This window comes from Eumetopias jubatus, unplaced genomic scaffold (assembly GCF_037043125.1).
Source record: "Eumetopias jubatus isolate StellerSeaLion01/CBP00866 unplaced genomic scaffold, mEumJub1_p1.0 scaffold_8, whole genome shotgun sequence".
NCBI classification, from domain to species: Eukaryota; Metazoa; Chordata; class Mammalia; order Carnivora; family Otariidae; genus Eumetopias; species Eumetopias jubatus.
The window spans coordinates 36,847,148-36,991,326 of record NW_028274814.1 but is presented as its reverse complement, the minus strand read 5'-3'; the positions used below and the strand labels follow the sequence as shown (position 1 = coordinate 36,991,326).

At 40.3% G+C, this 144,179-nt stretch overlaps 2 protein-coding genes, 1 long non-coding RNA gene and 1 pseudogene across 9 annotated transcripts in view; 3 read left to right on the top strand and 1 right to left on the bottom strand.

Annotated features, from left to right (window-relative positions):
- TUBA8 (tubulin alpha 8) overlaps positions 1-19,863 on the top strand; it is a 21,354-nt gene extending 1,491 nt beyond the window's left edge. The window contains exons 2-5 of the mRNA XM_028121163.2: positions 10,663-10,885; positions 12,401-12,549; positions 14,010-14,690; positions 17,921-19,863. Of these exons, the coding sequence (XP_027976964.1) occupies positions 10,858-10,885; positions 12,401-12,549; positions 14,010-14,690; positions 17,921-18,214 (1,152 nt within the window). The 5' untranslated portion in view covers positions 10,663-10,857 and the 3' untranslated portion in view covers positions 18,215-19,863. The remainder of the gene's footprint in view (positions 1-10,662; positions 10,886-12,400; positions 12,550-14,009; positions 14,691-17,920) is intronic.
- An 11,972-nt stretch (positions 19,864-31,835) lies between these two features.
- On the top strand, positions 31,836-93,263 carry USP18 (ubiquitin specific peptidase 18). 3 transcript variants are annotated; one of them, XM_028121137.2, is made up of 11 exons: positions 31,837-31,992; positions 42,764-43,021; positions 44,462-44,558; positions 51,368-51,513; positions 65,102-65,181; positions 65,462-65,608; positions 65,977-66,072; positions 66,819-66,986; positions 83,304-83,435; positions 84,444-84,493; positions 92,651-93,263. In XM_028121137.2, exons 2-11 carry the CDS (start codon positions 42,865-42,867, stop codon positions 92,694-92,696), a joined length of 1,119 nt encoding a protein of 372 aa, XP_027976938.1. In that variant the 5' UTR covers positions 31,837-31,992; positions 42,764-42,864; the 3' UTR covers positions 92,697-93,263. The 3 variants fall into 3 exon arrangements, with proteins under 3 accessions (XP_027976939.1, XP_027976938.1, XP_027976940.1); XM_028121138.2 differs by lacking the exon at positions 83,304-83,435 and having other exon boundaries at positions 31,836-31,992; XM_028121139.2 differs by lacking the exons at positions 31,837-31,992; positions 42,764-43,021; positions 44,462-44,558 and adding an exon at positions 46,325-46,435.
- LOC114222567 (ubiquitin-ribosomal protein eL40 fusion protein pseudogene) lies at positions 46,312-46,806 on the bottom strand (annotated as a pseudogene).
- A 10,501-nt stretch (positions 93,264-103,764) lies between the features above and the next one.
- Positions 103,765-139,061, top strand: LOC114204117 (uncharacterized). 5 transcript variants are annotated; one of them, XR_015768809.1, is made up of 8 exons: positions 103,765-104,464; positions 106,597-106,895; positions 109,136-109,294; positions 113,673-113,867; positions 115,524-115,750; positions 119,870-119,964; positions 135,070-135,153; positions 138,436-139,061. It is a non-coding gene; the product is annotated as an uncharacterized LOC114204117 (long non-coding RNA). The 5 variants fall into 5 exon arrangements; XR_015768811.1 differs by having other exon boundaries at positions 113,252-113,867; positions 115,529-115,750; XR_015768807.1 differs by having other exon boundaries at positions 113,252-113,867.
- The last annotated feature ends 5,118 nt before the right edge of the window (positions 139,062-144,179 follow it).

The following is a 144,179-nucleotide window of genomic DNA, read 5'->3' as shown; positions in this document are numbered from 1 at the left end:
ACCTGAGGCGAATCGCCCCCCAAAGGGACCTAAGGGAGATTTGCGCACGCAGGTGATGAGAGGGAGGACTTGGGAAGCCGGCGCCGAAGAGGTGAGATTCTGAGGGATCCCCGGACAGGCAGCTCAGGGTCTAGAGTGGGGTAAGTAGGAGACAGTCCAGGGATTCCAGATGGGTGAGCTGGCCCCGGCGGCTGGGGGAGTGGGTGCAGTTAGGTCCCCAAATCCAATCAAATGTGAGAGAGCCCCAGAATGTGACAGAGGACTTAGGGCGTCACAGTCTCCCCACGCTTGAGGTCGTTTTCCTTTCTGGTCTCTGAACATTAGCTTGGGTTTGGGGGGCATTTAAAACTCGAGCACTCTCAGCTTCCCAGACACCTGGCACCCACGCCAACTCCCCAGTTTTTCCAGCTGTCGAAATGGGAAGGTCTTTGGCACACAGAAGTCTCCCTCCCGAAGGCAAGGGGACCTCAGACTTCTCTTTTTGTTTACTATCATGGTTAAGGCTCAGCGGCGACTCCTTTCTCCCTCCCCGAAATCTATCTCCTTTTGCAGTCGCAGATCTTAACTTGCTGGAGGGGGCCTCTAGAGGCCCTCTAGAATCCCCCCCCGCCCCCGCTCTCCCCCGGGAGCGGGTAAAATTGTTCCCGATCCACTTCCCTGAACGCCTGAAAACCCAGAATCTCCTTGTTCAGAGCCCTGGTATTTTGGTAGCAGGGAGGTGGATTGGGAGGGTTGGGTGGAGGAGGCGGACAGAATAAGCAAGTCTCCTAAGCCAAGGTCAGGTTCTCTGGGCACTCTTGCTCTAGGTGTCAGGTGACCGAGCAGGGTAGGCGAGAAAACTCTGCTCCTCCCCCAGCCTCTGCTCTGTTTGGAAAGTGCCCAGGGCCTCTAGCTCTGGCTCCAGCCCTGTTTCTAGCTAGAGGTCTGTCCAGCAGCCTCTGTCTCTGGAGCATGCTCACAGACCCACCTGGGAGCTTGAAGAACTTGGGGGATATTGGTGATAGTGGCCAAAGGAATACACTCCTGTCCGGATGTGAGGCCATAGAAGAAGCCCAGAGAAGAATTTTGACTCCTGGCTCGGCATCTAGCTTCAAGAATGTCGATTAACCTCTCTGGACTGGTTTTCTCATCTACAGAATGAAGAGGGTTATGGTTACAATTTCTAAGGCTCCACCTAGCTTTACTATTTTAAACTTCTTATTGTAGAGAATTTCAAACATATACAAAAGGGGAGAGAATGATATAATGAACCCCAGTATATGCCTCATCCAATTTCAACAATTATCTACTTAGGACAAGTCTTGCTTCATTTATTCCCCTTTCCCTTACTTCCTATTATTCTGAAGCAAATCCTAGGCAGCATACTCAGAATTTGGTATTTAATATTTATAATATCTAGAATGTAGTGCTCTATAATTTTCAAAGTGTTTTCTCTTGCATGTTTTAATTTTGACCTGAATGCCATAGTGACTCTCAGAGTAGAGCCTAAAGGAGGCTTACAAGGGAGTCAATGATGGTAGTCTAGCCCTCTGAGCAAACTTTGATATATATTCAATAGGCAAGTTTCTGAAAATATCTGGTAAATAAAAATTTTAAACAGTAAAACCTTATTTTAAATGTGGCTGTTTAACTGAAAACCTGTGGTTGAATATTTTGAAAAGAGAATATCTTTTATTTATTTTGAAACTGAATTTTGTATAGCAGGTTGTGTTTAAAATATTTAGTTACATGGGCAGCACTCTCTTAATGGGAAAATATTTTTATTGGCCATTTCCTACTCATAGAACCTCTTTTTTTTATTTATAAGATTTTATTAATTTTTAATTTTTAATTTTTTTTAATTTTTTAATTTTTTTAATTTTTTTTCTTTGTGGGATTTTTTAAAAAAATTTTTATTGTTATGTTAATCACCATATATTACATAATTTGTTTTGGTGTAGTGTTCCATGATTCATTGTTTGTTCATAACACCCAGTGCTCCATGCAGAATGTGCCCTCTTTAACACCCATCACCAGGCTAACCCATCCCCCTACCCTCCTCCCCTCTAGAAACCTCAGTTTGTTTTTCAGAGTCCATCATCTCTCCTGGTTCGTCTCCCCCTCTGACTTACTCCCCTTCATTCTTCCTCTCCTGCTATCTTCTTCTTTTTCTTTTTTTTTCTTAAAATATGTTGCGTTATTTGTTTCAGAAGTACAGATCTGTGATTCAACAGTCTTACACAATTCACAGCGCTCACCGTAGCACATATCTTCCCCAATGTCTATCACCCAGCCACCCCATCCCTCCCACCCCCGACCACTCCAGCAACCCTCAGTTTGTTCCTGAGATTAAGAATTCCTCATATCAGTGAGGTCATATGATACATGTCTTTCTCTGATTGACTTATTTCACTCAGCATAACACCCTCCAGTTCCATCCACGTCGTTGCAAATGGCAAGATCTCATTCCTTTTGATGGCTGCATAATATTCCATTGTGTATATATACCACATCTTCTTTATCCATTCATCTGTCAATGGACATCTTGGCTCTTTCCACAGTTTGGCTATTGTGGACATTGCTGCTATAAACATTGGGGTGCACGTACCCCTTCGGGTCCCTACATTTGTATCTTTGGGGTAAATACCCAGTAGTGCAATTGCTGGATCGAATGGTAGCTCTAATTTCAACTGTTTGAGGAACCTCCATACTGTTTTCCAGAGGGGTTGCACCAGCTTGCATTCCCACCAACAGTGTAGGAGGGTTCCCCTTTCTCCACATCCCCGCCAACATCTGTCATTCCCTGACTTGTTAATTTTTGCTATTCTGACTGGTGTGAGGTGGTATCTCATTGAGGTTTTGATTTGGATTTCCCTGATGCCGAGTGATGTTGAGCACTTTTTCATGTGCCTGTTGGCCATTTGGATGTCTTCTTTGGAAAAATGTCTGTTCATGTCTTCATGGAACCTCTTTTTAAAAATCTCTTGACCCATTCCTGAAAGGCTAGGATGACACATCTAATAAATGAAGACCCAAAGAATCCTACCCTTGCAGAAAGAACTTTACTTTAACAGGTTGTTTCAGGCAGCCATCCTCCAGGTTTCCCTTCCCTTGTTGGAGTTGGAGGGAAGGCTGCTTCTGTGTGAAGAAGAATTAGATTTAGCATTTCTATAGGTTCTGAGTAAGAAATGTATAACTAATCCTATAACTGAGCATTCCCATCTGCTCCCAGTGTCCTTCCAGTAAGCAGTTCTTCTGGGAACTGAGACTAGGACACCTTTGGAGAAAGTGGGATGGAGACTTCTGGCCAGGTGTCCCAAGCCAAGCCCATGTCAATGATACCAGGGCACAGAGAAAGTGTCTGGGTTTATGGGGAGGTGAGAACACCTGCAGCATAGCTTCCTTAACTGCATTCCTTCTGAGCCAGGGAGCACTGGTTCAGATGGGGATAGGCATGAAGTGGCAACAAAGAGCCTGTTTCCTCAAAAAAATAGAGGGGAGGGGAGAGTATTTGGGGGGGGCAAGAGGGACACTGCTTCTGTGTCTGCAGTCCTCTGCAAACTGCCCCCATGTAGGCAGGCGTGGCTGAGCTCTGCAGGGTCCATACTTATTTTCTGACCTCAGACCACTTCTGGAGTCACTGCTGCATCTGCCCTTACCATTACTAAGGACAGATTCCCCAGACGTTGTGGGGGTACATGCCTCCAAATAGCAGAGGAGCCCTGATGACCAGAACTTCCCTCGGCAGTGGCTAGAACACGGGTGCTGGCTAAATGAGGAGGAGTTTTCATAGGAAGCTTCCAGGCTCAGGTCAGGCCATGCGGAGCTAGAGGGCCACTGCTGTTGCTGAGTTTCCTTTCTGAGGGGGCTTCTGAGTGACCTTGAGAGGAAGATGAAAAGTTAAAAATAACTTCTGAGGGGGAAATAACTGGTGAATTCAGGACCCATGATGGGGGTGGGTGGACCCAACTGCTCCTTCCTTGGGGGCAGAAGTGGACCAACTGCTCCTTTTCCCTTTGGCCACCAAGGGACCAGTAACACTATCTGTGGCCGTTGTTGACATTTCCCCTGTCTGTGTCTTCCTGTTAGAATTTCTCCCACATAATGACCTGTGGAAGAATGGGGAAATAGACTAGGTGGTTATGCACCAGATTAAAACTCCTTAACTGTCTCTCACACTTGCCCCTGAGGTCAGCTAAAGCCTAAGGGCCTTCGGACACCAATGGGTCTCTTAGGCTGGGAGTCTATTTACCACACACCCCTGCCATTCCTAAAGGTGGTCTTATGTCATCCCTATTGCTGCCCTAAATGCAGTGCCTATAATCTGAGCCCCCTCTCTTGAGCTACTTTCACTCACTTAATTTCACTCACTTTCACTCACTTAATTTAGGTCAAGTTTTTGTTCTTGCTGTTTCTGGCTTGCTATCTTTTCTTTGTTCTGAGTGATTACAAATATGCTGTAATTGAAGGGTTTTGAGCAGAGATAATTCAAGCAATCTTTTATGTATCACATTTCTTCTTACTTTAGTTATTCCTCCATAACACTGTGGATCTACTTTTTATTTGCCATCTTTGACCTAGATCCTAAAATATAGGTGATTTATTAGCCCAACCTGACAACTAGACATAATTTGGTAATAATATGCTTCCTGAGAGCAACTGTGTGGCATTTGACCACAGGGAATGTGGACTGGTCTCAGGTTTTCACATGGCATATACTACTGTCTGTGTCAGTTCCTTTCCTAGATAATATGCCAGTTTTACGATACTTCAGACTGATTTTTGAAGCTACAAAACCTCCTTCTACAGAGGGTCCTAATTAGCTGATCTTAGTCCTCTGAGAGCAAAACAAAAGGGAATGACTAATATGAAGTAGAAATAATATAAGATTGATATAAGAAAAGGTTTCTTAAAGTGGAATTATAAAAGGACTGTAAGGTTCTAGAATTTCTTTTTTGATATTCTGCAAAACATAGGGTCCCCTCCCCATGGAAGATGAAGGTAGGTGGCACAGATGTCTCATCTGCTCTGCTTTTCATAAGCCTACACATCAGGAAAACTGTGCTGTTTGTGGGACTTGCCCTAAATTTTCCTGCCTCTTGTTCACATTGCTCCTAAGCTCAACTAAAATGATCATTTTGGCATGTTTAAATTCGTCAAGGTCGCTTCAAATATTCCTGTTCCAGGAAGCCAAGCCAGAGTTGTTTTTTTTCTCCTTTGAACTCCCATTGTGTCTTTGGCACTGGCTATTCTCTTGTTAAATAGATTATAAGACCCCTCAGTGCAGACTTTTCATTCTAATCATCCCTACATTTATTGAGCACCCACTACATTCAAGCATTGTACTTGATGCTGGCGATGCACTGAGTAAGCAAGAGTTCCTTGCCCTCATAGAACCTATTCTCTCTGCTCGGTAAGTCAGAAAATTGAACGAGCAACCATAATATGGTATGATAAATACAATGATAGGGAAGAAGAGGATTGTGGGAGCACATAGTAGGGCCCTGTGCTGGTTTGTGGTTTTCCAGACTTCCTGTAAGAAGTGACATTTAATGAATAGGATGAGTAGGAGTTAGCCTAGTACCTTTTGATACCTGCTTACACATAATAATACAATAAATATTTGTTGTAGGAATGAACGGAGTGGGTAACTCTTGTAGTTATACCAGCACTAGGTCTGTAAAGATATGTCATACTTTTCTTGAGGAAAGGAAACTCCTTTATTAGGTCTCTCCATCTCTCTCATTTTCACCTTCTGGATTGCTGGGCAGAGAGGTTCAGCAGCACACAGAGGACCCCCTTTACCTCACAGCATCCCTGGAGCACAGAAGTGGTCTGAGCTCTACTAGCCCAGATTCAAAGTGGAACTGAGAGAGAAAAAAATAGTGTGAGAGAGAAAACATGAACTCTGATTGGCTAGAGAGGGGAATCTGAAATCTGAGTTTGGAACAAATTTAGGACTTAAATATCCTCTGCTGGGTCAGCTGCTTCTATACTTCGGCCCCCTCCCTCTTCTTGTACACACCAGCCCTGAGAAACAGATTCCTGGTTCTATCAGAGAAGGATGACCCATTTTCAAAGAGGCTACCACCATAAGCCATTCTCAGTTTCTCTCTGCACTGGAGCTTTTTTCCATTTGGAGTTTTGCTATACAAGCTTGGCCTTGCTATATACACTCTCAGGCTTGCATTGATGTAGATGTGGGCATATCCCAGGACCCTGGAAATTCAGAGTGCAAGTGAGGCTGGAGGTTGTGTTGTATAAAGGGAAGAACTCAGGCTGAGGTCAGAAGACCTGGATTCCAGTCTGGGCTCTTGCTGCAGAGCTGTGAAATCTTGAATCTGTCCCTTTACCTTTCTGAGCCTCAGATTTTTCATCTGTAAAATGGGGAGGGAATCATACTTGGTGATCCATGAGGCCAGTCTGGTTCTAGTGTCCTAAACATTTACAGTTGACATAACATCCCTGGTTATGCCAGATGGATGACCCCTCTTCGGCATGAGGGGTGACCTCACAAGGCTATCAGCACTGGGTCTGCTCTGTGTTTATCTATGTAGAACTTCTAGGGAGGAAGATGGGGATGGTGATCCGGCAGTGACTGGAGAAGGCTAGCTCAGTGCCCTGACAAATTAGTTCTTAATATTGTTAGTTGAATAAATGACTAAGTGAAATGGGACAGGAAGAGCCTGGGCCCTGCAGGATAAGGTAATTATGGTGAGTGGAATCTTTACTCCCATTCTTCCTCTAGTTCCTTTCTTTAATTTTTTTCTTTTTAGTATGAAAAAATTTAAATATCTGGAATAGTACTATAATGCCACCCATACATATATAATCTAGATTTAATAATAATAATTATTTTTCTGCCATTTTTACTTTACCTGCTGTGTTTGTTGAAGTATTTTAAAGTAAAATACAGACATCATGGCATTTTGCCCCAAATGCTTTAGAAGTGACCCTCAAAAACTAATGATGTACTATATGTTGGCTAACTGAACATAATAAAAAAAAAGTGACTCTAAAAAATAAGGATATTGTCATACCTAACTATACTTTCATTATCATGCTTAACAAAATTAATCAATTTCTCTTTTTGTCCCCCAAATAATTTTGATTTTTTCAAACCAGAATTCAGGCAAAATGCACATACTACATGTGGATTTCTGTTTCTGGAGTTTCTTTTGATATGGAACAATCTCTCCTATTATCTTTATTTTTTATGACCTAAAAAGATTGTATCAGTTGCCCTGTAGAATGTTTCACCTTCTGGATTTATTTTTTTGTTTTCTCAATATGTCACTTATCACTCTGATCCTGGTGTTTTCTGTAATGTGGAAACTAAATTTAAAGTGTTTAATAGATTAAGGATGAGTTTTTTTGTTGTTTGTTTTGTTTTTGTTTTTTTTAGAGAGAGAGAGTGAGTGCATGCGCAAGACTGAGTGGGGCGGGGAGGGGCAGAAGGAGAGGGAGAGAGAGAATCCTAGGCAGGCTTCAGGCCCAGTGCAGAGCCCGATGCAGGGCTCAGTCTCACAACCCTGAGATCATGACTTGAGCCAAAATCAAGAGTTGGACACTTGACCAACTGAGCCACCTGGGCATCCCAAGGCTAAGTACAAGAATTCTTCATGGGTGGTGTTCTGTATGTCATGTTGTATCACATAAGGAGGTTCTTAATGTCTGGTTTTCTCACTATCAGTACTGTTAAGATTGTTCCCAGTGTTTGGCTAGTAACTGTTGTGGTTACTTTTCCCCTCGTAACCTGTAAGTAACAGTGATTTTTTGGCGCTATTTGAATATCCATTTCTTTTCCCATCAACCTTTCACTTAATGGTGTTGGCATCTTTGACCAAATCAATTATGTAATTAAGAACTGTAATATGGCAACATTTCTTAATATATCATTTCTTGTACATTTATTAGCTGACATTCTTCAGTTTAAAAAGAGAGCTTTCCCTCATCAACAGTGCTGTTTGTGGACAAATGAGTTTTGTTTTCTTTTCTTAATAACACTAAGGAGTTGTGGATTTTTATATACATCCTGTTGCAATCAAGTACCATTCTTCTTCTTTTTGATGCTCAGACTGTCTCATCTTTGGCAGTGGGAGCTTCTTCAAGTTGGTTTCTGAGATCTTTTGACATCATCCCAGTCTGTGTTAGCTTCTGTGCTTTCAGGCACCATAAGATGTTCCAGGCTCATCTTGTATATTCCTTGCCCCACACCTAGAACTCTTCATTTCTCCCAGGAGCCCTGGTTCCTGTTAGTGGGGAATGGTATTGAGGGAATCTTCCTTTTCTCTTGATTGGTGTAGCTGCTTTTGGGTTTTGGAAGCATCTATGAACGTATCAGTTATTTCTGAGCCCCTTTTATACTTCCAATTACTCTAAATTAGTTTAACAGGGAAAATAGCTCTTCCTAAGGGGTGTGTATGTGTGTGTGTGAGAGAGAGAGAGAGAGAGAGAGAGTTTGTGAAGACTGGCATATTTATCAGTGTGTGTGAGATTAAAGGGGATATCAAAAGAGGCTGATATCATTAATATCACCATATTGGTAGTTTTCTGGTGCAAAAGAGCCTTTACTCTTCCTCCTATGACCTTCAATCTTTCTGAAATATCCCTGCATTCTTGCTGAAAAAGAGTGTTCCAGAAGGAAGGGCTGACGAGTGCAAATAGCACCACAGATAGGCCTGGAGGATAGTTGGGGTGTGGTGGTTGTTGGTGCAGAGGTGCAAGGTTCCAAGGACTGAGGGTCAGGGCCACAGAAGATGCTGTCACCTAGAAGGTGATACATAGGATCAGACTTTTTTTTTTTTTTTTAGGTCTCTCCAAAGTCCCATCAGCTTTAGATACCTCTTTAGGAAGCCATGGCTACCTGGATGTGAAAGATGTGGACTGATTGATAACACGCTGGTTGTGGGGTGGTTCCTGGGTGTAGGACACTTTTTTAAAGTCTGAATTAAGACCTAAGGTGAAGGCAGAAAATAGACTTCACAGTAAAGGTGAGTAGAATGGGGACCTGGAGTCTCTAACTTTCCACCTGTGTTTCTGGGTGGAGAACCTACAAGGTAGTATCATAATGAAAATGATAACGGTAAGGGCAAAAACAACTATAATCATGGCTAACTCATTATTTTCATATGAGGCGAAGTTAGTTAACTCAGCCAAGGTCACACAGCACAGCAAGTAAATGGAGAAGGCGAGATTTAAACCCTGGGGTGTGGACAACTTTGTGAGTGAAGCCTTTCTTTGGCCACCAGAGTCATGGAAATATAGCTGGGTTGTATTCCCAGATAGGGCTACTTTTGTTACTGGCTGCTGTGAACACCTGTGCCCTATGATCCCCAAGGCAAGGGCATAGAGACAGGTGTAGGGTAGGTGCTCAGTTCTAAAACTAAATTAGGGAGTAATGGGTCCTGGCACCTCTGGCTCTTTGAGGTGTTATTTGGGGCAGCTGCCCTGTTCCCATGCCCAGAGAACCTCCGAGTTCCCTCTGACTCCGTGTGTTTCAATGCCCAGCCAAATTCTCTGGAGGCTCTTCTTCTGGCTTGGGTTACCTAGCTGGAAAATGCCAGGTCAGGTCATGGATAAGAATAGAACCCATGGATGAAGCACATGCTTCCCGGCTGGGCTCTAGCAGGCATCACAGGCACAGAGCCATGTGTGCTGGCCACTGCTTCCTCACAGGTGGGATATATGGAGGTGATGCGGCCATGCTTTCTGGTAAAACCCCAGCTTTTGTTATTACACACACACACTCTCTCTCTCTTTCTCTCTCATACACACACACACACACACACACACACACACACTCATTCTCATCCTCAACTATTAGTATTATGACCAATCAGGTAATTGTGGCTTCATACCAGAGTAACAAAGAGGTAAGGACCCTCAAAGGTCAGCTTTAATATGTGGCCTGACAGAGGCAAAGGAGCAGATTATGGTGGCTACAAAGAAATTTTCCAACTTCAGGAAGAGCCTAATTTATACATTCCCACTTCTCCTTTGCTGATGTAACAATCCTTTCTTCTTCCTACATTTGTAACCAGAATACTAAAGACATCCATGACACCTACTTACAAAGTATTTTCCTTCCATGAGTGTTTATCTGCTCTATGATATTCTGAGCGTGTGAGCATGTGTGTGTGCGTGTGTGTGCGTGTGCATGCATGAGAGAGAGAGGGGGAAAGGGAGGGAGGGAAAGAGAGAAAGAGAGGGAGAAAGAGAGAGATTGAGAGGGGCTGTTGTCTAGGAAGGTCAGAGTTTAGGCATGAATATGAATGCTGCCTAATGCTGAATATGTATGGTAGTGAATTTATGGACAGTTTCTGCTGTTATCCTTTGTTCACCCTTTGACCTCCTTCATCAGTACAGGAATTTCATGGTTTGGACTTAGCCCCTTGTTTTATCAGTATAGCTGTCCTCTTTTTCCTTTTCTTGACACAAAGGATTAACCTTGGGAAACAACTTTTAGAGCAAGCCTCAGAGCCAAGTCTCAGTCCAGATGCAGTGGCCCCCAGACACCCGACACCTCAGACACCATTTGGTTTTATATGGCGTGGTTGTAGGGACGGATATCCTGCGAGTTGAATGACAGGGAGAGACAAGTCCTCAGATGTGCAGGATATAGCATAAGGGCATGACGAAGGCCTAGGACTCTCTGACCTTGATTCTGCACTCTCCTCACAGCGGGAGTGCATATCAGTCCACGTGGGTCAAGCAGGAGTTCAGATTGGCAATGCCTGCTGGGAGCTCTTCTGTCTGGAACACGGCATCCAGGCGGATGGCACCTTTAGTGTCCAGGCCAGCAAGGTCAACGACGATGACTCATTCACCACCTTTTTCAGTGAGACTGGCAATGGGAAACATGTGCCTCGGGCTGTCATGGTAGATCTGGAGCCTACTGTAGTAGGTGAGTATGGGCTAGGATCCTTTCCACAGAAAACAACACGAAGCTGCAGAGCCTTTGGTCCATAATAGCTAAGGAAGCAGAATCTCTAATTGGAAGGGGGGGGTGGCTCAGCTAGAACCTCCCCACCCACACTTATTTCTGTTAGTTTCTTGAAATCTCCACAGTCTGGGGGTGTCTTACAATAGGAATCACAGATCTCTGTTCCCCCATTGTAGCTGTAACCTATGCCGAACAAAATACTCTGTACTTAAACCCCTTAAACCTGCTGAGAAAGATCCAAATTGTCAAGATTCTTAACTGTATGCTAAGAGTAAAAAATAAAAATAATTTTAGGAATTATGAGAGGTCTCCAAATAGTCAATTTTCCAAAGTATAGGTTTCTGATTCTCTAATAATTACAGTCTTTTCTCATGGGTCTGGCATAACCTTGCATATCTTACAAAAAATGGAATAATAGCAGACACATTCTCTTACAGCCACAGGTTGCTGTAGTTCTAGAATGAACCTCTTCGGGATCCTAGAAAACAAGACTTCTGATTTGTGTTGAGACAGGGTTCTTGGTGCTTCACCTTTCCCTTGAGTCCCCCTCCCTGCCACCCTAACATCACTTCCCTTGGGTCTGACTCCTGGGTCAATCCGCAGCTCAACATCAGGATTTCCTTAGCTTCAAGGCTGGTTCACCAAGCAAGGGATGGGTAAGTTTCACAGAGATATCTGGGCTAATGTCTGTAATGCCTAAACACTAATTTCTAGGGGCAACAGGTACACAACCCTTGGATACTTTGTACAAATACAAATTGTGCAAATTACCCTCCCAGGCACTATGCAAATAGATGATTTCCCTGGGTGGGGGCGTAGAGGAACTCTGAAGAAAAGAACATGTAGTTGGGCCTTGATACATCTTGATCTGCCATATATCTACTTTGTGTGGACCCTTGGAGTTGAGCTGAATAGCCACCCTCTCTAGGGTTCCTGCTCTTCTAGAATCTGGAGCATAGCTCTGCTTCAAAGTCATTCTAAAATATCTCTAGTGCCTGACAGGTTAGGGGTGGGACAATTCCTGGGAAAGCAGATCACCTGGAATCTTTCTCTGTATCTCTAGAACATTTTAGTGCAAGTAAAATTGGGTTAAAATTTTGGGTAGACTTGCAGCATGAAAGAAAAAAAATAAAAAGGAAGACTGGAGGGGCCAAAGTGGAAGGAAAGAGGGGCAATCAACTTTGGTGTTTGGTGAACTTTGTGAACCTGATGCTTTTAAAAGTTCCTGCCAGCAGAGCAGGAAAGCTTCTCTTTGCCTACTTGAGTCACAGGCTTCTGGTTCTATTAGTGCCTATGTTACCCTGGAATTCTCTTAACCTTTTGCAGATTTATTATAGGGTTGTCTGGTTTTACCTCAGTGGAGTTTTACAGGCAGAGGAAATGGAGACCCAGAAAAGTATTATATGATATTTAATGAGGGACGCATCTCCTCTAGAAACAAGGTAGTAAGACCAGATGGTTTCTGTCTCTTGGTAGATGAAGTTCGGGCAGGAACCTACCGTCAGCTCTTCCATCCAGAGCAGTTGATCACAGGGAAGGAGGATGCAGCTAACAACTATGCCCGGGGCCACTACACAGTGGGCAAGGAGAGCATCGACCTGGTGCTGGACCGCATACGGAAGCTGGTAATTATTAACAAGGGTAGGGAATTGATGAGTCAGGCTAAAATGGACAGGCCTAAGCCTGAACAGAATCAGTGGAGGCACATGACCCCTGGCTACAGAATAGAGCTCCTAAGATTTGGGAATTTTTGCTTATGTTCTGTAAGAAGCATTCACAGTGATGATGCCCCTTCCTCTACCTGGACATCATGAACTACCCTACAGGCCAATGCCCTCCTAATTCTTACTGATACTCTATGGTAGTATCTGGGGGAAATTCCAGGTATAAGGAAGGCTAGCTCTTTGCTTGTTGGAAGAATAGGTTAACACAGAATTTAACTTGGAAGAGAAGAGGAAGAGATTATTGATACATTTGAGCACTTACAAATGCCATTACAAATGTCAATTAGATACGTTCCTTCACTTAATTCCCTTAATAATGATACAGAGAAAGAGAAAGTCATTTCCCTGTACTTTACAGATGAAGAAATTGAGGGCCAGGGTGGCTTAATAATTTAGCCTGGGTCACACAACTAGAAAGTGGCAGAGTTAGAATTTGAATCAGGTTGTTTTGTCTAGAAAGCTCTGAGTTGTAGGGTAGGCCACTTTATCTCTTTGAGCTTTCATTTCCTTATCTTTACAATGGAAATGGTTGGACTTGATCAGGGATTTTTGGGAGCTAAGGATGCCACATTTTTGTACATGTTCACTTTTTCTGTTTAGTGGAGGGCTTATAGGGGTTATCTGTCTCAAAGCTGTGTGTGGGCCCCTAAAGTTCAGAACCAGTATCATAGATCATACCCAGTGGGAAAATTTGTGACTGTATGAATTCCTTTAGTTCTGATAAGAGGTAACATTGAGTACTTACTATGTATCAAGTCCTTGCTCAGCATATCATGCTATCTCATTTGATAATCACAATAACTTGAGAGATGAGTATATTTTTTATTGCCTTACTGTAGTCAGGAAGAAACAGAAATCTGGAGAGTTTCAATAACTTGCTCAAGTTTTTACAACTGGGAAATGACAAAATTGATACTAAAACTCAGGTTCTCTGACTCCATTTATATTTCTGAAATTGGTACCCTGAGCCACTTTTCAAGACTCCTTTCAGCAGCTCCCACAAAACCAATGAGAAGGCAGGGAAAATGGGCAAGGAGTTGGGGTTCTCAAAGGGCAAAGTTATTAATCATTGTGGTTCTGAAACTCTTATTCCTGGTTCAACCAAGCCACTGGGCTGGAAACTTGCATGTACCTAGTGGCACGTACCTGTGCTGTTTGCCACCCTATATATTTTAGCTAGTCCTCTCAAGATCAACCCAACTCCTTTTATCTTACTTCTTCAAGGCTGTTTTGATTTTACCTACATAAAAATGTTGAGGAATAGAGTGGGGAAGATAGAGAGGATTGCCTGCCTTTGTTGACATGAGGGTATTCTTGTAAACTTGTCTTCATCATTTCTTCTCATGCTCTGCTCTCCCCAGACAGATGCCTGCTCTGGCTTGCAGGGCTTTCTGATCTTCCACAGTTTTGGTGGGGGCACTGGCTCTGGCTTTACTTCTCTGCTGATGGAACGGCTCTCCCTGGATTATGGCAAGAAGTCCAAGCTAGAGTTTGCTATCTACCCAGCCCCTCAGGTCTCCACTGCAGTGGTGGAGCCCTACAACTCCATTCTGACCACTCACACCACACTGGAACATTCAGATTGTGCTTTTATGGTGGATAATGAAGCTATCTATGACATCTGCCGCAGGAACCTAGATATCGAGCGCCCCACCTATACCAATCTCAACCGCCTCATCAGCCAGATTGTGTCTTCCATCACTGCCTCTCTCCGCTTTGATGGGGCCCTTAATGTGGACCTCACTGAGTTCCAGACCAACCTGGTGCCCTACCCCCGCATCCACTTCCCACTGGTCACTTATGCACCCATTATATCTGCTGAGAAAGCCTATCATGAACAACTCTCCGTGGCTGAGATAACCAGCTCCTGCTTTGAGCCCAACAGTCAGATGGTGAAATGTGACCCAAGACATGGGAAGTACATGGCCTGCTGCATGCTCTACCGGGGGGACGTGGTGCCTAAGGATGTGAATGTTGCTATTGCTGCCATCAAAACCAAGAGGACTATTCAGTTTGTAGATTGGTGTCCCACAGGCTTTAAGGTGAGAGCTGATGACTTAGGGAGAAGAGAGACAAATAGAGAAGCAGAGGGAGATTACCAGGGATGGGGGAGGAAGATGTGTAAATTCCAGGGTCTTAGACATACAATTCCACGGGAGCTTCAGGCTTCATGGAATGATATGAGAGGAGGGCTTAAGACAAATATAACCGTAATTTCATTAGTTCATTCATTTTAGGTAAGGAGAGACTTTATTTGAAAGGATTATTGAAAGAAGCGGGAGGAGGACAATTGCAATACTCAGAGGGGCAATACTGCGGTAGGGAGAAGGCTCTTACTGCTCCTGAACCCTAACATCTGCAAGCATCTCAAAGGTCAGGAAGAAAAGGGCTTTTCTCTAGTAAGGAGGACTGAACAGGCTGGAAAGAACCCATGCAGGCAAGTGGGATGAATAGGATGAATGAGTGGAGGTAGATGTAATCTGACAATAGATCAGAGAATGGAGTTAACCATATTAATTCAAGTTACCAGAGAGATATAATTCCCTCCTTTAACAAAAGATGTGTTCCTCTCCCAATTTATTTTGAAAAGTTAAATATTCATCCTGTAAGTCTTAACTAACTTAGAGTGAGGATAAGAAATTTTATGGTTACTATAGGATTATGAGTCACTTGTTCTGTGATGCCCTGACATTTTCCATTAACCAGGAGTAAGAAGAAGCTGAGGAAGCCTGTTGTAGATCAGGTGTCCGCAATCTGGAAAATGCCAGACTCTGAGGGTTAGTGGGTAGGTACAATAGCCAGGGAAAACCCATGGATCTCAGGACTAGTGAATGTTGAATGTTAGAAGTCACTCCTTTGAGTTGCACTGGCAAGACATACAGCTGGCTCTGTGCATGTGAACTGTTTGACCACTTTGTCCTGTGTTCCCATGGTCTTTAATCAGATTCCATTATCAAAATAATTACCATCATTTACATTAATTAGTAACCCCCAGCCATGCCTTTAATAGTTCAGAGGTTCACTCAGCACCAGGGGTGGTTATACCAGTTGCTAGATATACAGAGATGAGCATGTCTGTTTTTCCCTGATGGTGCTTACAAAAACAAGGCATCATGTGCCAGTCTCTTGACTGACCTATTTGCATATGAGGCTTTGACCTAGCTGATCTCCTTTTGTAGCATTTTCCCTCACTGCTATACTCCTAGCTATATACACAATCTTTCCCCCCTAGACTACACCTATTTTTATGGATCAGTTTTGGTCATTCATGTGAAAATTATCAAGATCTTCCAAAATATGGAGTCTTTTTAAATTTTTAAAATGGAGTGCTCACTTCAGCAGCACATATACTAAATTTTTAAAATGGAAACAACAAAACAAGCTAGTAGCAAAATGAATAGGAAAAAAGAAAAAAATGAGATGTGAGGGTGGTGGGGAAGTTAACAAAAAGGAGATGCCCCGCATTCTCTCTCTTCTATTTTAAGCTGAAGTTTGGGGATTATGTCCAGAAAGATGGGTAGGGCCAGCATCTTTAGCTGCTTTTTGGAAAAGCTTATGTTTGTTGAACTTCATCCTCTCACATCCTCCCCAAGGGAGTTTGTCCCTATTTGACTCAGTTGAAGGGATAAAGTTTTTTGCTGGTCAGGGTCAGATCTAGCAAAATATGTGATACAGCAAAGTTTATATTCATTGCCCATCCCATTCTCATTTTTGGTCCTTTGCCCCTGTCACAGCCTCACCTCTACCACTAAGATACTACTTTTGTCTAAGAGGAATGATAGATGATTGTGAATTCATTTAATGGGCTACAGACTTGGCTACATAGCCTGCTGTAACTCCTACCTACATCTCAAGAGAACACGCATTTTAAAGCTATGAAATTAAGAGGCTGACAAATAAGGCATGATGACCTGGGTAGGAGAGTATTTTTTGGATAGTACTGTGGTTCTCAGTGTCCCATAAATATTATCACAGTTTGTTACCTTCAACTTCTTCCAGTTTTCTGGGATTGGCTTTGGTTTGGGATATGTGTATGGGGAGAAGGGAGATTTCTCAGTGCCCCTAACATCAGATTGGGCTAGGGTTAGCTTAGAGGACCCTGCCATGCTACCATATCTTGGGAAGTTGACTTGTCCAGGCAAGAGTTTTAATTAACTTTCTTTGATTGAAGTCCTTGCTTTTCTTCTGACAAGCCTCACTCCCCTGAGACATGGGGCCAGGTTAACACTAACACCATTGCCAGGACCTTTTGGATTTTTAAATTTATTGCTCTGGATTATCTCCATGATTTTTTTTTTTAAATTTAAATTCAATTAGCCAAGGTATAGTACATCATTAGTTTTTGATATAATGTTCAATGATTCATTAGCTGAATATAACACCCATGCTTATCATATCACGTGCCCTCTTTAATTCTCATCACCCAGTTACCCCATCCCCCCACCCCCCTCCCTGATCTTTAAACAGCCCTCTGTCCTTGGCAGAGAAATTTCCCTAAATTTGTTGACAGTATAACTAAGAAACTTTAGATGACCATGTGGAAAAGAGTAAACTTCAAGTCTAGAAATTAATTTGCCTATAAAGGAGATCTATTTCCCTTTTCAAGATAAACATGTTGTGTACACCCCTCTTAATAATAATCTCATTCATTACCCTCATTTGTCTACTTGAATCTCCCCCACTAACATTTCTACCTATTACCAGCTCTGTTCTCCTTCTTTTCTTTTCTTAAAAGATTTTATTTATTTATTTATTTGTTGGGGTGGTGGGGGGGAGAGAGAGAAAGAGCTCACAAGCAGGGGAGTGGCAGGCAGAGGGAGAAGTAGGCTTCCCACTGAGCAAGGAGCCTGACTTGGGACTCGATCCCAGGACCCTGGGGTCATGACCTGAGCCAAAGACAGACACTTAACTGACTGAGCCACCCAGGCATCCCTGTTCTCCTCCTTTTCTTTTGCAGTTTTTATTTTTTCTTCCAAGTTTTTATTTAAATTCCAGCTAGTCTTTTGCAGTCTTTAGATTTTATAACCCTTCCCTTGAATTTGCCTGCACCCAGTTCTACTCACTTTTAATTTCTCTTCAACACTCACTTCTCTCTACCTGTCTGTTTCTCAAACCTTTTGGTTCCTTCTTTTCACATCTAGGCTTGCTCCCATTCCCACCCCATGACTGTGTCTTGCTACCACACCATGTTACCAAGATAACCCCATCTTGAGTTATCCTTTGGCTGCTCTGCATTTTCTTTTCTTGCTCCTCTTCTTTCTCTGTTCCTCAGGTGGGCATCAACTATCAGCCACCCACCGTGGTGCCAGGAGGGGACCTGGCCAAAGTTCAGCGGGCTGTTTGCATGCTGAGCAACACTACTGCAATTGCGGAGGCCTGGGCCCGCCTGGACCACAAGTTTGACCTCATGTACGCCAAGCGGGCCTTTGTGCATTGGTATGTTGGAGAGGGAATGGAAGAAGGAGAATTTTCTGAGGCCAGGGAGGACCTGGCTGCTCTGGAGAAGGATTATGAAGAAGTGGGGACTGATTCATTTGAAGAAGAAAATGAAGGGGAGGAGTTTTAAATATAACACTTTCCCCTTGGCTGTGTCTCTTTATTTATGCTTCTCCACTCAAAGCACGTTTAACTATTCCAAGAGTAACAGACTATACTCCTAAGCCCAGCCTAATTTCTGTTTTCCATTGGAAGAGGTATCTAACACCAGTGCCTGTGGGTGACTGGGCCAAAAATGGATGCTGAACTGTTCAGACCCTCCCTTGGGTAAAAGCAGCTTTGTGTCACTAAAAAAAAAAAAAAAAAAAAAAAAAATGAGAGTCACTGTCTCTAGTTAGGGTGAAGCCAGGTTACATGTTGTGAAGAGACCTAATCAGGATTTTAAATTCTGGATTAGTCTGGGCCCACCCCAAAATGTAGCCTGTTGGCTATGGAAAGATCTGGGAAGATTGAAGGAAGGAAGGAAATGGACACTGTTAGAGAGTGAGAAACAAGACAGACACATTTCCTGCCCTTGTAAAAACACAAATAAATGAACGAGATAATTCAGGTAGGATTAACTAATATGAAGTAAAAAAAAAAAAACCATGATGAGGGAAAGTGTTTGGGGGAATGCTCCTTTAGACTGGGTGGTCAGAAAAAGCCTCATGGAAACCTGAATGACAGGAGAGAGCCATCATGTGAAGTTCTGGAGTTAGAGAATGCTGGACATAGAACAAAACACAGATGTGGGAACAAGCTTATGTCCGAAGAACATAAAGGAGGTCAATGTGCCTAGAGGATGGTGTGAGATGGAGGTGAGATCCCAGAGCCAAGCTGGGGCCAGAGCATACAGACCATGGCAAGGAGTTTAGATTTTTCTCTAAGTGAAAAACATTTGGAAGGTTTTAAGCAGGATATACCATACTTTATATGTGTACATACCTTATCTCTAATCCTCCCAACAATCTCAAATGGATATTCTGCTCATTTTATAGATGAAGAAACTCGGGTTTACAGAGTTGATATGTTGCATATAGTAAGAAAGCTCAGATAACAGGGACTACCAATTCTATTCTTTTTTTTTTCTAATTTTTAAAAGATTTTATTTATTTATTTGAGAGAGAGAATGAGAGAGAAAGAGCACATGAGAGGGGGAGGGTCAGAGGGAGAAGCGGACTCCCCGCTGAGCAGGGAGCCTGATGCGGGACTCGATCCCGGGACTCCAGGATCATGACCTGAGCCAAAGGCGGTTGCTTAACCAACTGAGCCACCCAGGCGCCCCTACTGATTCTATTCGTCTACCTGCACTGTTTGTATGCCTTGGTATCTGTGCTCAGGTTTCAACTGTTGCTTCATAGAATGATGGATGGAGGAGAAACAAAAGTCTATAACATTTACAAAAGAGAGGATGAGTTAATGCATCTCTTCCCTGAAGCTGGCAGCTCTGGTAGGATTTTAGGAAAATCAAAAAGCTGTTCTTATGCAACTACTATTGGTAAGTTACCCAGGGTTGGGACCACAGTAGGTCCCTGTGTATTAAATGTACATCTTGTTAATTGTTGATTTTCCCTAATTTATATTGTATATTCCTTAGTAGCCCTGAGAAAAATAGAATAAAATGTTCCAAGAAAAGGAAGGTTAGGTAAGAAGTAATGCTAATCACTTCTAGAGGATTGTCTTCAGAGAGACCATACTTTCTTGCTCTTCTATGAAGGAGATCATGGTAAAAAAAAAAAAAAAAAAGGAGGTCCAGATCTGCTGTCCATTGTGACCTCCCTTATCTGAGGATCATTCCTGCACCAAGTCCCATAGGTATCTGCATACACAAATTTATTAGAGAATTGTATTAGAGAATTAGGGTCAGGAACTCAGGAAGGGGCATATTCTCTCTTGATGCAAGTTGAGAGACCTACCCATGGGATTTCAGGTAAGCCTCAAAACTTCCTGGATGTATAACTATGACCTAATTAGGGAGAAAATAACACATCCCCAAGGCCAGGGTTTAGGTCTGTGGTAAATCACTCACGGTGTGTTCCTTTCCTTTAGAGTTATGTGAATTGTACTGAAAGCTAATGCATTCAGGTAAGGGAAAATAGAAGAATAATAGTTGGAAATGAAGAAGTAAAACTATTTCTATTTGTAGATGATATGATGGTACATTTAGAAAACCTTATAAGACTAACTTAAACAAAATATGTCAGTATGGTAGCAGGGTATTAGTAGCCTTGATTTCACAAATACAATAATTGGTTAGTGGAGGAAGAAACTTCTGTTAAGAACAGAAACAAAAAGAGAAATACTTAGAAATAACAATTTAACTAGAAAGGTTTAGAAGCCTTTATGAGAAAACTTTAAACTCAAAGACACAAAAATAGCCTTGAACAAATTTAAAGACATTCCTTATTATTGGATAGTAACTGTCAACAAAATATATTATTCTCCCTAAGGTAATTTATAAATTTAATGTAATCCAATAAAAATGCCCATTTTATTTTTTTCCCATTACTTTTTCTTAAAAAACCTTTATTGTGAGATAATTAGGGATTCACAGGAAGTTGCAAAAATGATACAGAGAGGTTTACCCAGTTTCCTCCAACAATTATATTTTACATAATATCAAACTCAGGAAATTGACATTGATATCATTTGTGGGCATATCTTTATGCCATTTTATCACTTGTGTATATTTGTGTAACTACCACTCCAGTAGCCAAGACAAGAAACCCCTCTATCACTACAAAGATCTCTCTTCTGCTACCCCCTTCATTCCTACTCATCGTCTTCCCCCAACCCTTAAACACTGGCCATCACTAATTTGTTTCCCATCTCCATAGTTTTGTTACCTTGAAAATGTTGTACAGATGGAGTCACATAGTATATAAGTTTACCTCTATTTCTATCTAGTTCTTTAAGAGTTTTAAATCATAAATAAGAGTTGAATTTTGTTAGATGCCTTTTCTGCATCAGTTGATTTTGATCATGTGATTTTTTTTCTTTAGCCTGCTAATATGGTGGATTACATTGATTTTTGAATGTTGAACTGTCTTTGTATCCTTGGAATAAAACCTTACATGATCAAGGTGTATAATTCTTTTTATATATTGCTGAGTTCTATTTGCTAACATTTTGTGAAGAATTTTCACATCAGTATCCATAAAGAATATTGGTTTGCAGTTTTCTTTTCCTTTTTGCACTTTGATTTTGGTATCAGGGTACTATTACAGGGAAACCAACTGGGCCTGGAGATTTCTTTTTTGAATTGTAAAAATTAAAAGTTCAATTTCTTTGAAACTTATGGAGTTATTCAAACTATCTCATATTGGTGAGGTGTGGTAGTTTGTGCTTTTCAAAGAATTCTTCAGTTCAAATAAGTTGTCAAATTTATGTGTGTATTGTTGTTTATAGTATTCTCTTATGCTTTTATATCTGCAGGGTCTGTAATAGCATCTCCTTTTAAATTCCTGATATTGGTAATTTGTATCGTCTCTCTTTTTTCTTTTTTTAAATTTAATTTTATTTAAATTCAATTAAATAACATACAGTGTATTATTAGTTTCAGAGGTAGAAGTCAATGATTCTCTTTTTCTTTGTCAGTCTTGCTACAGGTTTGTCAATTTTATTCATCTTTCAAAGATTACATTTTCTATTTCTCTGATTTTTCTACATTGTATATTTGTTTTCAATTTCATTGATTTATCCTATATTTCTTCCTTCTTTTTGCTTTCGGTTTCATTGCTCTTTTTTTCTAGTTTCTTACAGTGAGAACTTACCTTACAATTAGAGATTTTTCTTCTCTAACAAAAACATTTAGTGCTATAAATTTCTTTCTTCTTTTTTTTAAAGATTTTATTCATTTCTTTGACAGAGAGTGGGAGAGAGAGCAAGAGAAAGCACAAGCTGGGGGAGCACTAGAAGGAGAAGGGGAAGCAGGCTCCCCACCGAGCAGGAAGTCCAATGCCGGGCCTGATGCCAGGACCCTGGGATCATGAACCGAGCAGAAAGCAGACGTTTAACTGTCTAAGCCACCCAAGAGCCCATATAATTCTTTCTTAGTACTGTTTTAGTTATGACCCACAATTAAAAAAAAATTATTTAAATTAATTTATTTTTTTAATGGATTAAGAATTAATTTGTTTATTTATTATGTTCAGTTAGCCAACATATAGTACATCATTAGTTTTTGATGTAGTATTCAATGATTCATTGATTGCATATAACACCCAGTGCTCACAACACGTGCCCTCCTTAATACCATCACTCGGTTACCCCCTCCCCTTCCCCCCTCCCCTCTGTAACCCTCAGTTTGGTTCCTGGAGTCCAGAGTCTGTCATGGTTCCTCTCCCTCTCTGATTTCTTCCCCTTCAGTTTTCCCTCCCTTCCTCTGTGGTCCTCTGTGCTATTCCTTATGTTTCACATATTAGTGAAAGCATATAATTGACTTTCTCTACTCGACTTATTTCACTTAGCATAATCCCCTCCAGTCCCATCCATGTCGATGCAAACGGTAGGTATTCATCTTGATGGCTGAATAATATTCCATTGTATATATGAACCACATCTCCTTTATCCATTCATTTGTTGAAGGACATCATGGCTCCTTCTACAGTTTGGCATGAACATTGGTGTGCATGTGCCCCTTCTTTTCACTACATCTGTATCTCTGGGGTAAATATCTAGTAGTGCAATTGCTGGGTTGTAGGGTAGCTCTATTTTGAACATCTTGAGGAAACCCCATACTGTTTTCCAGAGTGGCTGTACCAGCTTGCATTCCCACCAACAGTGTAAGAGGGTTCCCCCTTCTCCACATCCTCACCAACATTTGTTGTTTCCTGTCTTGTTAATTTTGGCCATTCTAAATGGTGTAAGGTGGTATCTCATTATGGTTTTGATTTGTATTTCCCTGATGGCTAGTGATGCTGAACATTTTTTCATTTGTCTGTTAGCCATTTGTAGGTCTTCTTTGGAGAAGGGTTTGTTCAGGTCTTCTGCCCATTTCTTGACTGAATTATTTGTTTTTTGGGTGTTGAGTTTGAGAATTTCTTTATAGATCTTGGATACCAGCCCTTTACCTGATAAGACATGTGCAAATATCTTCTACCGTTCCATGGGTTGCCTCTTAGCTTTGTTGACTGTTTCCTTTGCTGTGCAGAAGCCTTTTATCTTGATGAAGTCCCAAAAGTAATTTTTGCCTTTGTTTCCCTTGCCTTTGAAGATGTGTCTAGAAAGAAGTTGCTGTGGTTGAGGTCAAAGAGGTTACTGTCTATGTTCTCCTCTAGGATTTTGATGAATTCCTGCCTCACATTTAGGTCTTTCAACCATTTTGAATCTATTTTTGTGTATGGTGTAAGAAAGTGGTCCAGTTTTATTCTTCTGCATGTGGCTGTCCAATTTTCCCACCACCATTTGTTGAAGAGACTGTCTTCTTGCCATTGGATATTCTTTCCTGCTTTGTCATTCTGGTTCCATACAAAATTTGGGATTATTTGTTCCAGCTCTATGAAAAATGTCGATGGTATTTTGATAGGGATTGCATTGAATGTGTAGATTGCTCTGGGCAGCATGGACATTTTCACAATGTTTATTCTTCCAATCCATGAGCATGGAATGTTTTTCCATCTCTTTGTGCCTTCCTCAATCTCTTTCATAAGCGTTCTGTAGTTTCTAGAGTACAGATCCTTTACCTCTTTGGTTAGGTTTATTCCTAGGTACCTTATGGTTTTTGGGGCTATTGTAAATGGAATCAATTCCTTAATCTCTTCTGTCAGTCACACTGTTAGTGTATAGAAATGAAACTGATTTTTGTGCATTGATTTTATATCCTGCCACTTTACTGAATTCCTGTGTGAGTTCTAGCAACTTTGGTGTGGAGTTTTTTGGGTTTTCTACATAGAGTATCATATCATCAGCCAAGAGTGAAAATTTGACTTCTTCTTGGCCAATTTGGATGCCTTTTATTTCTTTTCGTTGCCTGATTGCTGGGCCTAGGACTACCAGTACTATGTTTAACAACAGTGGTGACAGTGGGCATCCCTGTCATGATCCTGACCTTAGAAAAGCTCTCAATTTTTCCCTGTTGAGGATGATATTCACTGTGGGTTTTTCCTATATGGCTTTTATGATATTGTGGTATGTTCCCTCTATCCCTGCACTGCAGAGAGTTTTTATCAAGAACAGACGCTGTAGTTTGTCAAATGCTTGTTCTGCATCTATTCAGAGGATCATATGGTTCTTGTCCTTTCCTTTATTAATATAGTGTATCACAATAATTGATTTGTGGATGTTGAACCATCCTTGCATCCCAGGAATAAATCAAAACCATAAATCCTGGTGAATAATCCTTTGAATGTACTGTTGGATCCTATTAGCTAGTATCTTGGTGAGAATTTTTACATCCATGTTCATCAGGGATACTGGTCTGTAATTCTCCTTTTTGATGGGGTCTTTGTCTGGTTTGGGGATAAGGGTAATGCTGGCCTCATAGAATGAGTTTGGAAGTTATCCTTCCATTTCTATTTTTTGAACCAGCCTCAGAAAAATACGTTTTAATTCTTCTTTAAGTGTTTGGTAGAATTCCCCTGGGAAGCCATCCAGCTCTGGATTCTTGTTTTTTGGGAGATTTTTGATTACTGCATCAATTTCCTTGCTGGTTATGGATCTGTTCAGGTTTTCTATTTCTTCCTTGTTCAGTTTTGGTAGTTTATATGTTTCTAGGAATACATCCATTTCATCCAAATTGCCTAATTTGTTGGCATACCGTTGCTCATAATATGTTCTTATAATTGTATTTCTTTGGGGTGGTTGTGATCTCTCCTCTTTCATTCATGATTTTGTTATTTTGGGGCCTTTCTCTTTTCTTTTTGATAACTCTGGCTAGGGGTTTATCAATCTTAATTCTTTCTAAGAACAGCTCCTAGTTTCATTGATCTGTTCTACTGTTTTTTGTTTTTTGTTTTTAATTTCTATGTCATTGATTTCTGCTCTCATCTTTATTAAATCTCTTCTCCTGCTGGATTTAGGCTTTATTTGTTGTTCTTTCTCCAGCTCCTTTAGGTGTAAGGTTAGGTTGTGTATTTGAGGCTTTTCTTGTTTCTTGAGGAAGGCCTGTATTGCTGCTATATACTTCCCTGCTAGGACCATCTTTGCTGCATCCCAAAAGTTCTGAACTGTCATGTTTTCATTTTCATTTACTTCCATGTATTTTTTTTTTTAATTCTTCTTCAGTTTCCTGGCTGACCTATTCATTCTTTACTAGGATGCTCTTTAACTTCCATGTATTTGTGGTCTTTCCTTGTAGTTGACTTCAAGTTTTAAAGCATTGTGGTCTAAAAATATGCATGGAATAATCTCGATCTTTTGGTACTGGTTGACACCTGACTTGTGACCCAGTATGTAATCTATTCTGGAGAATATGCACTTGGAGTGTACTTGAGAAGAAAGTATATTCTGCTGTTTTAAGATGAAATGCTCTGAATATATCTGTGAAATCCATCTGGTCCAGTGTGTCATTCAAAGCCCTTGTTTTCTTGCTGATCTTTTTTGTAGATGATCTGTGTATTGCTGTGAGTGAGGTGTTAAAGTCGCCTACTATTATTGTATTATTATCAATGTATTTCTTTAATTTTGTTATTAATTGGTTTATATAATTGGCTGCTCCCAAGTTAGGGGCATAAATATTTACAACTGCTAGATCTTCTTGTTGGGTAGGCCCTTTTATTATGATAGAGTGTCCTTCATCTCTTATTACAGTCTTTGGTTTAAAATCTAGTTTGATATAAGGATGGCTACTTTAGCTGTCTTTGGATGTCCATTGGCATGATAAATTGTTCCCCACCCCCTCACTTTCTTTTTTTTTTAAAGATTTTATTTATTTATTTGACAGAGAGAGACACAGTGAGAGAGACACAAGCAGGGGGAGTGGGAGAAGGAGAGGCAGGCTCCCAACTGAGCAGGCAGCCTGATGCGGGGCTCAATCCCAGGACCCTGAGATCATGACCTGAGCCAAAGGCAGACACTTCATGACAGAGCCACGCAGGGACCACATCCACCCCCTCACTTTCAATCTGGAGGTGTCTTTGGGTCTAAAATAAGTCTCTTATAGACAGCATATCAATGGGTCTTGTGTTTTTATCCTTTCTGATACCCTATGTCTTTTGATTGGAGCATTTAGTCTATTTACATTCAGAGTAATTATTGAAAGATATGAAGTGAGTGCCATTGTATTACCTGTAAAGTCACTGTTTCTCTAGATTATCTCTGTTCCTTTCTGTTCTTTGTTACTTTGGGGTTCTCTCTTTGCTCAAAGGATCCCCTTTAATAATTCTCACAGTGCTGGTTTAGTGTTCACAAATTCCTTTAGTTTTGTTTGTTGTGTAAACTCTTTATCTCTCCTTCTATTCTGAATGACAGCCTTGCTGGATAAAGTATTCTTGGCCGCATATTTTCCCCCTTTAGCATGTTGAATATATAATGCCAGTCCTTTCTGGCCTGCCAGGTCTCTATGGGCAGGTCTGCTGCCAGCCTTATGTTTCTACCCTTGTAGGTTAGGACCTACTGTCCTGAGCTGCTTTCAGGGTTTTTTCTTTATCTTTGAAATTTGCAAGCTTCAGTATTATATGTTGAGGTGTCGACCTATTTTTGTTGTTTTTGAGGGGAGTTCTCTGGGCCTCCTGCCTGTTTGCTTCCACAGATTTGGGAAGTTCTCAGCTATAATTTGTTCAAATAAACCTTCTGCCTCTCTCTCTCTCTCCTCCTCCTCTTCTGGAACCCCTATTATTAGAATATTATTTTGCTTTATCAAATCGCTGAGTTCTCAAATTCTTCCCTCATGATCCAGTAGTTGTTTTTCTTGCTTTTCCACAGCTTCCTTATTCTCCATTATTTTGTCTTCTATATCACTGATTCTGCCTCATTTATCCTAGCAGTTAGAGCCTCCATTTGGGACTGTATCTCAGTAATAGCATTTTTAATTTTGGCCTGATTAGATTCTTTTATTTCTAATTTTATTTTTTTTTAAGATTTTACTTATTTGTTTAACACAGAAAGAGATAGCAACAGCAGGAATACGAGCAGGGGGAGTGGGAGTGGGGGAAGCAGGCTTCCTGCTGAGCAGGAAGCCCGATGCGGGGCTTGATCCCAGGACTCTGGGATCATGACTTGAGCCAAAGGCAGATGCTTAACAACTGAGCCACCCAAGCACCCCTAGATTCTTTTATTTCTACAGTGAAGGATTCTTTACTCTTTTCTATGTTTTCTCAAGCCCAGCTAGTATCTTTATAATCATTGTTTTGAATTCTAGTTCTGACATCTTAGTTATATCCATATTGATTAAATCCCTGGCAGTGAGTACTATTTCTTGTTCTTTCTTTTGGGGTGAGTTTCTCCATCTCATCATTTTGTCCAGAAAAGAATAGAAGAAAGAAAGAGAAAAGACAACAATAAGAACCACAACAACAGAAAAAGAACAAAACAAACCAGAAAAAAACCCCACAAAAATAGACTCAAAATAGATGGAAGACCTAAATGTGAGATAGGAATCCATCAAAATCCTACAAGAGAACATAGGCAGCAACCTCTTTGACCTTGGTCCCAGCAACTTCTTGCTAGACACGTCTTCAAAGGCAAGGCAAACAAAGGCAAAAATGAACTTTTGGGACTTCATCAAGATAAAAAGCTTCTGCACAGCAAAGGAAACAGTCGACTAAATTGAAAGACAACATACAGAGTGGGAAAAGATATTTGCACATGTCTTATCAGATAAAGGGCTGGTATCCAAGATCTATAAAGAAATTCTTAAATTCAACACCCAAAAAACAAATAATTCAGTCAAGAAATGGGCAGGAGACCTGAACAAACCCTTCTCCAAAGAAGACATACAAATGGCCAACAGACACATGAAAAAATGCTCCACATCACTTGGCATCAGGGAAATACAGATCAAAACCACAATGAGATACCACCTCACAGTGGTCAGAATGGCTAAAATGAACAACTCAAGAAACAACAGATGTTGGTGAGGATGCAGAGAAAGGGAACTCTCTTACACTGTTGGTGGGAACGCAAACTGGTACAGCCACTCTGGAAAACAGTGTGGAGGTTCCTTAAAAAGTTAAAAATAGAGCTACCCTATGACCCAGCAATTGCAGTACTAAGTATTTATCCAAAGGATACAAACATAGCAATTTGAAGGGGTACCTGTACCCCAATGTTTATAGCAGGAATGTCCACAATGGCCAAACGATGGAAAGAGCTGAGATGTCCTCGACAGGGATAAAGAAGTGGTGTACGTACACACACACACACACACACACACACACACACACACACACACACACACACACTGGAATATTACTCAGCCGTCAAAAAGAATGAAATCTTGCCATTTGCAAGGACATGGATGGAACTAGAGGGTGTTATGCTAAGCGAAATAAGTCATTTAGGGAAAGACAAAGACAAATGATTGCATTCATATGTGGAATTTAAGAAACAGAACAGATGAACATAGGGGAAGGGAAGGAAAAATGAAATAAGATAAAAACAGAGAGGAAGGCAAACTGTAAGAGACTCTTAACTCTAGGGAACAAACTGAGGGTTGCTGGAGGGGAGGTAGATGGGGGAATGGGATAACTAGGTAATGGGCATCTAGGAGCACTCTTGAAGTAATGAGCACTGGGTGTTGTATACAACTGATGAGTCACTGAATTCTCCCTCTGAATCCTATAAAAAAACTGGAAATAATTCAGATATTCTTCAACAAATGAATTGTTAAACTGTGGTGCAATGTAATATTACTGAGCAATAAAAAGGAGCAAACTACTGATATACTCAACAATCTGGATAAATCTCAAGAGAATTATAACATGTGGAAAAAAAAGAAAATCTTTTCCAAAGGTTTATACACTGTGTGATTCCAAATACATAACATTTTTGAAATGACAAATTAGGGAAAAGAAGAACAGATGAGTAATATCAGATGAGGAGGGGGCAGGGCTGGAAGTAAGTAAGTGTGGGTATAATAGTGCAACATGAAGGATTCTTGTGATGGGAATGTCCTGCATTGACAGTGACTGCATCGGTGTCAATATCCTGGCTGTGACATGTGCTATCGTTTTACAAGTTAGAAAAACTGGAATTTCTCTGTTGTATTTGTTACAACTGCATGTGACCCTACAATTACCTCAAAATAAAATATTTAATAATAAAAAACCCCAAATGAATAATATTACGGCTTGGATTCTGTGTTGGTAAAAAAGAGTTAATATAAAGGACAAGTTGGGTAATTGTCAACATTTAAATATTTACTGTATGTGTTAGATAATTGTATTTTATCAATATTAAATTTCCTGATTTTGACAATTGCCCTCACTTTATGTAAGAAAATTTCTTTGGTTTTAGGAGATGCATTGGATTATTATGGGTGGTGAATCTTGATATGCAATTTCCTCTCAAATAGTTCAGCAAACAAAAGAACACTGAATTAAAATATATACATATAGGGTTTGTGTGTGTGTGTGTGTACACAAGAGAGAAAAGTAATAAAGCAACTGTGCCACAATGTTAACAGTGAGTATAGTATATGGGGTCATTGTAATATTTTTGTAACTTCTCTGTAAGTTTAAATTTATTTTCCAAAAATAAAATATTTAATTTAAAAAAGTTCTCCATTAAGGCAACAAATTGCCAGAGGATAGAGAATAATTTAGGAAAGGTAACAGATGCCAATTCATAATCTGTTTTAGTTCTACCCTGAAATCCATGCCAGAAACTTAAGAGTTCTGTTTGCTTCAGACTGTTGAATCACAGATCTGTACTTCTGAAACAAATAATGCAAGATATGTTAGGAAAAAAGAAAAAGAAGAAGATAGCAGGAGGGGAAGAATGAAGGGGAGTAAGTCGGAGGGGGAGACGAACCATGAGAGACGATGGACTCTGAAAAACAAACTGAGGGTTCTAGAAGGGAGGGGGATGGGGGGATGGGTTAGCCTGGTGATGGGTATTAAGGAGGGCACGTTCTGCGTGGAGCACTGGGTGTTATGCACAAACAATGAATCATGGAACACTACATCAAGAACTAATGATGTAATGTATGGTGATTAACATAACAATAAAAAATAAAAAAAAGAGTTCTGTTTGCTTCAATTTATCTCCACTCACTCCTTAAAAGATTGGGTTTACTCAAAGGAGTTCTATGGGAGAGATTCAATCTACACACCTTAAAAGAGAACTTGTAATTTATTTTTGGAACCATGCAAAATAAAGTTTAAAAATAAAAAAGCATATCTTGATAAAATGCAGAGGAAAATCGTGTGTAGAGAAATGAGCTATGGGAAGAAGTACTAATATGTATTTTATTAGTCATTGATCTTTTCCCCCCTTTTTCTTAAAACACCACTTGCCTTTATCTCAGGCAACAAAGCCTGTCCTTTTCCTACAACAAAAATCAGCATCAGGTTCTATAAATTGTTCCTCAACTTGTACAAAGAGCTTTTCTCTAAAAGTAGCTTTCCACAGTAAAGGAGAACTAGATAATCCCATAAAGTCAGCCAAACGTCTTCCTCTGTGACTAAATTTTTAGGCAGAATTTTCAAGTGAGGCAGTTAGGTATGGCTTCTTGTCTGGCACTTCAAATTAAAAAGGAAAAAGAGAAGAAAATCCATCTGCAATTTTCAGCGAAACAATGCAAGCTACAGAAAATGCTTCTTAGGGCACAAACTTTTTCTTTTTCTTCCTTCCTTCCTTCTTCCTTCCTTCCTTCTTTTTTAAGATTTCATTTATTTATTTGAGAGAGAGAGAGCCACAAGCTGGGGAGGGGCAGAGTGAGAGGGAGAACCAGGCTCCTCGCTAAGCAGGGAGCCTGTTGCAGGACTTGATCCCAGGACCGCAGGATCATGACTCCAGCCAAAGGCAGACGCTTAAGGGACTGAGCCACACAGGTGCCCCCCAAACTTTCTTTTGAAGCAACTATTACACAGTTTCAATTTAAACTCTTTCTTGCCTCGTTTTGAGAAATGTCAACCAATGCTTTCAGAGAGCATCATCTTGTTAGATCTTCCCATTTTAAGTTCTGAGAAATAAAGTTTACTTTCTTTCCCCTTTGTGCGCCTCTATTCACCATGTCTGTTTGCTTCTGCTGGCTCCGTAGAACAGCAGCAGAACAAAGGAATAAGGACTTTATACCTGTGTGCCACATTTCATTGAATCTACAAGTCATTGATTTTAAGATACACAATTTCAGAAATTACGAAAGACAAAATGTTATGTATACTATGAAACACCAAACGACTGTAAGACATATCCTTTTTTTAATATTTAAATTCACTTAGCCCACTTATAGTACATCATTAGTTTCATGTGTAGTGTTCAATAATTTATCAGTTTCTATGACACCCAGTTCTCATCACATTACCTGCCCTCCTCAATGACGCATGATCATAAAGAGCCAGATAAAAAGACCTATGTATTCTCGGAATCGTAGGGAAAGCGCAAGTACCAGAAGCATAGCATACATCTTTAAAAGCCAAAACCCCCCCGCGGCTCGCTGGGTCTCCCAAACTCCCGGGTGGGGGTGTGCATCGCTCCTCCTTCCCGCGCGGAGGTAGCGGCGCAGCCCGCCTCTCGCTGAGTTTCACTTTCCTTTCAGTGGGAAACGAAAGCTGGGCGGCCGCGGTGGGTGGGCGGGGCCTGAGCCACCCGGGGAGGAGCGTCAGGCGATCTAGCGCTAGGCCAGATGACTGGAGGATCCGGCTGCCCCTTCGCGGCCTCTGTGCATTCTCTGCCGAGCTCGGTGCCAGCAAGGCTAGAGAAGCTTTCTCTGAGTTTCCCTAACATCGAGCTTCGCAGTGGAGGTTTGACGCTTCCGTGGAAATTGAGGCAAGTTTGGTGTTAATTCTGGAAGCTTTCTTTCCAGGGAAGACATCCAAGGGGGCTTTGCTCAGATGCCACCTGGGCACTCAAGGAATTTATTGGATTTTGCAAATTATAATAATGGTCTATATTCATTACATATATTGGACCCATGATTTTTTGCAACCTGATGTATTTACTTGGATTTCTTGCGTTTTGTTTTTAATTTAAAAAGAAATTCCAAAAGTGTTGTAACCTTGTAAAAAATTTTGAAAAAATGCAGATAAGTAGAAACTGAAATGTCTTTTGCTCCTCAATTCAGTATCATTTTTCTGTATACTTCACCAGAAATTTTCATTCATACAAGTCATTAAAATTATTTTGTGATTTGCCTTTTCCCACTTAACAGTATGTGACGGACCTCTTTTTATTGCAAAACATATAGATATGTCAACCTCATTTTTAAAAAATTGGTGCATAATATGGCAAGTACATCATTTATTTAAACAATTCGTAGGCATTTATGTTGTTTCTAGTTTTTACTGGTATAGATGCAGCACTACACATTTATGTACACATTCGTGTGAATATATTGTGAAAAATTCCTGGAAGTGTAATTGCTAGGTCAGTGAGCATATATATTAAGAAATTTGAAAGATTTTTGTCAAATTGTGCAAATCAGAGTGTTTTAGTCTTAATCCCCCTCCAACCTCCTCTCCTTTTTTTTCCTGGAAGAAAGCTAAATTTAGATGTTTAAATATAAAACTTCATTCTATGACTCTTGAAAATCTGGGTTCGAAGTGTTTGAAAATTAAAACAGTGGCTGTAACTGCATGTTTTACAGCATTGAGGTAGTTATATTTCCAAATTGGTCCAGAAAACAAGGCAAATTATTTATATTTTATTTTTATTACAATTATTATTATTATTAGGTTTTTTTTTTTTTTTGAGGGGGGAGAAGGCCATCGGAAGAGAGAGCGAGAGAGAATCTTAAGCAGGCTCCATGCTCAGCGCAGAGCCTGACCTGGGGCTCAGTCTCAGGACCCTGCAATCATGACCTGAGCCAAAATCAAGAGTTGGACACTTAACCAACCGAGCCACCCAGGCGCCCCTTAAACAAGGCAAATGTTTTAAAACATTTAAAAACATTTCTTTATAGTGTTGTGTAGTGGCAGAGTGAGGCGGGAGGAGGGTGTTTAAATCTAGATATCTAGGCTATCTAACGTGTTCATAGGAACAAAATGGGTAGAATAACATAAGTATATAGTTCCATCTTTATTTATGGAGCACTATCAAAGAACTAAAAAAACCGCTTTTTGTTTTGTTTTTCCTTTTTCACTATTAAAAATGTGTTGTGCTTTTGGCACTTCTATTTTTTTAAATTTTTAATTTTTTATTATTATGTTCAATTAGCCAACATGTAGTATATCATTAGTTTTTGATGTAGTGCTCAAGGATTCATTAGTTGCGTATAATACCCAGTGCTCATCACAACACGTGCTTCTGGCACTTTTACACAATGAGGGGCTTGCAAAGGGGGAAATACTTAACATGTACACAGCCTCAGAAGGTAAGTCCTAATGCCTTCCACATGGGCTGCTTCTTTTAGAGAGAGTAGTCCCAAGATTCATTCCTTCTTATTTGGGGTTTCATCTGGTATGTTCTAATCCATGTACAGAGCACATTACTCAAGAAACATACAACAAATGATTAAAGATGAGGTCTAAATGTGTTGTTGCCATGATGGGTTGGATTTGAAAGACTGTGAGGTGGTTTGTATCATGTTCTAGGCATGTTAATTTTGTTCCTCTTAGGGCATTTAAAGACAGTCAGTTTTCTTTATGGAGAGTCCAGTTGTGAGTAAAGAGCTCAGTTAGCGACCCAGGCCACCCAGGTTTCCTGCATCACATTTTTTGCTGTTTCTTGAAAGACCCTGATTGATTCTGTCGCTACAGTGATGGTGGACTTAGACCTGCTTCTATCATTCACATCTACTTATTTTAAGGGTAAAAATTTGGGGAAGGTTGGGAGCTAGGTTAGTTTAGTTCTTTGGAACCAAAAAGCATTTAAAAAATAATAGACTATTTTTTAGAGCAATTTTAGGTTTACAGCATATTTGAGGGGGAAGTACAGAGTTCCCATATACCCTATCTCTCCGCCCACCCTCATCTCAACCATTATCAATATCTGGCACCAGAGTGGTATATTTGCTGCAGTTGATGAGCCTACACTGAGAAATCATTATCATCAAAAGTTCATACTTTACAATGGGGTTCACTCTTGGGGTTCACTCTTGGTGTTGTACATTATATGAGTTTTGACAAATGTATAATGACATGTATCCACCATTATAGTATCATACAGAAGAATTTCACTGCCCTAAAAATTCTCTTTTGGAGCCAGTTTTTTGAGTCAGGGCTTGAGTTTGGAAATTCAGCTTCCCTGGAATAAAACCATCCTTTTTTCTTTGGTGTGTGCTTATCACCACTTGCTTAGCTCAACTGCATGTTCTCTGCCAACTCCGCCTTTCTCCATCCTTCTCAGATCTCTAGGTTTCATTTTCTTTCCTTTTGTAGCCACACCTACCTGTTTCCCCTTTGTGATCAGCTGTGAAGATTTTCCTTTTGGAATCTGGCCTGCCAGCCTACCCAAATGATAGTAAATGATAGTAAAACCACTGGGTTTTACTGCTGCTATATTTGGCTGACATAAGTAGTTTTGAGATCTTTTTTTTTTTAAGATTTTATTTATTTGCCAGAGAGGGCATGAGAGAGCATGAGAGCACAAGCAGGCAGAGCTGCAGGCAGAGGGAGAGGCAGAAGCAGGCTCCCCGCTGAGCAGGGAGCCGGATGCGGGGCTTGATCCCAGGACCCTGGGATCATGACCCAAGCTGAAGGCAGACGCTTAACCAACTGAGCCACCCAGGCATCCCAGTTTTGAGTCTTGATAGAGTATAGAACAATGTATCTGGAAAACACAAGGCTGGCCCTTTTCTATTCTGTTTCATCAGATTTCCCTCAGTGTCATCTTAAAATCCTATTTCTTGCTCATGGAATTGCCGACTGCCATCATTTCTCTCTTAGTTTAACCTTTCAGGCTGAGCCTCATAAGACTATGAGATTGTTTTTATTTATTTATTTAATTTATTAAGACTGTTTATGACTATTGAAAATAAATACTAAGAGGGCACCTAGGTGGCTCAGATGGTTAAGCGTCTGCCTTCGGCTCAGGTCATGATCCCAGAGTCTTGGGATCGAGTCCTGCATCGGGCTCCCTGCTCAGTGGGGAGCCTGCTTCTCCCTCTGCTTCTCTCTCTCTCTCTCCCTGTCTCTCATGAATAAATAAATAAAATCTTTAAAAAAAAAAAGAAAATAAATACTAAGTAAAAGAGGTTATTATCTGAGTCATTTAACATAATTTATTAATATATGCCACTTATATATTTAGGTGTTTCCCAACTTCCAATTTTCACCTTGCTTCATATCTTGTAAAAGAATTAAAAAGAAATTCGAACAGTTCTTCTCATCCCTAATTTGTTAATTTTTTGGATCTTGAAATAGGAACACTATTGCCAACAAAGGTTCCCTTAAGAGATATTAAATCTATCCCCTAAATGAATTACTGCTTATTTAAAAATTGCATATTAATTACAAGAAGTTTGGAAATTAAGAGAAATAATAAAACAATGAAAAGAGTGATTTGTAATCCCACCAATGAGAGTTACTTTTTAATGACATTTTTGGTATATTTCATCCCAGTCTTCTCTCTCTCTCTCTCTGTAGTTATATTTATGTTTTAAAAAATTAGGTTCATACCATATGATTTTTTTTATAATTTCTTTTTTTATTCAATGAAATGTTATAGTCATTTCCCCATCTTTCTTACTCTAAAATGATTGTAATGTCACCATAGTATTTCATTTTATGAGTGTGTCATAATTTACTTATCTTTTATTGTTGCATTTCCATTTTTTTTTTTTGCCATTGTAAATAGTGCTTCAGCTCTTGAATTTGAAATCATCCTTTTATTTTTTGGCAGTTGACAACAACAAAAAAATCCCCCTTTGAAAAATCATCTAGTGTTAATTAAGGAGGAACAAAAAGATATTTAAAAGAATAGACAAAATGGTAATGGAATGATTTCACCCCATTTTCCTAAATGCTGCACTTTTCCTCATCAGTATTTCATTTTATTTGTAAAACACTTAAGGAAAAGAGGCCATAAAAGTGAATCTCTTACATAGAGCTTTATATGTATCTCTGATTATTTTTTATTTATTAAGTTTTAATTTTAATTCCAGTATAGTTAACATACAGTGTTTTATATTAATTTCAGGTGTCCAGTATAGTGATTCAATCATTCCATACATCATCCAGTGCTCATCATGACGAGTGCACTCCTTAATCCCCATCACCTATTTCACCCATTGATTATTTTCTTAATTTAGTATTAATTGGTACTCTTTCAGCTACAAGTGACGGAAAGCCTTTTCAACTAATTTTAAAAACAGCAGAGGAGGGGCATCTGGGTGGCTCAGTTGGTTAAGCGTCTGCCTTTAGCTCAGGTCATGGTCTCACAGTCCTGGGATAGTATCAGAGTATGAAAGTGGAGATAGTTTTTTTTTATTATTATATTCAGTTAGCCAACATATGGTACATTGTTAGTTTTTGATGGAGTGTTCAACAATTCCTTAGTTTTTAAAAGGAAAATGTGATTCTGCTACCAAAAGGAGGGGCAGTGGGCTGGCATAAATGACAGATGTTCACTATGATCATTGTTGAGGTTGTGATAAATGTTGCCAAATTTGTGTCAGGGCTGGCTATAGCAGCTTTTACTCCCAGTGGCAGCATGTGGAATGCTTGTGCAGTGGAAGTATGGAAAGCTGGTTGGTGGTGCTAGATCTGGACCAAGAGTGTTCTATCTTCCATATCTCCATAAATAAGCAACATAAGGTTTTCACTAATGACTTCCTTAAATGCAAATAAAGCAACCAGGAAATCGTGCACTTTTAGAAACTAATACAGAAGATTCTTCACGAAACTAATTAAAGGTTGTTGTCTTGCATTGAAACCTGTATGTCACTGGTCAACCCTTGACATCCTAAGCTTCTTTAGTACTTGTTGTCTAGAACATCTTCTCAAACTTTAATGCATATATAGAATAGCCAGGAATCTTGTGAAAATGCAGATTCAATTCAGTAGGTCTGCAGTGGGACCTAATATTCTGTCTTTTTAATAGACTTCCAGGTGATGCTGATGCTGCTGGCCCAGAGACCTGCTTTTCTATTCTTTTTAAAAAAATTTTTAATTTAAATTCAATTTAGTTAATATATAGTATATTATTAGTTTCAATATATAGTATATTATTATTTTCAGGTAGTTATTCATCAGTTGCATATAACACCCAGTGCTCATTACATTAAGTGCCCTCCTAATGTTCATCACCTAATCACTGCATCTTCCCCCCACCTCCCCTCCGGCACCCTCAATTTGTGCCCTAGAGTTAAGAGTCTCTTATGGTTTGCCTCCCTCTCTGTTTTTATCTTATTTTATTTTTCCTTCCCTTCCCCTATGTTCTTCTGTTCTGTTTCTTAAATTCCACATATTAGTGAAATCATATGGTATTTCTCTTTTTCTGACTGACTTATTTTGCTTAGTATAATACTAATTCCTTCCACGTTGATGTAAATGGTAAAGTATTCTTTTTTGATGGCTGAGTAATATTCCATTGCATATATATATACACTACTTCTTTATCCATTCATCTGTCAGTGGACATCTCGGCTCTTTGCATTGTTTGGCTATTGTGGACATTGCTGCTATAAACATCAGGGTGTATGTGCCCTTTCGAATCACTATGTTTGTATCCTTTGGGTAAATACCTAGTAGTGCAATTGCTGGGTCGTATGGTAGCTCTATTTTCAACTGTTTGAGGAACCTCCATACTGTTTTCCAGAGTGGTTGCACCAGCTTGCATTCCCACCAACAGTGTAGGAGGGTTCCCCTTTCTCCGCATCCCCGCCAACATCTGTCGTTTCCTGACTTGTTAATTTTAGCCATTCTGACCACTGTTAGGTGGTATCTCATTGTGGTTTTAATCTATATTTCCTTGATGCCGAATGATGTGGAGCATTTTTTTCATGTGTCTGTTGGCCACTTGGGATGTCTTCTTTGGAGAAATGTTCATGTCTTCTGCCCGTTACTTGACTGGATTATTTGTTCTTTGGGTGTTGAGCTTGATAAGTTCTTTATAGATTTTGGATACTAGCCCTTTATCTGATTTGCCATTTGCAAATATGTTCTCTCATTCTGTATGTTGTCTTTCAGTTTAGTTGACTGTTTCCTTCGCTGTGCAAAAGCTTTTTATCTTGATGAAGTCCCAAAAGTTCATTTTTGCTTTTGTTTCCCTTGCCTTTGGAGACATGTCTAGCAAGAAGTTTCTGGGGCCGAGGTCAAAGAATTTGCTGCCCTTGTTCTCCCCTAGGATTTTGATGGACTCCTGCAGAGACCTGCTTTTCTAAGTAGCAAGATTTAAGACCAGTGGTTCCCAATATTTTAACAAAACAAAAAATCAGGACCCACCCCCTCAAAATAATAATTGGTCTTTTAGTATCCATTATTTGAGAAAACACATTGAAAATTACTATACATTCGGAAAAACTTTTACATGAGGTTGTATTTTTGTAGTCATGACAGCATCTGCCTACATTTTGGCATCTTTTGGCAGAACACTAAAGAGCTGAGTTAAAATCAGTATTTGGTTACAGTTGAGCCATCTGCCCCTCATCTTTACTTAAATGTGCACCAATTTCAGTATCTTCATTGGAATAGAAGGACGGGAGGACCTTATAGCAGGTATCAATGAGAAATATTTGTATTCTCAAGACGATTTTTAGTTTGATTATTTCAGTAGTTTTCAGTGGACAAACTAAAGGCACTAAGTTCTGTAAACTATAGCATTAGGCTTTTTTTGTGTGATTAAACTTCTAAGCACATAATGTCTACTGTTCCATAGTGTTTGAACATCTCATGTGAGTCCAACAGAACAATTCCAAAATCTCTTTGGTATCAAGTAGTGTGCTCTTGACTGATGAAGAACTGCTGTCACATCACATGCCCTCCTTAATGCCCATCACCCATTGTAATTACATTTCTAAGAGTCTATCCTAAAGCTTGATTTAACGTCTGGTTCTTTCTGATGGTCAGATAAACTAGAGGGCTGCAGATTTATTGGCATGGAGACGGGGGAACAACTGAGGAAATCTTTTATATATGCCCCTGAGTGAAGAGAAGGGAGACATAGAGAAGACAATATAATTTATGCTTCCCAGCTTAGACCTGGGCACAGGACTGAGAACTCTGGACAGAGAGCAGCTGCAGGCAGAAGTTGAAGCCCTTTCAGAAAGAATTCAGTGAAATCCAAGGGCACAAGGCAGTGGGAGGAGCTGGGCATGTATCCCACCTCCACATCAAGCCCCTACCTGGAAATAGGAGGGAACCTTAATTCACTGATTGTTTTACCTTGCATTGCCTTGCAGGTACTCAGTGGATACTCTGGAGTGGTAGTGGCAGGGTACAGTCATTGTCACCTTGTTCCAAAACACATGAGAGACTCCTCCTGAGATTCCAAAATATGCTTTGGAGCATTTACGGTTGGCTGAAGTCTGTGTTGTCAGGAGAAAGTAAAAGAGTAGGGGGATTTTGTTTTATGTGGTTAATATGACCTTATTTATAGCTAAGTTTTGTTGTGTCCATGGACCTTTAGTTTGCATGAGGGACATCAAATAGGTAGAGAAAAGTTTTATGCCTAAAAATGTTCACTATAGTGTATTTGTTACAATTGTAAAAAATTGAAAAATAACGAGAATAATCCACAAATTTTTATTGCTACATCAGTCATCAAAAGGTATTTATAAAGAGCTTGGGAAAATTTATGTTATAATGTGAAATGAGAAAAACAGTAAAATATCAGCCATGTCAAAAATATTTAGGAAAAATTACACCTGGGTGGCTCAGTTGGTTAAGCATCCACTTCCTGATTTCAGCTCAGGTCATGATCTCAGGATCGTGGGATTGAGCCCGAAGTGGAACTCTGTGCTGACTGTGGAGCCTGCTTGGGATTCTCTCTCTCTCTCCCACTATTATTCCCCTGCTCTCTTTCTCTCTCTCTCTCAAAAAAAAAATATATATGTATATATAGGATAAAAGATTGATACGTACCAAGTAGTGCTTATCCTTAAGTCCTGGAACAATGAGTGATTAATATTTTCTTCATTTTACATTTCTGCATTTTACAAATATTCTCCATAAGTTAGCATTATTTGAAAAATAACAACCTTAAAAATTATAATAAAAATCTTAAAAAAATACATGTATTTCTTTCCTTGGTGGGTATTTGTGTATGTACAAGGGGACTGTTTTCTCTAGGAACAGCAGTGATTTCTCTTTCCAGCTGCCACGGTAATTCTCCAGAATGCATAATTCAGTGGGACACATTTGAATGCTTCCACTTGAATTAAAATGAATATCTAGAAGGAATCACAGGCTTCAGGTTTGGAATGTAAACAAGAGATCTTACCCTCCAACCACCATTCAATTCCTTTCTATACTCTCTCTTTCAAGGGCTAGCCCAGCTTCTGCTTACAGACAAATTACTGCTGCTGGAGTTGGCTTGCTGGCTGTGCGAAAGTTCTTTATTTTGAAATGAAATCTATTTCTTAGTTTTCACACAGTAGGTAGTTTGACCTCCCCTACCCTCATGCCCAAAGACAAGAAATCTAAGTAAATCTAATTATGTCTCTTCCACATGATAGCCTTTTAGGTATTTGAAAACATTAAGTCCTTATTCTTTCATGTGTTCATTCATTCATTCAATGCTTATTTATTGAATGCCCACAAATGCTCTGTGCAAAGTGTAATGGAAGCAGTTGAAGATACAAACTCCCTGCCTTCCAGATGCTCACAGTTTAGGGTCTCAGGTCAAATGCTGAAACTCTGAGATGTGTATGCAGGAGGTTACTGGGGAGTACCCTTGGGAACAACATCTGGGAGAGGTGAGCAAAACGGACAGGCAGAGGGAAGAGCTGCCAGATAGATGCAACAGAGGCCTCAGCTGATCTTAAGGGGAGTTCTGGAGCTTGCTGACCCTTCAGAGCTATTTCACCTTAAGGCAAGGTGGTAAGATTTTTCTACCTGCTATTGTCCAGTCATTGGATAGGGATAAATTTCTTTTCAAGGGTAAATTACCGGACAGGGACTCAGTGGGGACCTGTCAACCAGTGCTCCCTTCAGCCTGAGAAATCATGTTGGTCCTGCAGGAAGAGTGTGTGCAGTGCATCACTATCCTATACAAGTGGAGAGATAGCTATTTTCCACAGTAGAATATAGCAAACCAGTTATTTGACTAGCTCTGAGTACAAAGTGCACGGACAAATAGACAACATGTAGGCTCACCTGAGGAGCCAGGACAGGCTTCCCAGGAAGTCAAGGGTATGGATAGCAAGGAGAGTGCTTGTGAGCAGCCTTTAGGTGGTAGAATTGACAGTCCTCAATGATTGTTTGGGCCTGGGAGTGAGGAGAAAGGAGACACCCAAGTTTCTGGTCTGGACCCCCTTGGTGCCTGTTGTGCTATTTACCAGAGTAGAGAACCTGCTGGAAAGAGTTTTATGGTAGTCTGCTCTGAAGAAGAAAAAAATGGAAACATGTGGGACAAAGGTAAGGAGTGTCTAGCCTAGTTGTCATTTCTAGCCCTAGAGCTTTATAAACCAGACATTTCTTTCAGTCTAAGACTTGTCTGTTTTTGTTTTTGTTTTGTTTTTAATTATGTTAGTTAACATACAGTGCAGTAGGGGCACCTGGGTGGCTCAGGCGGTTAAGTGTCTACCTTCAGCCCAGGTCATGATCCTAGAGTCCTGGGATCGAGCCCCACATCAGGCTCCCTGCTCAGCGGGGAGCCTGCTTCTCCCTCTACCCCTCACCCCACTCTTGTGCTCTCTCTCACTCTTTCTTTCTCTTTAAAAAAAACCATACAGTGCAGTATTGGTTTCTGGAATAGAAGTCAGTGACTTACATATAACCCGGTGCTCATCACAAGTCCTCCCTCCCTTCCTTCCTCCCTCCCTTCCTTCCTTCTTTCCTTCCTTAATTTTTAATTTAAATTCCATTTAGTTAACATATAGTATATTATTAGTTTGAGGGTAGAATGTAGTGATTCATCAATTGCATATAATACCCAGTGCTCATTACATCAAGTGCCCTCCTTAATGTCCATCACCCAGTTACCCCATCTCCCCACCCACCTCCCCTCCAGCAACCCTGTTTGTTTACTATAGTTAAGAGTCTCTTATGGTTTGCCTCTCTCTCTGTTTTTGTTTTAAAATTTTATTTATTTATTTGACACAGAGAGAGAGAGAGAACAATCAGGGGCAGCTGCGGAGGAAGAGGAAGAAGGCTCACCACCAAGCCGGGAGCCAGATATGGGGTCAGATCCCAGGACACTGGGATCATGGCCTGAGCCAAAGGCAGACGCTCAACCGACTGAGCCACCCAGGCGCCCCTCCATCTCTGTTTTTATCTTATTTTATTTTTCCTTCGCTTCCCCTATGTTCATCTGTTTTGTTTCTTAAATTCCACATATAAGTGAGATCATATGGTATTTGTCTTTCTCTGATTTATTTCACTTAGCATAATACACTCTAGTTCCATCCACATAAGACTTGTCTCTTTGGAATCAGAACTGATCACATGAATATGCTTTCCCTCTTCCCTTATCCTTACCTACCTGTGGTATGTTTTCACAGAACTCCCACCAAAGCTGACTCATGTGAACTCTTCCTGGAAGTGTGCAGTCCTGAAGACAGGCCGGGCAGCCCCAGTGGCCTAGGGATTGGAATGATCTTTAATGATTCAGGTGTTGGGGACCCTGAGGAAATTTGCCAGTGCATCCTGGCTGTGTCAGCATTTCTCAGCAGAACGCATTGAGAAGAAGGAAGAGAACAACATGAAGAGGAAGAAGGAGGAGCTAAAGGAGCGCCTCAGTGCCTGGGACTGTCCTCATGGTCATTAGATCCCTCACATCTTTCTCTTTTTGCTGCATAGAAATGCTTTGCTCACCCATTACTCTGAAGCAGCAGAGCTTTGTGGTTAATGACTCCTGATTTCTTATGCCTCCATTTCTGCATCTGTAAAATGGGAATAATCATAGTCCTGAGCACATAGGGTTGTTGGGAGGGGTAAGTGAGATAATCTATGGAAAGTGCTTTAGATTAATGCTTGGCTTCTAGCAGCAGCCAGCATTAGTTTCTGTCTTTACTGTACACCTGTGTGCTAGGATGTCCTAGAGGCAAGGTGCTTCTGCTGATTCAGGAGCCGAAATATGTGATTACTTGCTGTCCCTGGATTTTTTTTTCCATCTTAATGCCCTATTTTATATACACAAAAGTCCTTTCCCCGGGAACTCTGAGATTAGTGGTATTTCCTCCCTCTTAAATTACTCACCTTGTTGGGGTCAGCTGAGCCCAAGTTAAGTTGGGAAAGGAGAGATTGGTTGCTAATACGTCAGAGAAATGCTGTCTTTTGGCTTTCTCACATCTTTGTAAGTTACTTTTGGCTTCCAGCCTCTGGAGGTGAGCTTAGATTAGTGAATCTCCCCCAGAGCTCCCCCCCCCCCTGATTTCCTTCAGCCACATGGTGAGGACTGGGCAGGGGCCTTTCCGCTGGAGTCTGAAATAGACTAGCTAGGAAATTACTTTTCTCTGAGCTCCATAGATGTCCATTCTGACTCAACTCTGTAGGGAACAACTTAAGTGAGAGGAATGCTCCCAGTTATGGTTTCTGTAATGTTTCTTTGTCTTTGCTCTTGTAACAATTGCTTGTACTGCTCATTTGACATTGCATAATACTCTTTCTTGTGACAGCTCTCTTTTCCTAATGAACTATTAAAAGTTTTACTGCTGGATGTGAGGGCGATCTGGCTGCGACATCTGTCACCCCGTTGATTGCCAGGGTTGATGCGGCTGATCTGGCTGGCTAGGCAGGTGTCCCCTTCCTCCCTCACCACTCCACGGGCGCCCCGCCCGAAGCTGCGCGCTTGGTCCAAGAGGATGACCTTCCCTGATAGGGGAGGACCATTCCTCCGTCAAGGGTATACAGTAGCTGCGCTCCCCTGCTAGGACCCCCAAACAAGCTCTCCAGGTCCATTTGTAGGAGAACATAGGGTAGTCAAGCTTCCGAAACTCCAGACACATCCAAATGAGGCGCTGCAGGTGGCAGTCTGCCTTGCTTTAAAAAAAAAAAAAATGTACTGCTATTTCGCTTTTCAGAGTCCCATGATTTATCTCTCCTCTCCAATTTTTTGCAAGCTCTTTAGTGAAATCTTTGTACCTCTGAAAGTATTTTGCAGGATTTCATGTCCTTAGTAGGTCTTAGAAAAACTGATTTTTGTTGAGTCCCTTAGCTTGCCCTTGTCCTCAGTATTTTTTCTTCTCTTCCCTGTATAGGCCCAGTTGGTTTACACAACATTGGACAGACCTGCTGTCTTAACTCCCTGATTCAGGTATTAATTATGAATGTGGGCTTCACCAAGATATTGAAGAGGTGAGACTAACATGTATATTATTGTACATTTTCATATATTCAGTTTTTCACAGTGACTTGTACTTTTAAAAGTCTTCTTTGAACAGTTGCCAGAGAAAAGATCTTGTTCTGAATAATAATCACCTAAGAAGTTTAGAAAGAAATATGAATGCCTGTTTCCATCACCAGGTTTCAGTTGGTCTAGCGTGGGGCTCAGATACTGGTACTTTTATTTTTAATTTATTTTAATTAATTAGTTTTTGTTGTTTTTAAATTTAAAATCAATTTAATTAACATATAGTGTATTATTAATTTCAGAGGTAGAATTTAGTGATTCATCAGTTGCATGTAACACCCAGTGCTCACTCCATCAAGTGCCCCCTTTAATGCCCATCACCCAATTACCCCATCCCTCCCATCCACCTCCCCTCCAGCAACCCTCAGTTTATTTCCTATAGTTAAGAGTCTCTAATGGTTTGTCTCCCTCTCTGATTTTGTCTTATTTTCTTTTTCCTTCCCTTCCCCTATATTAATCTGTTTTGTTTCTTAAATTCCACACTTTTAAAGACTCCCCAGCTGATTTGAAACTGCAGCCAGGATTGACAGCCACTGATTTGGTTAAAACAATGTTGGGAGTAGATCAATATCAGAAATATCAGAGGAGGAATAAATCAACAATTAGGCCCCTGAATCTCTCCATTGATTTCTCTCAAACAGGACACACACACGCAAAGTGTATATATGTATGTATATATATTTATACATGTATGTACTTTATCACACATTCTTTTTTAAAAAAGGTTTGTTTACTTATTAATTTAATTTAATTATTTTTTAGAAAGGTTTTTTTCTTGCCCCTAAATTCTTTTTTATTTTTTTATTTTTTTTAAAGATTTTATTTATTTTTTTTGTCAGAGAGAGAGAGAACAAGCAGGGGGAGCGGCAGGCAGAGCAGGAAGAAGGAGAAGCAGGCTCTCTGCCAAGCGAGGAGCCCAATGTGGAACTTGATCCCAGGACTCTGGGATCATGACCTGTGCTGAAGGCAGATGCATAACCGACTGAGCCACCCGGGCGTCCCCCTAAATTCTTTTTTTAAAGTTTTTTATTTCAATTCCAGTTAGTTACCATACAGTGTAATATTAGTTTCAGGTGTACAATATAGTGATTCAGCACTTCGATACATCACCTGGTGCTCATCACAAGTGCACTCCTTCATCCCCATCACCTATTTCACCCATCCCCCTGCCCACCTCCCCTCTAGTAACCAGCAGTTTGTTCTCTGTAGTTAAGAATCTGTTTCTTAGTTGGCCCCTCTCTTTCTTTTTACCTCTATGCTCATTTGTTTTGTTTCTTAAATTCCATAAATGAGTGCAATCCTGTGGTATTGTCTTTCTCTGACTTATTTTCACTTTAGCATAATACTCCTCGCTCCATCCATGTTGTTGCAAATGGCAAGAATTCATTCTTTTTTATGGTCCAGTAATATTCCATTATATTATGGGATAATAATATAATGGAATATTAAGATAATAACCTCTTTTGTTAGGTTTATTCGTAGGTATCTTACAGTTTTTGGTGCAATTGTAAATAGGATTGATTCCTTGATTCCTCTTTCTTCTGCCTCATTGTTACTGTATAGAAATGCAGCTGATTTCTGTGCTTTGATTTTATATCCTGCCACTGCTGAATTCCTGTATCAGTTCTAGCAGTTTGTTTTTTTTTTTCCAGTCAATGAAAGGAAAACTTTATTGAGGCCCCAGGCCCTTAGGGCTCGGGCAGGAGGCTGCCCTGTGGGCAAAGGAAGAGCCGGTGGAGGGGCCTTATTTGACCTTCTTTTTGGGGCGCAGGATGTTGGTGTGGCTCCACTTCTTGCGGCAGTTGACAGCACGGGGGTGCAGGTGAGCGTAACACTTGCGGCAGATCATCTTGTCACAGTTGTATTTCTGGGCCAGCTAGCGGAGGGAAGGCTCGATGATGCCGCCCTGGAGGCGAAGCACCAAGTGCAGGGTGGACTCTTTCTGGATATTATAGTCTGACAGAGTACGGCCATCTTCCAGCTGTTTGCCCGCAAAAATCAGACGCTGCTGGTCAGGTGGGATGCCCTCCTTGTCTTGGATTTTGGCTTTGACATTCTCAATGGTGTCACTGGGCTCGACCTCGAGGGTGATGGTCTTGCCCGTCAGGGTCTTCACAAAGATCTGCATCTCTGCATCTGGCGCGAATCCGCAAGGCCGCTGCCACCAAACCACTCGACCACCCCGTTGAAGAGAAAGAGTTCTAGCAGTTTTTTGGTGGAGTCTTTTGGGTTTTCCACACAGAGTATCATGTCATCTGTGAAGTGTGAGAGTTCGACTTCTTTGCCTATTTGGATGCCTTTTATTTCTTTTTGTTGCCTGATTGCTGAGGCTAAGGACTTCTAGTACTATGTAGAAAAACAGTGGTGAGAATGTTCTGTCCCTGTCCTGTTCATGAGCTTAGGGGAAAAGCTCTCAGTTTTTCTCCATTGAGGATGATATTCTCTGTGGGTTTTCATATATGTCTTTTATGATCTTGAGGTATGTTCCCTCTATCCCTACATGGTGGAAAGTTTTTATCAAGAAGGGTTGTTGTATTTTGTCAAATGCTTTTTCTGCATCTGAGAGAATCATGTGGTTCTTGTCCTTTCTTTTATTAATGTGGTGTATCACATTGACTGATTTATGGATATTGTTATGACCCTTGCAGCCCAGGAATAAATCCCACTTGGTCCTGGTGAATAATCCTTTGAATGTACTGTTGGATCCTATTACCTAGTATCTTGGTGAGAATTTTTGCATCCATGTTCATCTGGGACATGGGTATGAATTCTCCTTTTTGATGGGGTCTTTGTCTGGTTTGTCTGGTTTGGGGATAAGTGTAATGCTGGCCTCAAAGAATGAGTTTGGAAGTTTTCCTTCCGTTTCTATTTTTTGAACCAGCTTCAGAAAAATAGGTATTAGTTCTTCTTTATTTATTTTATTTTTTAATTTAAATTCAATTAGCCAAAGTATTGGTTTTTTGATATAATGTTCAATGATTCATCAGTTCAGTATAACACCCAGTGCTCATCTCATCATGTTCTTCTTTAAATGTTTGGTAGAATTCCCCTGGGAAGCCATCCAGCTCTGGATTCTTGTTTTTTGGGGAGATTTTCGATTACTGTGTCAATTTCCTTGCTGGTTATGGATCTGTTCAGGTTTTTTATTTCTTCCTGGTTCAGTTTTGGTAGTTTATATGTTTCTAGGAATGCATCCATTTCATCCAGATTGCCTAATTTGTTGGCATATTGTTGCTCATAATATGTTCTTATAATTGTTTGTATTTCTTTGGGGTTGTTTGTGATCTCTTTCATTCATGATTTTATTAATTTGGGGTCTTTCTCTTTTCTTTTGATAAGTCTGGCTAGGGGTTTATCGATCGTAATTCTGAGAACCAGCTCCTAGTTTCACTGCTCTGTTCTACTGTTTTTTTCTTTTCTTTTTTTAATATTTATTTGACAGAGAGACAGAAAGAGAGGGAACACAAGCAGGGGGAGTTGGAGAGGGAGAAGCAGGCTCTCCGCCAACCAGGGAGCCCGATGTAGGGCTTGATGCGGGGCTCAATCCCAGGACAAGACCTGAGCTGATGGCAGATGCTTAACAACTGAGCCACCCAGGCATTCCCCCCTTTTTTTAATTTCTATTAATTAAATTCATTGATTTCTGCTCTCATCTGTATTAATTCTCTTCTCCTGCTGGATTTAGGCTTTATTTGCTGTCTTTTCTCCAGCTCCTTTAGATGTAAGGTTGGTTGTGTATTTGAGACTTTTCTTGTTTCTTGAGGAAGGCCTGTGTTGCTATATACTTCCCTCTTAGGACCATCTTTGCTGCATCCCAAAGTTTCTGAACAACTGTTTTCATTTTTATTTTATTTGTTTCCATGTATTTTTTAATTCTTTAATTTCCTAGTTGACCCATTCATTCTTTAGTAGGATGTTCTTTAACCTCCATGTATTTGTGGTCTTTCCTTGTAGTTGACTTCAAGTTTTAAAGCATTGTGGTCTGAAAATATGCATGGAATAATCTCAATCATTTGGTATTGGTTGAAACCTGATTTGTGATCCAGTATGTGATCTCTTCTGGAGAATGTTCCATGTGCATTTGAGAAGAAAGTGCATTCTGCTGCTTTGGGATGAAATCCTCTGAATGTAACTGTGAAGTCCATCTGGTCCAGGGTGTCATTCAGAGCCCTTATTTCCTTGCTGATCTTTTGCATAGATGATCTATCCATTGCTGTGAGTGAGTTGTTAAAGTCCCCTACTATTAATGTATTATTATCAATGTGTTTCTTTAATTTTGTTATTAATTGGTTTATATAATTGGCTGCTCCCATTTTGGGGGCATAAATATTTACAATTGCTAGATCTTCTTGTTGGATAGGCCCTTTTATTATGATAGAGTGTCCTTCTTCATCTCTTATTACAGTCTTTGGTTTAAAATCTAGTTTTTCTGATATAAGGATGGCTACTTCAGCTTTCTTTAGATGTCCATTGGCATGATAAATTGTTCCCCACTCCCTCACTTTCTTTTTTTTTAAAGATTTTATTTATTTATTTGAGAGAGAGACAGATAGTGAGAGAGATAGCAAGAGAGAGCACAAGCGGAGAGGAGAGGGAGAAGCAGGCTCCCGCCGAGCAGGGAGCCTGATGTGGGGCTCCATCCCAGGACCCTGGGATCATGACCTGAGCCGAAGGCAGACACTTATCTGACTGAGCCACCCAGGTGCCCCTCCACTCCTTCACTTTCAATCTGGAGGTGTCTTTGGGTCTAAAATGAGTGTCTTGTAAGCAGCATATCGATGGGTCTTGTGTTTTTATCTTTCCTGATACCCTGTGTCTTTTGATTGGAGAATTTAGTCCATTTGCATTCAGAGTAAGTATTGAAAGATCTGAAGTTAGTGCCATTGTATTACCTGTAAAGTTGCTGTTCCTGTATATTGTCTCTGTTCCTTTCTGGGTTTTGTTACTTTTGGGCTCTCTGTTCACTCAAGGGATACCCTTTGATAATTCTTGCAGGGCTGGTTTAATGTTCACAGATTCCTTTAGTTTTTGTTTGTCCTGGAAACTCTTTCAGCTATTTTCTCGTCAAATAAATTTTCTGTCCCCTGTTCTCCCTCTTCTTCTTCTGGGACTCCTATAATACGGATGTTATTACAGTTATAACTCAGTCCCTGAGTTCCCTAAGTCTATTCTCATGTTGCATAATTCTTCTTTCTCTCTTTTGTTCAACTTCATTGCTTTCCATTATTTTGTTGTCTAGGTCATTAATTCAGGGGTTTGTGTTGGTTTTCTGGGGGAGGGGCTCACCACACTGGTACTTAGGCAAGCATGACTGAGGAGGGTTGTTTTACTGGAGCTCAGGGATATGGGGCTTGGTGTAGGTAAGTTAGGCAGCCTGCTTTGGCACTGTGCTGCTTCCCACAGTTGGCTCTGTGTTCATGCTGAGGGGTGGGGGAGGGAAATGGTGCCACCTGGCTCTCTTATTCCTGAGTGGGTCCCTGTGCATGGTCCCTCTCAGGGATGTGCTCTGAGAGGAGCAAATAATCTCCCCACTGTATGCCCCAGGCACACTTCAGTTCCCTGTTTCCATGCTATCTGACCCCCGGGTTGTTTCCTGCCTTCTCTCCAGGAACAGCACAGTGACCTCTAGGCTCTATTCCAGTCAAGCCCTCTGATCTTGGCCCTGGCCCTCTGATCTCTGGCTATAGTTTCTGCTTTAAGCCCTACTGACTACAAGAACTCATGAAATTCTACTCCTCTTCTTTTCTAAGCCAATGGCTTTGGGGAAATGTTCTTCTTGTGTGTTCTCCTGTGTGCTCCTCTCTCTCTCTCCCCCTTCTCCATGACCATGGCTCCCTCCCCTCTGCAGCACCTGCAGTCTGTTTTTCCTCTAAACCACATCTCTGCATTTCCTACATTCTTTAATGTGACCTCTTCTCTCCCTTTATTTTATTTTTTTAAAAAGATTTTACTTATTTATTTGACACAGAGAGAGAACAGAGAACAAGAGAGAAAACAAGAGAACATTTAGTTATTGGAAGAGGGAGAAGCAGGCTCCTCACTGAGCAGGGGGCCTGATGTGGGACTCGATCCCAGGACCCTGGGATCATGACCTGAGTGGAAGGCAGTTGCTTAACCAACTGAGCCATCCAGGCACCCTCTTCTCTCCCTTTAGTTGTGGAGTTTGTTCTGTCTTCAGGTCAACTTTTGCGTTGATCTGATGGTTATCTAGTGTTCCTGGGACTAGTTGTGTTCCTCCTCCTATTGGCTCAGGCAATGAGAGATGCCTATAATTAAATAAATCATTTTCAAAATAAACTGACATTCTTTCATGTCCTTTATTGCCAGGACCTAGATCAGTATTTGCCTTTTCACTTTGGAGTACTTCAGGCTGGACACTTTGCTGTGGACCCGGGACCCTCTTCATCTGCCCTTCATTTAAGTGTGATTGTTGGGCAGAGTGGGGAGAGGGGTGAGGCAAGAGTTGTCTGATTTCCACTCCCCGTCCCGCCTTGAGAGGATACTCTCTATAGCCAATTTGCTAATATGGTACTTCTCAGCCTTGTTTATACATTTAAAACATCTGGGAAACTTAAAAATTCTGATAACTGGGCTCCACTATCAGAAATTCTGATTTAAAAAAATTCTGATTTAGTTAGTCTGCAAAGTGGCCTGGACATGGAGAGTTTGGGAAGGTTCCCCAAGTGATTCCAGTATGCATCTAGCATTGAGAACTGTGGGGATAAGGAGGTTCACGGATGTTCTTATTTGGCAGGATAACAGTACCAAGGGGAACAGAAGAACAGAGGAGAAGTGTTCCCTTCCAGTTGCTCTTGCTACTGGAGAGGATGCAGGACAGCCGACAGAAAGCAGTGCAACCTATGGAGCTTGCCTACTGTCTCCAGAAGTACAATGTTCCAAGTAAGATAACCTTCTCAGCTCTGAAAGAGAGGGAGAGGGAGGAGGTTGGGGAAGGGGAAAGTGGGGGGAGTGCCTCAAAGAATGAGTCAGGAGCTGTTCCCTCCTCTTTTTTGTTTTGGAAGAGTTTTTGAAGGGATAAGTATTAGTTCTTTAAATGTTTCTTATAATTAAGCCAATTCTGGACCTGGGCTTTTCTTTGTGGGAAGTTTCAAAATGACTGATTCAATCATTTTCCTTTTTATAGTTAGGGTTCTTTCTTCAGGTTGAAAAACTGAACTCCCTTTAGCAATTTTTTGTAAGAAAGTGTAGTGGTGATGAACTTCCTTAGCATTTGTCTGGGAAAGTCTTTATCTCTCTTTCACTTCTAAAGTAAAGTTTTCCAGATTGGCAGTTTTTTTCTTTTATCACTTTGAATATGTCATTCCACTGTCTCCTGGCATGTAAGGGTTGTGCTGAGAAATCCCCTGATAGCCTTATGGGGAGTTCCCTTGTAAGTGATAAGCTCCCTTTCTCTTAATTATTTTAAGATCTCTCCTTGTCATTGATTTTTTTATTAGGTTCAATTAGCCAACATATAGTAAGTACATCATTAATTTTTTAAAAATTTTTTGTTAATCACCATACATTACATTAGTTTTTAATGTAGTGTTCCATGATGTATTGTTTGTGCATAACACCCAGTGCTCCACGCAGAACATGCCCTCTTTAATACCCATCACCAGGCTAACCCATCCCCCTGCCCCCTCCCCTCTAGAACCCTCAGTACATCATTAATTTTTGATATAGTGTTTAATGATTCATTAGTTGCTTGTCATTGATTTTTAAAAGTTTTACTATTGATGTGTCTTGAGTTGAATGTGTTTGGGGTCTTAAGAGCTTCATGAACTTTGATGTCTAAATCTCTCCCCAGATTTGGGAAGTCTCAGCCACTATTTCTCTCTCTCTTTTTTTAAAATTTTATTTATATTCAATTAATTAACATATAGTATATTATTAGTTTCAAAAGTAGAGTTCAGTGATTCATCAGTTGTATATAACATCCATGTGCTCATTATATTCAGCAACCCTCCCCGCCCCCAGCAACCCTCAGTTTGTTTCCTATAGTTAAGACTCTTATGGTTATCTCCCTTTCTGATTTCATCTCGTTTTATTTTCCTCTCCCTTCTGATATGCTCCTTCATTTTATTTCTTAAAATCCACATATGTGTGAAATCATATGATAATTGTCTTTCTCTGATTGACTTATTTATAGCTGAGCATAATACTCTCTAGTTCTATCCATGTCCTTGCAATTGGTAAGATTTCATTTTTTGATGGCTGAGTAATATTCCATTGTGTATATATATATCCATGCATCTGTCGATGGACATGGCTCTTTTCATAGTTTGGTTATTGTGGACATTGCTGTTATAAACATTGGGGTGCAGGTGCCCCTTTGTATCACTATGTTTGTATCCTTGGATAGTAGTGCAATTGCTGGGTTGAAGGGTAACTCTAGTTACAAGTTTTTTAAAGATTTTATTTATTTATTTGACAGAGGGACAGTGAGAGAGGGAACACAAGCAGGGGGAGAGGGAGAGGGAGAAGCAGGCTTCCCGCTGAGCAGGGAGCCCATTGTGGGGCTCGATCCCAGGACCATGATCCCAGGATCATTACCTGAGCTGAAGGCAAACGCTTAACAACTGAGCCATCCAGGCGTCCCCATTTATAACTTTTTGAGGAGCCTCCATACTATTATCCAGAGTGGCTGCACCAGCTTGCATTCCCACCAGTAGTGTAAGATGGTTCCCCATTCTCTGTATCCTCACCAACATTTGTTGTTTCCTGACTTGTTAATTTTAGCCATTCTGACTGGTATGAGATGGTATCTCATTGTGGTTTGATTTGTATTTCCTTGATGCCAAATATGTTGAGCATTTTTTCATGTGTCTGTTGGCCATTTGTATGTCTTCTTTGGAAAAATGTCTGTTCATATCTTCTGCCCATTTCTTGACTGGATTTCTTGTTCTTGGGTGTTGAGCTTGATAAGCTCTTTATAGATTTTTGGATACTAACCCTTTATCTGATAAAACATTTGCAAGTATCTTCTCCCATTCTGTATTTTGTCTTTTGTTTAGTTAACTGTTTTGTTCGCTGTTCAAAAGCTCTTTATCTTGATGAAGTTCCAATGGCTCATTTTTGCTTTTGTTTCCCTTGTGTTTGGAGATGTGTCTAGCAAGAAGTTGCTGGGGCCGATGTCGAAGAGGTTACTGCCTTGTGTTCTCTTCTAGGATTTTGATAGATTCCTGTCTTACATTGAAGTCTTTCATCCATTTTGAGTTTATTTTTGTGTATGGTATAAGAAAATGGTCCAGATTCACTCTTCTGCATGTGGCTGTCTGGTTTTTACAGCACCATTTATTGAAGAGACTGTTTTCTTTCCATTGGCTATTCTTTCCTGCTTTGTCGAAGATTAGTTGACCATAGACATTCTGTTCCACTGATCTCTGTGTCTGTTTTTGTGCCAGTACCACACTGTCTTGATGATTACAGCTTTGTAATATAGTTTGAAGTCTGGCATTGTGATGCCACCAGCTTTGGTTTTCTTTTTCAACATTCCTCTGGCTACTTGGGGTCTTTCCTGGTTCCATACACATTTTAGGATTATTTCTTCCAACACTGTGAAAATGTTGATGGTATTTTGATAGGGATTGCATTTGATGTATAGATTGCTCTGGGAATCATAGACATTTTAACAATATTTGTTCTTCCAATCCATGAGCATGGAATGTTTTTCCATGTCTTTGTGTCTTCCTCAATTTCTTTCATGAGTGTTCTATAGTTTTCAGAGTACAGATCCTTTATGTCTTTGGTTAGGTTTATTCCTAGGTATCTTGTGTTTTTTGGTGCAATTGGAAATGGGATTGATTCCTTAATATCTCTTTCTTCTGCCTCATTAGTGTATAGAAATGCAACTGATTTCTGTGCATTGATTTTATATCCTGCCACTTTACTGAATTCTTGTATGAGTTCTAGCAATTTTGGTGTGGAGTTTTTGGATTTTTCACATAGAGTATCATGTCATCTGCAAAGAATGAGAGTTTTACTTCTTCTTTGCCAGTTTAGATGCCTTTTATTTGTTTTTGTTGTCTGATTGCTGAGGCTAGGACTTCTAGTACTATGTTGAACAACAGTGGTGAGAGTGGGCATCCCTGTCATGTTCCTGATCTTAAGGGAAAAGCTCTCAGTTTTCCCCCATTGAGAATGATATTTGCTGTGTGCTTTTTGTGTATGGCTTTTATGATCTTGAGGTAATTTTCCTTTATCCCTACATTGTAGAGAGTTTTAATCAAGAAAGAATGCTGTAGTTTGTCAAATGCTTTTTCTGCATCTATTGAGAGAATCATATGGTTCTTGTTCTTTCCTTTATTAATGTGGTGTATCACATTGATTTATGGATGTTGAACCACCCTTGCAGCTCAGGAATAAATCCCACTTGGTCCTGGTGAATAATCTTTGTTGGATCCTATTGGCTAGTATTTTGATGAGAATTTTTGCGTCCGTGTTCATCAGGGATATTGGTCTGTAATTCTCCTTTTTGATGGGGTCTTTGGTTTGGGGATCAAGGTAATGCTGGCCTCTTATAATGAGTTTGGAAGTTTTCCGTCCATTTCTATATTTTGAACCAGCTTCAGAAAAATAGGTATTAATTCTTCTTTAAATGTTTGGTAGAATTCCACTGGGAGGCCATTCGGCTCTGGACTCTTGTTTGTTGGGAGGTTTTTTTTTTTTAATTTTTATTGTTATGTTAATCACCATACCTTACATCATTAGTTTTTGATGTAGTGTTCCATGATTCATTGTTTGTGTATAACACCCAGTGCTCCACACAGAACGTGCCCTCTTTAATACCCATCACCGGGCTAACCCATCCTCCCACCCCCCTCCCCTCTAGAACCCTCAGTTTGTTTTTCAGAGTCCATCGTCTCTCATGGTTTGTCTCCCCTGGTTCGTCTCCCTCTCCGATTTCTCCCCCTTCATTCTTCCCCTCCTGCTGTCTTCTTTTTTTTTTTTTTAACATATATTTTATTATTTGTTTCAGAGGTACAGATCTGTGATTTAACAGTCTTGCACAATTCACAGTGCTCAACATAGCACATACCCTTCCCAATGTCTATCACCCAGCCACCCCATCCCTCCCAGCCCCACCACTCCAGCAACCCTCACTGTTTCCTGAGATTAAGAATTCCTCATATCAGTGAGGTCATATGATACATGTCTTTCTCTGATTGACTTCTTTCACTCAGCATAACACCCTCCAGTTCCATCCATGTCGTTGCAAATGGCAAGATCTCATTCCTTTTGATAGCTGCATAATATTCCATTGTATATATATATACCACATCTTCTTTATCCATTCATCTGTCGATGGGCATCTTGGCTCTTTCCACAGTTTGGCTACTGTGGACATTGCTGCTATAAACATTGGGGTGCACGAACCCCTTCGGATCCCTACATTTGTATCTTTGTGGTAAATACCCAGTAGTGCAATTGCTGGATTGTATGGTAGCTCTATATTCAACTTTTTGAGGAACCTCCATACTGTTTTCCAGAGTGGCTGCACCAGCTTGTATTCCCACCAACAGTGGAGGAGGGTTCCCCTTTCTCTGCATCCCCACCAACATCTGTCATTTCCTGACTTGTTAATTTTAGCCATTCTGACTGGTGTGAGGTGATATCTCATTGAGGTTTTGATTTGGATTTCCCTGATGCCGAACAATGTTGAGCACTTTTTCATGTGTCTGTTGGCCATTTGGATGTCTTCTTTGGAAAAATGTCTGTTCACGTCTTCTGCCCATTTCTTGATTGGATTATTTGTTCTTTGGGTGTTGAGCTTAAGAAGTTCTTTATAGATTTTGGATACTAGCCCTTTATCTGATCTGTCATTTGCAAATATTTTCTCCCATTCTGTCGGTTGTCTTTTGGTTTTGTGGACTGTTTCTTTTGCTGTGCAAAAGCTTTTTATCTTGATGAAATCCCAATAGTTCATTTTTGCCCTGGCTTCCCGTGCCTTTGGCGATGTTTCTAGGAAGAAGTTGCTGCGGCTGAGGTCGAAGAGGTTGCTGCCTGTGTTCTCCTTTAGGATTTGGATGGACTCCTGTCTCACGTTTAGGTCTTTCAACCATTTGGAGTCTATTTTTGTGTGTGGTGTAAGGAAATGGTCCAGTTTCATTCTTCTGCATGTGGCTGTCCAATTTTCCCAACACCATTTGTTGAAGAGACTGTCTTTTTTCCATTGGACATTCTTTCCTGCTTTGTCAAAGATAAGTTGACCATAGAGTTGAGGGTCCATTTCTGGGCTCTCGATTCTGTTCCATTGATCTATGTGTCTGTTTTTGTGCCAGTACCATACTGTCTTGATGATGACAGCTTTGTAATAGAGCTGGAAGTCTGGAATTGTGATGCCGCCAGCTTTGCTTTTCTTTTTCAACATTCCTCTGGCTATTCGGGGTCTCTTCTGGTTCCATACAAATTTTAGGATTATTTGTTCCATTTCTTTGAAAAAAGTGGATGGTATTTTGATGGGGATTGCATTGAATGTGTAGATTGCTCTAGGTAGCATTGACATCTTCACAATGTTGATTCTCCCAATCCATGAACATGGAACGTTTTTCCATTTCTTTGTGTCTTCTTCAATTTCTTTCATGAGTATTTTCTAGTTTTCTGAGTACAGATCCTTTGCCTCTTTGGTTAAATTTATTCCTAGGTATCTAATGGTTTTGGGTGCAATTGTAAATGGGATCGACTCCTTGATTTGTCTCTCTTCTGTCTTGTTGTTGGTGTATAGGAATGCCACTGATTTCTGTGCATTGATTTTATATCCTGCTACTTTACTGAATTCCTGTATGAGTTCTAGCAGTTTTGGGGTGGAGTCTTTTGGATTTTCCACATACAGTATCATATCATCTGCAAAGAGTGAGAGTTTGACTTCCTCTTTGCCGATTTGGATGCCTTTGATTTCTTTTTGTTGTCTGATTGCTGTGGCTAGGACTTCTAATACTATGCTGAATAGCAGTGGTGAGAGTGGACATCCCTGCTGCGTTCCTGACCTTAGGGGAAAAGCTCTCAGCCTTTCCCCATTGAGAATGATATTCGCTGTAGGTTTTTCATAGAGCTTTTATGATATTGAGGTATGTACCCTCTAACCCTAAACTCTGAAGAGTTTTGATCAAGAAAGGATGCTGTACTTTGTCAAATGCTTTTTCTGCATCTATTGAGAGGATCATATGATTCTTGTTCTTTCTTTTGTTAATGTATTGTATCACGTTGATTGATTTGCGGATGTTGAACCAGCCTTGCAGCCCAGGGATAAATCCCACTTGGTCGTGGTGAATAATCCTTTTAATGTACTGTTGGGTCCTATTGGCTAGTATTTTGGTGAGAATTTTTGCATCCATGTTCATCAAGGATATTGGTCTGTAATTCTCCTTTTTGATGGGGTCTTTGTCTGGTTTTGGGATCAAGGTAATGCTGGCCTCATAAAATGAGATCGGAAGTTTTCCTTCCATTTCTATTTTTTGGAACAGTTTCAGAAGAATAGGTATTAATTCTTCTTTAAAAGTCTGATAGAATTCCCCTGGGAAGCCATCTGGCCCTGGGCTTTTGTTTCTTGGGAGATTTTTGATGACTGCTTCAATTTCCTTAGTGGTTATAGGTCTGTTCAGGTTTTCTATTTCTTCCTGGTTCAATTTTGGTAGTTGATGCATCTCGAGGAATGCACCCATTTCTTCCAGGTTATCTAATTTGCTGGCATAGAGTTGCTCATAATATGTTCTTATAATTGTTTTTATTTCTTTGGTGTTGGTTGTGATCTCTCCTCTTTCATTCATGATTTTGTGGATTTGGGTCATTTCTCTTTTCTTTTTGATCAGTCTGGCCAGGGGTTTATCAATCTTGTTAATTCTTTCAAAGAACCAGCTCCTAGTTTCGTTGATCTGTTCTACTGTTCTTTTGGTTTCTAATTCATTGATTTCTGCTCTGATCTTTATGATTTCTCTTCTCCTGCTGGGTTTAGGCTTTATTTGCTGTTCTTTCTCCAGCTCCTTTAGGTGTAGGGTTAGGTTGTGTATTTGAGACCTTTCTTGTTTCTTGAGAAAGGCTTGTATTGCTATATACTTTCCTTTCAGGACTGCCTTTGCTGTATCCCAAAGATTTTGGACAGTTGTGTTTTCATTTTCATTGGTTTCCATGAATTTTTTTAATTCTTCTTTAATTTCCTGGTTGACCCATTCATTCTTTAGTAGGATGCTCATTAGCCTCCATGTATTTGAGTTCTTTCCGACTTTCCTCTTGTGATTGAGTTCTAGTTTCAAAGCATTGTGGTCTGAAAATATGCAGGGAATGATCCCAATCTTTTGGTACCGGTTGAGACCTGATTTGTGACCTAGGATGTGATCAATTCTGGAGAATGTTCCATGGGCACTAGAGAAGAATGTGTATTCTGTTGCTTTGGGATGGAATGTTCTGAATATGTCTGTGAAGTCCATTTGTTCCAGTGTGTCATTTAAAGTCTTTATTTCCTTGTTGATCTTTTGCTTAGATGATCTGTCCATTTCAGTCAGGGGGGTGTTAAAGTCCCCCACTATTATTGTATTGTTGTCAATGTGTTTCTTTGCTTTTGTTATTAATTGCCTTATATAATTGGCTGATCCCATGTTTGGGGCATAGATATTTACAATTGTTAGATCTTCTTGTTGGATAGACCCTTTAAGTAGGATATAGTGTCCTTCCTCATCTCTTATTACAGTCTTTGTTTTAAAATCTAGTTTGTCTGATATAAGGATTGCCACCCCAGCTTTCTTTTGGTGTCCATTAGCATGGTAAATGGTTTTCCACCCCCTCACTTTCAATCTGGAGGTGTCTTTGGGTCTAAAATGAGTCTCTTGCAGACAGCATATGGATGGGTCTTGTTTTTTAATCCAATCTGATAGCCTGTGTCTTTTGATTGGGGCATTTAGCCCATTTACATTCAGGGTCGCTATTGAAAGGTATGAATTTAGTGCTTGTATTGCCTGTAAGGTGACTGTTAACTGTATGTTGTCTGTGTTCCTTTCTGATCTTTGCTGCTTTTAGGCTCTCTCTTTGCTTAGAGGACCCCTTTCAATATTTCTTGGAGGGCTGGTTTCGTGTTTGCAAATTCCTTTAGTTTTTGTTTGTTCTGGAAGCTTTTTATCTCTCCTTCTATTTTCAATGACAGCCTAGCTGGATATAGTATTCTTGGCTGCATATTTTTCTCGTTTAGTGCTCTGAAGATATCTTGCCAGTCCTTTCTGGCCTGCCAGGTCTCTGTGGATAGGTCTGTTACCAATCTAATGTTTCTACCATTGTAGGTTACATATCTCTTCTCCCGAGCTGCTTTCAGGATTTTCTCTTTGTCTCTGAGACTCGTAAGTTTTACTATTAGATGTCGGGGTGTTGACCTTTTATTATTGATTTTGAGAGGGGTTCTCTGTGCCTCCTGGATTTTGATGCCTGTTTCCTTCGTCACATTAGGGAAGTTCTCTGCTATTATTTGCTCCAATATACCTTCTGCCCCTCTCTCTCTCTTCTTCTTCTTCTTCTGGGATCCCAATTATTCTAATGTTGTTTCGTCTTATCGTATCACTTATCTCTCGAATTCTGCCCTCGTGATCCTGTAGTTGTTTCTCTCTCTTTTTCTCAGCCTCTTTATTTTCCATCATTTGGTCTTCTATATCACTGATTCTCTCTTCTGCCTCATTTATCCTCGCAGTTAGTGCCCCCATTTTTGATTGCACCTCATCAATAGCCTTTTTGATTTCGACTTGGTTAGATTTTAGTTCTTTTATTTCTCCAGAAAGGTTTCTCTAATAACTTCCACGCTTTTTTCAAGCCCAGCTAGTATCTTTAAAGTCATGATTCTGAACTCTAGGTCCAACATCGTACTAATGTCCGTATTGAGTAGGTCCCTGGCTGACAGTACTACCTCTTGTTCTTTTTGCTGAGGTGATTTTTTTCATCTTGTCATTTTGTCCAGAGGAGAATAGATGAATGAGAGAACAAAATGCTAACAGGTTTACAACGTCCCCAGCAAATATACTGTATACAAATCAGAAAAGACCTGAAACCAGGGAAAAGAAAGGGAAAGAAAGAAAAAAGAAAGAGAAAAAAAAAGAAAAAAAGATAAAAACAAAAACAGAACAATACAAAAAAAGCAGAATATGATCTAATATGATCAGGCTAGTGCATAGATCAGTGCCACACACTAGATTTTGGGCGTATTTTGGTCTGTTAGAAAAAAGTGCCTCCTAAAATTTTAAAGGAAGAAAGACATATATGTACAAAATAAGGGTTGATACAATGAAGGGATGGAAGATGACTGTAAAGATGAAAATTATAGAAGATTTTATAAAAGGACTTGATAAGATAAGAAGTTGTTTGAAAAAAGAAAGAAGATTTAAGAAAAAAAAAGGAAAAAGGGAGAGAATGTGATCAGGCAGGAGACTAGAACAAAGCCATACACTAGTGATTTAGGGTATATTTTGATCTGTTAGAAGAAACTGTATCTCAAAATTTTAAAGAGAGAACAACTTATATATAAAAATGCCAAAAATAAGGGTAACTACTATGAAGGGATAAAATATGACTCTAAAAATGAAAAATAAAAAAAAACTGTTAACAAAAATTAACTTTGATGAACTAATGAATCATGGTAAAAAAGCATGAATTCTATGTGCAGTATTCCCCTAGCGCTGGAGTTCTCCCGTTCTCCTTGATCGGTAAACTTGGTCTTGGCTTGCTGGCTGTTCATGCTGATCTTCTGGGGGAGGGGCCTGTTGCTGTGGTTTCCAAATGTCTTTGCCGGAGGCTGAATTGCCCCGCCCTTGTCGGTCCGGGCTAAGGAAGCTGCTCGGGTTTGCTCTCAGGAGCTTTTGTTCCCTGCAAGCTCTCGGTACAGCTTTGGAGGACCAGGGCAAAAATGGTGGCCTCCCAATCTCCACCCAGAGGAGCCGAGAACTCGGGGCCCCGCTCCTCAGTGTGCCCCCAGAGAAAAGCAGTCACTCCTGTCTCCCTGGTCTCTGGCCGCACTCTGTGCTCACCCGGCCTGTGACCGAGCGTTGCTATCTCCAGCACCCAACCCCGTGTGGAGTCTCCAAACCCAGCAGATCCCTGTGGTGCGTTCCCGCGCCTCTCCTCCCCGGGAAGGAAGGGGAGTCTCCCCAGCTCTGCCGCTTGTTGGGTCCCTGCTGGAGGAGCAGTGGCCCGACTGGGCCGCGGATCACAGTTTATGGCAACCCCGAGCTGAGAGCCCGCGCCTCGGCTCCGTCTCTGCAGCCGGCTTCCCTGCTCCGATACCTGGGAGCTCTGCCGCACTCAGGCACCCCCGGTCTTTCTGTGACCCTGAGGGTCCTGAGACCACACTGTCCCGGGAGGATTCCACCCCCTGCTTAGCCACTGCAGCGACATCCCTCAGCTGAGCCGACTTCTAAAAGTTCCGATTTTGTGCTCCGCGGCTCTATCACTTGCCAGAAGCGGCCGGCGGAGGCCCCTTCCCCACCGTCTATCCTCCCGAATATCGCCTCGGATTCACTTCTCCGCACGTCCTATCTTCCAGTAAGTGGTCGCTTCTCTGTTCAGAGAGTTGTTGCTACTCTCCTCTTCGATATCCTGTTGAGTTCGTAGGTGTTCAAAATGGTTTGATCCCTATTCAGCTGAATTCCTGAGACCAGACGAAATCTAGGTCTCCTACTCCTCCGCCATCTTGCTCCGCCCCCCTCTTATCGATTTTTTAATCAGATTTTTTTTTGTCCTATTGTTGAGTTTGAAGAATTTTTTCATATATTTTGGATAACAGTCCTTTATAAGATAAACCTTTTGCAAATATTTTCTCTCAGGATGTGGCTTGTCTTCTTATGCTCTTGATAGTATCTTTCACAGAGCAGAAATTTTTATTTTTAATGAGGTCCAGTATATCACTTCTTCCTTTTATTGCTTGTACATTGGAGTTGCATCTAAAAAGTAATCACCAAACACAAGGTATTCTAGATTTTCTCCTTTATTATATTTAGGACTTTTATAGTTTTGCATTTTACATTTAAGTCTGTTATACATTTTGAATTTGTTTTCTTAAGGGATTTAAGGTCTGTGTATAGATTCATTTGTTTGCATGTGGATACTCAGGATTACAGCACCATTTGACAAAAAGACTGTCTTTGTTCTGTTGTATTGCCCTTGCTACTTTGTCAAAGAGCAGTTGATGTTGTTTATGTTGGTATATTCCTGGGATCTGTTTCATTCCATTGATCTATTTTTATGTTCTTTTATAATACCACATTGTTTTGATTACTGACACTTTATAGTAAGTTCAGAATTAGTTCTTTGATTTTCCCCCTCAATATTGTGTTGTATATTCTAGGTCTTTGCCTCTCCAAATAGACTTTAGAATCACTTTGTCAGTATTCTCAGGATAACTTGCTGGGATCTTGACTGAAATTGCATTGAGTCTATAGATCAAGTTGGGAAGAACTGGCATCTTGACAATGTTGAGTCCTCCTATCCATGAACATGGAATATCTCTCCATTTTTGTAGTTCTTCTGATTTCTGTCATCAGAGTTCATAGTTTTTCTCATATAGATCTTGTACATATCTGGTTAGATTTATACCTAAATATTTTATTTTCATGGTTTCTAATTTAAATAATATTATGCTTTTAATTTAAAATTCCCCTTAATCAAAAACTAATGATGTAATATATGTTGGATAGTTTAATATAATAATAAAAAAAAGAAGAAAATTCCCCTTGTTCATTGCTGATATATAGGAAAGTATATAGGACTTCTATAAGGTCCATAACTTTGTTTACCTTGTATCCAAGTTAGTTCCAGTTGTATCCAACTCCTAGTTCCAGGAGTTTTTTGTTGATTCTTTTGAATTTTCTACATAGATGATCATGTCACCTGCAAATAAGGACATTCTTATTTTTTTTCCAATCAGTATACCTTTATTTCCTCTCCTTATCTTACTGCATTCGCTAGGACTTCCAATACCACATTGAAACGGAGTGATGATAAGGGACATTCTTGTCCTCCACTAGAATATAGGTTTCTTGGGGATAGGAACTTCCTCTAGCATGTGCAATGCCTTGCACATAGCAGGTGTTAAGTAAATTATGGGTTGGGCAAATATCCCTGTATTTTTTAGATGAATCAGGACTCTTGGCTCTGGTATGGTCAGATGAGGCAAATGTCTTTACATGGCAAGGTCTTTACATGGCAAGATCTAACTTTATGTCCAATGTTGGCTTCATGGCAGGCAGCCTTCTGTAAATAATTCCCTGGAGACAGCATAGTTCAACCCTAGTTCCACTCTGTTTGTCTTTAGGTTTTGGGGTTATTACCTTAAAATATGGATTAATTAATTCATTCAGCTCATATATATAGGGTTCATCTATTACGTGACTGGTATTGTGCTGGTGCTGTAGATAAGGGAATAAGACTGATAGAGTCTTTGCCTCCATGGAGCTTACAATCTAGAGAACAGACAGGCCAAAACAAAAGTAAAACAAAAGAAAATGAAATCCAAAAATGTTAAGTACAAACTGTGGTATCATGAAGGAAATAAAATGGTGTTGAGATAGCTGATATGAGTATTTAATACATTTACAATAACTACCTTTTCTTGCAATGTCTTTGCATGTTGGCAGACATATATTCTTTTGTAAAATAGTCCTCAGTGTATTTTTCTTGTTCTTTGTATTCCTAGGTTTCTTTTAAAGAACAGAAATTCATTTATATCTGTCTTTTAGGCTTCTTATATAACATATGGAGAATTTACTGCTTAATTCCTGTTTCCTCTTAGCCAGCATCATCTAACACTGAGATGGTTCTTTCCTTTCTTGTTCTCCTAGATAGCTTTGGGGAAGACCTGGGTCACATATGAGTATTTGGGAAACTGCTCAATTTCTGGGAAATGACAAATTAAATAAAAGTACAGAGAAATGAATGGCCATTAAAATCTAATTAGGGTGTTGGCTTGGCTTGGAAATAGGAGAGAACCCACTATTGGATATTGATTTTATCTGGCTGGGTCCCCCAGTAGAGGCCAGTAGGCGTGGGTGACTAGTCAGAGGAAAGGAAACTTCTGTGATGCAGCTGGACTGGATTTTAACTGGTTTTTATTTTTTAGGATTTTATTTATTTATTTGACAGACAGTGAGAGAGGGAACACAAGCAGGGGGAGGGGCAAAGGGAGAGGGAGAAGAAGGCTCCCTGCTGAGCAGGGAGCCCCGACTTGGGGCTCCATTCCAGGATGCTGGGATCATGACCTGAGCTGAAGGCAGACACTTAATGACTGAGCCACCCAGGCGCCCCTGGATTTTAAGTTTTAAGAGGAGTTCTCAAAAATAAATAACAAGCTTATTTTTCATTTTTAGTACCTAATTAAAGCAGGGGGTGATGGTGATGGTGAAGGCTAGGAGAGGACAAAATGATGAGTGTTCATGTACATCTAGGTAGCTAGGGCACAAGGGCACGCATGAGAAATGTCCCTGGTGACCTCACTGATCGGGCTGTTACTTTTCTCTTTGTCCAGTGTTTGTCCAGCATGATGCTGCTCAACTCTACCTCACAGTCTGGAACCTAATTAAGGACCAAATCACAGATGTGGACTTGGTGAGATCCTAGAACCAGAGAACTCAGAAGTTTAAGATGCTGCTCATTTAGCTCATTCAGTAATCATTAATATAATGTATAGAGAGGATTAAAAGAGAAATCCACATAAAATGCTTATCACAATTCCATAATATTATTACTGTTATTATTTTGCACCTTTTGAAGAACAGAGAGCATCAATGGAGCTTCTATCTGGTGGCTATAATTTCTGGAAATTGACTTGACCTGTTTTATTTATGGCTTTGTACCCTTCTTTCCTCTTACCTCCTCTCTCTTACAGGTAGAGAGGCTGCAGGCCCTGTATACAATCCAGGTGAAGGAGTCCTTGGTTTGCCTTGAATGTACTGTGGAGAAGAGCAGAAACAGTAGCATGTTGACCCTCCCCCTTCCTCTTTTTGATATGGACTCAAAACCCCTGAAAACACTGGTGAGGGATTTCTTTTGGTTAATTTGCTGTATGCATAAACCGAGTGCTGCCCATGTGCCCTTCTTTAATCCACCGCTGCCTTTTAAAAAGTAATTTCTATTTCCTTTGCACAGTTCTAAGTTTCTCCTTTGATTTGGTGAAAAAAAAAATTGTTTCCTTTTACTTCCTTTTGTCCCACTGCTACCTTAACAAGTGCTCCCTCCTATTTTTCCATCCAGTCAGTAGGTACTTTTGGAGATCCTGTCACATGCACCCACACTGGGCCGGGTGTTGATGGGGGACATGGAGAGAACCAGAAGGAAAACTTAAATCCTCATCTGTAGGGTGGTAAATACTAACTCTGCTTTTTCTTTGATCTCCTGACACAGGAGGATGCCCTTCAATGTTTCTTCCAGCCCAGGGAGTTATCAGGCAAAAGCAAATGCTTCTGTGAGAAATGTGGGAAGAAGACTTGTGGGAAACAGGTACTCTCTGAAACCAGAAGCTTTCCTAGTTTGGGGTTGTCTTTCGTGGATTTCCTAATAGAGTCTTCATAGAGGCCTTGAGGGTACCATATGTTGTTTGAGGGAAGGAATCCATATCTGGCTAGTATCTGGGATCTTGGGCTTCTGATTTTCAGAGGCCCATCACTGAGAGGGCAGAGTCTTTTAAAAGATAAGGGAAGGGACGCCTGGGTGGCTCAGTCAGTTAAGCATCTGCCTTCAGCCCAGGTCATGATCCCAGGTCATGATCCCAGAGACCCCCCAGAGTGGGATTGAGTCCCACATCACATTAGGCTCCCTGCTCAGCGGTGAGTCTGCTTCTCCCTTGCCGCTGCTCACCCTGCTCAGAGCTCCCTTTGCCTGCTGCCCCCCCTGCTTGGGCTCTCTTTCTCTCTCTGACAAAATAAAGAAATAAAATCTTTTAAAAAGAGAGAGAGAAGAGAAGGTCCAAGAGCAGCAGGCAGAGTTTTCCATGCAGGGTTAGACTAGCTCTTTAGAGCAGACTCTCTAGATCCCCTGGTCTCTAGTTCCTGTGCAGAACCCTAGCGCTGCTCATGCCTTCTGTGGAGAGCTCAACAGGTTCAGCAGATGGGAGCCCTTAAATCTGTATTATATCATTCTGATCCCTTTTGGGGAAGAAGAACACACCACTGGCCCTGGTATTTCTCTACATCTACCTGTTTCAAGTGCCTTAGGACTTCATCTCCTTGGTAATTTTGCTTTTTCAGGTCTTGAAGCTGACCCATTTGCCCCAGACCTTGACAATCCACCTCTTGCGGTTCTCCATCAGGAATTCTCAGACAGAAAAGATCTGCCACTCACTCGATTTCCCCCAGAGCTTGGATTTAAGTCAGGTCCTTGTGATTGAAGAAGACCTCTGCAATGCTGAGGAACAAGTGAGAAGCCCCTAATTCCCTTCCATCCTCCATCTCTTCAGATCCCTTGTCTGCATGATTTTGCCTTTCCTCCCCTAAGGTGCTTGAAGTCACCCACTGAATAGATACAGCATTATTGTTCATCTCATCTGTCCTATTATTGCATCTCATAAATCATGGCTCTGCTGGCCATGCTCGGGGCACACAAAGGGAGGAAAACTCACCAGCAGTGGCTTGGTGTGATTCATAGAAACATATTCATATGTTCAAGAAACATTTATTTTTTAGAACAGTATTTTAATGATGGAAACCTGTGTGTTCTTAAATAGCAATGATGGGTTGTTATTACCATACTACTATCACCAACATTTGCTGTTTGTAGTTGTTTTTCTTTTAAGATTCAAAAAGCTTCTGTCGATGGACATCTGGACTCTTTCCATAGTTTGGCTATTGTGGACATTGTTGCTATAAACATTGGGGTGCAGGTGCCAGATGAAAAGATAAAGAAGATGTGGTATACATATACAATGCAATATTACTTAGCCATCAAAAAATATGAAATCTTGCCATTTGCAATGATATGGATGGAACTAGAAGGTATTATGCTAAGCGAAAAAAGTCAATCAGAAAGACAATTTTATGATTTCACTCATATGTGGAATTTAAGAAACAAAACAGGAGCATAGAGGAAGGGAGGGAAAAATAAAACAAGACATAATCAGAGAGGGAGACAAAGCATAAGAGACTCTTAACCATAGGAAATAAACTGAAGGTTGCTGGAGGAGAGGGGGGTGGGTGGATGAGTAACTGGATGATGGACATTAAAGAGGGCATGTATGTAATGAGCACTAGGTATTATATACAACTGATGAATCACTGAACTCTACCTCTGAAACTAATAACATACTATATGTTAATTAATTGACTTTAAATAAAAAAGATTCAGAACACATTATTTCTAAGTATTGGACTTTATTCATATCCCTCACAGCACTAAGGAAGGCATGGAACCCGTATTTCAGGACCTTCCACTTAAATAAGATATATAATACTTATATATACATAGGTAAGCACAAGACCTTGGGTTCTAAATATAGTACCAACCTAGCTTTCTTCTTAAAACAGCTTATGCCTACTTTGAGGATAGTAACAAAAGAGCCAGTTCATTGGGCCAAATTTAATCAAAGTAAAGTTGAATTCAGTTATCCTGAGCTAATAACTTATTGGGAAATTCTGAGAAAAAATATGACATAAATATCTTTTCTTAGGTTTGAAATGCTACATTTAGTAAATTCTATATTGCTACATATATACGTGTCCTTACATGGACTGTCCATTTTTTTCATGCTCTGTTTACTATTCATGCTCTAGAATCATAGTATTTTAAAAATGAGGCCTACAACAGACACATGAAAAAATGCGCAACATCACTCAGCATCAGGGAAATCCAAATCAAAACCACAATGAGATACCACCTCACATCAGTCAGAAAGGCTGAAATTAACAAGTCAGGAAACAGCAGGTTTTGGCGAGGATGCAGAGAAGGGGAACCCTCTTGCAGTTAGTGGGAATGCAAGCTGGTGCAGCCACTCTGGAAGACAGTATGGAGGTTCTCCAAAAAGTTAAAAATAGAGCTACCCTATGGCCCAGCAATTGCGCTACTAGGTATTTACCCAAAGGACACAAACATAGTGATCTGAAGGGGCACCTGCACCGCAATGTTTATAACAGCAATGTCCACAATAACCAAACTATGGAAAGAGCCTAGATGTCCATCAATAGAGGGATGGATAAAGAAGATGTGATATATATATGTATCAGTTTAAATTTAAAAATTTTCACTACATCAGAAACTAATGATGTACTATATATATTGGCTAACTGAACATAATAAAAAATTTAAATTGAAAAAATAAAAAATAAAAATTGAGACCTAATAATATAATAGCTCCTATATTAACATGGTTTCTTTACCTATTTAGTGCATATACGTTTCCTAAGATTCTCATTTTTTGTTGTTTGAGTTTTCCTTATTTCTACTTGTGCACTATGAAGTATATCATAATGAAATAATATCTTTTAAAAAATTCTTTATTTAAATTCAATGTAGTAAAAAAATAAATGCAATGTAGTTTACATATACTGTATTATTAGTTTCAGAGGTAGAATTTAGTGATTCATCAGTAGCATATAACACCCAGTGCTCATTATATCAAGTGCCCTCCTTAATGCCCATCACCCAATGACCCCTCCCCCACCACCTATCTCCCCTCCAGCAACCGTCCATTTGTTTCCTGGAATTATTGTCTCTTATGGTTTGCCTCCCTATTTTCATCTTATTTTCTTTCCCTTCCCCTGTGTTCATCTGGATGGAACAAGAGGGTATTTTGCTAAGCAAAATAAGTCAGAGAAAGCCAAATGCCATGTGATTTCACTCATATGTGGAATTTAAGAAACAAAACAGAATATCTTAAAATTTTCAACTAATGAATCATTGAACATAATATCAAAAAATAATGATGTACTATACCTAATTGAATTTAAATAAAAATTTTTTTCCACTTAAAAAGACATTGGTATTGAAAATCTCAAATATATACCAAAGGAGTGAGGAGTTATACAGTGAATCCCCATGTCCATCAAGCAGCTTAAACAGTTATCAAAACCCATGGCCAGTCTTGCTTTACCAACACCCTCATCCTCTTCTTTCTCCAACCTCCTGCTGGATGATTCTGAAGCAAGTCCCAGACACTATGCCTTTTCATTTGAAGTATTTCATTATGCCTTTCCAAAGAATAAGCTCTCCTTTTCTAAATGTAACCAATTCTATGTCATAATTTCTTTTTTATTGTTTTTAATTTTCATTCCAGTGTAGTTACCATACAGTATTATGTTAATTTCAGTTGTATGATATAGTCATTTAACAATTCTGTACATTATTCAGTGCTCATCATGATATGTGTACTCTTTAAAAAATTTTTTTGGTAAGTGTACTCTTAATCCCCATCATTTATTTCACACATTTCCCACCCACCCCCCCATAACCATATGTTTGTTCTCCACGGTTAAGAGTCTATTTCTTTCTTTCTTTGTTTTTTTTTTTTTTTAAGATTTTATTTATTTATTTGACAGAGAGAGACAGTGAGAGAGGGAACACAAGCAGGGGGAGTGGGAGAGGGAGAAGCAGGTTTCCCGCTGACCAGGGAGCCCAATGCGGGGCTCGATCCCAGGACCCTGGGATCCTGACCTGAGCTGAAGGCAGATGCTTAATGACTGAGCCACCCAGGTGCCCCAAGAGTCTTTTTTGGTTTGTCTCTTCCCTTTTTTCCCCTTTGTTCATTTGTTCACCACATTTTCTTTATCCATTCACCAATTGATGGACACTTGGGCTGCTTTATATCTTGGCTATTGCAAACAGTGTTGCTATAAACATTGGGGGGTGGGGGGCATATATCCCTTTGAATTAGTGTTTTTGTGTGTGTGTGGTTTTTTTTTTTTTTTGTATTTTGTATGTTTTTGTATTTTGAATACCCAGTAATGTGATTATTGGATCATAGAGTAGTTCCGTTTTTAATTTTTTGGGGGAACCTCCATACTGTTTTCCACAGTGGATGTACCAGTTTTCACTCCCACCAACAGTGCATCTCATAATTTCTTAATATCATTGATGCCCAGTCAATATTTAGATTTCTTTGAATCTAGATCCCAACATGTGCATTTGCTTAAGTTTCCATCCTTCCTCCTCTTTCCCTCCTTCCTTCTCTTCCTCCCTTTCTTCTTCTTTTACATTAGGTTTCTTTCCCTTCCTTTTCTTGTCCTTGCAATTTACTTGGTTGAAGGTTTTTATATATATCCAGAATTTGCTGGTTGGTGTTATTTATTTAATATGTACCTTTATCCTTGTATTTCTTCCCTGCATTTTAAAAATCTAGCATAAAGTCCCCAAATGAAAATAGAGAACAATTCAAGCTCTCCCTTTTGGGTAACTTAGCTTCATTTGCACTACCCTCACCCCTGTCTCCTTCATTGATTGTACTTCAAAGTCTCAGGTTGGGGACAATATTTGGCTGTGTTAAGATAAAAGAATAAGGTGTTCCTGACTAATGTGGGAGATCCTGCTCACAATCAGTCAAAATTCTGTCTCTCCCACCACTATTTCCTTTTCACCAAAAATTCTCTCCTGTCTTCAGTTTCTAAGATTTGAGGAAGATTTGCCAAATCTAATGGATACTTTTTGGTCCTTCCCTTACTTGATCTTTTTGTAATATCCTGTTATTGATCCTACTTTCCTTCAAAATCTACACTTTCCTCCTAGGGTTCCTTTCTCCATTGTTGGATCCTTTCCTGCCCATCCTTTTATTAGTATTTAGTTTTAATTCCATTTCTTCTCTTCTCCATTTTCCAAATTTTATCTCATTAATTCTTGTGGTTTCAACAATGATCTCAAACTGAAGACTTCCAAATCTGTATCTCCTGTCCAGGTCTTCAACTTGAGCTCCAAACCAGTGTATTCACCTCCTACCAAATGTTGTCACACAGTCCACAAATTCTTTATTTTCATTCCCAAACAGTTCTTTTCCATATTTAACTTTATAGTACCAATATTTTCTTAATTTCCAGGCCAGAGATCCCTCCTACTTGCTCCCTCCCCAACATCCAGTCATTAGAAAGTATCTTTCGTGATTAATCCCTAATTTTGCACAAATATGTCCCCTCATCTCCACTTTTATTCTCATTTTCTTAGTATAGCGTGGGCATTAAGAGCTTGGACTTTGAAGTCAGAGAGGCCTGGGTTGGAATCCTGCCTCTTCTATTTATAAGCTCTTACCTTTGGGTAAATTACTTTACCTCCCTGAATGTAGATTCCTCCTTTGTAAAATAAGATTTATATTGGCACCCAGGTTACATGATTGTTGTGAATATTGAATGAAATAATTCATGTAAAGACTTAGCTAAATGCATAGTGAATGTCAAAAGTTAGCTAATAATTACTATGTTAAGAATGATTATTATCATTTTAGTGACTACTACTGATGGTAACTATCTAGGCTATCACCATTCTTTGCACTATTTTGGTGTCCTAACTTATCTCATTGGCTTCTATCTCACTTGACCTCTCATTCCATTTTTCAAACCACATTATTTCAGTGTTTTTCTCAAACATAAATCTGATGATGTTCCTTCTCTTATTAAACCCTTCTGATGGCTCCCAATCACTCTAATTCTTATGACTAAATTCTACTCCTGAAACTAATATTACACGTATGTCAACTAACTGGAATTTATTTTTTTTAATTTATTTATTTTTATTTTATTTTATAATTTTTTTATTATGTTCAATTAGCCAACATACAGTACATCATTAGTTTTTGATGTAGTGCTCAATGACTCATTAGTTGCGTATAATACCCAGTGGTCATCACATCATGTGCCCTCCTTAATACCCATCACCCTGTTACCCCATCCCCCATCCCTTCTTTAACCCTCAGTTTGGAGTCCAGAATCTCTCATGGTTCCTCTCACTCTCTGATTTCTTCCCCTTCAGTTTTTCCTCCCTTCCCCTATGGTCCTCTGCTCTATTCCTTATGTTCCACATATGAGTGAAACCATATGATAATTGTCTTTCTCTGCTTGACTTATTTCACTTAGCATAACCCCCTCCAGTTCCATCCATGTCGATGCAAATGGTGGGTATTCATCCTTTCTGATGGCTGAGTAATATTCCGTTGTATATAAGAACCGCATCTTCTTTATCCATTCATCTGTTGAAGGGCATCTTGGCTCCTTCCACAGTTTGGCTATTGTGGACATTGCTGCTATGAACATTGGGGTGCATGTGCCCCTCCTTTTTACTACATCTGTATCTTTGGGGTAAATATCTAGTACTACAGTAGCTGGGTCATAGGGTAGCTCTATTTTGAACATCTTGAGGAACTTCCATACTGTTTTCCAGAGTTACTGTACTAGCTTGCATTCCCACCAACAGTGTAGGAGGGTTCCCCTTTCTCCACATCCTTGCCAACATTTGTTGTTTCCTGTCTTCTTAATTTTGGCCATTCTAACTGGCATAAGGTGGTATCTCATTGTGGTTTTGATTTGTATTTCCCTGATGGCTAGTGATGTTGAACATTTTTTTCATGTGTCTGTTAGCCATTTGTATGTCTTCTTTGGAGAAGGGTTTGTTCAGGTTTTCTGTCCATTTTTTGACTAGATTATTTGTTTTTTGGGTGTTGAGTTTGAGAAGTTCTTTATAGATCTTGGATACCAGCCCTTTATCTGTAATGTCATTTGCAAATATCTTCTCCCATTCTGTGGATTGCCTCTTAGTTTTGTTGACTGTTTCCTTTGCTGTGCAGAAGCTTTTTATCTTGATGAAGTCCCAAAAGTTAATTTTTGCCTTTGTTTCCCTTGGCTTTGGAGATGTGTCTTGAAAGAAGTTGCTGTGACTGATGTCGAAGAGGTTGCTGCCTATGTTCTCCTCTAGGATTTTGATGGATTCCTGTTTCACATTAGATCTTTCATCCATTTTGAGTTTATCTTTGTGTATGGTGTAGAGAATGGTCCAGTTTCATTCTTCTGCATGTGGATGTCCAATTTTCCCACCACCATTGTTGAAGAGATTGTCTTTTTTCCATTGGATATTCTTTCCTACTTTGTCGAAGATTAGTTGACCGTAGAGAAGGTCCGTTTCTGGATTCTCTATTCTGTTCCATTGATCTATGTGTCTGTCTTTGTGCCAATACCATGCTGTCTTGGTTATCACAGCTTTGTAATATAGCTTGAAGTCAGGCATCATGATGCCCCCAGCACTGGTGATTTGGGATCTTTTCTGGTTCCATACAAATTTTACGATTATTTGTTCCACTTCTGTGAAAAATGTCGATGGGATTTTTTTTTTTAACCTTAAAAATTTTTTTTATTAACATATAATGTATTATTTGTTTCAGGGGTACAGATCTGTGATTCATCAGTTTTACACAATTCACAGTGCTCACCATAGTACATACCCTCCCCAATGTCCATCACCCAGCCACCCCATCCCTCCCACCCCTTTCCACTCCAGCAACCCTCAGTTTGTTTCCTGAGATTAAGAGTCTCTTATGGTTTGTCTCCCTCTCTGGTTTCATCTTGTTTCATTTTTTCTTCCCTTTCACTATGATCCTCTGTCTTGTTTCTCAAATTCCTCATATCAGTGAGATCATATGATACATGTCTTTCTCTGATTGACTTATTTCGCTTAGCATAATACCCTCTAGTTCCATCCACATCATTGCAAATGGCAAGATTTCATTTTTTGATGTGTGTATAATATTCCATTGTCTATATATACCACATCTTCTTTATCCATTCATCTCTTGTTGGACATCTAGGCTCTTTCCATAGTTTGGCTATTGTGGACATTGCTGCTATAAACATTGGGGTGCATGTACCCCTTCAGATCACTACATTTGTATCTTTAGGGTAAATATCCAGTAGTGCAATTGCTGGATCATAGGGTAGCTCTATTTTTAAATTTTTGAGGAACCTCCATACTGTTTTCCAGAGTGGGTGCACCAGCTTGCAGTTGGTACAGTGTAGGAGGGTTCCAACAGTGTAGGAGGGTTCCCCATTCTCTGCATCCTCGTCAACATCTGTCATTTACTGACTTGTTAATTTTAGCCATTCTGACTGGTGTGGGGTGGTATATCATTGAGGTTTTGATTTGGATTTCCCTGATGCCAAGTGATGTTGAGCACTTTTTCATGTGTCTTTTGGCCACTTGCATGTCTTCTTTGCAGAAATGTCTGCTCATGTCTTCTGCCCATTTCTTGATTGGATTATTTGTTCTTTGGGTGTTGAGTTTGATAAGTTCTTTATATATTTTGGATACTAGCCCTTTATCTGATATGTCATTTGCAAATATTTTCTCCCATTCTGTCTGTTGTCTTTTGGTTTTGTTGACTGTTTCTTTTGCTGTGCAAAAGCTTTTTATCTTGATGAGGTCCCAATAGTTCATTTTTGCCCTTGCTTCCCTTGCCTTTGGCGATGTTTCTGCTGCTGAGGTCAAAGAGGTTGCTGCCTGTGTTCTCCTCAAGGATTTTAATGGATTCCTGTCTCACATTTAGGACTTTCATCCATTTTGAGACTATTTTTGTGTGTGGTGTAAGGAAATGGTCCAGTTTCATTCTTCTGCATGTGGCTGTCCAATTTTCCCAATGCCATTTGTTGAAGAGACTGTCTTTTTTCCATTGCATATTTTTTCCTGCTCTGTCAAAGATTAGTTGACCATAGAGTTGAGGGCCCATTTCTGGGCTCTCTCTTCTGTTCCATTGATCTATGTGTCTGTGTTTGTGCCAGTACCACACTGTCTTAATGATTACAGCTTTGTAATAGAGCTTGAAGTCCAGAATTGTTATGCCACCAGCTTTGCTTTTCTTTTTCAACATTTCTCCGGCTGTTTGGTGTCTTTTCTGGTTCCATACAAATTTTAGGATTATTTGTTCCATTTCTTTGAAAAAAAGTGGATGGTATTTTGATAGGGATTGCATTAAATGTGCAGATTGCTCTAGGTAGCATAGACATTTTCACAATATTTGTTCTTCCAATCCATGAGCATGGAATGTTTTTCCATTTCTTTGTGTCTTCCTCAATTTCTTTCATGAGTATTTTCTAGTTTTCTGAGTACAGATCCTTTGCCTCTGGTTAGATTTATTCCTAGGTATCTTATGGTTTTGGGTGCAATTGTAAATGGGATTGATTCCTTAATTTCTCTTTCTTTTGTCTTGTTGTTGGTGTATAGAAATGCCACTGATTTCTGTGCATTGATTTTATATCCTTCCACTTTACTAAATTCCTATATGAGTTCTAACAGTTCTGGGGTGGAGTCTTTTGGGTTTTCCACATAAAGTATCATTATCTGCAAAAAGTGAGAGTTTGACTTCTTCTTTGCCTATTCAGATGCCTTTTATTTCTTTTTGTTGTTTGATTGCTGAGGCTAGGACTTTTAGTACTATGCTGAACAGCAGTGGTGATAGTGGACATCCCTGCCGTGTTCCTGCCTTAGGGGAAAAGCTCTCAGTTTTTCCCCATTAAGTATGATATTTGCTGTGGGTTTTTCATAGATGGTTTTTATGATATTGAAGTATGTACCCTCTATCCTTACACTGTGAAGAGTTTTAATCAAGAAAGGATGCTGTACTTTGTCAAATGCTTTTTCTGCATCTATTGAGAGGATCATATGTTTCTTGTTCTTTCTTTTATTAATGTATTGTATCACATTGATTGATTTGCGGATGTTGAACCAACCTTGCAGCCCAGGAATAAATCCCACTTGGTCGTGGTGAATAATCCTTTTAATGTACTGTTGGATCCTATTGGCTAGTATTTTGGTGAGAATTTTTGCATCCATATTCATCAGGGATATTGGTCTGTGGTTCTCCTTTTTGATGTAGTCTTTGTCTGGTTTTGGGATCAAGGTAGTGCTGGCCTCATAAAATGAGTTTAGAAGTTTTCCTTCCATTTGTATACTTTGAAACAGCTTTAGAAGAATAGGTATTAATTCTTCTTTAAATGTTTGGTAGAATTCCCCTGGGAAGCCATCTGGCCCTGGGCTCTTGTTTGTTGGGAGATTTTTGATGACTGCTTCAATTTCCTTAGTGGTGTATGGGTCTGTTCAGGTTTTCTGTTTCTTCCTGGTTCAGTTTTGGTACTTTATATGTCTCTTGGAATGCATCTATTTCTTCCAGATTATCTAATTTGCTGGCATATAGTTGCTCATAATATGTTCTTATAATTGTGTTTCTTTGGTGTTGGTTGTAATCTCTCCTCTTTCATTCATGATTTTATTTATTTGGGTCATTTCTCTTTTCTTTTTGATAAGTCTGGCCTGGGGTTTATCAATCTTATTAATTCTTTCAAAGAACCATCTCCTAGTTTCGTTGATCTGTTCTACTGTTCTTTTGGTTTCTAATTCATTGATTTCTGCTCTGATCTTTATTATTTCTCTTCTCCTGCTGGGTTTAGGCTTTATTTGCTATTCTTTCTCCAGCTCCTTTAGGGTGTAGGGTTAGGTTGTGTATTTGAGACCTTTCTTGTTTCTTGAGAAAGGCTTGTATTGCTATATACTTTCCTCTTAGGTCCACCATTGCTGCATCCCGAACATTTTGAATAGTTGTGTTTTCATTTTCCTTTGTTTCCATGAATTTTTTAAATTCTTCTTTAATTTCCTGGTTGACCCATTCATTCTTTAGTAGGATGCTCTTTAGCCTCCATGCATTTGAGCTCTTTCCAACCTTCCTCTTGTGATTGAGTCCTAGTTTCAAAGCATTGTGGTCTGAAAATATGCAGGGAATGATACCAATCTTTTGGTACCAGTTGAGACCTTATTTGTGACCCAGGATGCGATCTATTCTGGAGAATGTTCCATGGGCACTAGAGAAGAAAGCATATTCTGTTGCTTTGGGATGGAATGTTCTGACTATATCTGTGAAGTCCATCTGGTCTAGTGTGTCATTAAAGCCTTTATTTCCCTGTTGATCTTTTGCTTACATGATCTGTCCATTTCATTGAGGGTGTGTTAAAGTCCCCTAGTGTGTGTGTATATATATATATATATATATATATATATATATATATGACAATATTATTATATTGTTTTCTATGTGTTTCTTTGACTTTGTTATTAATTGGCTACTCCCATGTTAGGGGCATAGATATTTTAAATTGTTAGATCTTCTTGTTGGATAGACCCTTTAAGTATGATGTAGTGTCCTTCCTCATCTCTTATTATAGTCTTTGGTTTAAAATCTAATTTGTCTGATATAAGGATTGCCACCCCAGCTTTCTTTTGGTGTCCATTAGCATGGTAAATGGTTTTCCACCCCCTCACTTTCAATCTGGAGGTGTCTTTGGGTCTAAAATGAGTCTCTTGCAGACAGCATATCGATGGGTCTTGTTTTTTTATCCAATCTGATACCCTGTGTCTTTTGATTGGGGCATTTAGCCCATTTACATTCAGGGTAACTACTGAAAGATATGAATTTAATGCCATTGTATTGCCTGTAAGGTGACTGTTACTGTATATTGTCTGTGTTCCTTTCTGGTCTATGTTACTTTTAGGCTCTTTCTTTGCTTAGAGGACCCCTTTCAATGTTTCTTGTAGGACTGGTTTGGTGTTTGCAAGTTCTTTTAGTTTTTGTTTGTCCTGGAAGCTTTTTATCTCTCATTTATTTTCTTAAAATCTTTTTTTTTTAATTTTTATTTATTTATTTGACAGAGAGAGACACAGCGAGAGAGGGAACACAAGCAGGGAGGAGTGGGAGAGGGAGAAGCAGGCTCTCTGCTGAGCAGGGAGCCTGATGTGGGGCTCCATCCCAGGACCCTGGGATCATGACTTGAGCCAATGGCAGATGCTTATCAACTGAGCCACCCAGGTGCCCCATCTCTCCTTCTATTTTCAGTGATAGCCTAGTGGGATACAGTATTCTTGGCTGCATATTTTTCTCATTTAGTGCCCTGAATATATCATGCCAGTCCTTTCTGGCCTGCCAGGTCTCTGTGGATAGGTCTGCTGCCAATCCAATGTTTCTACCATTGTAGGTTACAGACCTCTTGTCCTGAGCTGCTCTCAGGATTTTCTCTTTGTCTCTTGAGACTTGTGAGTTTTACAATTAGATGTCGGGGTGTTGACCTATTTTTATTGATTTTGAGGGGGCTTCTCTGTGCCTCCTGGATTTTGATGCCTTCCTTCCCCAAATTAGGGAAGTTCTGTGCTATAATTTGCTCCAATATGCCTTCTGCCCCTCTCTTCTCTTCTTCTTCTTCTGGGATCCCAATTATTCTAATGTTGTTTTGCTTTATGGTATCACTTACCTCTTGAATTCTCATCTCATGATACCGTAGTTGTCTATATCTTTTTCTCAGCTTCTTTATTCTCCATCGTTTGGTCTTCTATATCACTAATTCTCTCTTCTGCCTCATTTATCCTAGCAGTTAGAGCCTCCATTTTTGATTGCACTTCATTAATAGCCTTTTTGATTTCGACTTTGTTAGATTTTAGTTCTTTTATTTCTCCAGAAAGGGATTCTCTAGTATCTTCTATGCTTTTTTCAAGCCCAGCTAATATCTTTATAATCGTCATTCTGAACTCTAGTCCGACATCTTACTAATGTCTGTATTGATTAGGTCCCTGGCAGTTGGTACTGCCTCTTGTTCTTTTTTTTTTTTTTTTGAGGTGATTTTTTTCCGTCTTGTCATTTTGTCCAGAGGAGAATAGAAGAATGAGAGAACAAAATGTAAAAAAAATACTAAAAGGGTAACAATGACCCCAGAAAATTCTATATATGCTAAACAAATCAGAAGAGACCCGAAATGGGGGGGGGGCGGAGAAAGAGGAGGGAAAAAAAGAAAGAATATGATCAGGCTGGTGAATATAACAGCCACACACTAGTTTTTGGGTGTATTTTGGTCGTTAGAAGAAATTGCCTCCCAAAATTTTAAATAAAGGAAAACATATATATATATACAAAAATAAGGGTAAATACAATGAAGGGATGGAATATGACTGTAAAGATGAAAATTAAAAAAAGATTTTATAAAAGGAATTGGTAAGATAAGTTGGTTGAAAAAAGAATGAAAAAAATTTTTTAAAAATGTGATCAGGCGGGAGACTAGGACAATGTCATACACTAGATTTAGGGTATATTTTGGTCTGTTAGAAGAAACTGTATCCCAAATTTTAAAGAAAGGAAAACATATATGTACAAAAAATAAGGTTAAATACAATGAAGAGATAGAATATGACTGTAAAAAATGAATAATTAAAAAATTTTAAGAAAGGAATTGATAAGATGTTGGTTGAAAAAGGAAAGAAAAATTCAACTAAAAAATCAGAAAAAGAAGAAATAAAATTTAAAAAATTAACTTTGAAAGACTAAAGCATCATGGGAAAAAAGCCATGAATTCTATGTGCAGTATTCCCCTAGCACTGGAGTTCTGCTGTTCTCATTGATCGGTAAACTTGGTCTTGGCTGGCTCTTCTTGCTGATCTGGGGGAGGGGCCTGTTGCCGTGGTTCTCAAATGTCTTTGCCAGAGGTGCAATTGCCCTGCCCTTGCTGGGGGCCAGTCTAAGTAATCTGCTCGGGTTTGCTCTTGGGAGCTTTTGTTCCCTGAAAGCTTCCCGCACAACTTTGGAGGATGAGAAAAAAAATGGCAGCCTCCCAATCTCCACCCCGGAGGAGCTGAGAACTTGGGCCCCCACTCCTCAGTGACTCCCCAGAGAAAAGCAGTCAGTCACTCCCATCTCCCCGGTCTCTGGCCACACTCCGTGCTCACCCAGCCTGTGACTGAGCATTTCTATCTCTGGCACATGGCCCTGTGTGGAGTCTTCAAACCCAGCAGATCCCTGTGGTGCACTCCTGCACCGCTCTTCCCGGGGGTGGAGGGGAGTCTCCCCAGATCTGCCGCTTGTTGGGTCCCTGCTGGAAGAGCAGTGGCCTGACTGTGCTGTAGATCACGGCTTATGGCAACCCCGAGCTGAGAGCCTGCTCCTCGGCTCCATCTCTGCAGCCAGCTTCCCTGCTCTGATACCTAGGAGCTCTGCCGCACTCAGGCATCCCTGGTCCTGAGACCACACTGTCCCAGCAAGGGTTCTACCCCTGGCTTAGCCACTGGAGCGACATCCCTCAGCAGAGCAGACCTCTAAAAGTTACGATTTTGTGCTCTGCTGCTCTATCACTTGCCAGAAGTGGCCAACGGAGGCCCCCTCCCCTGCCATCTATCCTCCTGAATATCGCCTCAGATTCACTTCTCCACACTTCCTAACTTTCAGAAAGTGGTCGCTTTTCTGTTCATAGAGTTGCTGCTATTCTTTTCTTTGATCTCCTGTTGAGTTTGTAGATGTTCTGAATGGTTTGATAACTATATACCTGAATTCCTGGGACCAGACGAAATTTAGGTCTCCTACTCCTCTGCCATCTTTCTCCTCCCCTCTCAGTGGGATTTTAATAGGGATTGCATTGAATGTGTAGATTGCTCTGGGCAGCATAGACATTTTCACAATGTTTATTCTTCCAATCCATGAGCATGGGATGTTTTTTCCATCTCTTTGTGTCTTCCTCAATTTCTTTCATAAGTGTTCTGTAGTTTTTGGAGTATAGATCCTTTACCTCTATGGTTAGGTTTATTCCTAGGTAACTTACAGTTTTTGGTGCTATTGTAAATGGAATCGATTCCTTAATTTCTCTTCTTTCAGTCGCATTGTTAGTGTATAGAAATGCAACTGATCTGTGCATTGGTTTTGTATACTGTCACATTGCTGAATTGCTGTATGAGTTCTAGTAATTTTGGGGTGGAGTCTTTTGGGTTTTCCACATTAAGTATCATGTCGTCTGCGAAGAGAGAGAGTTTGACTTCGTCTTTGCCAATTTTTTTTAAGATTTTATTTATTCATTTGAGACACAGAGATAGAGAGAGAGAGAAAGCTTGAGCAGGGAGAGAGGGAGAGGAAGAAGCAGGCTCCTCGCTGAGCCAGGAGCCCAATGTGGGGCTCAATCCTAGGATCCTGGGATCATGACCCGAGCCGAAGGCAGACGCTTAACGATCTGAGCCACTCAGGCGCCCCCCTTCTTTGCCAATTTGAGTGCATTTTATTTCTTTTTGTTGTCTGATTGTTGAGGCTAGGACTTCTAGTACTGTGTTGAACAAAAGTGGTGACAGTGGGCATCCCTGTCATGTTTCTGACCTTAAGGGAAAAAGTCTCAGTTTTCCCCCATTGAGAATGATATATGCAGTGGGCTTTTCAAAGATGGCTCTATGATATTGAGGTATGTTCCCTCTATCCCTGTATTTGAACAGTTTTAATCAGGAAAGGATGCTGTATTTTGTGAAATGCTTATTATGCATCAATTGAGAGGATCATGTGGTTCTTGTCTCTTGTTAATGTGATCTATCACGTTGATTGTTTGGTGAATGTTGAACCACCCTTGCATCCCAGGAATAAATCCCACCTGGTCGTGGTCAATAATCCTTTTCATGTACTCTTGGATCCTGTTGGCTAGGATCTTGGTGAATATTATGGCATCCATGTTCATCAGGGATATTGGTCTGTAATTCTCCTTTTCAATAGGGTCTTTGTCTCTTTTGGGGATCAGGTAATGCTGGCCTCATAGAATGAGTTTGGAAGTTTTCCTTCCATTTCTATTTTTTTGGAACAGCTTCAGAAGAACAGGTATGATTTCTTCTTTAAATGTTTGGTAGAATTCCCCTGGGAAGCCATCTGGCCTTAGGCTCTTATTTTTTGGGAGATTTTTGATGACTGTTTCAATTTCCTTGCTGGTTATTGCTCTGTTCAGATTGTCTCTTCCTTCCTGTTTTAGTCTTGGTAGTTTGTCAGTGTCCAGGAATGCATCCATTTCTTCCAGATTCCCTAGTTTGTTGGCATATAGCTGCTGATTTCTCCTCTTTAATTCATGATTTTATTATTTGGGTCCTTTCTCTTTTCTTTTGGATAAGTGTGGCCAGACATTTATTGATCTTATCACTTCTTTCAAAGAACCAGCTTCTAGTTTCGTTGATCTGTTCTATTGTTCTTCTAGTTTCTATTTCATTGATTTCTGCTCTAATCTTTGTCTTCTCCTGCTTGGTTTAGGCTTTATTTACTGTTCCTTCTCCATATCCTTTCAGTGTGACTAACTGAAATTTAAATAAAAAACTTGAAACTATAAAGAAATAAAGTTCTAATTCTTTTTTTTAAAGATTTTATTTATTTACTTGAGAGAGAGAAAGCATGGGCAGGGAGAGGGGCAGAGGGAGAAACATGCTCCCCACTGAGCAGGGAGCCTGACACGGGGCATGATCCCAGGACCCCCGGATCGTGACCCAAGCCAAAGGCAGACACTTAATCGACTGGACCACCTAGGTGCCCCTAAAGTTCTAATTCTTGACTTAACCTTTGTAGCCACATATCTTGTGACTTCCCAGCACCCTCCCGGACTCCCATTTCCTCAACATGCTCTGTTCGGCTATGCTGCCAAGTCTTTGCAATTTTGGGGTCCATTCGAGTATACTCCCTACCTAGTCTTGTTCATCCTTCAAGATCAATTCAGACATGTCTTCTCTGGGGAGGTTTTCTCAGATAATTATTCCTTCTCCTTTTGGGGGGCATGGCATTATAATTGTGACTTAATTAATTGTGAGATTCTTGAGTTCAAGGACTATTTTCTAGCCCCCTTGAAGTACCAGTGCTTGGTACAGAGTGGGCACTAAATAAATATGTGATGAAATAATGTTTCTTTATTCTAGACTATGGTTAGAAAAGGAGGGATGATGGGGGAATAATTTTGTGCCTTGTGTCCTTCCAGCTTGGAAGACAGTACGAGCTCTTTGCTGTGGTTGCCCATGTGGGGGCAGCTGACTTTGGTCATTACTGTGCCTATATCCAGAACTCTGTGGATGGAAAATGGTTCTGCTTCAACGATTCCAATGTTTCTTGGGTGAGAACATTGTCCAAAATTTCCTCTTGTCCTGGATTGGCCACCTCTAATAGATTCTGAACCCAGGACTAGATGGGTCCTCAAGGTCAGGACACATTGTGGGCCACTTCTCTCTGTGTGTGTGTGTGGGGGGGGACTGTAAACAGTCCTTTCCTTTATAAAAAGCTTTTTTAAATTCAAGTATAGTTTACACGATGTTACATTAGTTCCAGGTGTACAATATAGTGATTCAACATGTGTATACATTTATGCTGTGCTCTCTGCAAGTGTAGCTACCATCTGTCACTGTACAATGCTATCACGGTATCACTGACTATATTCCTTACGCTGTGCCTTTTTCTTTTTGAGAAAGAGAGAGAGAGAGAGAACAAGCGGGGGTGAGGCATAGGGAGAGAATCCCAAGCAGGCTCCACGCAGAGGCCTCATGTGGGGCTTGATCTCACAACCCTGAGATCATGACCTGAGCTGAAATCAAGAGTCGAATGCTTAACTGACTGAGCAACACAGGTGCCCTATGTTGTGCATTTTATTCTTGTGACTTACTCATTCCATAACTGGAAGCCTGTATCTTTCACTCTTCTTCACCCATTTTGCCCATCCCCGCCTCCCCTCTGGCAACCATCTGTTTGTTCTGTTTATAGATCTGATTCTGCTTAAAGTCCTTTTCTGCATGAAGTCCCCATCTGATGTATAGCCCTGTGAGAGTTCACTTAGCTCAGTGTCTAGGTTTGTTGGTGTCTTCTGTCTGTGGGAAACTTACAGAAAGCAAGAAGAGTTAGATATATGTAAGTTAGAACCAAGCACAATCAAGTTTAAATAGAGGAAACAGGGTACTAAAAGAGGCTTCATAAACATGGCATCCTATCACTGGATGATCCAGGTCTTGAGAGGTACAGGGGTGGGTTTGTCTGGATGAGTGAGGTGGGGTAAATTGTAGTACCCCATACTCTCTGGGTGCTTAACAGATGTCAGCTCGATGCTTCACTTCATCTATTTATGTACTTCTAGGTATCCTGGGAAGACATCCAGTGTACTTATGGAAATCATAACTACCGCTGGTAAGTGTTTGAGTGATGGAAACCCAATGAGTTTACACAGGGTTCTTATTGCTGTATGAAACTCCCATGGATTCAGCTGCCACTTGTATTTGGGTAACTCCCCAGTGACTAGCTGTTCAGCCTCATCTCTCATTACACATCTCACCGTACCATGCATTTTTCACAATTTAGATGCCAATAATACTAAAGTATAACTACTCCCCAAACATCATATCTCCATAGCTTGCACATGCAGTTCCTGGTTTGTTTCTCCTCTCCTAATTTATTTTTGAGGCAAACACCCACTCATGCTTTTATATCTCTGCTCATGGCTTTTCCTACTCTGTAAAGCCTGCACTGATTGACGCTGGAAGATTTGTAGGGGCTTCTCATATGCTTGCCGGGCACTTTAAGCATACGTCCTTTATAGCAAGGACCACCCTATTTGTAATTGTTTGCATATATAACTTTCTTTTATATTAGACCATGAGCTATTTGGGATAAAGGATCATTCTTTTTCTTTGTCCGGTACAGTGGCTTGCATTTAGTAAATAGCTATAAATATGTTTTTAAAAATCAACAACTACAGGGGGGCAGCTAGAGAAGCCAGATGAAGGGTTTTTTTTAAAGATTTTTTTAAAATTTATTTGAGAGAGAGAGCACAAGCAAGGGGAGTGGCAGGCAGAGGGAGAGGGAGAGGGAGAAGCAGACTCCCCACTGAGCATGGAGTCTGATGCGGGACTCGATCTCAGGACACTGGGATCATGACATGAGCTGAAGGCAGACACTTAACTGACTGAGACACACAGGTGCCTCAGGATGAAGGGTTTATTTATTTATTTATTTATTTCATTTTTTAAAGAAAAAATTGTTCTGTTAACCATTGTATAGTGCATCATTAGTTTTTGATGTAGTGTTCAGCTATTCCTTAGTTGCATATAACACCCAACGCTCATCACAGCATGTGCCCTCCTTAGTACCCATCACTTGGCTGCCCCAGCCCCCATCCCCCTCCCCTCTGAAACTCTCAGATTGTTTCCTGGAGTCCAGAGTCTCTCATGGTTTCTCTCCCTCTCTGATTTCTTCCCCTTCAGTTTTTCCTCCCTTCCCCTATGGTCCTCCACTCTATTCCTTATGTTCCACATATGAGTGAAACCATATGATAATTGTCTCTCTGCTTGACTTATTTCACTTAGCATAACCCCCTCCAGTTCCATCCATGTCGATGCAAATGGTGGGTATTCATCCTTTCTGATGGCTGAATAATATTCCATTGTATATAAGAACCGCATCTTCTTTATCCATTCATCTGTTGAAGGGCATCTTGGCTCCTTCCACAGTTTGGCTATTATGGACATTGCTGCTATGAACGTTGGGGTGCATGTGCCCCTCCCTTTTACTACATCTGTATCTTTGGGGTAAATACCTAGTAGTGCAATTGCTGGGTCATAGTGTAGCTCTATTTTGAACATCTTGAGGAACCCCCATACTGTTTTCCAGAGTGGCTGCACCAGCTTGCATTCCCACCAACAGGGTAGGAGGGTTCCTCTTTCTCCACATCCCCGCCAACATTTGTTGTTTCCTGCCTTGTTAATTTTGGCCATTCTAAATGGTGTAAGGTTATATCTCATTGTAGTTTTGATTTGTATTTCCCTGATGGCTAGTGATGTTGAATATTTTTTCATGTGTCTGTTAGCCATTTGTATGTCTTCTTTGGAGAAGGTTTGTTCAGGTTGTCTGTCCATTTTTTGACTAGATTATTTTTTGGGGGGTGTTGAGTTTGAGAAGTTCTTTATAGATCTTGGATACCAGCCCTTTATTTGATAAGACATGTGCAAATATCTTCTCCCATTCTGTGGGTTGCCTCTTAGCTTTGTTGATTGTTTCCTTTGCTGTGCAGAAGCTTTTTATCTTGATGAAGTCCCAAAAGTAATTTTTGCCTTTGTTTCTCTTGCCTTTGGAGATGTGTCTAACAAGAAGTTGCTGGGCTGAGGTCCAAGAGTATCCTGCCTGTGTTCTGCTGCAGGATTTTGATGAATTCCTGTCTCACATTAGGTCTTCCATCCACCTTGAGTTTATCTTTGTGTATGGTGTAAGAGAATGGTCCAGTATTATTCTTCTGCGTGTGGCTGTCCAGTGTTCCCAGCACCATTTGTTGAAGAGACTCTTTTTTTCCACTGGACATTCTTTCCTGCTTTGTCGCAGATTAGTTGACCATAGACATGAGGGTCCATTTCTGGGCTCTTTATTCTGTTCCCCTGATCTATCTGTCTGTTTTTGTGCCAATACCATACTGTCTTGATTACAGCTTTGTAATAGAGCTTGAAGTCCGGAATTGTGATGCCACCAGCTTTGCTTTTCTTTTTCAAGATTCCTCTGGCTATTCGGGGTCTTTTCTGGTTCCATACACATTTTAGGATTATTTCTTCCAACACTGAGATAAATGTTGATGGTATTTTGATAGGGTTTGCACCCATTGAATGGATGGATTGCTCTGGGGAACATAGACATTTTAACAATATTTGTTCTTCCAGTCCATGAGCATGGAACGTTTTTCCATGTCTTTGTGTCTTCCTCAATTTCTTTCATAAGTGTCCTATAGTTTTCAGAGTACAGATCTTTTATCTCTTTGGTTAGGTTTATTCCTAGGTATTTATAGGTTTTGGTGCAATTGGAAATGGGATCGAATCCTTGGTTTCCCTTTCTATTGCCTCATTGCTACTGTATAGAAATGCAACGGACTTTTATGCATTGATTTTATATCCTGCCGCTTTGCTGAATTCCTGTATCAGTTCTAGCAGTTTTTTTGGTGGAGTCTTTTGGGTTTTCCACATAGAGTATGATGTCATCTGTGAAGAGTGAAAGTTTGACTTCATTGCTGATTTGGATGCCTTTTATTTGTTTTTGTTGTCTGATTGCTGAGGCTAGGACTTCTAGTACTATGTTGAACAACAGTGATGAGAGTGGACATCCCTGTTATGTTCCTGACCTTAAGGGAAAAGCTCTCAGTTTTTCCCCATTGAGAATGATATTCACTGTGGGCTTTTTGTATATGGCTTTTGTGATCTTGAGGTAATTTCCCTTTATCCCTACATTGTAGAGAGCTTTAATCAAGAAAGGATGCTGTACTTTGTCAAATGCATTTTCTGCATCAATTGAGAGAATCATATGGTTCTTGTTCTTTCCTTTATTAATGTGGTGTATCACATTGATTGATTTACAGATGTTGAACCATCCTTGCAGCCCAGGAATAAATCCCTCTTGGTCCTGGTGAATAATCCTTTGAATATTGGATCCTATTGGCTAGTATCTTGGTGAAAATTTTTGCATCCATGTTTGTCAGGGATATTGGTCTGTAATTCTCCTTTTTGATGGGGTCTTTGGTTTGGGGATCAAGGTAATCCTGGCCTCTTATGATGAGTTTGGAAGTTTTCCTTCCATTTCTATATTTTGGCACAGAAAATAGGTATGATTTCTTCTTTAAATGTTTGGTAGAATTCACCTGGGAAGCCATCCAGCCCTGGACTTTGTTATTTGGAAGGTTTTTTTCATTACTGCATCAATTTCCTTGCTGGCTGTGGGTCTGATCAGGTTTTCTATTTCTTCCTGTTTCAGTTTTGGTAGTTTATATGTTCCTAGGAATGCATCCTTTTCTCCAGATTGCTTAATTTGTTGGTATATTGTTGCTCTATAGTCTTGTAATTGTTTGTGTTTCTTTAGTGTAGGTTGTGATCTCTCCTCTTTCATTCATGATTTTATTAATTTGGGGCCTTTCTCCTCTCTCTCTCTCTCTCTCTCTCTCTCTTTTGTTAAGTCTGGCTATAGGTTTATCAATCTTATTAATTCTTTTAAAGATCAACTCCTGATTTCCCTGATCTGTCCTACTGTTTTCTTTTATTTCTATATCATTGATTTCTGCTCTAATCTTTATTATTTCTCTTCTCCTGCTGGTTTTAGGCTTTATTTGCTCTTCTTTCTCTAGCTCCTTTAGGTGTAAGTTTAGCTTGTATACGTGAGACTTGTTCCTTGAGAAAGTTCTGTATTGTTATGTACTTCCCTCTAGGATTGTCTTTCCTGCATCCCAAAGATTTTGAGCAGTTGTATTTTCATTTTCATTTGTTTCCATGAATTTTTAAAAATTCTTCTTTAATTTCCTGGTTGAACGATTCATAATCTTTAGTAGGATGTTCTTTGACTTCCATGTACTTGTGTTCTTTCCAAATTTTCTCTTGTGATGGAGTTCAAGTTTTAAAGCACTGTGGTCTGAAAATATGCAGGGAATAATCCCAATCTTTTGATGCTGGTTGAAACCTGATTTGTGATCCAGTGTGTGATCTCTTCTGGAGAATGTTCCAGAATATGTATTCTGTTGCTTTAAGATGGAATGCTCTGTATATATCTGTGACATTCATCTGGTCCAGAGTGTCATTCAAAGCTCTTGTGTCCTTGTTGATATTCTGCTTAGATTATATGCCCATTGCTGTGAGTGTGGTGTTAAAGTCCCTTATTATTGTATTATCAATGTGTTTCTTTAATTTTGTTATTAATTGGCCTATTAATTGGCTGCTCCAGGCTAGGGGCATAAAGATTTACAATTGCTAGATCTTCTTGTTGGATAGACCCTTTAATTATGATAAAGTGCCCTTCTTCATCACTTATTACAGTCTTTGGTCTAAAATCTATTTTGTCTGATATAAGGATTGCTACTCCAGCTTTCTTTGGATATCCATTAGCATGATAAATGATTCTCCACTTCCTCACTTTTAATCTGGAGGTGTCTTTGGGTCTAAAATAAGTCTCTTATAGATAGCATTTCAATGGGTCTTGTGTTTTTATCCTTTCTGATACCCTCTGTCTTGATTGGAGCATTTAGTCCATTTACATTCAGAGTAATTATTGAAAGATATGAAGTGCCATTGTATTACCTATAAAGTTGCTGTTTCTCTAGATTATCTTTTCTTTCTGACTTTGTTACTTTTGGGCTCTCTCTTCGCTTAAAGGATCCCCTTTAATATTTCTTTCAGGTCTGGTTTAATGATCACAAATTCTTTTAGTTTCTGTTTGTCCTGGAAGCTCTTTATCTCTCCTTCCATTCTGAATGACAGCCTTGCTGGATAAAGTATTCTTGGCTGCATATTTTTCCCCTTTAGCATGTTGAATATATCATGCCCCTCCTTTTTGGCCTGCCAGGTCTGTGGATAGGTCTGCTGCCAGCCTTATGTTTCTACCCTTGTAGATTAAGGACCTGTTGTCCTGAGCTGCTTTCAGGGTTTTCTGTTTGTCTCTGAAATGGGCAAACTTCACTATTATATGTTGAGGTATTGAACTATTTTTGTTGATTTTGAGGGGGTTCTCTGGACCTCCTGGAATTGAATGCCTGCTTCCTTTCACAGATTAGGGAGGTTCTCCTCTATATTTTGCTCAAATAAACCTTCTGCCCCCTGTCTGTCTTTTCTTCCCCTGGGACCCCAATTATTGTAATATTGTTTTGCTCTATGGTATCACTTATCTCTAGAATTCTTCCCTCATGATCCAATAGTTGTTTATCTCTCTTTTTCTCAGCTTTTTTATTCTTCATCATTTTGTTTTCTATATCACTATATCATTTATCCCAGCAGTTAGAGCCTCCATTTTGGATTGCATCTCGGTAATACCTTTTTTGATTTCAACCTGATTAGATTTTAATTCTTTTGTTTCTCCAGAAAGAGATTTTTTGATGTCTTCTATGCTTTTTTCAAGTCCTCTGGTATCTTTATTATTGTTCTAGTTCTGTTTTATTATCAAATTCTAGTTCTGACATCTTACTTATATCCATATTGATTAAATCCCTGGCAGTGAGTACTGCCTCTTGTTCTCTTTTTTGGTTGAGTTCTTCTGCATTGTCATTGTGTCCAGAGAAGAATAGATGAAAGAGAGCAGAAAAGATAAAAATAGGAAAATATTTTTCTAAATATACACTGACAAATATACAATAAACAAATCAGAAGAGATCAGAAGCCAAAAAAGAAAAAAAAAGAAATAGAATAAAACAGAAGATGAACAAAACGGAATAATAAACTAGATCCTGGATGTATTTTGGTCTGTTCATCAGAAGAAACTAGATCCCAAATTGTAAAGAAAGAAAACATATATATATATACACACAAAAATAAAATTGAATACGATGAAAGCAATCCAAAAATGGTAAATATATGTAAGATGTAAATGTAAAAATATAAATTAAAAAAGACCTAAAAAAGAGTTGATAAAATAAGAAATTAGGTGAAAAGGAAAAAATTTAAAAGTGAAAGACTAAAGAATCATGAGAAAGACCCATGAATTCTACATATGGTTTTCTCCTAACGCTGGAGTTTTGCAGTCCTGTATGGTCAGTAAACTTGGTACTAGCCAGATGTTCTTGCTGATATTCTGGGGGGAGGGGCCTGTTGCATTGATTCTAACGTGTCTTTGCTTGGGTGGTATTGCACCCCCTTGCCAAGGGGGCTAAGCTCAGTATAAATGGCTCTGGATTGCTCTACGTGGGTTTTGTTCCCTGAAGGCTTCAGCACTGATTTGGGGGATGAAAATGAAAATCGCAGTGACTCGATCTCCAGCCTTAGAGCTAAAAGCTTGCACCCCCCCCCACTACCCAGTGTGCCCTCAGGGAAAAGCAGTCAATCACTCTTGTCTCCCTGGTTTCCATCTGCAGTGCTCACCTAGCCTGTGATGGAGCACTTTTATCTTAGGCATGTGACCCCCTTTTGAGTCTCCAAATTTTAGACTCCTGTGGTGCACACTGTACCACTCCTCCCAGGGGGAGGGGCGTCTTGCCTCAGTTTTGCCTTTTTCTGGGCCCCTGCTTCGAGAGTGGTCCCCCAACCATACAGCGGTCCAAGGTTTATGGCAACACCAAGCAGAAAACCCACTCCTGGGCTCGCTGTTTGCAGCCGGGTTCCCTGCTGCTTGGGAACTCTGCCACACTCAGGCACCCTGTTATTTCTGTGACCCTGGGGATCCTGAGACCATATCGTCCCACCTGGGATTCTGCCCTGCTTTGCCACGTGAGTGCCTTTCAAGCAGGGATGTCCCCCACTGTAACAGAGTTCTAAAAATTCTGATTTTACACTCCGCTGCTAATATCACTTTCTGGTGGCCAGCTACAGAGGCTCCCTCCCCCTGAGGTTTATCTTCCCATATATCACCTCAGATTCATTTCTCCACACCTCCTACCTTGCAAAAAGTGGTCACTTTTCTATTTGTAGAATTGCAGCAATTCTTTTCTTAGATCTCCAGTTGAGTTCACAGGTGTTCAGAATGATGCAATGAGCACTGGGTGTTATACTGATCTGATGAATCATTGAACATTATTTCAAAAACCAATGATGTACCACACCTTGGCTAATTGAATTTAAATTTTAAAAAAAGAATGATTTGATAGCTATATAGCTGAATTCCAAGGACCAGATGAAATTAGGGTCCCACTCCTCTGCCATCTTACCTCTGTGCCTCCAGATGAAGTTAAAGCAGAGAGACTTTGTAAGTTTTTCCAGTTGAGTTTCTGGATTAGGGGTGACATTGTATACAAGAGGTGATATTTGAAATGATTTTAGCTGCAGGAGTAGGCCTGATCACTTGAAAAATAATGAAGTAGCTAAAATTTGTGTTTGAAATCCTCTTACAATCTTCTACTTATCTTTGTCTTTTCTTTCTCCTGAACATCTCCCTTAGATGATCATTCTATGTCACTTTCTGGTTGTCAGTGATTCTTCCATTATTTAAATCAGTGTTTGGCAAACTGTTTCTGTAAAGGGCCAGAGAGTAAATATTTTAGGCCTTATGAGCCATACAGTCTCTGTTGCAGCCACTCAGCTCTGCTCTTGTAGCACAAAAACAGCCACAGACACTACGTGAATGAATGAGTGTAGCTGTGTTCTGGTTAAATTTATTTGCAAAAACAGGGTTAGATTTGGCTTGTGGGCTGATAGTTTGTCAACCCCTGATACAGATGTCAACTAATAGAAGCTTAGTGGCTATTTTCCCAGGTTACCCATTTTTTTTTCCCTCTGAGGTGATGGATAGATGAAGACTTGATCTAACAACCAGAAACTTTCCTGATGTTTGTCCTATCATGAATTAATATGTCAGTTAACTATGAATGTTTCATTTCCGTTATGCTGTTGCATTTTTTTTTCTTTCTAGGAGAGAAACTGCTTATCTTCTGGTTTACATGAAGATTGAGTCCTAATGGATGTTTCCTAAACCTTCAGAGACTGACAGTGTTTCATTTTCCTTTCTATCCCTGGATCTGCTACTCTTGCAAGAGATTTTGCAGTGAGAAGAAGGCTCATTTTCAAATTGTGTAGTCAAACTATTTATAATAAGGGGTAATTATCAAAATATTTAACAGTAACTTTGCAGGGGTTTTGATCAGTCAGAATAGACACTTCCACGTGGATCCTGGCCATATGGCTGCGGCAGGGACCTGAGTGCTCTCCGCTGTGGAAGACATTAATTCTTTAGTTAGGGGAGTGCGGGAGCCCAGATGTTCCTAGGGGAGGAGAAACCAGGCCAACAATGGTAGTGGGAGGCATTCAGGTGGCAAGGAGCATTGGTAGGGAAGTATTTCAGTATTTTACAGCCAGTATGACGGTATGATATGTACTGGCAGAATATGATTTTTCTTTAATTTAAAACAATTTTAGAACCCATATCAGTTCTGTAAAAGTCAAGTGTTTTGTCACTGTTATTCATTTATGTGACAAATAAGATAGTGTGGTAGGCACCATCGTGAATAAAGTTCTTTTTCTCAAAAGTAGTTTGCAGTTTAATGGAGGGTGATTAAAATACATAAAATACTGAGGGTTTGTGCTACAGGAATTAAAGGACAGTGAAATACTTCTATTGTGGGGCCATGGAGAAACCATAAAGCTGGAAAGGGGGTTAGGATGGAGAACAGTCCATTTACATGGGTAAGCATACACAATGGCATGGCTGAGAAAGGCAAGGCTCAAGGTTCAAAGATTATCCACAAACCTGGCTTCCCTCTACCAAGGAAGCAGTGGAGATTGATAAGGCTGGATGGTAGGTGGCGCTCAGAATGTAGAAGGTCTTGAACTACTAAGAAGTTTGGATCTAATTTAATAGGTAATGAGGAACTGTTGAAGGGTTTCAAAATAAAAGGAACATTTAGTGGTGTTTTTGGTAAAATGAATCTGCTGGGGCTGGCAACATGAATTAGAGACAGAGATGGTAATGTAAATGGAAAAGTGTTCATAGTCACTAGAGCCATTTTGGAGGAAGGATGGATGTGGACAGTGAGAGAAAAAGGGTCCAGGAGGACTCCACTACCACCTTGGAAGGTGAGGAGGGTAGATGTTACTATCCCCATTTTACAAAAAACAATTGAGACATTCATATGTTTAATAACTTGCTCAAGATTTCATACTTAATAAGGGGCAGAGTCAAAACTTCCAACATAAAATGTGGATAATTTTATTGGCAAAAAAATTAGCCATCGAATAATAAATTCTCACAATATAGAAATAAAATATAATATATAATATTCTATATAGAATATATATAGAATCTCTTCCTTAGAGCTAACCATTGTTAAACAGGTGTAAATTAGCTTCCTAGCACTGCCACAACAAATTATCACAAAATGGGTGGCTTAAAATAACAAATTTTTCTCTCTCACAGTACAAGGAGGTCAGAAGTTCAAAGTAAGGTGTTGGCAAGGTTGGTTCCTTCTGGAGCGTCTGAGGGAGAAGCTGTTCCATGCTTCTCTCCTAGTTTCTGGTGGTTACCAGCAGTCCTTGTCATTGGCTTGTAGCTAATGTCACACTGTCTCCATCTTCACATGACCTTCTTCCCTGTATGTCTTCATATGACCTTTATATAAAGTATACTAGTCATTGAATTTAGGTCCCACCCTAATCCACTGTGACTTCATTTTTACTTGGTTAATTATATCTGTGAAGACTCTATTTCCAAATAAGTTCATGTTCTAGGGTTCTAGAAAGACATGAATTTTTGTGGGACACTATTCAGTGCAGTACAAGGTGTGTATGTCACTAGGCTGTTTTCTGTGCATTTGCATACATATATCACATATATAATTTTTACATAATAAGTTATTCACTTAATGTCTTAGAAAATATTCTTGGAAAAATTGCATTTAATTCCATAAATACATATATTTTTTAGATTCCCATATTGGTGATTTATGTTAAGGGCTACTTCAATTTCTTCAGTATTTAAGAAATGCATGGAGCACTGGGTGTTATGAACAAACAATGAATCATGGAACACTGCACCAAAAACTAATGATGTAATATATGGTGATTAACATAACAATAAAAAAAGAAATGCAGAGTGAATCACTACCCTTAGACATATTTTTGTGCATGTATAAATATTTCTGTAGGTACTGAGAAATGAAATTAGGTCAAGGGCATGGGTATCTAAAAATAGCACTAGATACTAGTACTAAATTGACTCCAATTAACACCAGTAACTTGTTAGGCTGCTGCTTTTTTTTTTTTTTTTTTTTTTAAGTAGGCTCCATGTCCAGCAATGGAGTCCACCATGGAGCTTGAACTCATGACCCTGAGATCAAGACCTGAGCTGAGATTGGGTCAGATGCTTAACAGACTGAGCCACCCAGGTGCCCCCTAGGCTTCTTTTTCCCCCAAATTTTAAATTCCATTTAACATACAATGTGGTATTAGTTTCAGGTGTATAATTGAGTGATTTGTCACTTACATTCAACACCCAATGCTCATTACAAGTGCCCTCCTTAATGCCTATCACCCATTTAACCCATTCCCCCCACCCACTTCCCCTCCAGCAACCCTTGGTTTGTTCTCTATATTTAAGAGTCTGTTTTCTGGTTTGCCCCTCTTTTTTCCCCTATGTTCGTCTGTTTTTTTTCCCTTAAATTCCACATATGAGTGAAATAATATGGTATTTGTCTTTCTTTGACTTACTTTACTTAGCATAGTACTCTGTAGCTCCCTCCACGTCATTGCAAATGGCAAGATTTCGTTCTTTTTTATGGCTGAGTAAAATGCTTTTGCATTTTGCATATATACCTGAACTTCTTTATCCATTCATCAGTTGATGGACATTTGGACATTTTCTATAATTTGGCTATTGTTGATAATGCTGCTATAAACATTGGGGTGTGTGTATCCCTTTGAATCAGTATTTTTGTATCCTTTGCATAAATACCTGGTAGTGCAATTGCTGGATTGTAGGGTATTTCTATGTTTAACTTTTCAAGGAACCTCCACATTGTTTTCCAGAGTGGTTGCACCAGTTTGCATTCCCACCAACAAACTTTCCCTACATCCTTGCCAACCTATATTGTTTGCTATGTTGTTAATTTTAGCATTCTGACAAGTGTGAGGTGATACCTCATTGTAGTTTTGATTTGTATTTTCCTGATGATGAGTGATGTTGAGCATCTTTTCATGTGTCTGTTAGCCATCTGTATATCTTCTTTGGGAAAATGTCTATTCATGTCTTCTGCCCATTTTCAAACTGGATTGTTTTTTGGGTGTTGAGTTTTATAACTTCTTTATTTATTTTGGCTACTACCCTTGCAAATGACATATCTGACAAAGGGTTAGTAACACCAATTTTCAAGTTTTAACTTTTTTCATTCTGAAAAATCTGGATTAAATTTGATCTTTACAGATTAAGACAGTTGAGCTTCTTTCCATGTTTATTGACCATTCATTTTTCTTCTGTGAATTTCTTATGATGTCCTTTGTCCTTGTTGTGTGTTAGATTTTTCATTTTATTTTTTTAACTGATAAGCATTTTATTTTTTTAATTAACATATAATGTATTATTTGTTTCAGGTGTACAGGTCTGTGATTCATCAGTCTTACACAATTCACAGTGCTCACCATAGTACATACCCTCCCCAAAGTCCAAGCATTTTATTTTCATTTTGTGTGTGTGTGTAGAATGCAACTTTCTTTTTTTATATTATGTTCAATTAGCCAACATATAGTATATAATTAGTTTTTGATGTAGTGTTCAATGATTCATATTTTAGAGAGAGGAGAGTGAGAACGGGGGGGTGGATAGAGGAAGAGGGAGAGAGACAATCCTCAAGAGACTTCTTGCTGAACACAGAGCCCAATGTGAGGCTCAATCCCAGGACCCTGAGATCGTGCCCTGAGCTGAAATCAAGAGTCAGCTGCTTAACCAAATGAGCCACCCAGGCTTCCCAAGTGTTTGCTATTTTTATTTTAACTTTTTCCTTCCTAGATTTATTTAAATTCAAGTTAGTTAACATATAGTGTAGTATTAGTTTCAGGAGTAGAATTTAGTCACTCATCACTTACATATAACACCCAGTGCTCATCACAATAAGTGCCCTTCTTAATGTCCATCACCTATTTACACCATCCTCCCACCCACCTCCCCTGCAGCAAATCTGCTTGTTCTCTATAGTCAAAAGTCTCCTATGGTTTGTCTCCCTCTCCGTTTTTATCTTATTTTTTCCTTCCCTTCCCCTATGTTTATCTGTTTTGTTTCTAAATTCCACATATGAGTGAAATCGAATGGTATTTGTCTTTCTCTTACTTACTTCTCTTAGCATAATACCCTCTAGTTCTATCCATGTCATTGCAAATAGCAAGATTTCATTCTTTTTGATGACTAATATTCAATTGTATTTCTACACCACATCTTCTTTATCCATTCATCTGTTGTTGGACACCTTGGCTATTGTGGACATCATTGCTATGAACATTGGGGTGCATGTGCCCTTTCCAATCACTGTGTTTGTATTCTTTGGATAAATATCAAGTAGTGCAACTGCTGGGTCATAGGATAGTTCTACTTTTAACTTTTTGAGTTACAAAAAGGGGACCTCCATACTGTTTTCCAGAATGGCTGTACCAGTTTGCATTCCCACCAACAGTATAAGTATGGCTCAGTCATTAAACATCTGCCTTCGGCTCAGGTCATGATCCCAGGATCCTGAGATTGAGCCCTGCATTGTTTTCCAGAGTGGTTGCACCTTTCTCTGCATCCTCACCAACATTTGTTGCTTCCTGAGTTGTTAATTTTAGCCATTCTGACAGGTGAGAGGTGGAATCCCATTGTGGTTTTTTTTATTATCTACTTATTTAAAAAAATTCTTTAAATTTAATTTAGTTAACATATGCTGTATTATTAGTTACCAGGGTAGAATTTAGTGATTTGTCATTTGCATATAACACCATATAACGTCATTACATCAAGTGTCCTACTTAAATGCCCAATTACCTCTTTCCCCCACCCACCTCGCCTCCAGCAATCCTAGTTTGTTTCCTAGACCTCATTGTCTCTTATGGTATACCTCCCTCTCTATTTTCATCTTATTTTGTTTCCCTTCCTTCCCTTGTTTATCTGTTTCTTAAATTCCACATATGAGTCTCTTGTAAGCAGCATATTGATGGGTCTTGTTTTGTTTTTATCCATTCTGATACCCTGTGTCTTTCAATTGAGCATTTAGTCCATTTACATTCAGAGTAATTATTGAATGATATGAAGTGAGTGCCATTGTATTACCTGTAAAGTCACTGTTCCTATAGATTATCTCTGTTCCTTTCTGGTCTTTGTTACTTTTGGGCTCTCTCTTTGTTCAAAGGATCCCCTTAAATATTTTTTGCAGGGCTGGTTTAGTGTTCACAAATTCCTTTAGTTTTTGTTTGTCCTGGAGACTATCTCTCCTTCTATTCTGAATAGAGTAAAATAAAGTATTCTTGGCCACTTGTTTTTCCCCTTTAGTGTGTTGAATATATTTTGCCAGTCCTTTCTGGCCTTCCAGGTCTCTGTGGACAGGTCTGCTGCCAGCCTTATGTTTCTACCCTTGTAGGTTAAGGACCTGTTGTCCTGAGCTGCTCTCAGGGTTTTGTTTGTCTCTGAAATTTGCAAGCTTCACTATTATAAGTTGAGGTGTTGACTTATTTTTATTGATTTTGAGGGGGGTTCTCTGTGCTTCCTCGACTTGAGTGTCTGTTTCCTTTCCCAGATTAGGGAAATTCTCAGCTATAATTTGTTCAAATAAACCTTCTGCCCTCCCTTCATCTTTTGGGATCCCTATTATTTGAATATTATTTTGCTTTATGGACTCACTGAGTTCTCAAAGTCTCCCTTCCTGATCCAGTAGTTGTCTTTCTTTCTTTCTTTTCAGCTTCCTTATTTCCCATCATTTTCTTTCTTTTTTTTTTAGAGAGACTTTTTAAAAAAGATTTTATTTATTTGGCAGAGAGAGAGACAGCAAGAGTGGAAACACAAGCAGGAGGAGTGGGAAAGGGAGAATCAGATTCCTGCGGAGCAGGCATCCCAATGCGGGGCTCAATCTCAGGATCCTGGGATCATGACCTGAGCTGAAGGCAGATGCTTAATGACTGAGCCACCTAGGCGCCCCTCCCATCATTTTCTATATCAGTGACTCTCTTCTGCCTTGTTTATCCATGCTTTTAGAGCCTCCATTTGGGACTGCATCTCAGTAATAGCCTTTTTAATTTCAGCCTGATTAGATTTTAGTTCTTTTATCTCTATACTATGTGATTCTCTAGTGTTTTCTGTGCTTTTTTTCAAGTCCAGCTAGTATCTTTATAATCATTAAATTCTAGTTCAGACATCTTAGTTATATACATGTTGATTAAATCCCTGTCAATTGATTTAATCTGATTTAACCTGTTCTTTCTTTTGGGGTGAATTTCCCTGTTTCATTATTTTGTCCAGGACAGAACAGCAGAAAAAGAGAACAATAACAACAAAAACAGAAAAAGAAAAAAACCAAAATAATAAAAAAAAAATCAAAGAAGAAACAAAACAGGGGAAAAAAACAAAAAACTACATCCTGGGTTTATTTTGGTCTGCTTTTAAAGGAAACTAGATCCAAAAATGGAAAGGAAGAAATATATATACAAAAATAAAATACAATGAAAGGAAACAAAAAATTTAAAACATATGTATATATAATGTATATATAAATATAAAAGTTAAAGGATAAAAAAGAAAATTCCTGAAAAAAATAAAACAAAGACTAAACAACATGCAGAAAAATGAAACTGGACCGCTTTCTTACATCACACACAAAAATAAACTCAAAATGGGGGACAAATTAACATGGCAGAGTACTAGGGGGACCCTGAACTTGCCACATCCTTCGAATACAACATTCAACTATTTTGAACAACCAGGAAGAGGATCGGAGGAGTAAGGAAACAGTCTGCACAGTTTGAGCAAGAGAATTTGGCAGAGGCAAGATTCAGAGCCCTGGATTGGGGGATTGGGAAGCTGTGTGGCCAGGAAGGGGAGGAAGCCTGGTTCACAAAGCAAAGTTAGGAAGAGGGAAAAAGCTGGAAATAGCCCAGCGGGTTGCAACTTCACAGGGCGCCACAGTAAGGAGATCCCCTGGGTCGCTCAGGGAGAGATTGCTTCCCTTTCTGGAGGCATTTGGAAGAGTGTTTTTAGCCTCTCTAAAGACAAAAGGTCAGCTGGGGAGTCACTGAGTGGAACTCAGTAGCAGGGTCAGAGGGATGTGCAGAGGGCAAAAAAACTCAACTTTTTGCTGTCTGCTATAATAGGCTTAAACCTCGTATGTGTGCCAAGCAGCCACTTTTCTGGGGCTGAACTGAGCAGAGTGTAGAGACTGGAACAGATTGCGGATAACCTGGCCACTACATTTTGCTGCCTGCCACAATATATCCAAGCCTCTGTGACAGTTTTTCTGGGACAAAGGGGAATAGGAGACTGAGTCTAGTGCAGATTGACTGATAACCTGGCTCCACCTTGTCACTGAGTGTTAAACTCTAGTCTCTGCGTGCACACTGTGTGACAGTTTTTGGAGACAGGACAGCGCTGGGCACAACCCAAGCCTCCCTAAGCCTCCCTGCTGGGGGCACAGAAGTGGGCACACACCTTACCAGGCCCTTTAAAACTTGGAGTTTTGAATCCCAGCCACTGGCCAGAGATAAAGTACAGGAGATCTGTGGCTCTGGGTGTGCCAAAGACCTGGGCACAGATGGGTTAGGGTAGGCAGCTGACGAGGGCCTGGGTCACAGGAGATTGCTTCCTTTTCTAAGGGGGCCTCCTGAACAGCAGCTCCCAGGAGTTCTGTTCCCCAGGGACAAGAGGGCAAGGTGACACCATATTCTACCTCCTCCACCTCCCCAGCCTCCTCCTGCCTACCACCACAGTCTGACTCCAGAGAGATGCAGCGCCTCCAGTGGAGGCTGGAGTCCCCTACACTAAACCCCCCCACCCCCCCACCCACCCCCCGACCTAGCAGGAGCATCTTTACAAGGAAAAGTCAGCTTGTGAGCCAACCCAGGAGGACTTTCCCTCAGAAGACCATATAGGCCCTGGCATCTACCAAATCAACTGATTAAAGAAAGATCCAAAACATTAGCTTCTGGCTTAACTCCACAAATCAAAATATACCTACTTAAGGCCCAAACACTCCCCATACAAGCAAGGAGGAACTCTGTAGATTAAGGGTAAGTGGGAAAGAGCAGCTGAAACACAACAGAGTGTACACAACATGTACCAGAATTATGTCCTGAAGTTGTTGTTGTTATCATTGCTGTTATTCCTTTTATTCTTTTTCTTTCTTCCTTTCTTTTCTGGACACAATGACTAGGAGAAATTCACAGCCAAAGAAAGAACAGGAGGTAGTACTCTGTCAAGCATATAATCAATATGGATATAAGTAAGATGTTAGAAGTAGAATTCAAAACTATTATAAAGATACTAGCTGGACTTGAAAAAAGCTGTAGAAATAAAATAACTAAAATTTAATCAGGTCAGTATTAAAGCTGCTATTATTGAGATGCAGTAAAAAAGTGGAGGCCCTATATGCTAGGATAAAAGAGGCAGATGAGAGAGTCAGTGATATAGGAAACAAAATGATGGAAAATAAGGAAGCTGAGAAAAAGAAAAAGAAAAACAACCACTGGATCATGAGGGGAGACTTCAAGAAATCACTGATACCATAAAGCACAATAATATCAGAATATTAAGGGTCCCAGAAGATCGGGAAAGAGAGAGGGGTAGAAGGTTTATTTGAGCAAATTATAGCTTAGAACTTCCCTAATCTGGGAAAGGAAACAGGCATTCAAGTACAAGAGGCACAGAGAACCTCCCTCAAAATCAATAAAATATAAGTCAACACCCCAACATATTAGTGAAGCTTGCAAATTCAGAGACAAACAGAAAATCCTGGGAGCAGCTCAGAACAACAGGTCCTTAATGTACAAAAGCAGAAACATAGGTTGGGAGGGAAGGCAAGATGGTGGCAGAATAGGGAACCTCATTTTATCTGGTCCCTTGAATTTAGCTGGTATCTATCAAACCTTTCTGAACACATGAATTCAGCCTTGATGTAAGAAAACATATCTGGACTCTAAAAGCAGAAAAATGAGTGTTTTTTGCAAAATAGGAGGTGCTGAATCAAGAATCTCTGGGGAAATATTGGAGGCTAAAAGGAGGGGAGAGGGAGCCTCCATCAGCTGGCTACTGGAAAGTCATATAATGCCAGACTGCAAAACTGGAACCCTTAGAAATCTGCTCCACTGAGAGACATCCCTTTCTGAAAGCGGCACAGGGGATGAAAAGGGCAGAATTCTAGGTGGGTCATTGTGGACTCAGAATCCCAGGAGACACGGAAAGAACAGGGGTGTCTAATCTGATACAGTGCCCAAGCAGTGGAGTGGGGAAACTGGTTAAAGTCAGTGAGCCCAGAAGGGACTCTCAGCTCTGGTTGCCATAAACCACAAGCTGGGCTGGTAGAGAGACAGCACTTTGCCTGAGCACCCTGAAGAGGACTGGAATGTTTGGGCCATTTAACATCCCTTGGGAGAAATGAAAGAGCTGTGCCCATGACTGTGCAACAGCTCTTGGGGTGGTGGTAGCCCCAGAAAGGGCAGATGGGTGGCACCCAGCTGTGACCTGGGAGCAATGACATTAGGGGCTCTTGTTTTCCTTCAGTCTAAAATTTTACATTTTTTAAACCTCTTTCCCATTGCAACTAGATTCTTATTTTACAAATTTATGTTTTTAAGTCACTTCTTAACCTTTTTTCACATCTACGTTTTATAGATTTATGCCTCATCTAGTCCTTTTTTCATTCTATTCAATTTTATATATATATATAAACTGTTTTCTTTGCATTTTTTGGATGTAGGGTCTTCTAACACAGAGACCTAAATTCAATTAGGTACAAGTAGATCATCCTGCTTTGTCCACCCTGTGAGATTATAGTCTCTCTTCCCTCCCCCCCAACCATTTTTTACTGTTTTGTTCCCTATTGGCTTTGTTTGCTTTTCGGTGATGGCTCCCAACAACTTCAGATTTTTTCTAGGCTGCATTTTGCTTGGGTCATGGTTGATATTTTGGACTCTGTTAATTCACTCACCTATTCTTCCTTGGGCAGAATGACTAGAAAGAGGAAGTCACAACAAAGGAAGGAACCAGAGGCAATGTTCTCTGCCACAGAGCTAATTGATATGGATATAAGCAAAATGTTCAACTTTATTAGCCATCAGGGAAATTCAAATCAAAACCACATCGAGATACCACCTTACACCATTTAAAATGGCCATAATTAACGAGGCAGGAAACAACAAATGTTGGAGAGGAATGCAAGTTGGTACAGCCATTTTGGAAAACAGTATGGAGGTTCCTCAAAAAGTTAAGAATAGAGCTACCCTATGACCCAGCAATTGCACTACTAGGTATTTGCCCCAAAGATACAGATGTAGTGAAAAGAAGGGGCACATGCACCCCAATGTTCATAGCAGCAATGTCCACAATAGCCAAACTGTGGAAGGAGCCAAGTTGCCTTACAACAGATGAATGGATAAAGAAGATGTGGTTTATATATACAATGGAATATTAGCCATCAGGAAAGATCATTAACATGGATGGGACTGGAAGGGATTATGCTAAGTGAAATAAGTCAAGCAGGCAAAAGTCAATTATCATATGGTTTCATTCATATGTGAAACATAAGGGATAGCACAGAGGACATTAAAGGAAGGAAGGGAAAATTGAAGGGGGGGGAATCAGAGGGGGAGACAAACCATGAGAGACTATGGACTCCGGAAATAATTTGAGGGTTTCAGAGAGAAGGGGGGTGGGGGGGGGTAGCCCTGTGATGGGTATTAGGGAGGGCACATGTTTCAATGAGCACTGGGTGTTATACACAAATAATGAATCATGGAACACTACATCAAAAACTAATGATATGCTATATGGTGACTAACATAATATAATAAAAAAATCAAATGAAGCCAAAAGGGAAAGTGACTGTTCCAATATTACACTGCTGGAACCTAAGCCTCAAGTCCCACCCTTTCTTGTAATTCTTCCATCCTTAAATTTGTGCCTCAGATACACATGATACCATCCCACACGTTATAAATATTACCCACATACACTGATGATGTCCCTAGGAAGTAGATTCTAACCTGATCTCCACTATTCAGGTTGGCAAACGAGAATACGTGAGAGACAAAATGAGTTAGGACAAAGAGCTGGGAAAACAAAGGTCTGAATTCATCTGTGTCTCCTCGAAGTTAGGACTTTAGTTACATTTCCATAGAGTTGTGGCTTTGGCACTTTTGGCTCATTTTTTACAGTTAAGGAGATGACATGGGGGAGAAGGTAAGAAGTCAACTGTCAAGAAGGGGCTCTGGATAGGTCTAAATGAACAAAGGAGCCTAGGTGCTGGAATCTTGAAAAAGTGACCTCACGTCGTTGGTGATACACTCCAACTGAACTTAGAACTCTCGTTGCACCCACATTCTAGAGACAGCCTGTTTTCCAGATCACTTCACCAGAGATGTTCAAAAGAACAAGATGTTCTACTGCTGTATTCCTACCTTCAGAGGCTCTGGCCTGAAGAAAGTCCAGAGTGAGAGATTTTTATGTCACTGTACACATCGGCTCAGTCCACTTCTCCAAAGATTCTGGTCAAGTGGCGGGAGACACCAACAGGTAACACAAGGCAGTTCAGGGCACCCCACTGGAGAGCACACCAAAACTGTGATCCCACCTCAGCAGGCCCACACCTCTTGCCTCTCATGGTGTGTGTGTGTGCATACAGGAGGGGACAGAGGATGAGGGACATGTCCTTCCTGGGTAGAAGCAAGCTGCCAGGTGTGGAAGCCTGGCACATCTTTCATGTTCATACACCAGGTCATAGGAGGCAGGATGAGAAGATGAGTGCTGGGGACGAAGGTCAACTTCAAATGAGCCCTAGAGTTTCATCTGGCTTCCTCCTTGCTGGATGTCTTTTCAGCTGCCCCACTTAGGCTGAATTGGAGAATACAACTTCTAATGGGGGGGTGGGGTTTCCTTGTGGCAATGTCCAGGGAGGACCCTAATGCCTATTGGCCTTGTATATATGGGGCACTGTATTTGCAGAGCTGCACCCAGGAGATCTTTGAGGAGCTGGTCTTTGGCTTCAACTACTCCAACGCCCTAGACAAGTGTCAGGTGCACCAGTTTGCCAAAGATCAGTGCTGCTCTGAGGTGAGAATGGGAAGAGGGTTCTCCACACTTAGGGCTCCCACACAAATATGGGGACAAACCTGGGGCCCTCCCATAGTGTTTCCATATGAGTGTCCCAACCACAAAGTAATCTGAACCTTCACACCTCCACCACCAACTACATGATAAGTTAGGAAGACATTCTTCACGTGTGTTGGAATAGTAGAGAACATATTTAATGTTTTTTTAGGGGGGCTTGTTTTTTATGTTCTTTTATTTTTTGTTTTTTACTTTTCACAAAGCCATGAGTATCTTTGCATTTTATACTGTTTTTATTATTTTACCTACTCACCCCAGATATCCTGTGTAGAACCCAGCTCTACTGTCCTTGCAGAACTTCTTCAAGCCCTTATAAATCATCACACTAAATAGGGTGATTTAACACAAAAGGAAGGGTGGAGTGAAGCCATTCTATATGTTTCTCTGTAATTTGTCATCTCTCAGAACATTGTAGGTCAGGGGCTCCTGGGTGGCTCAGCTGGTTAAGCGGCTACCTTCGGCTCAGGTCATGATCCCGGGGTCCTGGAATTGAGCCCCGCATCGGGCTCCCTGCTCAGCAGAGAGCCTGCTTCTCCCTCTCCCTCTGCCTGCCTCTCTGCTTGTCTTTCTGCCTACTTGTGCTCTCTCTCTCTCTGTCAAATAAATAAATAAAATCTTTAAAAAAAAAAAAGAACATTGTAGGTCAGATCATCTCGTTGTAGGTTCACCAGGTCGCAAGCTGTGTCCTTATATGTCTTCATAATACTCCATACAGGAGGTTGTCTGTCACAGTGATTCAGCCTTTCAAGGCTGTTGGAACTTGACATGATTCAATTCTTTTGCCATTTCAGCAGTGCTGCAAGAAAAACCTTAACTGTCTTAATAGACTGTTTTAATTGCTAGATCTGCCATAACGTAGAACCACAGATCAGGTGGAAGGTCTCTGATGCCTTCTGGCCCAGGTAGCTGGCTCCGTCCTTTCAGAATTCCACCCAGGAAATCTTTGATGAGCTGCTCCAAGGGTTCAGCTACTCCATCTCCCTCGACAAGCAGAAGATGCATCAGGCCACCAAAAATATCAAGTGCTTGTCTGGGGTGAGAATGGACAGATTCATGTTTATCTCAGGGCCCAGAGATGGTCAAGGCAAGTCCAGAACCCAGACTAGAAACAACTGGCTCCCCCAGGGCCTGCTGAAGCAGGTGGTTTCCCCCTGAACCTTTCTCCCCATTTCAGGAACAAACCAAGCCTCATCAGCTTAGGAGAATTGCCATGCAGCCCATGCTTTGGAAAGTTCTCAGGCCCAATGTACATGATCTTGAGCAGCATTTGAGATTCTAACCCTCTGTTTTCTCCTATCTACAGTGGGGATGTTTACTGATGACTCAATGGCATACTGCTCTTAATAAAGGCTATGAGTTAGGAATATTAATAGAGGTTATTAATAGAGAAAGGCTATTAATAGAAATACAATTGTTGCTCAGCTAACAGAATGCATTGAACTTACCAATGGTTTATCATTTCACCCCAAAAACCAGTTGTACTTTTAAGCCTAGAACCTTTTTCTGTGTGGGTAGTCAAGTCCTTTTTCTTGCACAAGTTCCCTAGGGGATGGGAGTCTCTGGTCTGAGCAACGGATCCTGATCTTTCTGGTGGCTCATGGTGTTGAAGCTGACTACATTGCCCCCCCTTGTCTACATGGTATGAAAAGGGAATCAACACTGTCTCTGGAAGAGGCTTCTACAAGATGCTGACACTCAAGGAAGGCACAATGGAGAATTTCATACAGACCCTGGTACCATCCTTCCAGGATAGAAACATCTCAAACATCACAACCATTTCCTGCATATACCAGGTGTTCACCACAGCCCAACAGGTCCTGGGTCAGCAGTTCAATAGGTGAGTGCCCACCCCATGCAAAGTGCAGGGGTGAGGCTCCCATCTTCTAGTTGTATGTCTTGGGAATGTCACTGTACCTCTCTGAGCTTCACTTTCCTCTTCTGAAAAGTGGGGTTGTAAGAAGATGAACTTCATAGGGTTACTGTAGGAAATCATGGGAGAAAACATGGCATGGGATTATCTGGTACCTGGCTCTGTGGAAAGGGCTGCTGGACATGCTGGGCATCTTTATGTTCAATAGTTCTCTTTCTCAAGTGAAGAAGCTCTCAACCTCAACCCTCCTGGCTTAAAAAGCAGATGGAAAGCAGGCAGTTTTTCTGTTTGCAAAGGACTTCTGAGATTCCATCTAGCTGGTCCTGGTACTTGTCCCTCACGTGAGAAGATTAGGGGTCACTGGGGGCAGGCAGAGCAGCCCAAGGTCCGCTCAGTATTTGGAAAGTACTGGTTGGGATTCATTTATTCGGTAATATCTATTAAGCATAGTAATGCAGGCACTTTATAATCACTAAGATAATTCAATGAATAATATAGATACAATATCTGGGTCTCAGTTCTAGTCAGAGGGTCAGACAGTCACTCTACACATGATAAGCACCCATGTCCATAGTTTGTTAGATATGACATCTTCATGGCCTCCATGGTATGAATGGATTCACCCATATTTGGACCATTATGGTGGACTGTAAGACCAAGTAAAAACATGATGGGGGGGAGCAAGATGGTGGAGGAGCAAGAGACCTAAATTTCATCTGTACCCAGGAATTCAGCTATGTAGGAATCAAACTATTCTGAATACCTACGAATTCAACAGGAGATGGAAGAAAAGAATAGCAGCAACTCTCTGAACAGAAAAGCGACCACTTTCTGGAAGGTAGGACATGTGGAGAAGTGAATCCGAGGGGATATTTGGGAAGATAGACGGCGGGGGAGGGGACTTCCGTCAGCCGCTACTGGCGAGTGATAGAGCAGCAGAGCATAAAATCGGAAATTTTAGAAGTCATTTTAGGCTCTGCTGAGGGAGCAGAACAAATTTTAGGCTCTGCTGAGGGACGTTGCTCCAGTGGTTAAGCGGGGCGTGGAACACTCGCTGGGACAATGTGGTCTCAGGACCCTCGGGGTCACAGAAAGACCGGGGGTGCCTGAGTGCGGCAGAGCTCCCAGGTATTGGAGCGGGGAAGGTGGCTGCGGAGATGGAGCCAAGGAGTGGGCTCTCAGCTCGGGGTTGCCATAAACCCTGATCCATGCACAGTCGGTCCACTGCTCCTCCAGCAGGGACCCAACAAGTGGCAGATACGGGGAGACTCCTCTTTCTCCCCTGGGAGGAGCGGTGAGGGAGCGCACCACAGGGATCTGCTGAGCTTGGAGACCCCATGGGGTCGGGTGCCAGAGATAGAAACGCTTGGTCACAGGCCGGGTGAGCACGGAGTGCGGCCAGAGACTGGGGATATGGGAGTGACCGACTGCTTTTCTCTGGCGGCTCACTGAGGAGTCGGGCCCCGAGTTCTCGGGTCCTCTGGGGCAGAGATCGGGAGGCCGCCATTTTCACTCTTGTCCTCCAAAGCTGTAGGGAAAGCTTGCAGGGAACAAAAGCTCCCGGGAGCAAACCCGAGCAGATTACTTACCCTGGACCAGGCAGGGCGGGGCAATTCCGCCTCCGGCAAAGACATTTGGAAACCACAGCAACAGGCCCCTCCCCCAGAAGATCAGCAAGAACAGCCAGCCAAGACAAAGTTTACTGATCAATGAAAATGGCAGAACTCCAGCGCTAGGGGAATACTGCATATAGAATGCATGGCTTTTTCCCCCTTGATTCTTTAGTCTTTCAAGTTAATTTTTTTTACTTTCTTTCTTTTTTTTTTTGCAGTTTTCTTTTTCCCTTTTTCAACCAACATCTTATCAATACCTGTTTTAAAAAAATCTTTTTTAGTTTTCATTTATAGAGTCATATTCTATCCCTTCATAATAGTTAATCTTATTTTTGGTAATATGTACAAGTTTTCTCTCTAAAATTTTGGGATACAGTTTTTTCTAACAGACCAAAATATACCCTAAATCTCTAGTGTATGGCTTTGTTCCAGTCTCCTGCCTGACCACATTCTCTCCTTTTGTTTTTTAAATCCTCTTTTCTTTTTTCAACCAACTTCTTATCAATTCCTTTTATAAAATCTAAAGTCAAAGACGGTGGGGGGAGATGGGATGAGGGTATTATGGTCTCAAGGAACTTGCCTCTGGCCCTGCAGGAACAGCCATCTAAATTTGCCACCCTGGTGATGGACCACCAGAGAGCCCAGAAGAGGCTGAAGAAGACGTCCTGAGGTACAGGTCCTAAGGTACAGGGCCTCCAAAGTCAAAAGAGAGGGGCTCCTCCCTGACAACTGGAAGCCTCTAAATCAAGACAGGTGGGACCTTCCGACTTCATCTCCACCTCCTGTTGCGACAGCTTCTAAAATTATTTCAAAGTGATCAGGATGAGGGTCCATAAAGCATGATAGAGAATGGACTTGTGGATGGGGAGGGGCTCAGGGCTACATAATGGTGTGATTTTCTAAAAGCAGGCCTTGGCAGTGACTAAGAGGAGTCTGATGTTCTTGGAGGGTGAGGGGAGGCTGCTAAGAGTACTATGTGTTCCACGTGGGAACCTGGGGTGGGCCAGGAGGCTGAAACATTTTCAGGGGAGAGTCGCTGTGAACTCATCCTACCCCCACCCCCATGACACAGGGTTCGTCCCTTCCTTGGCACTTTCCTCACTGACCTGGTGTTGCTGGACATTGCAATAGGGAACTATCTGGAGGTGGGTGAGCCTGAGGATTGTTGAGGAGGGACCAGAATTTTGACATTTGGGAGCAGAGGCCCTGTACTGAGCCCTGAGCTCTCAGTACTTGGCAAACCTCTCCTCATGATAGCTTCACATGTGAGCTGGTGTTTCTTCCCCATCTCAGTGATGAGTGAAGGGAGGCTGCACTTAGGATAGTATTCCCAGTGCCCAAAACTAGTGAAGCTGCAGAGCTGCCTGAATGAAAAACTGCCTGAATGCCAGGGGAAGGGTTAGGGTGATGGTCCGGGAGATCATAAGAGTCTACAGGGTGGCAGCGTGGACACCTGTCCTGAGGCCCGAGTTGAGGTGGAGCGACAGTGCGGAAGTCAGGGTTAGGGGTTGTTTTCCAGGCCTAGACACACTGTGTTTGTGAGGGTCAGGTTTTCGCTAGAATCTTGCTATCAGCCCCATCATGGTGGTTGCCTGTGGCATGGCTAGCTTCTGTGTTCTTGGAGGACTTGTCCTGCGCCAGGGTTGTGTCCCCAAATCCCATAATGCCTCAGGTTTAGCAGGCGGTCTCCAGCAGGGCCCGAGTCATGCCTAGGGCTGGGGTGCATCCTGGGGAGATGGTAGGCACCTCTGAGATGAGACGGCGGTTCGCAGAAGTGCCCTGATTGCCGAGCAGAGGGCCCACATTAGGGTGAGTGCCTGGCTTCCGAGGTGGCCTCCGGGAGATGCTCCCTGAGTTTCTGGGGTGTCGTTTGTTCGCGAGAATCAGAGTCTCCAGCCACATCCCAGGGTTTGCAAGTCGCACGGTTTCTCCTCTGTTCTTGCCTGATTAGGCTGGCATGGGACAGGTGTCCCAAATCCATTGTAGCCTCTCACCTAGGATTGGGGGTGTGGTCGGGGCCATATCCTGGCCTAGGGTTTGGGTTATATTCCTGAAGACCTTAGGGGCTAAGTCAGTGCGGGGTGGAGGCCTATCCTGAGGTCTGGGGGGGAGGGCTAGCCGTAGAGTGGGGCTCGGGCTTCGGGCTTGGCCTCAGGGGGATGCTCCTAGTGTTGCTGAGTTTCAGCTTTTTGGCTAGAATCATGGGGCGACAGCACCAGCTGGAGGCTGCAAGGGGCACGGTCTCCTCCTGTGTTCCTGGCTGATTAGTCTGGCATCGGTCAGGTGACCCAACTCCATCGCGCGTTCTCCGGACCAGGGTTCGGCACAGTCAATTCCACAGCCAGGGCTTGGGTTACGGTTACGGTCCGGGGAGATGGTTAAGAGTCTCTCAGATGGCAGTGTGGACACCTTGCCCTGAGGCCTGAGCTGAGCTCGAGTGATAGGGTGAGGCTCAGGGCTAAGGATTGCTTTCCGGGACGAGCCACATTGTGGGGCCGAGGGTCGGTTTTCCCCTAGAATCCCGCTGTCAGCTCCACCGTGGTGGCTGCCCACAGCATGGCTTGCTGCTGTGCTCCTGGAGGATTTGTCCAGCACCAGACTTGAGTCCCAACTCCTGTCGTGTCTCAGGCGTAGCAGGCAGGCCGAGGTAGGGCCAGAGCCATGCCTAGGGTAAAGGGTAAGAATCTGGGAGAAGGGAGGCACCTATTCGATGGGGGTGCAGGGAAGTGGCCTGAGAGCCGAGGGGAGGGCTAAGCACTAGGGTGAGCCCCTGGCTTCCGACCTGGCCTCAGGGAGATGCTCCCAGTGTTCGTGGTGTCCAGCACTATGCCAGGGGTTTCGATTCGCACGGCTCCCTCCGTTCTTCCCCGATTAGCCTGGCATTGCCCAGGTGTCCGGAATCCATTTTGGCCTCACACCTAGGGCTGGGGTCTGGTCGGGGCCACATCCAGGGCTAAGGGTTACGGGTATAGTCCTCAAGATGTTAGGGACCAATTCCATGGCAGGGCAGCGTCCTATCCTGAAAGGTGAGTGGAGGGCTAGCCATAGGGTGAGGCCCGGGCTTCGGGTTTGGCCTCAGGGCTCTACCCCTAGTGTTGCTGGGTTTCGGCTCTCGGACTAGAATCTCGGTGTCCTGCACCAGCCGGGGGCTGTGCGGGGCACAGTCCCCTCCTGTGTTCCTGAACCATTAGGCTGGCATCGGGCAGGTGAGCCAGACCCATTGCGCTCTCAGAACTAGGGCCCGGGCACAGTTATTTCCACAGCCAGGGCTAGGGCTAGGGCTAGGGCTAGGGCTAGGGCTAGGGCTAGGGCTAGGGTTACGGTCCGGGAGGTGGTAGGAGTCGATAGGATGGCAGTGTGGACACCTGCCGGGAGACCCGAATGGAGGTCGAGCAATAAGACAAGGTGAAGCTCAGGCTTCGGGACTGCTTTCTGGGACTAGGCACTGTGTGTTGTCGAGGGTCCCGTTTTACGCTAGAATCCTGCTATCGGCTCCAGCGTGGGGACGGCCCGGGGCGTGGCTTGTGCTTCTGTGTTCCCGGAGGGCTTGTCCGGCGCCGGACTTGAGTCCCCAGTCCGGTAGTGCCTCTGACTTAGCAGGCGGGCCTAGGGAGGGCCAGAGCCATGCCTAGGGTTAGGGTGAGACTCCGGGAAGACGGTCGGCCCCGAGTCAATGTGGGTGTGGAGAAGTGCCCTGAGAGCCGAGTGGAGGGCTAACATTAGGGTGAGCCTCTGGCTTCCGATTTGGCCTCTGAGAGATGCTCCCTGTGCTCCTGAAGTGGAGGCTTTTCACCAGAATCACGGTGTCCAGCACAATGCCAGGGGTTTCGATTCGCACGGCTTCCTCTGTTCTTCCCTGATTAGCCTGGCTTTGCCCAGGTGTCCAGAATCCATTTTGGCCTCACACCTAGGGCTGGGGTCTGGTCGGGGCCACATCCAGGGCTAGGGGTTGCGGGTATAGTCCTCAAGACTTTTGGGACCAAGTACACGGCAGGGCCGTGTCCCACCGTGAAGGCTGAGCAGAGAGCGAACAGTAGGGTGAGTCGGGCTTGGACTCAGGAGATTGCTCCTTGTGTTCCTGAGGTGTGGCTCGTTGACTAGATTCATGATCTCCAGAAACATCCCAGGGCGTGCAAGTCGAACGGCTCCCTTCTCTGTTCTTGCCTGAATAGCCAGGAGGGCCCAGGTGCCCCAAATAAATTTTGGCCTCACAACCGGTGTTGGGGGGCATGCTTGGGCCACATCCAGGGCTTAGCGTTTGCAAAGCTTACAGGCTTGAAGACCTCAGGGGCCCCTGAGGCTGTGGCGGCAGGGGGGCGCCAGAGTATCCTGAGGGCTGAGTGGAAGGCTAGCAGTAGGGGGAAGCTCGGGCTTCCATCAGTATGGGACAGTTCCGTTTGCATAAATATAAAACATTCTAAAAATCCTTCTCCCTTCAGATGAATGATGGTCGCAGAAACCAGGTGTCACGACAGGGTGGTATCTTAGCACATTCCTTATGATTCCACACTTGGGAAAAGCGTCTACCTTCTTGAACCAAGTTCTAAGGGGAGGGGAGGTTGCCTTCTAGCCGGGCTTGTTTCTCGGAGTTCGGTATAGGGTACCTTCCTGAAGCCCTCACACGCAGTTTTGAAATTACCTGTAGCTGCCGGAGAGAGGTTAGTTGTCAGGCTGTTTCTCTAAAGGGTTGTGTCTTGGGGTTAAGTCCAGGCCACTTTCCTTATGCCTCCAAACGGATACATTGGAAAACTCTTCGGACTTCCTGGAACAAGACGTGAGGTGGATGATCCAGTCTACAGAGCCTTGTTGCTCCGAGTAAAGCGTAAGGCACTTTCATAATGCTTCCACACCCACTTTTGGAAATGATTCTCTCTCTGGGATACCTGAAGATGTTAGTGGAGAGTTGCCGTATACGCAGACTTGCTTTTCCCAGGTGAGTACATGGCACTTTCCTTATTCACTCACGCACGCGCGCACACACACACACATGCACACACACACACACACAGTTGAACATGTTTCTGTCTCGTCAGGAAAGAAGGTGTTCGTTAAGAGATGGTTTCTCGCCGATGCTTTTGGGTTCTTAATTTTTTTCCCTCCGGAGAGTGAACTGTATGCGCTTTTTCCCTAGGCTTCCGTACACACCCTTGAGAAGCCTTCCGTAAGCCAGAACAAGTCGTGAGTTGAAAGAGGCGTTCCACGCAGACCTCCTTCTCAGAACGAAGCCTGTCACACTTTTCCTTGGGCCTCCACACGCACTTTAGACAAACTTCCTCAGGAAAGCTGTGAGTTGAAGGACGGGTTTTCTACAGCGGTTTTCGTGGGGGTAAGTACATATGGCACTTGGCGATAGGCTTCCACACACACATTGAAAACGACTTCTCTCTTCGTGAAACAAGATGTGCGCTGAACGTTGCGTTCTGCGCAGTCTTGCTTTTCACACTTCAGCCCATGGTACTTTCCCTAGGCTTCCACACGCACAGTGGGTATCCCTTCCCTAAACATGAACCAAGACGCGAGGGAAAGCTGCATTCTTCACCACCTTGTTTTCCGAGTTTCCTATAGAACCCTTGCGTTGTGCTTCCACACCCCCTTTTGCAACTGCTTCGATATATCCTCAGGAGAGGGGTTCGCTTGAAAGACGGTCTCCCTCCCTCATGCCCTTTTCACGGAGTTAAGGATAGGGCACTCTCCTTATGCCTGCACACGTACACTTGCAATCTCTACTGACTTCATGACCCCGTCCCTATGCTAGGCTGAAAGACCCATTGCGCACGGACTTGTTTCTCAGAGATGAGTACAGGGCACAGCACGTTCCTTGTGCTTCCACCACGACTATTCAAAAGCCTCCCGTCTCCAAGGCAAAGGATGTCAGGTGCAAGACGGTTTCGAAAAAGCGAGGTTGCCTCTTAGAGGGCGGTCTACGGCGCTCTCCTGACGCCTCCACGCCTACATATGCAAACGCTTCTGGGCTCACGAAAGAAGACGTCCGTTGAAAGCTGCCTTGTACCCCGACGCGTTTCTCGGAGTTAGGTCCAGGGAACGGTCCCTGTGCGATCACACGCAGCCTTGAGATGGCTCAGCTCTTTTCGATCGTCAGGGAGGAAGCGGCATGGTTTCCCTCTGGGTTCCTGACTGTTCATAGTCTGGTCTCGGTCAGGGGACCCAGATCCACTGTGCCCTCCGGACGAGGGTCCGGGCAGAGTAAGTCCCGCAGCCGGGGCTAGGGTTTAAGGTTACGGGGTCCGGGAGATGGTAGGAGCCTAACGGATGGCAGCGTGGATGGCTGTCCTGACAGACGCCTGAGTTGAGGTCGAGCGATAGTGTGAAAGCCAGGGTTGCGGGCTACATTCCGGGACTAAGTGGGCACACCGTGCTTTCGAGGGCCAGGTTTTTGCTAGAATCCTGCCATCGTGTTCATCGCAGTGCCTGCCGGTGGCACTGCTTGCGTCCCTGCCCCTGGAGGACGTACCCCGCTTACCGTCGAGCCACAGACTTAGTCGGCAGGCCCCAGTAGGGCCAGAACCATGCCTCTCGCAAGGGTGAGACTCCGCGATAGGGTAGGCCCCCTAACCATTGGTCGTGCGGAGGCGCGCCCTGAGGGTTGCGTGGAGGGCAAGCCGTAGGGGGAACGTCTGGCTTCCGCGTCGGCCTCGGGGAGATGCTCCTCATGGTCCTGGGGTGTGGTGGGTTGTTCACGAGGATCATGGTCTCCGGCACCATCCCAGGGACTGCAAGTCACAGGGTTTCCTCTCCGTTCTTGCCGGATCAGCCTGGCGTAGCCCCGGTGTCCCAAACCCAGCGTCTACCTTCGTGAACCCAGTTGTTAGGGGAGGTTGCCTTCTGGCTGGGCTTGTTTCTCGGAGTTCGGTACAGGGCACCTTCCTGAAGCTCTCACACGCAGTTTTGAAATTGCCTGTAGCGTGGGGAGAGAGGTTAGTTGTGAGGCTGTTTCTCTAAAGGGTTGTGTCTTGGGGTTAAGTCCAGGCCACTTCCTTATGCCTCCAAACGGATATATTGGAAAGCTCTTCGGACTTCCTGGAACAAGACGTGAGGTGGATGATCCAGTCTACAGAGCCTTGTTGCTCCGAGTAAAGCGTACGGCCCTTTCATGATGCATCCACACGCACTTTTGGAAATGATTCTCTCTCCAGGATACCTGAAGATGTTAGTGGAGAGTTGCCGTATACGCAGACTTGCTTTTCCCAGGTGAGTACATGGCACTTTCCTTATTCACTCACGCACGCGCGCACACACACACACACACACACACACACACACACAGAGTTGAACATGTTTCTGTCTCGTCATGAAAGAAGGTGTTCGTTGAGAGACGGTTTCTCGCCGATGCTTTTGGGTTCTTGCTTTTTTCCCCCCCGGAGAGTGAAGTGTATGCGCTTTTTCCCTAGGCTTCCGTACACACCCTTGAGAAGCCTTCCGTCAGCCAGAAACAAGCCGTGAGTTGAAAGAGGCGTTCCACGCAGACCTCCTTCTCAGAGCGAAGCCTGTCACACTTTTCCTTGTGAAGTAAACTAGAGAGATTCAAATACTTTATCAATGATTGCTTTAACAAAAAAGGACTAAATATCCCAATCAGAAAACATAGACTGTAAAGAGGAAGCAAGACCCATCTCTAGGCTGCCTACCAGAGAATCACTTCAGACCTAAAAATAAAAGCAGATTCGAAGTAATGGGACACAAAACCATTTATCATGCAAATGGAAGTGAAAAGAAAGTTGGAGTCGTAATATTTTTATGAGACAAAATAAACTGAATTGTGGGGAAGATGGCAGAGTAGAAGGACCCTAAACTCACCTCATCCCACAGATACAACTAGATAACACTCACACCAGAGTCACCCAGAAATGGACCTTCAGATTTCCCAACAAAACTATACAACTAAATGGAGAGAGGAAATCACATCAAAGATGGTAGGAAGGACAAGGACTCTGTAGGAATCTAAACCCCATATTTCTGACCACCAGAGGGAGGGAACCACAGTCACAGAGGGGCCAGAAACAAACTACTACACCAGGGAGCCTCTAAAGCGTAGAGACATCCTCATAGCTTATGGCTTTGAAAATCAGAAGGGATGAAATTGGTGAGTCTATACAACCAGGAGACTTAAAGCTTGGAACTTTTAAAAATCAGCTGTCTCAGCTCTGAGAGAGCACAGAAGGTGATAGGAAGCTGAGATCTGTCCTTAAAGAGAAAGCACAGCAAACAGTCTGGAGAAGCTTGGGTGAAGCAGGTTGAAAGGTGCTTGAGGATTAAACAAGGGAGACAGAGTTACTGAACTCAGAGTTTGCTAAGGGACTTGTCCAGGAACAAAGGAGCTGGCAGGTGCCATTTCCCTCTACGGCCCCTCATTATAAACACACACCTACCTGCAAGACCAAGCACAATCTAGCAATCACTAACTTGCATAAACCATGGCCCATCGCCACCCCTACCAGACCTGCTTCAGTCCCAGTGCTGTGGATACCCTCCCTGATAAGACCCACACAATCCTTGACAACAATATGTCTCCCCATCACCTACAGAACACGCACGCATCTTGTTAAAACACCACACCCCATGTGTTGTGCACAATGACACAGTCCAGATCCAGTCTCTGTTGTTGCTATGCATTACCTTCAGGGGAGAACCAGCATCGCCAAGTTAAAAATGTATGTTCTGCCCCGTATTTTCAAGAACAAGCAATATATCTGACCTTCCTAACAGAGAGATATTCTCTGAGAAGTAGGCCAAATGAGCAGACAGAGGACTATGTCCTAAACGAAAGAAGAGGACAAAGCCACAGCAAGAGACCTAAACAAAATGGATACAAGGAACATGCCTGACAGAAAATTTAAGATAACAATTATAAAGATACTCACTGGGGAAATGAAAAGAGGGAGGACATCAGAAGGGGGAACATCATTGAGACTCTTAACTAAGAGATATGAAAGAAATAATCAGAGATGTGGAACACAAGAAATGAAATTAAGAATATACTAGATAGAATAATTAGCAGTTTGGACGAAGCAGAGGAACAAATTAATGAACTAGAAGACAGTAATGGAAAGTAATCAAGCGGAACAAATGAGAGGAAAAAGAAGTATGCAAAAATGAGAAGAGACTTAGGGAATTCAGTGACTCCATCCAGTGTAACAACACCCACATTAGAGGGATCCCAGAAGGTGAAAAGGGGGAAAAGGGGGCAGAAAATCTATTTGACCAAAGAAGAGCTGAAAACTTAACCTAATCTGGTGAAGGAAACCTATACAAATCCATAAGGCATAGAGATCCCCTCCCACAAAATCAACCGAAGGAGGTCCACATCAAGACACATAGTAATCCAAATGGGAAAAGGTAGTGATAAAGAAAAAACATTTAAAGCAGCAAGATAAAAGAAGACAGTTAACATGCAAGGGAAAGCCCATAAAGCTATCAGCTGAGTTTTCAGCAGAAACTATGCAGGACAGAAGAAAGTGGCGTTAAATATTCAAAGTGCTGAAGGAGAAAAATCTGCAGCAAGGAATAATTTATCCAGCAAGCCTATCCTTCAGAAAAGAAGGGGAGAAAAAGAGTTTCTTAGCCACACAAACTAAAAGAGTTCATGACCACTAAATTAACTACAAAAAATATTGAAGGGGACACTATGAGTGGAAAAAAATCGTAAGTGAGAGTATGACAATAATGAATCAAGGAAGCAGTAAAAATAAGTATTTCTGTAAAAATCAGTTAAGGGATTCACAAAATAAAAGTATGTAAAATATGAAAACATATACCCTAACACATGAGGAGGAGTCAACAGTGGCTTTGAACTTAAACAGCATTCAACTTAATATAGACTGAAAAGGCTATATATAATCCAGGGGGTCACCACAAACCCAAAGCACTAATACACATGCAAAAGATAAAGGGAAAGAAATCCAAGAATATCATTAAAGAAAACGAGCAAACCATGAGAGAGAGAGCAAGAGAAGAAAGGATCAGAGAAAAACTACACAAAAAACTATGAAACAAGTAACAAAACATCAATAAATACATGTCTAATGATAATTAGTTTGAATGAAAATGGACTAAATGCTCCAAGCAAAAGAGCATGACAGAGTTTGTAGATATATATAAAAGATTTCACACCTAAGGACACCTGCAGATGGAAATTAAGAGATGGAGAAACATTAATCATGCAAGTGGATGTCAAAAGAAGTCAGAGTAGCAATCCTTATATCAGACCAAATAGACTTTTTTAAAATTGAAATTGAATTAGCCAACATAGAGTACACCAGTAGTTTCAAATGTAGCGTTCCACAATTCACCAGTTGTGTATAACACCCAGTGTTCATCACATCACATGCATTCCTTAATGCCCATCACACAGTTACCCCATCTCCCCACCCACCTTTCCTCCAGCAACCCTCAGTTGGTTTCCAATAGTTAGGAACCTGTCATGGGTTTTCTTCCTCTCTGGTTTCTTCGCATTCACTTTCCCTCCCTTCCCCTATGATCCTCTGTGCTGTTCCTTATATTCCTCATATGAGTAAAACCATATAATAATTGTTTTTCTCTGACTGACTTATTTTGCTCAGCATAATACCCTCCAGTGCCATCCACATCGATATGCTAAATATTGATCCTTTCTGATGGCTGAGTCATATTCCATTGTATATGTATATACCATGTTTTCTTTATCCATTTATCTGTCGATGGATGTCTTGGTTCCTTCCACGGTTTGGCTATTGTGGACAATGTCGCTATAAACATTCGGGGTGCAGTTGCCCCTTCAGATCACTACATTTGTAGCTTTGGGGTAAATAAAATTGCTGGGTTGTAAGGGAGCTCTGTTTTAAGTTCTTGAGGAACCTCCATATTGTTTTCCAAAGTGGCTGTACCAGTTTTCATTCCCACTTAGAAGTGTAAGAGAGTTCCCCTTTCTCCTCACCAACATTTGTTATTTCCTCTCTTGTTAATTTTTGCAATTCTGACTGGTGTGAAGTGGTATCTCATTGTCATTTGGATTTGTATTTCCCCAATGCCAAGTGATGTTGAGCAGTTTGTCATATGTCTGTTGGCCATTTGTGTGTCTTCTTTGGAGAAATATCTGTTCATGTCTTCTGCCCATTTCTTGACTCGGTTATTTGTTTTTTGGGTGTTGAGTTTGATAAGTTTTTCATAGATCTTGGATATTAGCCCTTTATCTAATAAGACATTTGCAAATATCTTCTCCCATTCTGTCAGTTGTCTTTTGGTTTTGTTGACTATTTCCTTGGTTGTGAAAAAGCTTCTTATCTTGATGAGGTCCCAATAGTCAATTTTGCTTTTGTTTCCCTTGTCTTTGAGGTTGTGTCTACCAAAAAATTGCTGTGGTTGAGGTCAAAATGGTTGCTGCTGGTGTTCTCCTCAAGGATTTTGATGGATTCCTGTCTCACATTCAGGTATTTCATTCATTTTGAGTCTATTTTTGTGCATGGTGTAAGGAAATGGTCCAGTTTCATTCTTTTGCATGTGGCTGTCCAATTTTCCCAACATCATTTGTTGAAGAGACTGTCCCTTTTCCATTGGATATTCTTTCCTGCTTTGTCAAAGATTAGTTGACCATAGAGTGGAGGGTCCATTTCTGGGCTCTCTATTTTGTTTCTTTTATCTATGTGTCTGTTTTTGTGCCAGTACCATGCTGTATTGATGATCACAGCTTTGTAATATAGCTTGAAGTCAGACATCGTGATACCCCCAGCTTTGGTTTTCCTTTCTTTTGTTGTGAATTCTTCCTTGTAGTCATTTTGCCCAGAGAAGAATAGATGAATGGGAGTACAAAATAAAAAATATCAACCACGACCAAAGCAAAATACACACTAGACAAATCTGAAAAAATCAGAAACCAAAAAACGAAAACAAAGAGCAAAATAAAGGGAGGGGGAGAGAGACTATATTCTCACAGGTGGACAAAACAGAGTACAGTGAAAGGAAGCCATCAATGAAGAATATATCTATAAAATGTAAATGTAAAATGAAAATTAAAAAAATACTTAAAAATAAAGAGTATATAAAATAAGAAACTAGTTGAAATGAGATTAAAAAAATAAAATTTTAACCTGAAATACTAAATTCTCATGTGAAAAAAACCTCTAATTCTATATACTATTTTCCCCTAGTGTAGGAATATTTTGGCTCTGAGTGATCTATAAACTTGGTATTTGCCTGAGGATCCTGCTGGTCTTCTGGGGGAAGGGCCTGTTGGACTTATACTCAGGTGTCTTTCCCTGGGTGAGGTTGCACCACCCCTTGCCAGGGGGCAGGGCTCATTTGTAAGCTGCTTCAGGTTGCTCTATGTGGCTTTTGTTCCCTGAAAGCCTTTTGCATTGCTTTAGAGGATAAAAAGAAAAAAAAAAGCAAAAAATGGCAGCTCCCTTATCTCCAGCCCCAGAGCTGAAGAATTACAGCCCCCACTCCTCAGTGCATCCTCAGGGAAAGGCACTCAATCCCTTTCGTGTGCGTCAAACTCCCCAGACTCCTGTGGTGCACACCTGCATTAATCTTCCCAGCAGAGGGAGTGGTGTTTCAGGGCAGCCCCGTTGGCTCACTGGGCCCCTGCTCTGGTAGCATTTTCCTGATTGTGCTCACACCTGCGCTGTTCAGCCCAGGGCAAGGAGTTGGATCTCCCAGTGGTTGTCTCTTGCTGGGCCTCTGCTTGGAGAGTGGTTGTGCGATGGTGCCACGGTTCCTGGTTTATGGCAACACCTAGTTGAGGGTCCACTTTGGGGCTCACTATTGTAGCCAGCTTCCCCACTCCAATGCTTGGGAAATCTGCCACACTCAGACACCCCTGTTCTTTCTGTGACCCTGGGGATCCCGAGACCACAGTGTCCCATGTAGTATTCTGCCCGACTTTGCCACCTTAGCACCTTTCAGGCGGGGATGTCCCTCATAAGAGCAAACTTCTAAACGTTCCAATTTTGTGCTTTTTTTTTTGATAGATATCTAGCTGAATTCAAGGGACCAGATAAAATGCTGGTCCCCTACTCTTTTGCTATCTTTCCTCCTCCATCTGTATGTTGCCTTTTAGTTGTTCTGATTATTTCATTTGCTGTGCATAAGCTTTTAATTTTGATGTAGTCCCAATAGTTTATTTTGCTTTTGTTTCCATTGTCTTGGGAGACATATCTAGAAAAATGTTGTTATGACTGATGTTAGAGAAATCACTGTGTGGTCTTCTAGGATTTTCATGGGTTCAGGTCTCACATTTAGTTCCTAATCCATTTGAATTTATTTTGGGGTATGGTTTAAAAAAGTTGTCCAGTTTCATTCTTTTGCATGTTGCTGTCCAGTTTTCCCACCACCATTTCTTGAAGAGATTGTATTTTTTCCATTGCATATTTTTGTTTCCTTTATTGAAAATTAATTGACCATAACATCATGGGGTTATGTCTGGACTTTCTGTTCTGTTCCATTGTTTGTAATATAACTTGAAATCTGGAACTGCGATACCTCCAGCTTTGTTTTTCTTTTTCAAGATTGCTTTGGCTGTTTGGGATCTCTTTTGGTTCCATAACAAATTTTAGGATTGTTTGCTCTAGTTCCATAAAAAATGCTGTTTGATAGGGATTGTATTAAATCTGTAGATTGCTTTAGGTAATATAGACATTTAAACAATATTTGTTCTTCTAATCCACGAGCATGGAATGTCTTTCCATTTCTTTGTATCATCTTTAGTTTCTTTCATCAATGTTTTATAATTTTCAGAGTACAGGACTTTCACATTCTTGGCTAAGTTTATTTCTCAGTATTTTATTCTTTTTGATGCCACTGTAAATGGGATTGCTTTCTTAATTTCTCTTTCTGCTGCTTCATTATTAGTGTATAGTGTATTAGTGTATAATTAGTGTATACAATAGATTTCTGTACATTGATTTTTACCCTGTGGCCTTACACAATTCATTTCATATCTAGTCATTTTTTGGTGGAGTCATTTGGGTTTTCTATATATAGTATCATGTCATCTGCAAATAGCAAAAGTTTTACTTCTTCCTTACCAATTTGGATACCTTTTATTCCTTTTTCTTGTCTCATTGCTGTAGCTAGGTCTTCCAGTACTATATTGAATAAATGTGGTGAGAGTACCTTGTCTTGTTCCTGAGCTTAGGGAGAAAGCAGTTTTTAACCATTAGGTATAATGTTAGCTGTGGGTTTTTCATACATTATGATCTTTATTATGTTGAGGTATATTTCCTCTAAACCTCCTTTGTTGAGGGTTTTTATCACAAATAGATGTTATAATTTGTTAAATGTTTTTTCTGCATCTATTGAGATGATCATAACCAGAAGTCAAAAACTTTTAATAGATATACAGAAAATAAAGAGAAAGGAATCCAAGAGATTACTTTAGAAAAATCCGTAAAACTATAAGGATAGAGAGCAAAGGAAGAAGAAAAGAAGAGAGAAACACAAAAACAGCCATAAAAAGGTAACAAAATGGCAATAAGTACAATCAATGACTACTTTAAGTGTAAATGAAGTAAATGCTCCAATCAAAAGACATGATGACTGAATGGATAAAAGACAAAACCCATCCATATGCTACCCATAAGAGATTAGCTACCCACTTCAGACCTAAAGACACATGCAGATTAAAAGTAAAGGGATCAAAATCATGGTAATGGAAGGGAAAAAATGGGTTGTAGCAATACTTATATCAGACAAAATAGACTTTAAAACAAAACCTGTAGCAAGACACAGAAGGACACTACATAGCAATAAAAGGAACAAACAGTAGGATTTAACAATTGTAAATATCTATGTATCCAACATGGGCGCACCTAAATACATGAAGCTATTATTAACAGATGAAGAGGAAGAAATTGACAGTAATACAACAATGTAGGGACTTTAACACTTTAACATGCCAATGAATATGTCATTCAGACAAAAAATCAAGAAGGAAATAATGGCTTTGAATGACACATTTGACCAGATGGATCTAACAGATGTATGCAGAACATTCCATCCCCAAATGGCAGAATACATATTCTTTTTAAGTGCACATGGAATATTTTCCAGAATAGATTACATGTTGGGCAATAAACAAGTCTCAATAAATTAAAAAAGATTTAATTCATATCCTTGGTATGAATTAAAATACATCTTTTCTGACCATAACATTATGAAACTAGAAATCAATCACAAGAAAAAATTAGAAAGAACAAAAATACTTGGAAGCTAAATAACATGCAACTAAACAATGAAGAGGCCAATCAAGAAATCAAAGAGTAAATCCAAAAATATGTGGAGAAAAATGAGTGAAAACACAACAGTCCAAAATCTTTGGGATGCAGCAAAAGCTGATCTAATAGAGGTGTTTATAGCAATATAGGCCTACCTCAAGAAAACAAAGAAAATATCAAATAAAAAAAACAAATGTAAAGCCAAAAGGAGCTAGAAAAAGATGAATAAAGCCCAAAGCCAAAGAAGAAAGAAAATAATAGAGATTAGAGCAGAAATAATTGAATAGAGAATTAAAAAAAAAATCAATGAAACCAGGAACTGCTCCATTGGAAAGATAAACAAAATTTGTAAACCTTTAGGAGACTCATCAAGAACAAAAAGAGGATTCAAATAAATAAAATCAGAAATTGGGGAAGAGAAATAACTGACTCCACAGAAATTACAAAGGACTATAAAAGAATATTATGAAATATTATTTGCAAACAAATTGGATAACCTAGAAGAAATGGATAAATTCCTTGAAACATTTAGCCTTCCAAAACCAAATTCGGAGGAAATAGAAAATTTGAATAGACTGATTACTAGCAATGAAACTGAGTCAGTAGTCAAAAAACTCCCAACAAACAAAAGTCCAGGACCAGTTGGCTTTACAGGTGAATTCTACCAAACATTTAAAGAAGAGTTAATAACGATTTTTCTCCAACTCTTCCAAAAGAAAAAAAAATAGAAGAAAAAAACTTTCAAATCCATTCCATGAGGCCAGCATTATTCTGGTACATAAACGAAACAAAGATACTACGAAGAAGAAGAAGAAGAAGAAGAAGAAGAAGAAGAAGAAGAAGAAGAAGAAGAAGAAGAAGAAGAAGAAGAAGAAGAAGAAAGAAAACCACAGGTTAATATCTCTGACACACAGAGATGCAAAAATTCTCAAGAAAATAGCATACCAAATTCAATAACACATGAAGAGGGTCATACACCAGGATCAAGTGGGATTTTTTTCTAGGAATGCAGGGTTGGTTCAATATTTGCAAATCAATCAATATGTTACATTTCATTAGTAAGAGAAAGGTAAAACAAACAAACAAAAATATACACTACTCTGAAAGATGTGTATGTTTTTTCAAGTTCTGGGAAGTTTAATTCAAATTTCTTATTCTATGGAGTTTGTACTCTTAGTTTCCCCACCCCAGATATAGTATTTTTGGCCTTATTAGCACAATAAGTGTCATTTTTTTCTTCTTTTTAAAATTTAAATTCTATTAGCCAATATTTGGTGCATCATTAGTTTCAGATGTAGAGTTCAGTAATTCATCGGTTGCATACAACAATCAATGCTCATCACACCATGTACTCTCTTTAATGCCCATCACCCAGTCATTCTATGCCTCCATCCACTTGCCCTCCAGCAACCCTCAGTTTGTTTCCTATAGTTAAGAGTCTTTCATGGTTTTTCCCTCTCTCTGATTTCTTCCCATTTAATTTTCCCTTCCTTCCCCTATGATCCTCTGTGCTGTTTCTTAAATTCCACATATGAGTGAAACCATATGATAGTTGTCTTTCTCTGATTGACATATTACATTCAGCATAATACCCTCCAATTCACTTTAAAAACGAGTTATATTTGACATACATTATATTAATTTCAGATGAACAACACAATAATTCAATATTTGTATACATTGAGAAATGATCACCACAATAACTACTTAATATTTGTCACCATATATAGTTACAGATTCTTTTAAAAATTTTATTCTATGATGTTATGTTAGTCATCATACAATACATCACCAGTTTTCAATGCAGTGATCCACGATTCATTGTTTCCATACAGATTTTTTTCTTGAGATGAGAACAATTAAGATTTACTCTTTTTTATTTCAAAGATTTATTTATTTGAGAGAGAGAGCAGGGGAAAGGGGCATAGGAGGAGGGAGAGAGAGTCTCCACCAGACTCTGCTCTAAGTGCAGAGCCTGACATGGGCTCCATCTCCTGACCCTGAGATCATGACCTGAGCTGAAACCAAGAGTCTGATGCTTAACTGACTGCACCACTGAGGCACCCCAAGATTTACTCTCTTAGTAACTTTTAAACAGGTAATATGTTTTGTTGACTGTTTCCTTTGCTGTGCAGAAGCTTTTTATCTTGATGAAGTCCCCAAACAAAGAGGCAACCCACGGAATGGGAGAGGATATTTACAAATGACACTATAGATGAAGGTCGGGTATCCAAGATCTATAAAGAACTTCTAAAACTCAGCACCCAAAAAACAAATAATCAAGTCAAGAAATGGGCAGAAGACATACAAATGGCTAGCAGACACATGAATAAATGTTCAACATCATTAGCCATCAGGAAAATTCAAATCAATACCACATTGAGATACCACCTTACAACAGTTAGAATGGCAAAAATTGATAAGTCAGGAACAACAAATGTTGGAGAGGTTGTGGAGAAAGGGGAACCCTCTTACACTGTTCGTGGGAATGCAAGTTGGTACAGCTACTTTGGAAAACAGTATGGAGGTTGTTCAAAAATTAAAAAGTAGAGCTACTCTATGACTCAGCAATTGCAATTTGGGGTATTTACCCCAAAGATACAGATGTAGTGAAAAGAAGGGGCACATGCACCCCAATGTTCATAACAGCAATGTCCACAATAGCCAAACTGTAGAAGGAGCTGAGATGCCCTTCAACAGATGAATGGATAAAAAAGACGTAATACACACACACACACACACACACACACACACACACACACACACACACACACACACACACACACTGGAATATTACTCAGCCACCAGAAAGGATGAATACCCATCATTTGCATCAACATGGATGGAACTGGAGGGGGTTATGCTAAGTGAAATAAGTCAAGCAGAGAAAAACAATTATCATATGGTTTCACTTATATGTGGAACTTAAGGAACAGCATGGAAGATATTAGGAGAAGGAAGGGAAAAATGAAGGGTGGATCAGAGGGGGAGATGAACCATGAGAGACTATGGACTCTGGGAAACAGACTGAGGGTTTCATATGGGGGTTGGGGGGATGGGTTGGCCTGGTGATGTGTATTAAGAAGAGCACATATTACAATGAGGACTTGGGTGTTAAACACAAACAATGAATCATGGAACACTACATCAAAAACTAATGAAGTACTGTATGGTGATTAACATAACAATAAAAAAGTAAATATGTAATATGTTATTAATTATGGTCACCATGCTATACATTAAAGCTCCATGAGTTATTTATTCACCCATCTCTACCTCCTACCTCTATGACCCATCAATATGTTCTCTGTATGTATGACCATTCCCCTCCCTTTTTTAAGATTCCACATAAAATGAGATTATACATTGTCTGTCTTTCTGTCTGACTTATTTCACTTAGTATTATTCCCTCAACGTTCACCCATGTTGTTGCAAATGGCAGGATTTCATTCTTTTTTCATGGAGTATATATATATACATATATATATTCTTTATCCATTCATCTGTCAGTGAGCACTTAGGTTGTTTCCATATCTTGGTTATTGTAAATAATACAATTATAATGGGAATGCATATATCTTTCTGAGGAGTCAAATTTTTGACATTTTTTACTTATTTCTGATTAGATGCTGATAGTTAATGCTCCCTTCTTTCTCTGTAATACTGTTTCAGTTTTGATTGAAGGTGAAATAAATCTTACTTATTCTATGTTATTTACTTTAAAAATATTCTATTTGTCATTGCTATGTGTTTGGAGCATTACAAATAATTCTAAAATTAAGTTTCCACTTTCTCTTGACCTGCTGATTTATTTTCTTTAACTGAAAAAGGAAGTCTAAAATATATAATAATCTATTAATGTATAATTTTCTACTTAACTGGTAATTTTCTTCTTTTAAAACTTTTTATATGACTTTCTCACATTACTTGCAACATCTGGTAATGATGACAGAATTTTCTTCTTCAAATATACTGAATTATATATATCATCTGGATGGTAGTTTCAACCTTATCTTACCCAATGGAGAAGAGAAAAAAATGCTTATGGTGTAAACATCTATTGCATAAAAAATCTTGGGATTATATTTTGTAAGTAGTTTAATTCAACAGACATTTAATGAAGATGCTTCATGTATAACATATCATACCATGTTTAATCACAAACCTGAGAGATCAAAAAAGGCTTCTGTGAGAAAGTGACATTTTACTAAAAATCCACCTTGAAAATAATGGTCTGATGTACTCCCAGGCCAATTCTAAGGGGAAAACAGTTCACTTAACACTTATAATTGACTCCAAGAAAAGTAATCCAAGTTTTGGTGTCAGGCAAAATATTTTATTCTAATTATTTGCCTTTTTAGAGTTATGGAGTCATACCTTAAGGAAACGTTAAAGTATGAATTTGTTCCACGTAATTGCTGTTGCAAGTGATAAAAATATATTCTCTTAATTACTGGATTAGGTTGGCAGTGGACAACATTATTTATGTCAAAATGCATTTTTTAAATTGTTATTGTTATGTTAATCACCATAAATTACATCATTAATTTTTGATGTAGTGTTCCATGATTCATTCTTTGTGCATAACACCCAGTGCTCCACGCAGAATGTGCCCTCTTTAATAACCATCAGCAGGCTAACTCATCCCCCCAATCCCCTCCCCTCTAGAACCCTCAGTTTGTTTATCAGAGTCCATTGTATCTCATGGTTCGTCTCCCCCTCGAACTTACTCCCCTTCATTCTTCCCCTCCTGCTATCTTCTTCTTCTCTTTTTCTTTCTTAACATATATTGCATTATTTATTTCAGAAGTACAGATCTGTGCTTCAACAGTCTTGCACAATTCACAGCGCTCACCATAGCACATACCCTCCCCAATGTCTATCACCCAGCCACCCCATCCCTCCCACCCCCCACCACTCCAGCAACACTCGGTTTGTTTCCTGAGATTAAGAATTCCTCATATCAGTGAGGTCATATGATACATGTATAACTCTGATTGACTTATTTCACTCAGCATAACACCCTCCAGTTCCATCCACGTCATTGCAAATGGCAAGATCTCATTCCTTTTGATGGCTGCATAATATTCCATTGTGTATATATACCACCTCTTCTTTATCCATTCATCTGTCGATGGACATCTTGGCTCCTTCCATAGTTTGGCTATTGTGGACATTGCTGCTATAAACATTGGGGTGCACGTACCCCTTTGGGTCCCTACATTTGTATCTTTGTGGTAAATACCCAGTAGTGCAATTGCTGGATCGTATGGTAGCTCTATTTTCAACTGTTTGAAGAACCTCCATACTGTTTTCCAGAGTAGTTGCACCAGCTTGCATTCCCACCAATGGTGTAGGAGGGTTCCCCTTTCTCCACATCCCCGCCAACATCTGCTGTTTCCTGACTTGTTAATTTTAGCCATTCTGACTGGTGTGAAGTGGTATCTCATTGAGGTTTTGATTTGGATTTCCCTGATGCCGAGCGATGTCCAGCACTTTTTCATGTGTCTATTGGCCATTTGGATGTCTTCTTTGGAAAAATGTCTGTTCATGTCTTCTGCCCATTTCTTGATTGGATTATTTGTTCTTGGGGTGTTGAGTTTGATAAGTTCTTTGTAGATTTTGGATACTAGCCCTTTATCTGATATGTCATTTGCAAATATTTTCTCCCATTCTGTCGGTTGTCTTTTGGTTTTGTTGACTGTTTCTTTTGCTGTGCAAAAGCTTTTTATCATGATGAAATCCCAATAGTTCATTTTTGCCCTTGCTTCCCTTGACTTTGGCGATGTTTCTAGGAAGAAGTTACTGCGGCTGAGGTCGAAGAGGTTGCCACTTGTGTTCTCCTTTAGGATTTTGATGGACTCCTGTCTCACGTTTAGTTCTTTCAACCATTTGGAGTCTATTTTTGTGTGTGGTGTAAGGAAATGGTCCAGTTTCATTTTTTTGCATGTGGCTGTCCAATTTTCCCAACACCATTTGTTGAAGAGACTGTCTTTTTGCCATTGGACATTCTTTCCTGCTTTGTCAAAGATGAGTTGACCATAGAGTGGAGGGTCCATTTCTGGGCTCTCGATTCTGTTCCATTGATCTATGTGTCTGTTTTTGTGCCAGTACCATACTGCCATGATGATGACAGCTTTGTAATAGAGCTGGAAGTCCAGAATTGTGATGCCGCCAGCTTTGCTTTTCTTTTTCAAGATTCCTCTGGCTATTCGGGGTCTCTTCTGGTTCCATACAAATTTTAGGATTATTTGTTCCATTTCTTTGAAAAAAGTGGACGGTATTTTGATGGGGATTGCATTGAATGTGTAGATTGCTCTAGGTAGCATTGACATCTTCACAATGTTTGTTTTTCCAATCCATGAGCATGGAAGGTTTTTCCATTTCTTTGTGTCTTCTTCAATTTCTTTTATGAGTGTTTTATAGTTTTCTGAGTACAGATCCTTTGCCTCTTTATTTAAATTTATTCCTAGGTATCTTATGGTTTTGGGTGCAATTGTAAATGGGATCGACTCCTTGATTTGTCTCTCTTCTGTCTTGTTGTTGGTGTATAGGAATGCCACTGATTTCTGTGCATTGATTTTATATCCTGTTACTTTACTGAATTCCTGTATGAGTTCTAGCAGTTTTAGGGTGGAGTCTTTCGGGTTTTCCACATACAGTATCATATCATCTGCAAAGAGTGAGAGTTTGACTTCCTCTTTACCAATTTGGATCCCTTTGATTTCTTTTTGTTTTCTGATTGCTGTGGCTAGGACTTCTAATACTATGTTGAATAGCAGTGGTGATGGTGGACATCTCTGCCACGTTCCTGACCTTAGGGGAAAAGCTCTGAGCTTTTCCCCATTGAGAATGATATTCGCCATAGGTTTTTCATAGATGGCTTTTATGATATTGAGGTATGTACCCTCTATCCCTATACTCTGAAGAGTTTTGATCAAGAAAGGATGCTGTACTTTGTCAAATGCTTTTTTGCATCTATTGAGAGGATCATAAGATTCGTGTTCTTTCTTTTGTTAATGTATTGTATCACGTTGATTGATTTGCAGATGTTGAACCAACCTTGCAGCTCAGGGATAAATCCCACTTGGTCATGGTGAATAATCCTTTTAATGTACTGTTGGATCCTATTGGCTACTATTGTGGTGAGAATTTTTGCATCCGTGTTCATCAAGGATATTGGTCTGTAATTCTCCTTTTTGATGGGGTCTTTGGTTTGGGAATCAAGGTAATGGCGGCCTCATAAAACGAGTTTGGAAGTTTTCTTTCCATTTCTATTTTTTTGGAACAGTTTCAGGAGAATAGGTATTAATTCTTCTTGAAATGTTTGGTAGAATTCCCCTGGGAAGCCATCTGGCCCTGGGCTGTTGTTTGTTGGGAGATTTTTGATGACTGCTTCAATTTCCTTAGTGGTTAGAGGTCTGTTCAGGTTTTCTATTTCTTCCTGGTTCAATTTTGGTAGTTGATACATCTCTAGGAATGCACCCATTTCTTCCAGGTTATCTAATTTGCTGGCATAGAGTTGCTCATAATATGTTCTTAAAATTGTTTGTATTTCTTTGGTGTTAGTTGTGATCTCTCCTTTTTCATTCATGATTTTGTTGATTTGGGTTATTTCTCTTTTCTTTTTGATAAGTCTGGCCAGGGGTTTATCAATCTTGTTAATTCTTTCAAAGAACCAGCTCCTAGTTTCGTTGATCTGTTCTACTGTTCTTTTGGTTTCTATTTCATTGATTTCTGCTCTGATCTTTATTATTTCTCTTCTCCTGCTGGGTTTAGACTTTCTTTGCTGTTTTTTCTCTAGCTCCTTTAGGTGTAGGGTTAGGTTGTGTATTTGAGACCTTTCTTGTTTCTTGAGAAAGGCTTGTATTGGTATATACTTTCCTCTTAGAACTGCCTTTGCTGTATCCCAACGATTTTGAACAGTTGTGTTTTAATTTTCATTGGTTTCCATGAATTTTTTAAATTCTTCTTTAATTTCCTGGTTGACCCATTCATTCTTTAGTAGGATGCTCTTTAGCCTCCATGTATGTATTTGAGTTCTTTCCGACTTTCCTCTTGTGATTGATTTCTAGTTTCAAAGCATTGTGGTCTGAAAATATTCAGGGAATGATCCCAATCTTTTGGTATAGGTTGAGACCTGATTTGTGACCTAGGATGTGACTATTCTGGAGAATGTTCCATGGGCACTAGAGAAGAATGTGTATTCCCTTGCTTTGGGATGGAATGTTCTGAATATGTCTGTGAAGTCCATTTGGTCCAGTGTGTCATTTAAAGTCTTTATTTCCTTGTTGATCTTTTGCTTAGATGATCTGTCCTTTTCAGTCAGGGGGGTGTTAAAGTCCCCCACTATTATTGTATTGTTGTCAATATGTTTCTTCGCTTTTGTTATTAATTGCCTTATATAATTGGCTGTTCCAATGTTAGGGGCATAGATATTTACAATTCTTAGATCTTCTTATGGATTTACCCTTTAAGTAGGATATAGTGTCCTTCTTCAACTCTTATTACAGTCTTTGGTTTAAAATCTAATTTGTCTGATATAAGGATTGCCACCCCAGCTTTCTTTTGGTGTCCATTAGCATGGTAAATGGTTTTCCACCCCCTCACTTTCAATGTGGGGGTGTCTTTGGGTCTAAAATGAGTCTCTTGCACACAGCATATTGACGGGGCTTTTTTCTTAATCCAATCTGATAGCCTGTGTCTTTTAATTGGGGCATTGAGCCCATTTATAGTCAGCATAACTATTGAAAGATATGAATTTAGTGCCATTGTATTGTCTGTAAGGTGACTGTTACTGTATATTATCTGTGTTTCTTTCTGGTCCATGCTGTTTTTAGGCTCTCTCTTTGCTTAGAGGGCCCCTTTCAATATTTCTTGTAGGCTGGTTTTGTGTTTGCAAGTTCCTTTAGTTTTTGTTTGTCCTGGAAGCTTTTTATCTGTCCTTCTATTTTCAATGACAGCCTAGCTGGATATGGTATTCTTGGCTGCATATTTTTCTCGTTTAGTGCTCTGAAGATATCATGCCAGTCCTTTCTGGCCTGCCAGGTCTCTGTGGATAGGTCTGTTGCCAATCTAATGTTTCTACAATTGTAGGTTACAGATCTCTTGTCCCGAGCTACTTTCAGGATTTTCTCTTTGTCTCTGACAAAAAGTTAGTTTTACTATTAGATGTCGGGGTGTTGACCTATTTTTTTTGATTTTGAGAGGGGTTCCCTGTGCCTCCTGGATTTTGATGCCTGTTTCCTTCCCCATATTAGGGAAGTTCTCTGCTGTAATTTGCTCCAATATACCTTCTGCCCCTCTCTCTCTTTCTTCTCTCTCTGGGATCCCAATTATTCTAATGTTGTTTCGTCTTATCGTATCACTTATCTCTCGAATTCTGCCCTCGTGATCCTGTAGTTGTTTCTCTCTCTTTTTTCTCAACCTCTTTATTTTTCATCATTTGGTCTTCTATATCACTGATTCTCTCTTCTGCCTCATTTATCCTAGCCGTTAGTACCCCCATTTTTGATTGCACCTCATTAATAGCCATTTTGATTTCGACTTGGTTAGATTTTAGTTCTTTTATTTCTCCAGAAAGGGTTTCTCTAATAACTTCCACGCTTTTTTCAAGCCCAGCTAGTGTCTTTAGAGTCATGATTCTGAACTCTAGGTCCGACATCGTACTAATGTCCATATTGAGTAGATCCCCGGGAGACGGTACTACCTCTTGTTCTTTTTGCTGAGGTGATTTTTTTCGTCTTGTCATTTTGTCCAGAGGATAATAGATGAATGAGAGAACAAAACGCTAACAGGTTAACAACATCCCCAGCACATATACTCTATACAAATCAGAAAAGACCTGAAACCAGGGGAAAAGAAAGGGAAAGAAAGAAAAAAGAAAGAGGGAAAAAAAGAGAAAGAAAGAGATAAAAACAAACAAAAACAGAACAAAACAAAAAAACAGAACATGATCAAATATGATCAGGCTAGTGCATAGATTAGTGCCACACACTAGATTTTGGGCGTATTTTGGTCTGTTAGAAGAAAGTGCCTCCTAAAATTTTAAGGGAAGAAAGACTTATATATGTACAAAATAAGGGTTGATACAATAAAGGGATGGAAGATGACTGTAAAGATGAAAATTATAAAAGATTTTATAAAAGGATTTGATAAGATAAGAAGTCGTTTGAAAAAAGAAAGAAGAAGATTTAAAAAAAAAGAAAAAAAAGGGAGAGAATGTGATTAGGCAGGAGACTAGAACAAAGCCATACACTAGTGATTTAGGGTATATTTTGATCTGTTAGAAGAAACTGTATCTCAAAATTTTAAAGAGAGAACAACTTATGTATATATGCCAAAAATAAGGGTAACTACTATGAAGGGATAAAATATGACTCTAAAAATGAAAAATAAAAAATGTTTTTTTAAAAAAGGGATTGATAAGATGTTGGTTGAAAAAGGGAAAAAGAAAAATTCAAAAAAAGAAACAGTTAAAAAATTAACTTTGAAAAACTAATGAATCATGGTAAAAAAAGCCATGAATTCTATGTGCAGTAGTCCCCTAGTGCTGGAGTTCTCCCGTTCTCCTTGATCGGTAGTCTTGGCTTGCTGGCTGCTCGTGCTGATCTTCTGGGGGAGGGACCTGTTGCCATGGTTCCCAAATGTCTTTTCTGGAGGCGGAATTGCCTCCTCCTTGTCGGTCCGGGCTAAGCAATCTCCTTGGGTTTGCTCTCAGGAGATTTTGTTCTCTGCAAGCTCTCGGTAGAGCTTTGGAGGATGAGAGTGGAAATGGTGGCCTCCCAATCTCTGCCCAGAGGAGCCAAAAACTCAGGGCCCCACTCCCCCAGTGCGCCCCAGAGAAAAGCAGTCATTCCCGTCTCCCCAGTCTCTGGCCGCACTCCGTGCTCACCCGGCCTGTGACCAAGTGTTTCTATCTCTGGCATCTGACCCCATGTGGAGTCTCCAAACCCAGCAGATCCCTGCGGTGCGCTCCCGTGCCGCTCCTCCCAAGGGAGGAAGGGGAGTCTCCCCAGCTCTGCTGCTTGTTGGGTCCCTGCTGGAGGAGCAGTGGCCTGAATGGGCCGCGGATCAGTTTATGGCAACCCTGAGCTGAGAGCCCACGCCTCAGCTCCGTCTCTGCAGCTGGCTTCCCCGCTCTGATACCTGGGAACTCTGCCACACTCAGGTACCCCTGGTCTTTCTGTGACCCTGAGGGTCCTGAGACCACACTGTCCCACGAGGGTTCCACCCCCAGCTTAGCCACTGGAGAGATGTCCCTCAGCGGAGCCAACTTCTAAAAGTTCTGATTTTGTGCTCCACTGCTCTATCACTTGCCAGACACGGCTGACGGAGGCCCCTCACCCTCCGTCTATCCTCCTGAATATCACCTCGGATTCACTTCTCCGCACGTCCTACCTTCCAGTAAGTGGTTGCTTTTCTGTTCAGAGAGTTGTTGCTATTCTTCTCTTCGATCTCCTGTTGAGTTCGTAGGTGTTCAGAATGGTTTGATTCCTATTCAGCTGAATTCCTGAGACCGGACGAAATCCAGGTCTCCTACTCCTCCGCCATCTTGCTCCGGGGCTCTTAAGGTCAAAATGTATTTTAACGCTCTTCTAAATAATTATTCTCTGGATGCCAAGTGTTTTGTTTCATTTTGAATTATTATATCTTAGTATGCCACTCCCCTGTTTTGAATTCTTCTAATATTTTTCCATTGTTTTCAAAGTAAAATCTAAATTTTATAGTATTAATAAGCCCTTTATCATCTGGAACATTTTTCCATATCTGAACTTTCCATACTTTCCTATTATATTATATTCTCCTATATATTATATTATATATATATTATATTATATTCATACTCTCCTATATATTCTCCATCAGCCTCAAAAGCTGCTCGTATTTCCCCCCAATAGCCTTTCCCACAACACTGGATCTTTGCAAATCTAGACTTTCTGACTGATTTGTACCTCACCTAATATACTCATCCTCAACAGACTGACAATAGGATGGTGCTTTTATTTTTGCATTCCCAGCCATCAATAATTCTGGGTGCACCTTAGGTCCACAACAAATTTTTAAGTAATTATTGTTTGAATGAATAAAGATTGCCTACAAAGGCAAATGATAAAATTACAAATTGCACTAATCTAAATGCCTAAAACAAGTGATATATACTGATGTTTTTTCACTTATCAAAAGGCAGTTTTTCAATAGTATTTAGGTCATTTTCTCATAACTCCATTTACATAATACAGAACTATGAATATATCACATCTATGTGAATGTTAATATTGCCTGAGAATATTGATAGCACAGCTCTGACTCTTCATATGTCTTTTCAATTCTTTTTTTTAAAGATTTTATTTATTTATTTGAGATAGAAAGCATGAGAAAGAGAGAGAGCACAAGCGGGGGGAAGAGGAGAGGGAGAAGCAGACTCCCCGCCGAGCAGGGACCCTCAACTTAGGACTTGATCCCAGGTCTCTGGGGTCATGATCCAAGCCAAAGGCAGACGCTTAACCAAATGAGGCACCCAGGCTCCTAAGTCTTTTCAATTCTTATAAAATTATCTAAAGTATCTGACTAGAGATTTTGTTTATTTATTAATAAGTCCATAAGAAGATTTGACGTTTAAAAAGTAAGCATGTAGGTGGCACCAGTGTGGCTCAGTTGTTTAAACAGCCAACTCTTGATTTTAGCTCAGGTCATGATCTCAGGGTCCTGGGATTAAGCCCCACAACGGGCTCGGCACTCAGCAGGGATTCTCTCTCTCCCTCTGCCCCTCCCCCCACTTATGCTCACTCTCTCCCTTTTTCTCTCTAAAATAAACAAATAAATCTTTTTTTTTTTTTAAAGGAAGCATGTTATAGATTAAGAAGAAAAAAAGCTAAGTGGAAAATGGTAGCCTACAATAGTGGTCACAATTGATGGTTGTGGGCAAAATTCATGCTTTTGTGCTCTGGCTACTAGCTTTGTATAGATGAATATTCTTAAGTTTAAAGTTCCCAATTAAGGAGTTTTCCATTTTATAGTAAGGTCAAGATACAAAATAATCACGTTATCTGCTCTGAATACTTCTGGTAGCTGACTTAGTGTTATATGTGAATTATCTGAGTGGTTAGCCTTTTAAACAAATAAGTACACTATATTAATATATATAATGTAAAGTATTCATGGTATATTGTTCTGTACCTCAGAATCTGGGAAAGTAATAGATATTGTTCATGAAATGAAGAAGATTTCCTACACACTAAAGAAGATCATATTCTTTAATATTTTTCTAGTGTTTATCTATCCTGATGCTTTTTAGGTGATTTCTGTCTTGTTTTGTTTTAAATTTCTGACATAGCTGAATACATTAAAAAAAGGAGTGCAGAAAAACATTAACAAGAAAATATAATTTTCTTTTAAAATCAGACTAAAATTATGTAGGTTATATATTTTTTATTAAAATTTATTTTATTGAGTTAAAATACACAAAATGTAAAATTAACTATCTTAATTATTTTTATGTATACATATCATGAAGTACATTAAGCTCATTAAGTACATTTTACGTGTAATAAGCACATTAGAGACAGTGTGAAATTACGTAAGTTATATATTAACCCACTTAGTTTTCACTGTTGCTGTGAATATTATTCTTTTTTTTCTTGATTTAGTTTAAATTACTCATTTTTCCATTAAAAGTTTGTGTTAAAACTATTACCTAGGGGACAGTAAATTTCACACACCTGACTGTGGTTAGCTCCTTTGCTACTTGAATAGAAAATCCACTTATTTTGTTGCCTTTTTAAAATCCCCCCGTTTTTTGCATTTTTAGTGCTAGTTAGCTTAAATGCATAAACAAATAATAACATTTTGCATTTATAATATTTTGTGCCCTTTTGACAACTTTTGTGAGGTACTTGAACCTTTGGATAGAAAGGAGGTTTGGGATACTTAGTGAATCTCATTAACTCATGTAGTGTTCTCCTCCAGATCATTTGGATTTGTACAAAGCTGGTTATAAATGCAGAACATTAGTTTGCCTTTCTAATTAAACTAAAACATAGAGCTATTTTTGAACAAATTTTCCCTGTGTATTAAATTTTTCTTTAGTAATTTTGCAATACTAAAAGTCAAGAGAAAAGAAGAAAAATATAGTCTCTTTCTCCACTGCATTTTATCTAACAAAGAAGAAATAATGGCATCCCAAGTAGAAAGGAAGCCATATGTTGGGAAAAATATGAGAAACTGAATTGTCAAATTCTCTAAAGTTCTTCAGCAAAATTGATCATCATCCGTGGTCTGAAATAGAATATAGCACAAGAAACATTCAGGAGAAAAGTATTTTCCACACTGTTTTCTGTTTTATTGGTGGCACAGTGCCTTATAGGGATTGTTTGTGCTCATTTTAAGCATAAAATTCACTGTTCTAAGAGCAGGACCATTCCACTTTAACTGATTGTATTTTGGATATGATAAGTTGCCAAGGGTTGTGTTCAATATGAGGATAGATGAAAAGGGTAAATTTTCCTTTGTGAAGATTGGATTATATTTGTTCATTCATTAATTCATTTATTTACTTATTTAGTCTTGAATGTAACAAATATTTTTAGCTTTTACTCTATGACAAGATTTTTTTAGGTACTGAGCATTAAAAGGTAAATAAAATATATTTTTTTAAAAAGGTAAATAAAATATTATCTTTTCCTCAAGGAGATCAAATATTCCAATCCCAAGTGTCAAGTGAAAAAATTACCACAGTTCCAGTTATCCATAAAGAACAACTCATTTTTATTCCCACAACTTGTCTAATCAGCACTCAAGTCTTAAAGCTGTCAAGCAAAATTAATTTCAGTGAACTGAAAGGAGCACAGACCCAAAAATCCTGCCTGAATATAAAGAACCCCTGTGTTTTGCTACTCCACTCTTGAGAAATGCTTTGTTATTGTTGGACAATGCATCCAACTCATAGAAAACAAATGTCTTTGCCAACATGAAACTATACTGGACTATCCATTAATTCCCAATTTGGTGCATTAATAAAATTAATACAAAGAGGATAGAGGTGAGTAGAGAGCTGGGTTTTCATTTCTGGTCACTAATTTTTTGAATGCTCTATTTTTATCAAGGACTCTTTATAAATTATATAACTATTTTGAACTTGTGACTTAAGTTGCAACCATGATAGCCAGTGCAGAGGTTTTATGTTGAGTATGTAAAGAACAATGACATTGTTAGTACTGTAGATTTTTATTTCCTGGATATAATGCATAATATTTAAACATTTAACTGAATTTAGTTTTAAATGTTTAGGTTCTCAAAAGAAATTTCCCATCACTGCCAAGTGTAATTTATTTCCTTCTCTCTTTTTTGTTATTTTTCTTGAAATGTTGTTTGTTTGATTAAAATAATTAAGTTGTCTATTTATTTGTGGTTGCATTCTAAAATTGTATAAAATATTTCTATTAAAAGAGTTGTTTTCCCTTGTGAAAATGATGTCAATTCCTAATTATTGACTACAAAGAAAAGAGTAATGATACTTAAAAACTGCTGCTGGGTTGCCTGGGTGGCTCAGTCATTAAGCGTCTGCCTTCAGCTCAGGTCATGATCCCAGGGTCCTGGGATCGAGCCCCACATCAGGCTCCCTGCTCAGGTGGGAAGCTTGCTTCTCCCTCTCCCATTCCCCCTGCTTGTGTTCCTGCTGTCACTATTTCTTTCTCTGTCAAATAAATAAACTCTTAAAAAAAAAAACTGCTGCTCCTAGACTAGTAAAGAGTTTTGAACAGATATGAAAGTCTAACTTTTGGACACATTCAAGTGAATGATTTCTTTAAATGAAGAATATGGGATGATGGTGGACAGTAACAGAGTAACAGCAATGACAAAATTAAAAAAAACACTATAAATAAAATATACAAAAAAAAATACTTGTTACAATTTCTCCTGAGCCCCAAACTGCAAACTACCAACAGCTACACTATTTAGTATCATCTACTGTATGGAAAAAAGCATAAAAAAGGAATCTGTGTTTCTTATGGCCCTAAGACAGTACAACAATAAATTTGCCCATAGGTACTCAATGGAAAATACAATGAGTCAATCTGCAAATACAGACAAAAGGAAAGGGTTTGACTAGTACACAAATTTCAAGTTAGTAGAAGGGGACAAGGATTGACAGCTGAAGCCACTAGAGAGTATGGATTTTAGAAATTATCAAACAATCTCTTTTCCAAGACAAAGCCATGTATTTAGCAGAAACTGCTGGAAATTGAATAACATAGGAATAATACGGTCCAAAGAAAGAGAAATTTCAGAAAAATTGAAAATGGGAGTCAAATTTCAGCATTAGGTCACACTTTAACACTTTCCTTCAAAAAAATCGTAATTGCAAGAGGGAACTCTAAAAATAAGGGTGGAAATTTTCTCTTGGAGCATCCTGCCCTTCTAAAAGTAGAGGAAAACTCATTTCATTAAAATGATAGTGCACAGAAAAGGATGTAAATTAACATCCATATAAATTTATTATATAAGAAAAAGAAAAAGAGCATAGTATCATCTCTATAGTCAAAGTAGAAAATCATAGTTTTTTAAATGGTAAAAACTGTAACCTAATAAGTTTAAGTGATCAAAATAAATCAAGAAAATGTTAAAAGCTATGAATTTAAAAATAAATAAATAAATACAAAGAAAAACATCAATAATAATGAGAAAGCCTTTTAAGTGGTCTGCTTGAAGAAAAGGACACTTAACAGCAAAATTAAAAAATTAGCAACAAAATTAAAAAAGTACCAAGAATGCAACAAAAAAAATCAGAAATGACTAAACTAGAAATAACATGAAAACAAGTGACACAACAGATAATGCCATAAGATATATAAATATAAAGGAACGCTTTTCAAACTCAAGAGGGTTTGAGAAAGTGTTAGAGATAAAAGAAATATAAAGGTGCCACATGTGTCTCACAGGAGACCCTAGAGAAAAAAAAAAACCAATAAGGACAAATTCTAAAAGTTGTAGTTTAATAAAACTTGCCAAAAATAAAAGACAACTTGAAAATGTACAGTGAAAGAACACACTGTATTCCTGGAAAAATTGACTACTAGAACTGACACTAAGAAATGATATATTTAAAATAATAAAACTTTAGAGATAAAGACAAATAGAATCATTTGGTGTTCAGGCAAAAAACAAACAAACAAAAACCCCACTAAGTCAGTTAAAAGTGAAAAATAATTTTATTGTCACCATTCCTTTTAACAATAAAAATATTCATGGAAAGAAATAGTGTGCTTGTATTTTATATTTAGCCCACCTGTTCAGAAGTAATTGTTTTGAAATTGCAAATATCAGAGAAGATTTTTGTTCTGGGTCCTTCCTGAGGAATCTGCAAGTGGACAATTTTCAGAAAAATGACATGACTAGTAAGATAACAATATAACATCTGTTGGATTTGGTTTAAAATAGTTGGTGTGTCAAAGAAGATTTTTCCTATTAAGCAAGTAAGGATTTCAAAGATGAGATGCAAAGGAACTACATACATGAAGTAACAGAGTAACAAAGGAAAAGAACATCTTTTATTCAATCAATGAGAATGTGGCTATAGGAAACTGCTGAGGTGTTTGGTGTGGAGACAGCTCAGACAAGGCTATGAATGGAGCTTACAATATCCACCAAAAATAACAAAAAACAGGAGGAGTTAAGATGCGGAGGAGTAGGGAACCCTAATTTCATCTGGTCTCTGGAATCCAGCTAGATAGTTATCAAATCATTCTGAACACCTGTAAAATCAATTGGAGATCTGAGAAAAGAATTGTTGCAAATCTACAAATAGAAAAGCAATCACTTTTTTGGAGAGTAGGAGGTGCAGAGACATGAATCTGGGGCAATATACTGGAGGATATGAAGGAGTTTAGGGAGCCTGATTAACGAGGCTACTGCAAAGTAGTATAAGCAGTAGAGTGCAAAACTGGAACTTTTAGAAGTCTGCTACAGTGGAGGACATCCCTGGCTTAAAGGTGCTCAGGTGACAAAACGGGCCAGAATCCCAGGTGGCACAGCATGGTCTCAGGGTCCTCGGGGCCACGAAAAGAATGGGGGTGCCTGAGTGTGGCAGAGTTCCCAGGCATTTTAGCAGGGAAGCTGGCTGAAAACAGTGAGTCTAGACACTGGCTTTCTGCTCAGTGTTGCCATAAACCACAAACTTGCACTGTCCTGCGACAAAAGCCCCGTCCCTCTCCTGGGAGGAAATGCCTGCTCCATGCTGCAGGAGTCTGTACAGTTTGGAGACTCATAACTGGGTTGTGTGGCTGAGATAAAAATGCTCTGTCATAAGCTGGATGAACACAGAGTTAGGACAGAAACCAGGGAGACAGGAGTGGTTGACTCTCTGTGAGGGCTTACTGAAGATTGAGGGGTGTAAACTTTCAGCTCCAGGGCTAGAGAGAGAGCACACCATCTTTATCCCACCAAGCAGTGCTGAAAGCTTTCAGGGAGCAAAACAGTGCCACATAGTGCAATCCAGAGCCACTTAAACTGAGCCCAGCACCTGGGTAAAGGGGGTGCAATTCCACCAGGGCAAGATCACCTGAGAATTAAGAGAACAGGCCCCACCTCCAGAGGACTAGTAGGAACAACCAGCTAGTACCAACAACAGATCATAGAGAGCTTCAAAATTTCAGCTCTTGGGGAAAACACTATATAGCTTTCGTGGTTTTTTTTAATTAATATTCTTTAGTATTTCAGTTTTATTTTTATTCACCTCTTTTCTTATATTTTCCATTTTTTATTCTTTCTTAAATTTGTATTTAAATTTGTTATATATGTGTATATTTTATTTTTGGTTTCCTTTCATTGTATTTTATCTTATTTTTATATATATATATACAAGATTGTTTTCTTTCTTTCCTATTTTGGAATCTAGTTTCTTTTAATAAACAGACAGGATCTAGTTTATTGTTTTGTTCTGTTTTACTTCTTGTTTGATTTTTCTAATTTTGTTTTGTTTCTGTTTTTTTGGGTTTGTTTTGTTTGTAATTTTCTGTTACTGTTGTTATATTTGTCTTTTCTCTCTCTTTCTTCTATTCTTTTCTGGACATAATCATGAGATGGAGAAACTCACCCCAAATCAAAAGAGGAGGCAGTACTCACTGCCAGGGGTTTAATCAAGCTTGATATAAGTAAGATGTTGGAACTAGAATTCAAAACACTGATTATAAAGATACTAGCTGGGCTTGAAAAACCATTGAAGACACTAGAGATTCCCTTACAGTAGAAATAAAAGAACTAAAATCTAATCAAGCAAAAATTAAAAAATGTTATTACTGAGATGCAGTGAAAAATGGAGGCTCTAACAGCGAGGATAAATGAGGCAGAAGAGAGACTCAATGATATAGAAGACAAAATGATGGAAAATAAGAAAGCTAAGAAGAGAGAAAAACAACTGTTGGATCACCAAAGGAGACTTCGAGAACTAAACAATACCATAAAGCAAAATAATATCTGGAAAATAGGGGTCCCAGAAAATGAAGAGAGTGAAAGGGTCAGAGGTTTATTTGAACAAATTGTAGCTGAAAATTTCCCTAACCTGGGGAAGGAAAAAACATTCAAGTCCAGGAGGCACAGAGAACTCCCTTCAAAAAACAAAAACAAAAAAATAGGTCAACACCTTGATATATAATATGGAAGCTTGCAAACTTCAAAGATAAAGAGAAAATCCTGCAATAGCTCTGGACAAGAGCTCCACAAACTACAAGGGTAGACACATAAGGCTTTCAGTAGACCTGTCCACAGAGATCTGGCAGGCCAGAAAAGACTGGCATGATATATTCAATGTGCTACATAGGAAAAATATGCAGCCAGGAATACTTTATTCAGCAAGGTTGTCATTCAGAATAGAAGGAGAGATAAAGAACTTCCAGGACAAACAGAAACTAAAAGAACTTGTGATCACTAAACCAGCCTTGCATATAATATTAGAGGGTTTCCTTTGAGTGAAAAGAGAGCCCCAAAGTAACAAAGACCAGAAAGGAACAGAGACAATCTATAGAAACAGTGACTTTACAGGTAATAGAAAGGCACTAAATTCATATCTTTCAATAATTACTCTGAATGTAAATGGGTTAAATGCTCCAATCAAAGGACACAGTGTATCAGATTAAATAAAAAAAAAAAGACCCACTGACATGCTGTCTACAAGAGACTCATTTTAGACTCAAAGACACCTCCAGATTCAGAGTGAGGGGATGGAGACCATTTATCATGCTAATGAACTTCAGAAGAAAGCTGGAATAGCCAAAATTATATCAGACAAACTAGATTTTAAACCAAAGACTGTATAAGAGATGAAGAAGGACACTAAATCATAAAAGAGGTTCTATCCAACAAGAAGATCTAACAATTATAAATAAATATTTATGCCCCTAACGTGGCAGCAGGCAATTATATAAACCAGTTAATCA

Bases quoted from the DNA above. Each gene is read 5' to 3' on its own strand.
- USP18 (XM_028121137.2), top strand. From the start codon at position 42,865: ATGATTCAGGTGTTGGGGACCCTGAGGAAATTTGCCAGTGCATCCTGG. The intron at 44,559-51,367 runs GTGAGACTAACA...CTTATTTGGCAG, and splicing joins TTCACCAAGATATTGAAGAG to GATAACAGTACCAAGGGGAA. The intron at 65,182-65,461 runs GTGAGATCCTAG...TCTCTCTTACAG, and splicing joins AAATCACAGATGTGGACTTG to GTAGAGAGGCTGCAGGCCCT.